Source organism: Dryobates pubescens, chromosome 35 (genome assembly GCF_014839835.1).
Source record: "Dryobates pubescens isolate bDryPub1 chromosome 35, bDryPub1.pri, whole genome shotgun sequence".
Taxonomy (NCBI): Eukaryota; Metazoa; Chordata; class Aves; order Piciformes; family Picidae; genus Dryobates; species Dryobates pubescens.
Window position 1 is genome coordinate 3,774,051 of NC_071646.1, and position 101,658 is coordinate 3,875,708.

Genomic DNA, 101,658 nt, shown 5'->3' on the forward strand with positions numbered 1-101,658 from the left:
AGACGAGGCTCCCAGGAGACCTCATTGTGGCCTTCCAGTATCTGAAGGGGGCTACAAGAAGGCTGGGGAGGGACTGCTCAGGATCTCAGGGAGTGATAGGACTAGGGGGAATGGAATGAAGCTGGAGGTGGGGAGATTGAGGCTGGAGGGGAGGAGGAAGTTCTTCCCCATGAGAGTGGTGAAGCCCTAGACTGGGTTGTCCAGGGAGGTGGTTGAGGCCCCAACCCTGGAGGTGTTTAAGCCCAGGCTGGATGAGGCTCTGGCCAGGCTGATCTAGTGTGAGGTGTCCCTGCCCATAGCAGGGGGGTTGGAACTAGATGATCCTTGTGGTCCCTTCCAGCCCTGGCTGATGCTATGGTAAGTCAGGGAAACTGAGGAAAGCTGTGGGAAGTGCTGGGAAGCAGCAGGGAGAAGGTATGGAAGCTGTGATGTGCTTGCTGCAGGGAGCCTGGCAGCGCTGCCTTGATCCCTGCTGTGGGTCTGCAGGGAAAGAGCTGCTCCCATTTCAGATGAAGCTGAGAAGAGAAGCAAAGCTGTGAGCTGGTGTCAGCCTGGGTCACAGGGTGTCCTCGAGCCCAGGGAAGTGCATGCTCTCCAGGAATGAGCAAACAGCTAGTAAATGATGAGGTGGATGCTGCTGAAGTGGTGCAATGGAGTCTTAAGCAAACACAGGCAGTATTTGACTTCCTGGCCACTGAGTCCTCCATCTCTTCCACCCAACTCTTTTTGGCAGAGCCCAGGGAGGGGAAGTGAAATCAGCCCTGGGAGGAGATGGAGCCAGAAAGAAAAGAAATTTTCTGTATTCCCTGCTGTGAAAGAGTTGGGCAAGTTCTGCTTCCTTGAAACCAGTGTAAGTGCTGCTTGCTCCCTGGCTGGAGAGGGCTTTGGTAGTGCCTGGGAAATGCTGAGCTGCCTACAGACAGCTCCCTGGCTGGAGAGGGCTTTGGTAGTGCCTGGGAAGTGCTGAGCTGCCTACAGACAGCTCCCTGGCTGGAGAGGGCTTTGGTAGTGCCTGGGAAGTGCTGAGCTGCCTACAGACAGCTCCCTGGCTGGAGAGGGCTTTGGTAGTGCCTGGGAAGTGCTGAGCTGCCTACAGACAGCTCCAGCCTGCAGCTGAGCCTGGCCGTGCAGGTTTCCCGTGAAAGCTGACCCAGGCTATCTGTGGGTGCAGGAGATCAGTCCCAGGGGAGCCACAGCAGGGCTGCATGCCAGGCTTCTGCAGGCTGTTGGAGTTCCTTCTCTGGGCAGTACCTGGGCAGCAGCAGGCAGCCAGCACCTTGCAGCGTTGAGCAGAATGGGAGATGGTTGTCTTGGCTGCTGGCCACGCTGGGGCAGCACCATTCCCCACTTCCTGCACCCTCCCACACCTCCTCGCTTTCTATTTCTCCTGTGGCTGCAGCCAGAAACCTCCTGTAGAGACAGCCACTACAAAGCTGCATGGTTGGGGCTTCAGTGGAGCCCACCTCCCTCTGAAGCGTGTGTCCTGCCCCTCCTGTGCCATCTGATGTCCCTGGGCACCCTGCCAACTGTCTGAGAGGTCAGCCAGGAGCCCTGTCTGTGCCTTCAAAATGCAGAAGTGCAAGGGAATGTGCACTTCAGTTCTGAGGATCATATCGTGCTCCAGCAGTCAGGCTCAGCCATTTCTGGCACAGAGCACACAGCAGAGCTGGGAGCGAGCACTGAGCTGTGCCCCCCTCCCCGATCTGGCCAGGCTGGCCACAGCAACTGAAACAGAGTGGGAGCAGCAGGAGTGGGGTGCAAATGGCTCAGGCACTGAGGTGTCTGTCTTAGAGCTTGTTTCTGGAGCAACACTTGTGTGAATCTTTCTGTGTTCAGCTGATTAAGCTCTGGGCAATGCGATGCCAAGTTCGGGTTCCCAGCTTGCTCCCCAAACTCCTTTGCACTTCCAAGGCAAAACGTGTGAGAGGTTTGGACCAGTGGTAGCTCGGCAGGGGGGTGCTGGGGGGAGATGAGTGTGGCTCATGCTTTGAAAAGCACTAACTGCCTTGCTGCAGGGCAAGCAGTGGGGTTGGGCAGAGCCCAGGAGGTGGCAGAGGTTCCCCGCAGGTCCAAGTCGCAGCCGGTGCCCTGACAAGGAATCTCCTGGGGGTATGCATTTCCCAAGCCCCAGCCCTCTCTCGTGGGCTGGCCCAAATCTGTCTGCAGCTGCAGGGTGAGCTGGGGCAGAAGCCACCTCTGCAGAGGCTCAAGCTGGCCACGGACTGTAGCACAAGGCTCTTGTAGGCAGCGCAGAGGGGTGGCAGGAGAGCTGACGTGAGCCTTTGGCATCACTTTGGCCCCTGCTAAGAGCTCTTCCTCCAGGAGTGTTTGCTGTGTTTGCTTTGTCTCTTCAGCTCTATTTAAGGAAACTGTTTCTGGAGTTGGTGGAGCTACAAAGCAATGGCACCTTGCCACCAAACAAACCTCTCCATAAGCACTAAGGTACTCGAGGATGTGAGAAGAAGCTGGAGCCTGGCTGCCAGGTTTCTGTTGCACAAGGAGCTGCACAGCAAAATGCACTCAAGAGCATCCAGGCTGGAGTGGAGGACTCAGAGGTCAGCTACAGGTTGCCCAGGGAGGTGGTGGAAGCCTCATCCCTGGAGGTTTTTAAGGCCAGGCTGGATGTGGCTCTGAGCAACCTGCTGTAGTGTGAGGTGTCCCTGCCCATGGCAGGGGGGTTGGAACCAGATGATCCCTGAGGGCCCTTCCTACCCTGACAATTCTATGGTTCTGCTGGCAGGAGGATGCTTCACAGACCAAAAATACTTAGAGCTGGGTCAAAGGGGCAGCAGCACCCATGTGTGGAAAGGTGCTTTGGAGTGGGTTTGTTTGCACCAGCAGAGAAAGTGTAAGAGCCTTAGACCATCCCACAGCTTCTTCTCAGCAGGCAGGTGTGAAGTGGTGTCTAGAAGATGCCCACAGTGCTGCTGGCCCTCCCAGGGCACAGGCCCTTGGTCTGTCCTTTTGGCAGCCATGGGCTGGAGATGTGCTCATAAAGAAGTGGTTGTGCTGCAAGCTGCTGTCTGTCTGCAGGGTGTGTGACCTGGGACTGGAGACCTGCTGCTCAGCAGAGGGAAGGGGTCTTGCTTTGCACCCAGGCTGTAGTGTGCTGAGCCCACCTTGCCAGCGCTGTGGGTGAGGTGAGAACTTCTTCATCAGCTCCTGTCGTGCCCCCCAGGGCAGATGGCACAAGGGGCTGCTGCAGCTGCTGCAGCCAGAGGAAGGCACCAGCGTGCCCCCAGCAGGTACAGGACTGATCCAGGCTGTCCCTGTCCCAGCTCCTCCTGCTGTCAAGCAGAGATCAAAGACCTGATGAACAAAAGGCTGGGGCTGAGTCAGGGTGTTTCTGCCCAGACCCCCTGGCCCCACCGGGTTCCTGCTGGGGAAGGTACAAGGTGCACTTACTCTCTTCAGCTGTTTCCTCAGCCAGGCAGCATCTGTTTCCTGTACTAAATATGGCAGAATCAGGTTGCCAGGCTGCTGTGCCTCCTCTCTCACCCAGGGAGGACCAGCCTGTGCCCTTCTGCTGTCCCTGCCATGCTTTGTCCCCAGCCCAGGGGTGCCCCAAGGTGCTGCATCCTTCTTCAAACCTTGCACCCTCTTTCCGGGGGCACTCAGCTCTTCTCCCACTGTCTTCCTTCAGCCCCAGCATCAGGAAACCCTGGGCTGGAGGCTTTTGCAGCTTGCAAAGTGATTAAACACTCCCTGCAACCAGGAGCCAAACAGGGCTGGAATGTGGGATCAGGGAGTGTTTTGGTGTGGGAATCATCTCTGCCCTCCCCTAATCACTGCTTGTTTACAGGCACCCAGCCCCAGAGCCTGATTGAAGGGCTTCTGCCTTGCCTTCTCTACCAGGCTGCTCTCCTGTAGCTGCAGGCTGTTCTCACACCAAGAGGCTTAGGGGACATATGGTGGGGCTCAGGCAGCAGAGCTCTGCCCGTGGGGTGCTGCCAAGCCCTAGCTCATGGCTGCTGCTGGCTGTGTGCATGTGAGGATCACATTCAGCCTTCCTGCCCCTGTGCATGCTCCTCCTGCTGCCTGCGGCTGCACTACCTGCATGCCCTTCCTGCCACGGACAGGAATAGTTTGTCATGCAAAAAGCTGTGGCTGGAGGCAGGCTGCCTCGGGCAGGCCAATAAACCCGGCAGCAGGAGGAGCTGTGAGCAAGAAGGATCAGGCTCAGCTCCCCAGGAGCCAGGATGCACTTTTCCATCCCCCCCCATGGTACCAGGTGGGCATCAGCCGCGGAGCAAAGGCAGGGAGGCCGTGGGGCACCTCAGCAGCCTGCTCGGGACGGGCGGGAGGGTGCCAAGGACTTGGTGCCACACAAAAGCACCCACCCGAGAGTGGGCTGCAGCTGGGGCAGCTGGGGAGCCAGCACTGCAGGGCTTTGGTTCAGATGAAGCTTTGGAGGAGTATTTTTAGCTGGTGTTAGTCAGCAGCGGTGCCCACAGAGCGCTGCGGAGAAGGCAGCTCCAGGAGGAGCCTGGGGTAAGTGGGGCTGTGTGCCAGGGGCAGCTCCCAGAGGGCACAGCCCAGGGATGTCCTCCTTGGATGGGGTTAAACTTTTGGATCCTGAGCACTTGATGGATTTGCCATTTCAAGGCTGTGTTCAGCCTGCTCAGTTCTTGGATGGCTCCAGTGAAAGGCTTCCAGCTATTCCCCAAGGGTCCTCCTACATCCTGGTGAGATAAGGATCAGGAAGGGAAGGTCTATCTGCAATCTCAGCTGCAGCTTGGAGCACAGATTCCCTTTCCACATCGGGGGTGGAGGGGAGGAGAACAGATCATCAGGGAAGGGAAGGGAAGGGAAGGGAAGGGAAGGGAAGGGAAGGGAAGGGAAGGGAAGGGAAGGGACGGGAAGGGAAGGGAAGGGAAGGGAAGGGAAGGGAAGGGAAGGGAAGGGAAGGGAAGGGAAGGGAAGGGAAGGGAAGGGAAGGGAAGGGAAGGGAAGGGAAGGGAAGGGAAGGGAAGGGAAGGGAAGGGAAGGGAAGGGAAGGGAAGGGAAGGGAAGGGAAGGGAAGGGAAGGGAAGTAGAGAGAAAAACCCCACAATAGTGATCTGCTGTGAGTCAACCACAGCCACAGCAGCTTTGCTGTGGTGGGGCAGGGAGAAGGCAGCAACAGCTCTGCCTGAACATCCTGCTCAGGGCTGCCAGGAGCTGGTGCCCTCACGGTGCCCATGTGCCCCAGCTGAGCCTCCTCACTTTGAGGCATGGATGGGGTGAGCAATCCTTCCTCTTTCTTTACTCCTGCTCTTGTGCCAGGAGGTGTGGAGGAGAGGGTTTGTTTTTTCAGGGACTTATTTCACATTTAACTTGAAGGGGGGAAAAAAGCCAAGCAGCAGCTCCTAAAGCAAGGGGCAGGGAGTGGGCAGAGCTCTCCTGCCTGCCCCTGCCTTGGGAGGAAGAGGAAATGAAAGCAAAGCAGAGAGGATGTGAAGGAGGAGCAGGGTCACAGCTGCTTTCACAGGGACTGGCCACAGGCTGCTGATTAAGGAGGCAGAATGAGTGACAACAGTGAGCACTGCCATGGCACTGCTCCGTGCCTCAGTTTCCCCATCCATGGAAAGAGGAAGGTCCATCTGGTCTTGACAGAGTGCTGGCAGCTGGGGAAAGCCAGGCAGGAGCAGAGTCCTTTTGGTTTCCTTCTGAAACCTCCCATCTGGCCACCTGCCCATTGGATGTGGGGGCACAGGGATGTCAGAAGAGGCTCTCAGGGCTTCTCCTGGCTGGGAGAACCCAAAGCAAGCTCCCCCAGCGCGTGTTCAGCTTTGCTGGAAGACAGAGTTCACTGTCCTTGGAATCCAGATCTTGTTCCAAAGATGATTTCAACCCCTGTCAAAAGCAAATTGTCACTGAAGAATCAGATCTGGAAAGCTTTTCCTCCCTTCCACATCCCTTTCCCTCAGACTGAACCACGCTGGATGGACATCAGGGGAGTTCCTTCCAGTGACTCAACAGCCAGAGGTGGTGCCAACGTGTCTGTGCTGCTGGGAGCTCCCCAGTCCACAGCAGGGCCTCAGTCTGGGCTGCTCCTGAGCAGAGCAGCAGAGCTAGAGAGGGTGTAAAATGCTGATCCTGGTGAGCCCAGCAGTGGCTGGAGCTGGCAGATGGTGCTGTGAGATGTGCCAGTACCCACAGCAGCCAGGGGCTGGCCATAGGTGGCCATGTGGAAGCCCCCACCTTCTGCCCCTGCTGGTGCCCAGACCTCTGCATCACTTCTCTGCACCCCTGGGGAGCCCAGGGTAGGTGTGACCACTCCATGGCATGGGCATTAGCCCAGGGTCTGGCAGCAGGAGAGAGCAGGGTGGTGACAAAGGGCATTAATGCCCTGAGGACCATGGCAGCACAGGGACAAGCTGCATCCCTGGGGCTCTCTGCCTGCTGTACTTCCTGGAAGGCAGCAGTTTGTGGCTCTCTGCCTGATTTCTCAAGGAACTCTGATGGTGACCTGGGCACCTCCTGCAGAGCCAGCCCATCCCTCCTCCCTGCTGCTTGACCCTGCCAACGGGAGTGGAGCAACCACCACCACTGCCAGGGCAGCACAGGGCACTGTGGTGGGGAGAGCACAGGCTGCCAACCTGCTGAGGGCAGGAAACGTGGCCCCAAACCCCACAGCCCCTCCCTGGGCTGAGCAGGGACACTGCCAGGAGCTGTTTCCGCCCCCCTACCCCCTCCAGCAGGCTGCCAGCTCCTGCCCCACAGCTGCTGCAGGACAATCTTCACTCCTTTTAAGTCCAAGGGGCTGGGGAAGCTCTGCTGCAGCAGCCAGCTCCATGTATGGGGATGGCATCGTCCCTGCCCTGGGAGGCTGCTGACCACAGCTGCTGCTCTGTGGGCACAGCTGGCCATGCTCTCCACCCTGTGCCTGGGCAAGGGGAGAGGCTGCTCCAGAACTGAAACCTGTCCTGGGAAACCCAGCAAGAGCTGGGGGTGGTGCTGCTGCCGCTGCTCCCGAGGTGGTTTTGCTCAGCTGGTTGATGTGGGTCTGGATTTCAAACCTCCTGAGCCCTGGGAGTGAGTGAGTCTGGCTGCTCAGCTCCTCGAGGAGAGCAGAGCCTGTGTGGGAGGCAGCTGGGGCTGTCAAACCAGTATGGCCCAGTGGGTTTGCCCAGCAGACAGCTGGGACGAGGCTGCTGCACCTCCTAACTGGATCCTGGCTGTCAGGCCCTGGACCTCCAGCTTTAAGCTGGGATTTGATGGTCTTGAAGGGCTTTCCCAGCCCAAGCCATTGCATGGTCCTGCCCTTCTGTGCCTTTCACAATTAATTGCATTATAATTGGAGGGTTTTCAATGTTTTCTTTTGGGGAGCAGAATCAGTCTGGGTTTTGAGTGTTCAGCTGCACCTCAACCTATAGATGTCCCTGAGGTGTACACAGAGGCTGTGGCTTAGCTCTAAGAGCCAGGAGCAGTGGTTGTGGGGCTTAAACAGGGGGCTGCAAGGCAGCTCCTTACTCTCCCACCTCCTCCTGGGTGAAAAGCAGCACGCAGGCAAATGGCTGGAGGTGCAGCCTCTGGGGTCCAGCCCTGGACTGAAGGCACCAGGGCCCTGTGCTGTCATTTAAAAGGTCATCAGCATGTTCTGAAGAGCACTGCTGGCAGCTTTGCCTGGCTACCTTTAAAATGAGACAATTATTGTCAGCCCTGCACTTGACCTGAGTTCACCCACCCCAGAGGTGCCCTGGGCTGGATGGGTACAGTCACCTTCACCCTCCCCCTGGCTGCCTGCATAAGTGAAGGGATCCTGCTGCAGCTGCTACAGATGAGAGATGCTCATCCTTTGCAGAAAGTTCATTTCCTCATTAGCAGCAATAAAGCCCAGAATGCCTGGTTTGTGCCCCAGGAGAGCCCCAGGTAGAGCACCATGGGCACAGGAGCAGCAGCGTGAGAGGTGTGCAGAGCCTGGGCTCTCTCCAGGCTCCTGGGGACCTCATGCCACACTGTGCCTCCTCCAAGCAGCATGGAATGTGGGTCTGGATGCTGCTGACATCTCAAAGGGCAGTGATGAGTGTCTGGGGGGTTTAATCAAGTCTCATCACCCCTCTCTTGGCTCTCTCCATCCCCTCCATATCCCTGCTCATTCCCTTATCACAAGTCCCCTCCTGCCCTGCAGCTGCAGGGAGCTTGGTGGGATGTCACCCACCTGAGGATCTGGGGATCCCTGGTCAGGACCAGCACAGGGGATGGCTGTGGGCTCCAGGCTTTTCCTTGCTCCATCCTTCCTCTTCCCCTGGGTCTGGCTTCTCCCCTGTCATGTTCTGTGGAAATCTGCTGTGGGCAAGCCCTGCAGGATGGGGAATGCCTCAGTGCCACTTATTTCTGAGACATGACTCACCCCCTGCCTGGCATCCACAGACTAATTCATCATTGTCAACAGAACCACTTGTAGTGGGGGGAGCTTTTATTTCCCCTGGATCTCTGTTTGGGGTTTTGTTCCCCCCTGCCTTTCCTTCTCTGATCAAACCAAGACCTTATTTATAGCATGGCCATTTCTGTCTGGGTAAGCCCAGAGTGGCCCCAATGGCTTAAAGGGATTTACTCCAGATTTACAGGGGTGTAATGAACAGGGGGATTTGGTCCTGGCTGCACTAATCCTCCCCGAGGTGGAAGCAGAGGCTTTCCCCAAGGCATGGGGAGTCACATGGAAAGGAACAAACAAAACCCCACAGGCCCCTTTGGAGCGGACAGGGAGCTCCAAAACCATAGAGGCACAGAGTCTGTCTGCTGAGGTGTCCACAGGGTCAGTGCTCCCCATGTCCCCAAGGCACCTGCAAGTGTTCCCAAGTCCCCACTTTGTCCCCAAACCCCCATGGTGTCCACAGGCACCTGTAGTGTCCCTAAGCTCCTCTGGTGTGCCCCAGCCCCAGTGGAGTTCTTCAAGCCTCTGTGGTGTCCCCAAACTCCTCTGGTGTGCTCCAGCTCCAGTGGAGCTCTTCCAGCTTCTGTGGTGTCATAGAATAGAAGAGAATCAATAAGGTTGGAAGAGACCTCAAAGATCACCAAGTCCAACCTCACCCAACACCTCCTGACTACTAAACCATGGCTCCAAGTGCCACATCCAATCCCCTCTTGAACACCTCCAGGGATGGGGACTCCACCACCTCCCTGGGCAGCACATTCCAATGGCTAACGACTCTCTCTGGGAAGAACTTTCTCCTCACCTCCAGCCTAAGCCTCCCCTGGTTCAGGAAACATCCCCAATGTTCCCCTAAACATCCCCAAGCCCCCAAGGAGTCTCCAAGCCCTTCTGGTGTGCCCCAGCCCCAGTGGAGCTCTTCAAACCTCTGTGGTGTCCCCAAGCCCCCAAGGAGTCTCCAAGCCCCTCTGGTGTGCCCCAGCCCCATGCAGGCTCCCACAGCAGCTGCACTTCCATGCTGGTCCCTCCAGCCTGGGCTCTGCTGGGCAATTCTATCCTCACTTGCAATACAACACATCCCAGAGCCAGAGAATCATTAAGGATGGAAAAGACCTCTAAGATCATCGAGTCCACCACCATTTGGTGCAGCTCAGAGAGGAGAAGACACCACGAGGGTCAGTGCCCTTCTCCCAGCCCTACAACCACAGCTTCCCAGGACAGGAAACGAAGGAGAGTCACAAACGAAGAGGAGGAAGGGAAACGTTTTGGTCTTTATTTGCTCAGAGGTGGTACTGAGAGCAAACTGTTGTGAAGGAAGTGGTCCTGAGAGGGTACAAAGCGCCTGGAGCCTCCCCAGGATTTCAGCTCCATGCTGGACCAGGCTCCACAAACAGGAAGATGAGCTGGAGGCAGCCAGGCTGGGGAGGCTGCCAGGGTGCAGGTTCACCAGGAGGCTCCTCAGGAAGGAAGCATCATTTGTACCTTTTTATTTTTAATCCCTGTGTATTTGGACCCAGCTGTTTCCATGAGGGCTGCTCTGAAGGGAGGCTTCTTTTGTTCTGCAGTTACCTCAGAGAGGTTATTTGGTTCCTTAGTTGGGGGGGGGGAAGGATTAAAAGGAAGGATTTCTTTTTCCTTACTGTCTGATTGCAGTGAAACACTCATGGCTCTCTCTCTGGAGCAGAACACTTGGTGTACTAAGGCCAATCACTGCCAAAATTGCTGCCCTGATCTGGGGGAACAGAGATGGTTCTGAAACACTTGCTCCAATTCCCAGCTTTGGAATCTCCTAAGGATGCCTCTGGCCTGGTGGTGCTGGAGGAATCACCACACACTCACCCCACACTGGGAGGGAGTTAAACCTGACTGTACCATAACAGCACAACTTTTGTGCCCCATTTAGTACCTGTTCTGTGCAGCTTCTCAGCACCTCAGGGCCCCAGAAGGAGCTGGGATCATAGAATCATAGAATCAGTCAGGGTTGGAAGGGACCACAAGGATCATCTAGTTCCAACCCCCCTGCCATGGGCAGGGACACCCCACACTAGATCAGGCTGGCCAGAGCCTGATGGCTGGGCTGATGGAAGGTTGGATGGCACAAGCATGACATTTTTTTGGCTGAAGGTCTTTTCTAACCCAAACAATTCTCTGGTTTAGTTAAACCTGCTGTGGAGCAGAGCAGGGAGAAGATCTGCAGCAGGAGCAGGCAGAGATGGAGCCCTTGCCCAGCGTTGCCCTTTCTGCTGCCCCCCAGCCAGCGTTTGATTGCCTTCCCTTGTAGAAGTTCAATCTGTGGAGGAAATCCTGTCCTCCCCTTTGCCTGCCTGGCCCTGGCCTGGCCTCCTGCCATGCTCCACAGCCATTAAGGCAGGAAGGCTCTCCAGAGCAGCCCTGTTAGCACCAGCCTGCCGAGCACATGGCCCAGGGCCCGGGGCAGATAACGCCGCACGGGGACAGACCGCAGCCTTTCAGGTTCCTTGGTTACCCAAGGCAAAGGTTGCAATCAGCTCTTAAAATAGCAAAGCCATTGACAAATGGGCAATTTGTGGCCACCTTGAGCTGCAGCCTGGCAGGCTCTTTGCCTCAGAAGGGTCTTTCCTGGAGATATGCCTGCGCCAGACCCAGCTTTGTAAAGCCGAGGAGCTCGCTGCCCTGGCCAGCATCCTCTGGGTCCAGCCTGGCCATGCTGTGATGCATCTTGGAGGGAGTGGGTCAGTCTTTGTGTCTGGAGGGGTGGAGAAGCCCTGGCTGTAACCAGCATCACCCAGAGCTGCTGGCTCACCTAGTCCAAGGGCTGCATCTCGCTTCTGGCTCCAGCTCCATGCACTGGGTGATGTTCTGCCACCCACAACTGCCTTGCATTTCAAAGCTGCAATTTGTTCATCTCTAACACCTCCTAAAGCAGCTCCAGCCTTTACAAACCTCCACTCAGGAGAAGATTTTCAGGGCAGATGGAAGTCTGCTGGTCTTTCTCTCCCACGTTTTCACACCCAGTTTGAAGTGTGGACCAAGACCCAGCTCCAAGTCAGAGGCTCCATGTCCAAACCTGCCTGCTGTCCTTTGTGACTGAGGTCTTTGGCCAGCTAATAGCATCACAGATTTGATGGGGTGGTGGCAGTGGGCAGCAGCAGGAGGCTTGCTCTGCAAGGATTTGAGGTCACAGCACAGGTCAGAGATGTGGTGACACTGGAAGAACCACACCAAGGACATGTCTTAGGAACTGCAAGGTATTCCTCATGCTCACTTTGCATCAAACCTCAATGGAAACCCCCTGTGGGTACTGGCAGGACACCTGATGGGGCAGCAGAAGAGACCAAGCCCCAGCAGAGCCAGTGTGGATGATCTGCTGCCATCCCACTGGGGTTGAAGCTGTTGCATGCCTGGAAGATCCCAGCTGGAGCAACAGGGAGGCCACAGAGGGGATGTCCATGGCTCCTGGCCAGCCTGGAAGGCAGGCTCCAAGCTCAGGATCGGTGTGGAGGGGTTGGAGCCTGCTCTGAGCTGCCCCTTTGTTTGCTGCCATGGGATGGAGGGCACAGAGCAGAGCAAAGGAGCTGCTGGCAGGGCTGGGGAGCCCTGGCACCCTCCAGGTGGTGACAGGAGCCATCAGTGGGAGCCTGTCAGTGTGGTATGTGGCACCTCACCACAGCACAGGGTGCAGGCAGTAAAAGCAGAGATTGCATGGGCTGATATCTCTGTGGTTTCTGTAGCTCTGGAAATACAAGTGGAGTTCTGTGTTATTAAGGTAACTGGCACCAGGAGCTTGGTGCACACTCTGGCATCTCAGAGGAGCTGGCACTTCTGGGGAGAATCTCCCACTGTTTTGAGGAGCTGAGAGATCTCCTGGCAGATAAAGCTTCTCACCTCCAGTGTGCTGGAGAAAACAGTCCTGGGAGCAGCTTCATTTCAGCCCTCCCCAAGCAAGACACCACAGCAGTGACTTGCTCCTGCTGGATGGCTGAAGCAGGGCTCACTCCAAAGTCCACCCACCTGGTTTTTGTAGGAAGCCAAGCATGTTGGTGCCCCAAAACCCAGCTGTTTGCCCCCAGGCTGCTCTGGTTATTGCTGTGGGGTCACTGGGTTCAGCTACTTGGCACAGAACTCCAGTCCCTGAGACCTTCACCTTCATCACTGCCAGTCCTACATCTCTACCACCATGTTCACGTTCAAGAGTTTGTCACACCCAAGTGGGCATGCCTTTGGAAAGCAAGAGGTTTGGGTGGCAGACAGGAGAGGTTTTGGTGGCAAAGAGGAAGAACCTAAAGCCCTATGTGGCTGTGTTTGATTTTGAAGGCTTGGGAGTGGAAGGAAAAGATCTCAAAGCTGTTGTGTGTTCCCTTGGGGAGAGGAGCTGCTGCTTTGTGCAGCTGGTCACAAAGTGGTGCCAGCCATAAAGATGTCCTGAGGTAAAGCTTCTCTCTTCTCTCTTCAAACACAGCTGCTTTGGTGGAGTTCAGAGTCATTGCACATCTCCTTGCAGTATGGAAACTGCCACCAAAGGCTGCTTTTAGGAAACACTCCATTTCCCACCTTCTGGGCTCACTTAGTGGCTTTGCAAATCCAAGCACAGGTGATTGGTGAAGGGAATGGGGATGGTGTAGCTGCACCCCTTGTGAAGAGGATGCAGGATGGGGACGGGGACACACACGACACAGTGGGATGAAGAGGACCCAGCAGCCACTGCCCCAGAGCCACAACAATGAGAAGGAGGACTCAGGATGAGGAGGACACTGTGGGATGAAGAGGACATAACAACCACTGCCCCAGAGGCACAGCAAAGAGGCCCCAGATGCATCTGCTGGACTCTGCATGTGTCTGCAGCACAGCTTGCTGCAGGGAGCCAGCCCTCAGGCACAGACAGTCCCATTAATGCTGAAACAAGCAGCAACACTAAATAATCATGAATTAAAATCCCTGCAGTACCAAGAGCTCTTTTGCTGCTGGTGCTGAGTCCTGGGAGGGAGCTGCTGCAGCTCTGGTGCTGCAGTCTGTGCCGGCTGCCCTGCTTCTGCAAACCCATCTGCTCTGCTTCTCACATCAGATGCAAGTGTTTCCTCTTTGCTCATTTCTCTGGCTAAACACTGCCTGGGAGCTGAGCTCTTGGAAACCCATCTGCTCTTATTTATACAAACACTCTGCTTTTCGAAGGGCAACAGAGGAAAAGCAATGAAAACCAAAGAACCCCCTCCCTCCCCAAACGTTTCTGAGATGGAGCTGGGCTTGTGCCACACGTGGCTGCATCACCAGCATCAAACCAACCCAGTTACATGGCTTGGTTACCCAGCTTTTGAAGAGTTCACCACCTTCCACTGTGCTTAGCTGCAGAAAGGCAGTGCAGGCTCTGCTGCTGCAGGTGTCCAGGTCCCATGGGACGACTCTGCCCAGCCCTGGTTCTCCTGCCCATGGCTCTGAGGGCTGGAGGAACATGAACAAGACAGCCAGCCCTTACTCAGGCAAAGTTTCCAGTCAACTGAGTCATGACTGGAGTGGAAGTGACTCATGATCTGGTGAGGAGGCAACAGCTGATCCCAGAGATGAATTCATGGTCGTGTTGCCGGTTGGACGGTGACTGGGATGCCCAAAAGGACCTGGGACTACTGTGCTTGGGAGGGAGACATCTTCTCCTCAGGACAGGCTGTGAGGAGATACAAGTGCCTCCTGCTCCCTCTTTCTCAGTGTTTGCCTCACCATTAATGCACAGTAACAGCCTTTCTGTAGGAAAATACCTTCCCTTCCAGGAGCATGGAGCACAAAGCCAGCATCGCCTTGTGCTCAGGAAGCAATCTGAACACCACAGTGTCAGCTGAGACTAAGGGTTATCCTGATCCTAATTACAGGGGAGAAAACAAAAAGGGCCTCTCCTGGCTGGAGAAGAGCTCCCACCAACACCTGAAAGCAGGAGAAAGAGGCTTTGTGATTCCGCTGCTGGAGCCTGCCGCAGGGTCTCCAAGGCTGTGGGGTGAGGAAGCTCACTTAGGACAGCAGAGCAGCACTAATTGGAAGCACAAATCTCTTCTCCAGGTGAGCTCATCACTGTCTCACTGATGTCTTTGTAAACCCTGTCCTGCAGCCCTGGGTTTGGCTGCTGCTGGCTGGCTGGTGCTGCTGGCCTGGGGCTTGGCTGAGGGCAGAAGAAAGGCTGAAGACTCATGGTTCCTGCAGTGTCTCATCCCTGGGAGCTGAAGAATAGGCTGAAGACTCAATGGTTCCTTCAGTGTCTCATCCCTGGGAGCTGAAGAATAGGCTGAGGACTCATGGTTCCTGCAGTGTCCCATCCCTGGGAGCTGAAGAATAGGCTGAGGACTCATGGTTCCTGCAGTGTCCCATCCCTGGGGGCTGCCAACCACCAGGACTGACCCTGGAAGCCACCAGCTGTCAATTGGGAGAAATGTGGAACTGGTAATGTAGAAACCTCACAGATCTCCAGGGCTTTCCAGCAGCTTGTAGACAAGTCACTGGATTGTTGCTGTTACCTACTAATCAAACATTAGCCCCTGGCTATGCTGCAGTCCTGCTGTGACCACAGTTAAACAAAACAAGGGTTTAAAACCCCTGGAAGGAAACCTGGGAGCAAGCAGTTGGTGACTTAGACTTTCTCCCATTTCAATATCTATGACATTTAATCTCAAGGAAATGTTTGCCTCCTCGTGTGTGGTTACCAGCACACCTCCAAAGTCAAAGGCATGCCTCTGGCTTCCTCTACTACTTAAGACATTAACATTTCATGTTTATGTTCTTTTTCTCATGCTTCCTGCCCTTTCCTCGTACTGCTGGGGTTTTGCAAAGTGGGAGTAGAAAAATGGACACATTCCCTGCCCTAGAAATGGGTGAAACCAGCTGGCAGCTGCCTGTGGAGGATGAGGTTTGGTATCTGGGTGTTGCTCTGAGGCAACTCCTAGTCATGTGGGGTGAGTGAGAGCTTGGCTCCGAGGTGCTGTAGGGAGAAGATAGGTAAGAGCAGGAGATGTGTGGCTGGAGCTGCCTTTGAGCAGTGAGCACAGTTTGTGTCACCTGAAAGAATAACATTGCTCATTTTGAACTCTGCTGCCCCAGCCTTTCCTGCTTGAGGTGGTGCCTCCCTGCTCCTTGGAACACAGGAAGTTCCACCTCAGTGTGAGGAGAACCTTCTTTGCTGTGAAGGTGCTGGAGCCAGCTGCCCAGAGAGGTCGTGGAGCCTCCTTCCCTGGAGACTCCCAAGACCCACCTGGATGTGTTCCTGGGTGACCCTGCTCTGGCAGGGGGGTTGGACTCAATGATCTTCAGAGGTCCCTTCCAACCCCTTCTACTCTGTGATTGATGGGTGGGGGTCTGGGAGCTTATCTTGACTTTGTCTCCTGCAAATCCAACAGCCTTGGTCAAGTCACTTTGCAAGCTGTGCATGGGACGAGTGTAGCTCACGGCAAAGCCAGGCCAGGCTCTCCCTCGGGGAAGCCGCTAGACCTTTTGTGGAGCTCTGCCTTGGGACCTGCCAGCCCTCCCCAGCTCCCACACCTCCCAGCTCATCTGCCTAATGACCTGGTAGCTTCACCCAGCCAGACAGTGGGCACGTTAAAAATAGGTCTGCTGCAGCTGAGGAGTCTGTGTGGTCCTGCCTGTCTGCTCTGGAACAGGCTCCTGGCTCTGGAGCTCACCTGCCTCCACAGATCTTGTCAGCTGCTGGCGTGTGTGAAACCATCCTTTACGGTCTGATTCCTGGCAAGGACACTGCACCCTCTGGAGCACTGCATCGGGGTGCTGCAGGGCTGGGAGATGAGCTGAGGGTGTGCTCAGTGACCCCTGTGTCCACGTTATCAGCCCAAGGAGTCGCTGCCAGCCGTGGCAGCGATGTGGGCACGCTGTTAATGACATAATTAAGTCATTATCCCTAATGACACGCTGCAATCTCATCTGTAAAGAAAATATTATGTTTGCACTTCAAAAGCTCATGTTGAGCTCTTGGTAATGAGCATTCCCCCCTCCCCTCCTCCCCCCCTTGATTCTTCCACGATTATAGCTGATAAAAGCCTATTATTGTAGATTTAGAGAGGACCAATGCCTGCTCTTGTGCAGTTTAGATTCAGACAATCAGGACACAGTCAGCACCTTTCACTTCCAGCAGCCAGAGCAATAGGGATGCTGTGTTATTAGCCTGTCCATGTGTTATTAGCCTGTCCAGGGTCAAATAGCCTCCCATTTCACTGTGCTGTTGCTGTGTTCCCGAGGTGATTTCTGCTCTTGAGCCCTGTGATTCCATCAGCCAGGAATCCAAGCTCATTATGTGATCACAAAGTGTTTCTGGATTTCATTAAATTAGCAAATGGGCACTAGGTAGATATTTACAGCAGCTGAACTTGGGATTATTTATCCAATTGGACACGGAATAATGATAATTAAAAAGGGGGAAAAAAAAGTCCTGAGGGGTTAGGATTTGCTTGCATTTATCTGCAGAGATCTCGGTACAAGCACTGCAACGGGGCTGCAGAAGCAGGCATGGAACTGCCATCATGGGGACAGCAGTGCTCAGGTTGTCCCTGCTGCCCCAACACACACACCCCCACACACCCCCATGCTGGTGTAATCTAACAATGTCCATGGACTTCATAGAATCACAAAATGGATTAGGTTGGAAGGGACCTCAGAGATCATCCACTCCAACCTCCCTGCCACGGGCAGGGATGCCTCTCAACTAGACTCAGCTGCTCAAGGCCTTATCCAAACTGGCCTTCAACATCCCCAGGAAGAAGGCATCCACAGCCTCCTTGGGTAGCCTATTCCAGAGTCTCACCACCCTCATACTGAAGAGCTAAGCTCCAGTCTAACCCTGCTCTTCCTCAGCTTCAACTCATTCCCCCTTTTCCTGCCTCTAGACACCTTCATGAAAAGTTCCTCTGCAGCCTTCCTGCAGGATCCCTTCAGCTATTGGAAGGCAGCTCTAAGGTCCCCCAGAGTCTTCTCTTCTCCAGGCTGCACAACCCCAGCTCCCTCAGCCTATCCTCATAGCAGAGGTGCTGCAGCCCTTGGATCATCCTTGTGGCTCTCCTCTGGACTCTCTCCAGCAGCTCTGTGTCCTTCTTGTGGTGGGGGACACCAGAAGTAATTGCATTATTCGAGGTGGGGTCTTACCAGAGCAGAGTAAAAGGGGCAGAATCTGACTGGAGTTTAGAAACAGAAGGGTTGTCAGGTACAACATTGCTTACAGAACTGCAGTGTTAGAGGCTGGGGGACATCCTGGGCTGTGCCTGGGACATCCAGGTGGTTTGTGCTGTGACTCAATTCTCTCTGCTTTACAACCTTGTGATGTTGCTGAGGTGGTGTGGAGTAGTAATCCTCAGGTTTTACCCACTCCAAGCAGGTGTAGGTGGTGGTGGCAGAGGCACTGTGGATGTCCCTGAAGTCACAGAGGGTGGTATGAGTTGGAAGGGGCACTGAGGGAGAGACAAGGTGTGGACACAGGGTTTAACACCCTGCTGACAGAGTGGATTTGCCGACGAGCAGTCCCCAGTTGCGCAAGAGATAAGGTGCAGCAGCACAGCGGTGAGCCAGGCTCCAGGCTGGCCGTGGGGCCACATCCCTCTGGCTAAGGGAGAGCTGCAGCATGAGGGGGTGAGAGAAACCAAGATCCAGGTTTCAGTAGAAAAAAAACCCAATAAAATCCCTCTGATTGCACCTGGCCCTGGCCCCCTTTCTCCTTCTGATCATTTCATTAGCAGGTTCACGTTCATCCAGATCCAATTTCATGTCCTTGCAAAACCTGACTCAGCAAGAAACGTTATCAGCTTCCACTCCAGCCTGCAGAAACCCCAAAGAGTCCACCCTCCCAGAACAGACACCACAGAGGTGCTTTGTCTTGCTGAGTCAGGCCCTGAGCATGCCCAGACCCTCATTGTTTTGAAACTTCAGAAGATGGCCCACAGCCCACGGAGCAGATAAGTGGATTCATTGGATGCTATGAGGTTCTTCACTCAGTCATGCTGGGCAGGAGAAGCTGCAGATGCATTGATACCAGGGCCACAGTTTATTGCTTTTTGAAGGGAAACACTGAGCATTCTGCAAGGCTTTACCCATGAACCTCCATGTCTGCAGAGTCTCTTAGTGGCCACGTGTCTCCTTGTGCAGTGTCTGTCCCCAGGAATGATTTTTTTTACTAACTTCACAGCTTTTACACCAGAATCATAGATCCAAGATCAAGTCCAACCATCAACCCAACACCACCAGGGCCTTTAAGCCATGTCCTCAAGTACAATGACCACGTTTCTTGAACACCTCCAGGGATGGGGACTCCACCATCTCCCTTGTTACTGTTGAAGTTCTGTCTCTGCATGGTTTCAAGGTACAGCCTCATGTTTTTAACACAGAGCTGGTGACTTCCTGAGCTCACAGATACCATGATAATGTTTGTATTTGGAGGAAACAGGTTGCTCAGCCACCAGGGCTAAGCATCCTTGAAGGCAGATGATGCTACCACATCAGCTGCCCCACTATTAAGAGTGACTGAGCCCTGCTGCTGAGTCCCTTGGAGGAAGAAAAGGTGGAAGAGCCTCTGCTGAGATTATCCTGCCTCCAGCTACATGAATTAAGACACAGCAATTCACCTGCTTGCTCCCAGCACAGTGGTCCTTGGGGAAGGAGATAGCTCCTGAGGACTTGAGCCATAAAGAACAAGAATTCATAGATCACTATCAGCAGCCATGAGTTGTACCTACAAGCAGAATTCTCTGCACTGTGTATTTGCAATTCAGGCACAAAGAGTGTGAAGGGAAGAAGCAGAGTGCTAAGAATGGAGGGTGAGAGTGGGGGCTCAGAGCTGAATTCCTTTCCTGGTTACTGACATGCTGGGGATTTCAGACAAGGCAATCATTTAATCCCTTTGTCTTGGTTTCCTCATGTGTAAACCCAGGTGAGTAATATTTAGCCTTTTGGTTGGAGTTCCTGGATGAAAAGCAGTGTGAATGCAAAAATATTCATGCTCCAGCCTCAGAATTCAACCAACTCTTTGGTTTTAGGAGTGGGGAGAGCACCCAGACCACTGCCTCTTGCACAGCCCTTCCTCTGCATCCTTATCTTGAGCATCCCCAGGGAGGGTGGCTGTGGTCCTCACCCTGGTTACGTTAAGGAGGACACACTGTGTTGGAGATGAGAGATGCCTCTGCACCTTCAGTAATGCTCATGGAGAGCTGGGTGTTCAAACTGGGGGAGCAATCACAGCTCTTCATGGGGCACTTCAAACATTTTGGACCAAAAAGAAAAGAGCATTTTGCTGACATTGATTAGCTCTTGACATCAGCTGGAGTCTGTATTTTGTAGCTGAATTGTAGTTTATGTGAGCACTAAGGAAGCAATCCAACAGATGATAAGGGCCAGGGGTGAGCTTCTGCCCTGATCCTTTCTGCTCAGCTGCTGCTACTCACAAACATAAAGCCAGCACCAGTCTGTTGCTTCTTTTCTCTGCATCTCTTTCTCCTTGATCATGGAATGGCTTTACTCCAGTGTTGTTACAGCTTTTCATGCTTTTTAAAACACAAAGCAAAACAAAACAGAGCACTTTATTATTAAGTGTTTCGGGAAACACTTTTTGAGCTGCCACCCGAGTTCTGTTCCCCCGTGGGGCACCCACCCCACCCCGCCAGCACCTTCCCCTCGATAAGGAACCGTTCCCGGCCCCATTATCTGCGTGGCCGCTGCTCTGTTCGCTGTCAACCGCTGCCTCTCTTGGCCCCTTTCCATCAGCCCTTTGCCGGGGCGGGTGAGGAGCCGCTGCCCCGGGGAGGGTCCGCTCGGTGGGGTGGGAGCCGAGGGGAGGCCGAGGCCCAGCTGCCGCCATGGCCACAGTGGCAGCACCGGGAGTCCCCTCACGGTGACCTTCGCCCGGGGCGGGGGAAGGACGGCAGGGAAGGGTCCCCGGGGGAGGAGGGCAGCGGTCCCGGCACCTGCCCGGCTCCGCGGGTGTCATCGCCCGAAACTTTCCACGGCCCTTCCCGCGGTCACGGCCCCTCCCGCCGCTCCGGCTCCGCCGGCTCCGCGCCCCGGCCCGACCCGCTCCGCTCCGCTGGCTCCTCCCCAGGCTGCGGCCGGTGAGGGCGGAGCGGACGCGGCGCTGCCGCCGCGCACAGCAGCCGAGCCCGGAGCCGAGCGGCGGCGGCAGGCGGCCCGGAAAGCGGCGGGTGAGCGGGGCCGGCCGCGGGGAAGGGAGCGGGCGCAGGGAGCGGCGGGGCCCCGCGGAGCGGCGGGCCGGCTCCGGTCCCACTTCAACCCCGTGCTGGGGCCTGGCCGTGGCGAGGCCGCGGGGCCGCGTCCGGGCACCGGCAGCGAAGGGGTCAAGGGGACGGTCCGGGGGCGGCGGGGGTCCGGCGGCGGGGGTCCGGCGGGCGAGGCGGTGTCAGCGGGGACGGGCCGTGCGCTCCCTCCCCCGGGGCGCGGCGAAGCCCAGCCGGCAGCGAGGGGGAGGCGGCTGCTCCCCGGCGCTGGCCGCGGCGAGACGGCTGCCCGCGGCAGGCTGGGCCCCGGCCCGGGCGGTGCGGGGCTGCCCGCTGCCGGAGCGCCGGTCCCGCCGCGCAGCCGGGGCTCGCCCCGCTCTCGGCTGGACTTCATCCATCTTGTTGCGGCTCTGCCGGGGCTGCCGGCGAGGGCGGCCGGGCTCCGGGCGAGGGAAGGCGGCCAGGGCCGAGGCGGGGGCGGTTGGCCCTCGGCGCAGCGAAGGGTGTCACCGTGCCTCGGGAAATAACCCAAATTCTTTTGGTGTTTCGTATAGTCAGGTGTGAGCCGGGCGGCCCGGGCTCGAGGGGAGCTGCGCCCCGAGATGTAACGGGGCGCACAAAGCTGCCGTCCTCGAAGACCACCCGAGGTAAATGGAGAGCGAGCCCGGGGGGTGCGGGAGGGCGCGTTGGGACCGTGGGGCAGGAGCTAGCCTTCACCAGCCACCCCACTGCCCTGCCCTGCGTGGAGGGCAGAAGTTTGGGCAGGAGGGAGGAAGCAGGCCAAGGGGACAATTTGGTGTTCCAAGCAGGTGCTGAGCAGCCCCTCACCATCCACGTGGAGCAATGCTCTGGTCCTCTGGGCCCAGGGTTCAGTTATCTCAGAGCAGTTCTGCTTCCAAATGGTTTCTTGTGCTTCCTTCAGTTGCTTTAAAGAAGCAGCACGAAGAGAAAGTGTTCTCTGCATGGGGAAACTTTAGTGTATAGATGCTTCATGTCAGTTAAGTGTCTTTGCTTATGATAGTTGAGCCAGAATATTGCAATACAGGTGGTTTTGGTGCAAGGACTTCTGCAAAGCTTTCTGAGCTTTCTGCAGAGCTCTCTCAGCAGCTGGGTTGGGGTTTGGACACGCTGAGTTGATACCGACCAACACAGAACTGGGATTAGCTCTTGGGTTTTGCTTTGCTCGCAGCTTGGAAAGAGCTGCAAACAGAAAGGGCAAACCATGAAAAACTCTGTGTTGTTTGGGTTTTGTTTTTTTTTCCCTTTCAGTAGCTTAACAAGGGAGATAATATTTCTTAAAATAGTCATTGGAGTTGAAAGCATTCATCTGCCTGCGGAGTATTGGCTCAGCACTAATTGCTGTCGCTCTGTAATTCCCTCCGAGCAGTCCTAGTGAGTGCTGCACGTGAGAAGAGACACCAAACGATGTGGAGAGTTCTGAGGAACCTGCTCTTTAGCTGAGCGTGGCTTTCAGCCCCGAGATGTTTCACTCTGTGGTTTAGATGTTTGCCTTACTGGCATGGTGTGTCATGAACTCCCGGTGGTGCTGGCAGATCCCTCAGATTCTGAAAGGGATTTAATGTGGGAATTCGGGAGGCTTTTAGGCAGTAATGGATGAAGCTGTGGAGAAACGGAAAGTAGCGTGGTGGCAGTCAAAAGGCTTTGCCTTTAATGAGAAGTTAAGTGAGGCAGCTTAAAGGGAAGTTTTAGATGGAGCCGCTTTGCCTTTGTGCTGTCTGCAAGTTTTGCACTTGGAGAAGCGGCGGAGTTCACCGCGTCCCAAGCGCTAAACGCCGTCTGATTATTCTGACATCATTATCACGTTGCTATAGTGACTTCATTAGGCTGGGAATGCCATGTCCACATCCTGTTGCTATGGGAAAGATCAGTGCAGTAAATAAAACCATTTCATTTTCTGCTGATCGTCGTGGGGCAGAAGCGGTGCCCTCGATTTGTCGACGCGGTGGCCCCGCGGGGCTGCCGAGCGGTGCGCCCGGCCAAAGCTTCTAGCCCGGGAGGCCGGCGCTGGCAGCTCCCTCGGCAGCCTGTCCCTCCCTTCTCTCTGGTGACTGGGCAGCGGGAGTTGTGAAACCCTGGTTTTGGAAATGAGAGTACAAACGTCGTGCTTCAAGGTGGAGCACAGGAAGCGCTGCGCTCGCACACACTGCAGCTAAAAATAAGCTGTTTTCGTGCGCGGCGTTTTCTAGGCGCCGGCAGGAGAGGAGTGTTTGTGTTCTCTGGGGCGAGGATCAGCCGCACGCGAGTGGAGTTGTGCTTCTTCAAAGCAGACCCCCTCTCTCTGTCTCCCTCCCGGCCTTTGTGAAGGCGGCAGGAGGGTGCAGTGGGGCTGGGCGAGGCAGCACGTGTGGGACAGAGCTCGCTGGCACCGAGTGGGCGCCGCCGGCTGCCGGCAGAGCCGAGAGCTGCGTCGGTGAGGACGAGGAGGAAGGCGAGCGCGGTGCCTGCCGTCACGCGGCCTGGCTCTGGCGTGGCTCTTGGGAGGGTAAGTAGCTTTGCTGAAGGTTTTGAGAGGACGGCGTGCCAAATGGACTCGGTGACCAGCAGAGGGTCACTCCAGTGACCGGCTAATGCTTTTATTTGGAGACCAGTGTTTACGCAGTTTATCAGAGTGGTTTGCGCCTGAAACCCTCGGCCGCAAACAGCCAGGCGCAGGCTGCTTGTGATGTGTTTCGTGGCTCTTCGGCCTCTCCCCTTACCAAAACCTGAATGGAATTAAAGAGCAGTAGCCCAGCACGTGGATACAGCCTGACACAAAAGCTTTGATTGTATATTGAATCACAGTCTGGGGCATAAACCACTCCAACCGTTCGTTGGTAGTCTCTAGCGCAGTGGGTTTTCTTCCTGTGCTGTGCTCGTGTACTTGGTGGCACTTTGAACTTCTGCTTGGGGTTCAGAGAGGAGATTGCTTCTGTGCAGCTTTTAAAAATCATCTTCAAGAGGAATCCTGGCGTTCTGAGAACAGGAACATGTTAGCTGTTTACACTGGAGCAAAGGAAGTGAGGCTTTTGAACTTCCATGACGTTCAGCTCTTTATATCTGAAATGGTTTGTTGGTTTTTTTCAGATGTAGCTGCCTGACACTCAGAATTCCCTTGGCCCAGTGTTACATCCTCTTAGCAGAGTGCTGCTGGGTTCCCTCAGCTGGGTCTGGCCCAGGGTCCTGGTCAAAGCTTCCTTTCTTTTTAGGATAATGTGGGAGACTTCCAATACCTGAAGGGATTCTACAGGAAGACTAGAGAGGGACTTCCCATGAGGGTGCCTAGCAACAGGACAAGGGGGAATGGTTTGAAGCTGAGGGAGAGTAGGTTTGGACTGGATCATAGAAAGCAGTTCTTCAGTACAGAGGTGGTAGGACTCTGGAGTAGGCTCGGGGAGGTTGTGGATGCCTCCTCCATGCAAGGCCAGGCTGGATGAGGCCTTGAGTCTAGCTGAGAGGTGTCCCTGCCCATGGCAGGGAGGTTGGAGTAGATGATCTCTGAGGTCCCTTCCATCCTGAGCAATTCTGTGATTCTATTTTACTGCTTACTTTGACTTTCTGATGAGCCAGATTAATGTTAAACATCAAGCTCTTCTGGTAGCTTTGTGTGTTTGATTCTGTAGAAGCAGATTCAGGAGAGACCTAACTTCTAAAACTCAGTCAGGTCCTGGGGCAATGTTTGGATTAAGTTTGTTTTGGCCTTGCTTTGAGGTGGGTTTTGGTTTTTGGTTGTTTGGGGTTGTTTTTCAGGAGGATGTAGTGAGGATGGTGGTTGGAGCACAGCTGAGCTCTGCAGTAGTTATTGATTTGCTTTTACTCACTCAGTAGGTAACAGGCAATTAAATAGGACTGTAATGAAAGCATCTTCTTAGAGGGGTGCTCATAAATCCCAGGGTCATGTTCTTAGTTTTGTGTTCACACTTTGCCCAGTTTGGTCCTGGAAACATGACCCCTAATGGCTGAAATAACTCAGAATGTTAGAAAGTTGGGAGGAAAAGTTCACCTTGGTCCAGTCTGGCTTGCTCAGATGCTTAAAAACTTGTGTGAGGTGATTCTGTTTATTTGCTGCAGTACTGAAATCTGCTGGCAGCCAGGATTTAAGATTATTTGGGTTCCTGGATTGCTCTCTGGTTACAAATCAATGTCCTAAAGAGCTCAGCCCTCAGACAGGTTTTTCCTTGGATTATATCCTGGCATCAGAAGTGCAGAGGATAAAGGAGGACCTGGCTTTTTGTTCCTGGAGCACAGGTTGGGAGAAGACTGCAGCTGTGTTGTTGGCTCATGGCAGGCTGAAAATACAATCTGCTTGCCACTGCTGCTGTTGCAGATGTAATCAAGTTCAGTTTATTCCAGTTTATGGTTCAATATGGTTGTGGCTTGATGACCAGCTCTGCTGTGAAGTGTCCCTCACTCTGTTGTTTTCCTCCTGTATTTGTGCCTCTGGGCTTCTAAAGAGGTCAGGGGATGGAGTCCCTTTGTAGGGACTCAGCATCTTTAGGGCTGGATCATTTGGGGACCAGAAAACAGGAAGGGTTTGAGCTCCTTAGTGATGTTAGAGGAGCAGGGGGAAGTTAGCCAGATGTTCCAGATGCTCTGGAACACAATCCTATGCCATAAGTAATATCTAGTTGATTCCTTTCAGAGCAGAATGTTTCAGCTGAGTGTGCCTTGAGTGGGTTTGGTTTTGCTCAGGGTGTCAAAGCAGACCATGAAAACCCATCCTCCAGGGTCAGAGTGGGTTTGCTATGGGTGACAGCCCCCAGAGGGCAGAGCAGGGAACTTGGGTTTCTGTGGATGGTGCCTTCCACGTGCAAAATTAGAGAGCTGTCAGGTTCTGTTAGATTCCAAGTTAAAGGTATCTCTGCGAGTTGGTTTTGTGTGTCTGCCAGCTGACTGAAACCATTCAGAGCTAAATGGCTCATTAGTAGAAGCTTCCTTTTCTTTCCTGTGATAGTGATCATTCTGCTGATTAATGCCTGTTTGCTGAGCTGCCTGCTGAAGCAAGAGGGAAGCTCTCTAGACCCTCGTGGCAGTGGAGCATCAGCCAGGACACAGCATGTACCTGCTCAGCTGCTGGTACTTGGTGGTTCCACTGGAGCCCCTTTGTTCTGCTCCTAGACCTGCTGATGCCATTTCACTTCCAGGTTTGGTATGAAACAAGCTTTGATCTCCAGAGCTCTGAACGGGGCAGAAAGTGGTTACTGAGAGATCACTTCTCCCCTTGCAGCAGTGCAAGAGCTGAGGTTGTCTGAAGTAGTCCATTTAATGATATTGAAATGAAGAGGCTGTGGGAAGCAGATGGGTGGTGCTCAAGGAAGAAGCACTGAGCCCTACATTCCTAATCAGAAATGCTGTGTTTAAACACAAATGGCATTCAGCTGCTGTGGGAAGAGCCTTTGAGGGGGGTGTGTGTGTGTGGGAAGAAATGGGACACCAGAAGCCTCCCCTGATTTCAATCACCAGTCATTTGGGGGGTTTATCACTGGCACCTCTGGTTAAAGGGGGGGTTTGCTGCAGGGGTGGTGCTGTTTGTCCCTAGGCTGGCAGCACTCAGGGCATCACAAAGGGTTCATTTCTCTCCCTGGCGGCTGGCTGAGGCAGGTTGGGCAGCTCTGCCTGAATCTGAATGTGGCCACATGAAGATGATGTTTTGATGTGTGCTGCTGTGAGTGGTCCAGCAGGAACTGGCTGCTGGCTGTTGGGAAATACCTGCTCTACCTGAACAGGCGCTGCCTTGGTGCAGCTGTCGTGGCTTGACCTGAACCTGGGTGAAAGCAGAGGCTTAAGTTGTTGGGCTTCTTCCCTCTTCATTGAGAAACCCAGATCCTGACAAAAGCAGGCCTGAGTTTGTTTGGAAAAGTGCTGTTAATGCCTTTTGCTGGGCAAAATCCTTTATCTGCAAGAGGGGAAAGTCTGACCCTCCACAGTACTTTTTGTAATGGGGAAGAAGCAGGTAAGAGGGCAGAGAGCAAAAGAGGAAGCCTGGAGCTGCTTCCAGCCCAGGGCTGCAGCTGGTTGCCTTGGCTTTGCTCAGGGTTTTCACTTTGTTTGCCTGAAAATGCAGAGAGCCAGGCAGTAGCAGTCCTGTTGAGCAGGTGGCCTGAGTCTTTCAGGTCTGTTCTTTATTTTGAATATTGAGAAGATGGAAAGGATTTAAACCCATCTGGGGCACTGAAATGAGGGCTGGATGTAGCCACAGCAGTGGCTGTGTTATGGCTGAGACAGATCTTTATTAATCACTTAAATGAAGCCATCAGGAAAGAAATGCTGCCCTGGTGCTTCCTGCACATGTAAGAGAGTTGGGGCTGCTCAGCCTGGAGAAGCAAAGGCTCCAGGGTGACCTTAGAGCAGCCTTCAAGTACCTGAAGGGGGCTGCTAGAGAGATGGGGAGGGACTTTTTACAAGGGCTTGGAGTGACAGGATGAGAGGGAGTGGATTGAAGCTGGAGGAGGACAGATTTAGGCTGGAGATTAGGACCAAGTTCTTGACAGTGTAGGGTGGTGAGAGGCACTGGAGCAGGTTGCCCAGGGAGGTCATGGTTGTCCCTTCCCTGGAGGTGTTCAAGGCCAGGTTGGATGAGGCCTTGAGCAACCTGGGCTGGTGGGAGGTGTCCTTGCCCATGGTAAGGGGTTTGGAACTGGATGAGCTTTAAGGTCCTTTCCAACCCAAACCATTCTCTGAGTCTATCAATACAGAAAAATGTTACTCACACTCCAGTGCTGGAGCCTGAGGGGCATCACAGTAAGAACTTCCAGGCCAGGAGGGCTGGGAACTGCAGGGAGGGTTCTCTGAAGGTTTTAAATCCTCCTGCATCTGCTGGGCTTAAAAGGGCAAAACCACTTTGACAGCTCATCCTGGAATTTCCTTTATGGAAAACAAGAGGTGCCACTGTGATTCTAGGGGGTGGGACAAGGCTATCTGCAATGGGTAATTGTTGGCCTGTGAGGAGTTCCTGGGGTACAACCCCTGCTCTGTGCAAATGCACTGCAGCTGCTAGCAGGTCGTGGTCGTCACTCGCTGCGTTGCATAACTGCTGCTTGCCGGAGCGTTGCAGAGCAGCAGACAGTTGCATTTCACTTGCCAGTGGCCAGAGCTGCAAGTTCAGTGCTAGCTGGGAATGTTTGGGGCTTTTTGTTGAAATGTTCCTTGGATCCAACAGTGTTGTGCTCTTGGAGTGTTCTCACACTGCAGGCATTTGGATGGGTCATATTTAAATCGGGATGTTGTGTGTGAACGCAGAGCTATGTGAGCTGCAGTTGTGGTGGTTCGTGCTTCCAGCAGTACAACTGCTGTCAGTTGTTGCCCCAGTGGATAATATGTATGGAATTGGGCTGGAGTGGGTCCAGAGAAGGGCAACTAAGCTGGTGAAGGGTCTGGAGAACAGGGCTGGTGAGGAGCAGCTGAGGGAACTGGGGGTGTTGAGTGTGGAGAAGAGGAAGCTGCGGGGAGAACTCACTGCTCTCTACAACTCTCTGGAAGGAGGTTGCAGTGAGGTGGGGGTTGGTCTCTTCTCTGAGGTAACAAGTACTAGGACAAGAGGAAACGGCCTCAAGTTGCACCAGGAGAGGGTTAGGTTGGGTATCAGGAACAATTTCTTCCCTGCAAGAGTGGTCAGGGGTTGGAACAGGCTGCGCAGGGAGTCCCCATCCCTGGAGGGGTTCAAGAAACCTGTGGCCACGGCAGCTGGGGACATGGGTTAGAGGCCATGGCGGTGTCGGGTCTGTGGTTGGGCTCGATGATCTTAGAGGTCTTTTCCAAATGAAACAATTGTAGGATTTTCTGACCTCCCACATTTTTCAGGACAGCAGTTGGAAGCAGAGCTCCGGGAGGCAGTGAGCAGGTGGGAGGAGCAGTTCAGCTGGCTGCGTTGGTTTGCAGCGCCCTTTTATGTTGCCTTTTTTTTTATGTAACACCCTTTTTCTCTAATGCAAATAAAACTTGAAGTCGTAGGGAGGGGCTGCTGAGAAGAGGAAAACTCTCATTACAGACAGCTGACATGCAGAATGAGAGCTTTTTATGTGCCACCTACCACGTGATAGTTTGAAGTAAATCAGAGTTCACTGGGTAAGGTTATTTCTGGCACGAGCCTCCTGTTTTGCCTCAGTAGTCTCATGCCAGCACATCTCTGTCTTTACCCTGAGGTTTGATGTGTTGATACTGGGCTGGATCACTCTTACTGGGCATGAGGAACACAAAGCTTGATGGGTTTATGAAATAAATACAGGTGAAAGAGAGAGGGAATCCAGCCAGCTGGTGCTTTCTGCTGCGGATTAGGACGCTAATTGTAGTTGAAAATAACATTAAGATTTAAGATGCAGCCTGCAACATTTCCAGGCAGCCCTCTCATGAAATATTCATGCATTTAGGGCTTTCAGCTCATCAGATCACTTATGAAGTTGTAAGGATTACAGTGGTCTTAGGCTTTGTTGTCTTTCGTGAATACGCTCCATTGCCATATTGATCACCAGAATGCACTCAAACCGAGAGTAAAGCTTTGTCAGGAATCTCCTTTAAAGTGATCAAACAGATGTTTTAACACTCCAGGGCACTTTTCTCAGTGCTGTGGTTCTGAGAAAATGAGGCTTTGCCTTTCTTCTGGGACTTCAGTACTTTGTAGCCTGTGTTAGAGGAACTGTTTGCTCTAAAGCCTCATCACAGACACAGCGTCAAGTACAAGTCAGTTTAGCTCTGAAGCAAGCTTGGGTAGCTGAGGCTTAGGCTGGAGGTTAGGAAGAAGTTCTTCCCAGAAAGAGAGATTGGCCATTGGGATGTGCTGCCCAGGGAGGTGGTGGAGTCACCATCACTGGAGGTGTTTAGGAAGAGCCTGGCTGAGGCACTTGGTGCCATGGTTGAGTTGACTGAGATGGTGTGGGGTGAGAGGTTGGACTTGATGATCTCAAAGGTCTCTTCCAACCTTGTCCTATTCTATTCTATTCTATTCTATTCTATTCTATTCTATTCTATTCTATTCTATTCTATTCTATTCTATTCTATTCTATTCTATTCTATTCTATTCTATTCTATTCTATTCTTTCCTATTCCTATTCTAACAGGTGTCAAAAACCCCAAATCACATAGGGCTGAGAGGCTGAAAGTTCCTGAGAGGCTGAAAGTTCCTGAGCCAAGTTCATGAGAGCCGCATCTGGATGGGCAGAAGCTTAACCAAGTCCTTCAATGTCTTTGAAACCCAGTGGTGGTAGAGCCCTGGGGTTTGTGTGGCTGGTGCTGTGTCTGTGGAGTTGCAGGAGAACCAACAGTGGAATGGGAGCTCTGACTTCCACGGGAGGATGTCCTAACCAAAATGGAAAGCACAGAAATTGTGGGTCATGGCAGCTGCCATTCAAACGAGCTGTGGAGTGTTCTAAGGCCTTGCTCAGAGCACAGGACTGGCTGTCTCCAGGCCACATGTTTAACAAATTTGCATCCTAATATGGGAGAGGTTTTTCTTCCTATTGCCTCGCAGACTTACTTCAGAGACACCCAAAAAACCACCACCTGGGTTTTGTTGCTGTTTGAATGCTGTCAGTGAGGTGGAGGGGAAGAGCTGACTGATGCTCATCTTGTTAGCTGCTGTAGGATGTCTCCTCCCTTCCTCATGAGTTCCACGTAATATCTCTTCTTCTGGGAGCAGGAATCCATCTGCCCCTGGGTGTTTTTGTTGTTTATAGACAGCTGTAAAAGAGTATATTTTGATTGTAATCAGACTTGGCCTAGTAAATACTGAAATGCCTCGCATGAAACTGACCTAAACTGTCAGAGCTGTTTCCTGTAGGGCTTAGTGGCACCTTTTGTTTTCCATAAAGGAAATTCCAGGATGAGCTGTCAAAGTGGTTTTGCCCTTTTAAGCCCAGCAGATGCAGGAGGATTTAAAACCTTCAAAGACCCTCCCTGCAGTTCCCAGCCCTCCTGGCCTGGAAGGTCTTACTGTGATGCCCCTCAGGCTCCAGCACTGGAGTGTGAGACTGTATTGATAGACCCAGAGAATGGTTTGGGTTGGAAAGGGCCTTAAAGCTCATCCAGTTCCAAACCCCTTACCATGGGCAGGGACACCTCCCACCAGCCCAGGTTGCTCAAGGCCTCATCCAACCTGGCCTTGAATACCTCCAGGGAAGGGACATCCATGACCTCCCTGGGCAACCTGCTCCAGTGTCTCTCCACCCTCACTACAAAGAATTTCTTCCTAATCTCCAGTCTAAACCTCTCCTTTTGCAACCCAAAGCCATTGCCCCTTGTCCTGTCACAAGAAGCCCTTGTGGAAAGTCCCTTCCTGGCTTTCCTGTAGGCCCCTTTCAGATACTGGAAGGCTGCTCTAAGGTCTGAAAGGAGCCTTATTCCTTCAGTTAAAATCTTCACATAGGAGAAAATGTTCTTTTTGTTGTAAAAGAAAATTCAGTTTCCACCTCCCTTTGCCCCCAGGTTCCTGGAAGCAGCATTAAAGGACTGAGCTAAGTACTGAAGGATTAAGCAGCATATTAAATAACCTCATTTCTTTATGAGCCAGAATTCAACCTGTTACTTTTTTTCTTTATTTGAAGTTAATTCTGTACATCAGCTCACAGAATCACAGGGTGTTAGGGATTGAAAAGGACCTCCACAGATCATCCAGTCCAACCCCTCTGCCAAAGCAGCATCACCCAGGGCAGGTCACACAGGAACTCATCCATGTGGATTTTGAATGTCACCACAGAAGGAGACTCCACAGCCTCTCTGGGCAGCCTGTTCCAGGGCTCCAGCACCCTTACCATAAAGAAGTTTCTCCTCACGTTGAGGTGGAACCTCCTGTGTCCTAGCTTGTACCTCTTGTTCCTTGCCCTGTCACAGGGAACCACATAAAAGAGCTTAGTGTCTTCATCTTGGCATCACCCCTCAGGTATTTATAGACACTGATCAGATCCCCTCTCAGCCTTCTCTTCTCCAGACTAAACAGCCCCAGGGCTCTCAGTCTCTCTTCATAGCACCTTCACCCTTGCAGCGCTCTGTTGGACTCTCTCCAGCAGATCCCTGCCTCTCTTGAACTGGGGAGCCCCAAACTGGACACAGCATTCCAGGTGTGGTCTCACCAGGGCAGAGCAGAGTGGGAGGAGAACCTCCCTAGACCTGCTGGATGCACTCCTTGCTGTTCCTTCCCTCTGAAGCCTTTGGATGTGCCAGGAGAAGGTTTCCAGAGGTGCGGTGAACATCGCCCTGCTAGAATCCGGCCATCGTTAGCTGTACTTAGGTGCTGGTTACCTGGCTGCTGGTGGCAGTTGGGGGGTTATTGAAGCTGATAAGCAATGTAGTATTAATAAGTGGCCAGATGGTAAGTGGTGCTTTTCATTCCCAAAGTGGATGTTCAAAGAGGTGTTTCATTAGCGGCAGTTGCGTGGGAACGCTGGAGGTTGGGCTTGCTGGTGGCTGACGCACGCTGGATGGTGTAAGGTGTTCTAAAGGCAGGGAACAATCTCTGGCCTGCATATGCAAACCTGACCTTTAGATCAGTCTGCATGGTCACATCCCATCCAGGCTGCACCCAAAGTGATTGCTGCAGCTTTGCCAGGAAGCTTTGAAGAGTCTTTGTATTCTTGAGTTAGCCTGGTTAGCTCCTGAGGATCACAGGCGGCTTTGGACCTTAGAGGTCATCTACTTCAACCACTTGGGATGCCTCCCAACTAGACTTGGTGGCTCCAGGCTTCATCCAACCTGGCCTTCAACACCCCCAGGGAGGAGGCATCCACAACCTTCCTGGGTAACCTACTCCTGAGTCTCACCACCCTCAAACTGAAGAACTTCTTTCTAAGCTCCAGTCTAACCCTACTCTCTCAGCTTTAAACCATTCCCCCTTGTCCTGTCTCTAGACACCCTTATGAAAAGTCCCTCTCCAGCCTTCCTGTAGGATCCCTTCATGTATTGAAAGGCAGCTCTAAGATCCCCCTAGAGTCATCTATTCTCCAGGCAAAGCTGTCAGTGGTCTGTGCTGAAAGACAACATCTTAGAGGCCTAATACTGGTCTTAGGATGGGTAGAAATAATCTGAAGAGCAGTTGAAACTTCTGCATTCAAGAAGTTTCAGAGAAACCTTCATCAGGAGGAAGCTGATTTGATCTCTCCATCAAAGATTCAGTGCTGGAGACCAGATACAGAGCAATGCAGGGACAGGACAAAAGGGAATGGATTTAAGCTGCCAGAGGGCTTCTTGTGACAGGTCGAGGAGCAATGGCTTTGAGTTGCAAAAGGAGAGATTCAGAGTGGAGATTAGGAAGAAATTCTTTAGAGTGGGGTTGGGCAGACACTGGAACAGGTTGCCCAGGGAGGTTGTGGATGCTTCCTCCCTGGAGCTGTTGAAGGTGAGGTTGGATGGAGGCCTTGAGCAAGCTGGGCTGGTGGGAGGTGTCCCTACCCATGGCAGCGGGGCTGGAACTAGAAGCTCTTGCAGGTCCTTTCCAACCCAAACCATTCTGTGAATCTATGAAATAGGCACTAACTGGGTTCCAGCCCCCAGCACAGGCTTTGTGGCTGCTATCTGGGCACCAATCCTGCAGAAATAAAAGAACTGAAGTGCAAGCTGAACTGGCAGTGCCAATCTACCTGCCTCATGTCACTTATTTACCCTCATTATATAAACCAGGAAGAACACTGCTAAGGACGTTGCCAAGCTACTATCAGCACACAAATTACCCTTACCAAACATAATGTGGTTGGTGTTGTGCTATGATTGAGCCTTCTAGAGCCTGTCTGGAATTTAATCTGTATGAAAAAAAAAGGTCAGGCTGTTTGGTTTGGATTTTTGTTTCCACTGAAGCAAATGGGAGGGGGGAAAAAAAAGTCTTTATAGGACTTGAAAATCAGTGGCAAGCGGGAGACAGCAGATGGAGGAAGTGCCATGAGCAGCTTCCACCTCTAATGTTTGTGCCCTTAAACATTTACATGTTCTGCTGGTGAGGAAGGATGAAAAGAAATAGTTCTCCTCTTCCAAAAGAGCTGTTGACATCTCCCTGAACCTCTGCTGAACAAACTCAGGTAGCTCTAGATGAGAAGAGCTCAGTGTGCTGGGGGTGTTGCTCAGAAAGGTCCAGGACTTCTGTTTGCCTTCCATACAGGTGTTCATTGCTGCTCTGCTTCCATCATGTGGCCACACAGTGCTTCCTAATAAGCTGGTTTAGACATCTAAGTGAGAAAAGGCTGGCTTCTCCTAGCTCTAACCTCTTGAGGTGGACCTCTTCCCTCCTGTCTCTGGATCAGAAGTCATGAGGATTAAGTTTTTTCCCCTGCAAATGGTTACAATTTGGGGCTGTTCAGCCTGGAGGCTCCAGGGAGACCTTAGAGCAGCCTTCCAGTACCTGAAGGGGGCTACAAGGAAGCCAGGAAGGGAGTTTTTACAAGGGCTTGTAGTGATAGGAGGAGGGGAATTTTACAAGGGCTTGTAGTGATAGGAGGAGGGGAATGGATGGAAGCTTGAGGAGGGGAGATTCAGACTGGAGAGTAGGAAGAAATTCTTGACAGTAAGGGTGGGGAGACACTGGGACAGGTTGCCCAGGGAGGTTGTGAATGTCCCCTCCCTGGAGGCATTCAAGGCCAGGTTGGATGAGGCTTTGAACAACCTGGGCTGGTGGGAGGTGTCCCTGCCCATGGCAGGGGGGGATTGGAGCTGGATGATCTTTAAGGTCCCTTCCAACCGCAAACCGTTCCACGGATCTCTGAAGTTTGCAGCAGTGCTGCAGTCGGTTGGGAGGGAGGGAGGCTGCCAAGTCCAGGCAGTGACGTGTAGCTGCTGTTCTAATTTGGGGCTGCAGTGTGTGCTGGGCTTTGAGTTTTGCTTCTGGCTTCCTTTCCCCGTTCTTTGTCTGCCTGGCACACATCCCTAGCAAGTTTCTGAAGCGCAGACCGGCAGGACAAAAACTAAATTAGCCCTTGGAGCCTGGCAGGCTCGAGCTGCCCAAAGGACTTCTGCCTTGCTCCTCCAGCTCCTGTAGCAGGGCAAGGCCAGCTGAAGAAGTCAGCACCCACTGCCATGGAATGAACTTTATGGCATTTGAAATTGCAGTTGAAGCCTGGGCTGGTTGCAGGGAGAGATCACAGGCTGAGGAGGGTCAACCTCAGCTCGTTTGTGCATCGGATCCCTCATTTCCAAGTTACAGAGTTGCTGCTGCTTTCAAAGCAGCCTCTTTCTCTGCCTTGCTTGAGCTGCAGTTCCTGTGCTGAAAGCTCCAGTCCTGCACAGCCCTGAAGGCAGAGAGAATTTCTCTGTTGTTAGAGGACTTTACTCTTAGCCCAGGCTTTTATGGCCCTGGCCCTGCATCAGCAGCCTTCACTGGACACCGTGGAAGAGGTGCAATTGTGCAGGAGCTGGGGATTTGGATGTGGCTCGGAGGAGCACATGGCTGGGTCCCAAGTTGTGGAGAACTTCTTGAGTTTTTGGAGAAGTTTGAGTTTTGGGTGAGTTGGGGCTGTTCAGCCTGGAGGAGAGAAGGCTCCAGGGAGACCTTAAGAGTTGTCTTCCAGTGCCTGAAGGGCTACAGGAAAGCTGGGGAGGGACTTTTGAGAAGGGCTTGGAGCGACAGGATGAGGGGCATTGGGTTTGAGCTGGAAAAGGAAAGATTTGGTCTGGAGAGTAGGAAGAAATTCTTTGCAGTGAGGGTAGTGAGACACTGGAACAGGTTGCCCAGGGAGGTTGTGGATGCTCCCTCCCTGGAGGTGTTCAAGGCCAGATTGGATGGGACCTTGAGTGACCTTTTATAGTTGGAGGTGTCCCTGCCCATGGCACTGGGGCTGGAACTAGGTGCTCTTGAAGGTCCCTTCCATCCCCAACCTGTCCATGAATCTGTGAGTTCCTGCCTTAATGTCTGCAAGATGTCGGCGGCCTCGGGAAAGGTGGAGGAGGCTTTCTGTGTACCCTACAGACAGGGACTGCCCCGGGGAAGGGCCTTGGCGAGCGAGCCCCTGGCAGTGCTGTTGGCTGTGTAAGTAAATTGGGTGCTAAGTGCCAGGGTAGGTCTGTGGCAGCGTTTGTCTGGCTAATTTGGAGGGGAGGTGTCTGTTAATTAATGGTGCAGCTTGCAGACAAGCAGCCTTTCATTGGTGCTCCAGCAGCCCTCTGCCCCGCGCTTTGCTGGGGCTCTCCTCTAACAATTGCGTCATTGTTGACAGCTTTGATTAATATTAGGGAAGCATTTAATGTGCTTTCGACTCCCATGGAGTAACTTAATACCTTGGAACACGGTGGATAACAAATAACTAATTAGGGAGCAGATGGGGAGAGGAGTTGGTGTTCGGCAGGGCCGGGCTGGGTGGCCGGACCCGCGCCGTGCCACTGGTGGTTTGCAGCCCACGGCCCTTGGTGAAGCCAAGGGTAGAGCTCTGGGTCTGGTGATTTCAGCCTTGCAAAAGCAGCACAGCCAGCAGGCCAAGGGAGGGGATTTTACCCTCTGCTCTGCTGAGACCTCACCTGCTGTGCTGGAGCCCCCAGCACAAGGAGGACATGGAACTGTTGGAGTGTGTCCAGAGGAGGCCATGAAGATCAGAGAGCTGGAGAACCTCTGCTCTGAGGACAGGCTGGGAGAGTTGAGGCTGTTCAGCCTGCAGAAGAGAAGGATCCAGGGAGACCTTAGAGCAGCCTTCCAGTACCTGAAGGGGCTACAGGAGAGCTGGGGAGGGACTTTGGACAAGGTCTTGGAGTGACAGGATGAGTGACAGCTGAAAGAAGAGAGCTTTAGACTGGAGTTGAGGAAGAAATTCTTTAGAGTGAGGGTGGGGAAACACAGGAACAAGTTGTGGAGGCTCCAAGCCAGGAGGTGTTCAAGGCCAAGTTGGATGAGACTTTGAGCAATGTGATCTAGTAGGAGGTGTCCCTGCCCATGGCAGTGGGGCTGGAACTAGATGATCCTTGAGGTGCCTCCCAAGCCGACCCACTCTGTGATTCTATGACCATGTTTCATATCGGTTTTGGTGTGATTCTGATTGTCATAAATCTTCTCTCTGCAGAAGTGCTGGGTTTGAGATTGTTTTGCAAACATGGCTGTGAGTAATGAGGAGATTCTGGTGGAGTATTGGGCAATGTTTAGCAGACACTTGAAGGAAAAAAATCCCCCCCCCTTTCCATGGCCTAGTTTACAGTAACTTAAAAAACCTGGCACGGAGAACATCTACAAGTTCAACATTAAACAGGTTTGTTTATAGTAGCCATGATTCAGTGTTTCACTGCCAGGGTGAAAATAAGCCAGACATGTGGCTGTAATGTCCCAGGAGTCTGTTCCTCTCTCAGGGAGATGGGAGGGCAGTGGGTGGCACAGCCCTGGAGGGGAGGTGCTGGAGTTCATGTGGACGTCGGCACGTTTCCCTCCCAGAGCTCTGAAATGCTGACTGCACGTTTCCCTTGGAAATGGGAAAGGTTTTGGCATCCTCTAAAGACAGGGAGGGGTGGGGGATGAGCAAGCCAGCACCCAGGAGGAGGCTATACTTTTTATTTCCTTAAAGCCAGATGAGTGAGGAGACTCGAGGGAGACCTCTTCACTCTCTACAGCTCTGAAAGGAGGTTGGAGTTGGGTGGGTGTTGATCTCTCCTCCCTAGTACCAAGTGTTAGGTCGAGCAGAAATGGCCTCAAGTTGCACCAGGGGAGGTTTAGGTTGGGTATCAGAAGAAACTTCTTCACTGAAAGGGTTCTCAAAGACTGGAACAGGATCCCTCTGGAGTTGGTTGAATCCTCGTCCCTGGAGGTGTTTCAGAGGCAGAGATGTGGTGCTGAGGGCCATGGTTTAGCCCCAGCCATGGCAGAGTTAGAGAAGGTTGGACTGGATGACTTTAAAGGGCTTTTTGCAACCAAAGCCATTCTGTGGTTCCAGTGGTGTTTGCTCTCTGCCTCTCTCTCTGCTATCCCAGGGACATCTTTCTCTGTCTTTCTCTATCCCAGTGCATCTTCCTGGGGGACAGCAAGAGAGCAGAACACGTGGCAGGGTAGCAGTGCATGTGGCTGGGGAAGCTGCACCTTGAGAGAGGCCACCTCTAGGAACTGCTGCCTGTGGTTTGCTGTGTGCTTGGTTGCTGCCTTGCCTTTTTTCTGTTCCCTTTTCTCTAACCCTTTTTGAAACTAGGGCTGTCCCTTGTGCTTTTGGATGAGAATGCAGCCTGCATTGCTGAGCTGTCATCTGTCCCCAGCCCTACAGTTGGTACTGTGTCAGCACTGGCACTAAAAATCCCTCTTTTCAGGTGTGTGCAGATTGGATCCAGGCACATGCTTGCAGCTAGAGCTGCCTGAATGAGCTCTGCTGTGCTGGAGACTCACTTCTGTCACATTGGGGAAAAGATTATGACAGCTTCCCTATCTAGATGATCCTCAAGGTCCTTTCCAACCCAAACCATTCCATGAATCTATTCCTAAAACCTTCTGGTTTCTGTGGCTCCAGGGTGGCACCTGCCCATGGCTCTGGAGTGTTAGTTGCAGAGATGCTAAAAAGGAACATTTTGAAGGGAAAAAACCCAAACAACCCACCCACCAAACATCAAATGCCTTAGTTTTTCATTTAAACTTCCTGTGGTTCAAGTAGTAAAAGGGGAACAGTTATCCCTTGGAAGCTTTCAGAAGCACTCGTGGGAACAGAGAGTAACCACAGAGCTGGTTCCCATCTGGGCAGGGCTGAGGGCTGGCACCAGGGTGGGCAAGGAAAAGCAAAATCTGAGACTTCCTGCAACACAGCACTTGCTTGGCAGCCTTAGGGATGTTGGATCTGCTACTTCAAATCCAGAGGGAAGCACAGAGCTGTAGGCTTTGAGTCATGAACAGAGACTTTGGTGTCTTTGACGCTGGATCCATGAAAGGCTGAGGGCAGAGGAGCCTTTGCTGGTCCTTGCAGCCATGGCTACACCCTGCTGCTGTTGCTGTTTGAAGTGTCACTGCTGCTGCAGGCCAGTCTTGCTGAACAAAGGCTTGGGATACCACAGGTATTGCAGCCTTAAAGAAGTGGACAAGGAGCCAGCAGGGTTACTGGGGCAAGGGAATGGGGGCACTGGAACTGGTCCAGCTCTCAGGGTCTGGTGAGACGCTGTCCCCCGCTTGCCTGGGTGCAGCTGCATGCTGTCTTCTCCACCCTTTTCTTTTTTCATAGCTAGTAGATTCTCTTCCAGTAGTGTCACAGTGTGATGTCTGTGCTGCCCAGAACAGCCTGTTCCTCTCCATCCCAGGTGGCTGGAGGAGGAAGCTGTGTCCAGGGCACGGCAGGGCTGTGTGGGCTGGAGAGGTACAGGACAGGATGCCGGCTGCTTTTCAGAGGGCCCCTGATAGCATCAGCCTGGTGCTTCTGTTTCCTGCCTGTGGTGATGCTGTGAACAGGCTGTGCCTGCTTTGAACACAGCCTCCTGCCTTCTTGGTGATAGAAAGTACCAGGTTTTCATCTCTTAAAACTGCAGACTTGACACAACCTTAGGCAGGGTGAGGCTGACCAAAGTTTGTCTTCTGTAAGAGAAGTCTTCTGCAGAGTGTGTTAAGGAGAAGAATTCCACAGCACCACAGGGATTTGACTTCAGCAGCACCCATCTCACCTGCAGGAGAAAGCTGGGGTTTTGTTGTGGGACACAGTCTCAAGCTGTGCCAGGGGAGGTTTAGATTCGAGGTGAGGAATAAGTTCTTCACCGAGCGAGTCGTTCGTCATTGGGATGTGCTGCCCAGGGAGGTGGTGGAGTCCCCATCCCTGGAGGTGTTCAAGAGGGGATTGGATGTGGCCCTTGGTGCCATGGTCTAGTCATGAGGTCTGTGGAGACAGGTTGGACTTGATGATCCTTGGGGTCTCTTCCAACCTTAGTTATACTGTGATACTGTGAAAAGCAAACTGCAGGAGAGGAAAAAAGAACCTGGGGAGCACGGGAAGCTCCTGAGTGCTTGGAGATCTGTAGCAGCCAGCTCTTGGGTGAGGGTTTGGTTACTGCAGTTTGCCAGAATGGCTGGAGCCTGTTAATCTGCTAGAATGTGGCTGTGGCTGTTCAGACCTGCGTGCTGGATGTGTGCTCAGAGCACAGTGGAAGCCAGCCAGTGCCCTCGGTGGCATTTCCAGCCCCCCTTCAGCTGCCAGCGCCTGCCTGAGTGGCTTCAGTGCAGCAAGTGTGAGCTGTTGAGGAGCAGATGCCTCCCCTCTGCCCTGCCTGCCCCCCACACCTCTCAACCCAGCTGTGGCCTTCTGACTCATTTAGTACTGACTCAGTTCTTAAGGTCTTTGCTGATCTGTTATCTGCAGCTTGTTCTTCAGAAACACCTTTCCCCGGGCCTCTGGGCTGATGCTTTCCCACACTGGCACAGCCAGAGCGTGCTGCAGGTGTGCAGCAGGCAGGGAGGGGGGCAGAGCTGGCAGAAGGGGTGTGGGAGCCCAGGTCCTGTTGATTTTTTCAGTAGGAGCTGCTCACTGAATTGTTTAAAGTTCCCACCCCTGGGTTAGCTGAGCAGTGAGTGGTCAGAAGTGAGGGAGGGTAGAGCCATGGTGTTGAGGGAGGAGGCCTTGCCAGAGGAGAGGGAAAGAGTGGACTTTGGAATTGTGTGAGCTTTCTGCAACAGGGAGAGGGCATTGTGGACTGGAAGGTCAGCTTCAAAAACCCCCAAATGGCTGTAAAGAAAACACCAGCCAAGCCAAGCTGCTGAGAGGGGGATTGGAAAAGAGTGCAGAAGAGGAGGGACAGGGAACGACCAGAGGGAGTCCACTGGAGGCTACGAGGCTGATAACGGACTGCAGCACCTCTGGGAGGAGGAAAGGCTGAGAGCCCTGGGGCTGTTGAGCCTGGAGAAGAGCAGCCTGAGAGCAGATCTGATCAATGCTCAGCAAGAGCTAAGGGGTGAGGGGCAAGAGGATGGGGCCAGGCTCAAGTCACTGGCAGCAGGCACAGACTGGAACCCAGGAAGCTCAACCTCAACGTGAGGAGAAAATTCTTTGCTGTGAGGGTGACAGAGCCCTGGAGCAGGCTGTCCAGAGAGGTTGTGGAGTCTCCTTTTCTAGAGACCTTCAGACCCCATCTGGATGTGTTCCTGTGTTCACCTGCCCTTGGTGATCCTGCTCTGGCAGCAGGGGTTGGACTTGATCTGCGAAGGTCCCTTCCAACCCCTCACATCCTGTGATTCAGTCTTCCTCCTAAGGTTCACCTTAGCTGCAAGTCCAGGCTGTAAAGCATTTTTTTAATGACATTATCACAGAGAAATTGTGTTTTGCCACTGGCTCCCATCCACCCTCCTCAGTCTTTCACTGTCCTAGAGGCAAAGTTAAACTGTGCTGGACTTGTTGGTTTGAAGGTAATTTGATTGGAGCACTCTGAAATTGTGTGGAGCTCCACTGACAAAGCAAAGAGCAGACTGTGTAGCAGGCAGGTTTGGGTTGGAAGAGCACCCAGAGAAGATCTGAAGTCTGCATAAACATCAGATGAAAAATGATTCATTCTGCTCTTTTCTCTCTCTTTTTTTCCAGTCCCTTATAGGGAGTTGAGGAAAACCTTCAGTAGGCCTGCTGACACTGATGAGAGATCTTTTATGCCAAGGTAGGAGGTTTTACTGTTCTCAGTGTGTTTAAGATGAAACTGCTAACTGTAAAAACATTGTCACTTGGGGAGACTTGAGAAGTGCTGCGTGGTTTAAAGTGGGGTTGAAGTGAAAAAGGTGTCTGAAGCTTGCTGCTTTGTGGCTGAATCTTCCTAGTGGGGAAAAGAAACCCTGAAGTTCTGTGTTCTGCCTTTCCTGACGTCCTCTGCTCTTGTACAAAATACAAACTGATGGTTGAACCTTCACAGTGAGGGTGGTGAAACACTGGAACAGGTTGCCCAGGGATGTGGTTGAGGGCCCAGCCCTGGAGACATCCCAAATCAGACTTGATATGGCCCTGAGCAGCCTGCTCCAGTTGGAGGAGTCCCTGCTGACTGCAGGGGGGTTAGACAAGATGACCTTTGAGGGTCCCTTCCAACCTGGTGCAATCTGTGACTCTGTGGTTGCAGCTTGCAGTTTTTAAGGCTGAGTCAAGACTGTGCCTGCTTGGATTGTTCTTTTTGAGCCTTTTGTTACCATTCACTTAATGGAGATTGTCATCAGTGATGGCCAACACTTCAGCAAGTTATGCAAAGCCATCAGCCCATGTGCTCCTACCACTGTCTTCCTCATGCTGAGCAGCAGATCTGGACCTCCTCTTACTTGTAGCAGGAAGGAGAAACTGGTAAATGCAAAGTGCCCTCTTCAGAGGTGTAGATCTGTGCTTGGCCATTTGCATCTCATGGGCTGCACCTCACGTTTTCAGGTCAGCCTGATGCTCCTGCACCCACTGTCTATCAGTGCTGTGCTTTTACTTAGCTTTGTTTCTGCAGCCCTCTCCCCACCACTCAGATGCTAAACTTCTTGATGAGCTGGTGAAACGTTTTCAGCAGGAGCAGCCAGTTTTTGCATCAGGTTTATCTTCTGGGCTGCTCTCCCCACAGCCCCTGCCTGGCTGCTTCCGCTGGTTGGGAAATACCCTGCAAGTTGTGGTTCTTTGAACCCTGACTCAGCCTCTCGGTTGCAACAGGGCAAAGGAGGGCTTGAGCAGTTCAGAGAGTGCCTGAGTGCTTGGCTGCAGAAAGATGGAGCTCAGAGCCACGTTTCAGGTTACATCTTCACCTGCAATTGAAGCCATCTGCTGCTCCTCCTCTGAGACCATCCTGCCCACGCTGCCCTTCATTCCTCTCTGATTCAAACAGCACTGCTGCAGCTTTCCTTCACCTCTCATGGGGCAGGGCCCTTCTCTCTGTCTTCAGAAGGGAGGTTGATGCTGTGAATAGCTGGGTGTCTGTGTCATTCCCAGGCAGTGCTGGTGGCAGCAGCAGCAGAACAGAGATGCTCCTCTTAAAGAATGAAGAAGTGGGGTCAGGTGTCTCACAGTTTGTTCATCATTAGAGATGAAATCTAATAGATTACTCTGTGCTGAAGTGGCTGTACAGGTGCTGGGTAGGTTGGAGAAGCCTGGCAGAGCAGGGAAAAGGTGCTGAGGTGCTCAGGGCAGTGATGTGTCAGTGCCAAACGTGCTCAGTGTCCCAGGGCTGGCCTGCTGCAGCTTGGAGGCTGTGTGTGCTCGGCAGCAGGGAGCACAGAGCGAGGAGCCACGCTCAGCTTCTGCTTTTATTTCCCCACTGCAGCACTCAGGACTAATGAGGGCAGTTTCACAACATTTATGACACCACTACAAGTCATATTTATTTATTTATTTCCACACTCCTTAGTGATTAAATTCTTTTCTTGACTTGAAAGGAAAAGCTTTAACACCCATAATTGAATTGCACTTGGAAAGGTGGCTGTCACTGCACAGCATGTGACTGCACTCACCCGGGGCTGTGGGATGGAAATGAATGCTGCTGTGTCTGACTCTATTGAGGTGGGCACAAACAGCTGCCAAATGAAAGGGTTGGCCTGGATGCAGCATAGTAATTTCTTGAGCACTCTGGTGGTGTTGTATAAACAGATAACATTTACCAGGCTTGTGAAAGGGCTACAAGATAATGAAGGCGTGTGGGGTGTGCAGGAACAGGGCTCCTGCCTTTCAGGCTCTTGGTTTCCTGTTGCACCTGAAAGGAGGGGGGGAGGAAAAAAAAAAACCCAACACCAAAACCCCAACAAAATATAAAATCAGCAAATACTGGAGAGATGAAATGAGAAGTTGGTCTTGTACTGCTCCCAGCTGAAACTTTCCCACAAGTATTTCTACTCTAAATAAGAAGTGAAAGAGTTCCCAGCTAAATTTAACCCTTCGCTCGATTGCTGGCTGGGTTTCCTCAGGTGGGAAGAGGCTGTGGGGACACTCACTGCCTTTGACCCTGTCTTGCACCACATCCTGGTCTCCAAACTGGTGACACATGGGTTTGATGGGTGACCACTAGATGGATAGAGAACTGGCACCCAAAGAGTGGCTGCCCATGGGTCCATGTCCCAGTGGAGGCCAGGGACAAACAGGGATCAGTCCTGGGACCACTCTTGTTCAACATCTTTGTGGGTGCCATGGACAGTGGCATTGAGTGCACCCTCAGCAGGTTTGCTGACACCAAGCTGTGTGGTGCAGCAGACAGCTGGAGGGAAGGGATGCCATCCAGAGGGACCTGGACAGGCTGGAGAGGTGGGCACAAGCCAACCTCAGGAGGTTCAACAAGACCAAGGGCAGGGTCCTGCATCTGGGTGGAGGCAATCCCAGGCACTAATCCAGGCTGGGCAGGGACTGGCTGGAAAGCAGCCCTGAGGAGAGAGACTTTTGAGGGTGCTGGGGGAGGAGAAGCTCACCAGGAGCTCTCAGTGTGCACTTGCAGCCTGGAAAGCCAAGCAGAGCCTGGGCTGCAGCAAGAGAAGTGTGGCCAGCAGGGCCAGGGAGGGGATTCTCCCCCTCTGCTCAGCTCTGGGGAGACCCCACCTGAAGTACTGCCTCCAGATCTGGAGCCCCTATGACAAGAGGGATCTGGAGGTGCTGGAAGGTGTCCAGAGAAGGGCCAGGAGGATGATCAGAGGGCTGGAGCACCTCTCCTGTGAGGACAGACTGAAAGAGTTGGGGCTGTGCAGTCTGGAGAAGAGAAGGCTCTGAGGTGACCTCATTGTGGCCTTCCAGTATCTGAAGGGGGCTCCAAGAAGGCTGGGGAGGGACTTTTGAGGGTGTCAGGGAGTGATAGGACTAGGGGGAATGGAATGAAGCTGGAGGTGGGGAGATTGAGGCTGGAGGTGAGGAGGAAGTTCTTCCCCATGAGAGTGGTGAAGCCCTGGAATGGGTTGTCCAGGGAGGTGGTCGGGGCCCTGTCCCTGGAGGTGTTTAAGCCCAGGCTGGATGAGGCTCTATCCAGGCTGATCTAGTGTGGGGTGTCCCTGCCCATGGCAGGGGGGTTGGAACTAGATGATCCTTGTGGTCCCTTCCAACCCTGACTGATTCTATGAGATGAAGGTGAATCAAATAACTTCAGTTTCATTTTGACTTCATTAAAGAAAAACCAGAACCAACTGCAAAGATCCATTGCCTTTTGATTTCTAAGGATCAGCATGAGGGGGAAAAAGACCTCATTGCTGATTGGAATTCCCCTCTTCTTCCCATCATGAGTTTTGAAAGCAGGGAAGGGAACTCCACTTCTCAGGGTAAAATTTCAAGCAGAAGAGCTTACAGCTGCCAGAATTTTAACCTAAGAAACCCTCCCCCCCTCTACCCAACCACCCAGCCAATGTACCAGAGTGCACAGACATTGCTTGCTCTGCTTTTAGATATTCAAAGTTCCCACTCTGGAAACTCCCCTTTCAGTTTGGCTTCATTTCACAACTTCTCTGAGGTTAAGCAACTGCAGCTGAGCTGGAAGGTGTGCTGAGCAGGCTGCAGAGTTTGCCTGCCTCTCTCCAGCTGCACGTGGGGTGGGCTTGATTTTTGTCTAACCCTGGGCTGCTGTCACGTTTAGACCATAAAACATGCTGTGGTTTGAGGGGTGAGGGGTCAGGATGGGATTGTTAGGGCAAGGGCTGCAGTCAGTGTGTTCAGCTGCCACCAGGATGAGCACAGGGCTGGAGCACCTCTCCTGTGAAGACAGACTGAAGGAGTTGGGGCTGTGCAGTCTGGAGAAGAGGAGGCTCCCAGGAGACCTCATTGTGGCCTTCCAGTATCTGAAGGGGGCTACAAGAAGGCTGGGGAGGGACTGCTCAGGATCTCAGGGAGTGATAGGATTAGGGGGAATGGAATGAAGCTGGAGGTGGGGAGATTGAGCCTGGAGGTGAGGAGGAAGTTCTTCCCCATGAGAGTGGTGAAGCCCTGGAATGGGTTGTCCAGGGAGGTGGTTGAGGCCCCATCCCTGGAGGTGTTTAAGCCCAGGCTGGATGAGGCTCTGGCCAGGCTGATCTAGTGTGGGGTGTCCCTGCCCATGGCAGGGGGGTTGGAACTAGAGGATCCTTGTGGCCCCTTCCAACCCTGACTGATTCATAGAATACATAGAATAAACCAGGTTGGAAGAGACCTTCAAGATCATCCAGTTCCAACCCATCCTGATGCAGCTCTGGCCAGGAACTGACTCTGGGTGGTGGTGGCTGCAGGTTGGGTTTCCTCTGGACTCTTTTGCAGCTTTCACTTGGGAATTGAAATGGTTGGTGGGGGTGTGTGTGGAATAACTCCAACACAAACCCAAACAAACCAAACCTTGTCCTGACTTGGTGATTATATAAACTTTAGAGGCGCAGCTTGTCAGGGAGTTGTCCACAGTTGCAAGGCTAAAAATGCAACCCCTCTTGTCCCCAGGCTGTCACTGGGGGTAGGTGACAAGGTGCAAACCCCTTGCAGCAGGCCTGTATTTTTCAAGGCAATCCTTCAGATGGCAGCCAGGGAAGCCAGAAATCCTGGGGCAGCCTTGGTTTGAAAGGTCTGGGAGAGCCACAGCTTCATAGCAGTCGTGTTTCTGAAGCCTTACTTGGGCAGAGAGCCTCAGAAACTCCCCAGCCGAGGGAAGAGGGGAAGATAATTGGCTGCTGAGGTCATTGTTTGCCTGAGCCCCGTGGCCAGGGACAGCCCAGGCTGGCTGCTAATGTAAACACAGTGTGAAATTGTTTAGCACCAGCTTTGTCATTCGCCTTATTTGTCAGGGAATCTCAACCGGAGTGAGGAGTTTGCTGCTGCCGGGCACCGAGCTGCAAGATTGCCCTAAAAAGGCAGAGCCCTTGCTTGGGTGAGCAGAGAGCCTCTGCCTTGGCAGCCCTCAGCTAGGCCTGACCTTTTCCAGGCAGAAAATCCTGACCCAAATCCTTCCCTGCTGGGGGTGGGTGGGAGGAGTAAACCTCTCTCCCTTGCATCTTTCGGCGCTCGCCTCCGTGTCTGATGCTCCGTGCTGTGAAATGCTGGGGGGCAGAGGCCGTGGTGGCCTTGTGGTGCACATCTGCTGGCTGTGGGCCACGCTGTCATCATCCTCTTCCTCCTCAAGCCCCAGCAGGGCAAACTGGCACAGCTTAGAGCACTTCCTGTCAAAGCAGCCACGTGAACTCCAGCGCCCAAGGGGCAAAATATCACAGTCTAACTAACTAAGGTTGGAAGAGACCCCAAGGATCATAGAGTCCAACCTGTCCCAACAGACCTCACGACTAGACCATGGCACCAAGTGCCACATCCAATCTCCCCTTGAACACCTCCAGGGATGGGGACTCCACCACCTCCCTGGGCAGCACATTCCAATGACGAATGACTCGGTGAAGAACTTTTTCCTCACCTCGAGTCTAAACCTCCCCTGGCACAGCTTGGGACTGTGTCCCCTTGTTCTGGTGCTGCTTGCCTGGGAGAAGAGACCAACCCCTTCCTGTCTACAACCACCTTTCAGGTAGTTGTAGAGGGCAATGAGATCACCCCTGAGCCTTCTCTTCTACAGGCTAAACAATCCCAGCTCCCTCAGCCTCTCCTCATAGGGCTAAAATAAACCCCCCAGCTGTTACTCCAGGCACCTTTGTCCTCAGGTGGAGGTGGGGAAGGGGGAGCCTCTGGCTGCTTTCAGAAGGCAGAGCCTTTGAGCTGGTCCATGTTTAACTGTTGGCTTCTCTCCTGCTCTCCAGGCCATCGCTGTCGGAACAGACCACACCATGCGTGAGTACAAGCTGGTGGTCCTTGGTTCAGGAGGTGTGGGGAAGTCTGCTTTGGTGAGTTTGGGGAAGCACCTCTGAAACACACCTCCCCTCCCCCCTCCCCAGACCTCAGAACAGGCCTGGCTCATTGCAGATGCTGTTTGTTAAATGTTGTGGGATGTTTGGATTGCTGCATGGCTTCCACCCAGCCACTGTCAGCCTGCTGAAAGAGCTCTGAGTTTGTGACACCTCCCTGGAGAGGCAGCAGGCACTCGAGTCAGCATTTCGGTGCTCTAATGACTGAGTGGCCTCAAAATGCACCAGGGGAGGTTTAGGTTGGAGATTAGGAACAATTTCTTCCCTGCAGGAGTGCTCAGGCATTGGAACAGGCTGCCCAGGGAGGTGGTGGAGTCACCAACCCTGGAGTGATACAAGAAACCTGTGGCCATGGCACTTGGGGCCATGGTTTAGTGGCCGTGGCAGTGCTGGGTTGATGGTTGGACTGGATGATCTTGGAGGTCTTCTCCAGCCCAAACCAATTCTGTGGCTGCACCAAAGTATTAAAAGGCTGCCATCCCCTGGAGCAGTGAGGGGAGCCTGGCTGTGCATGGCAGTGGGTCAGTGATGGGGGAAGGGAGCCTTGCCTCCCTTCCAGTTTGTGCTGCCGCCCCATACAGAGCCCCCATGAGCAGCCTGGACTGGAAACACAGGGCTGGACCAGGAGCCACCTCCAGCATGTGCACTGCTGAGGCATAAGAAGACTGATGACACTTTGCCCTCCTTAAGTACTTGTGTTGATTCTGAGAAGAGGTTTACATAGCAGAGCTGATAGTGAAGCACTGTCACCTGTTTATCACCAATCAGTCAAGCAGCTTGCTCCAATAAGGAAGGCAAAGAACTGGTCAAGTGTAAAGTTATCTGCAACAAGGAACTACCTTTGCACAGAAGATGACAGCTGGGCAGGGGCTGCATCTTGCCCTGAGAAAAACTCTTGGTGAATCACCTGCAGCACCCAGGTCAGCAGCAGAAGAGATTATTCAGTTGTGTGTCAGATTTGAGGCACTCAGAGATCCCTGGTTGAGGATCTTGCTTTTCTTAGGCAGTGTTGAGTCACTCTAGCTAATCCAGGGCAGTTGTTAATATGCTGGACATAAAAATCATTCAGCATCTGCCATGCTTGGATTTCCTTCTTTGTGATGGGAAGTCTGAGTCAGCAGCATCCAGCCCTGGCCTGTGGAAAAGCTGAAAGGTGAATGCTTGGTCTGGTAAACATAAGAGAAATTCTTCCTGGCAGCCCAGGTGCTCAGTAAGCATGTATTAGAGCAACTGCTCTGCAACACTGGAGTCATAGAATGGGTTGGGATGGAAGGGACCCCCAAAGGGCATCCAGTCCAACACCCCTGTGGTCAGCAGGGACAACCTCCACCAAATCAGGTTGTTCAGAGTTTTGTCCAGCCTGACCTTGAAGATCTCCAGGGATGGGGCCTCAGCTACCTCCCTGGGCAAGCTGTTGCAGTGTTCCACCACCCTGGTGGTACAGAGCTTGTTCCTCACATCCAATCTAAATCTCTTCTCTAATTTCAAACCATTGCCCCTGGTCCTGTCCCTGCAGGCCTGTGCAAACAGTCCCTCTGCAGCTTTCTTGCAGCCTGCCCTTCAGGCACTGGAAGGCTGCTGTTAGGTCTCCCTGGAGCCTTCTCTTCTCCAGGCTGAACACCCCCAGCTCCCTCAGCCTGTCCTTGCAGCAGAGGTGCTCCAACCCCCCTGAGCATTTTCACAGCCTTCCTCTGGACCCTCTCTTCCAGGTCCAAGTCCTTCCTGTGTTGAGGGCACCAAAGCTGGGCACAGCACTGCAGGCAGGGTCCCAGCAGAGCAGAGTAGAGTGGGAGAATCCCCTCTGAATCTGCTGGCCACACTGCTTCTGCTCCATTGTGTTCATAACAGAGCACAGCAAGTGCTAGATAGCAGCCAAGACAATGCTGCTTTGCTTGAGGATGGCTGCTTATTGACAGGCATTGGCAAGGAGGGGTTACAAGGTGGATTTCAAATAGTATGGAGGTCACTTTAAAATTCCTTTCTCTGATCTCTAGAAACTAAACTAACAAAGGGGCTGCTGTGTGTTTCCAGCTCTGTGTTTTCACAATCTGAGTGGAGATTACAATATGGTGTTGTTCCACTGCAAATCCTCCTTGGTTTAACTCCTCTCTGCCCAAGTGCTGCTGATTGTGCCTTAAGCTCCCTTCCAGCCCAAACCATTCACAAGAACCCCAGGCAGTGCTGCAGGCTGGGGGCAGAGTGGCTGGAGAGCAGCCAGGCAGAAAGGGACCTGGGGGTACTGGATGTCAGCAGCTGAACAGGAGCCTGCAGTGTGCCCAGCTGGCCAAGAAGGCCAAGGGCATCCTGGCCTGCATCAGGCACAGTGTGGCCAGCAGGAGCAGGGAGGTCATTGTGCCCTGTGCTCAGCACTGGTTAGGCCACACCTTGAGTCCTGTGTCCAGTTCTGGGCTCCTCAGGTTAGGAAAGATGTTGAGATGCTGGAAGGTGTCCAGAGAAGGGCAAGAAAGCTGGGGAGGGGTCTGGGGCACAGCCCTGTGAGGAGAGGCTGAGGGAGCTGGGGTTGCTTAGCCTGCAGAAGAGGAGGCTCAGGGGAGACCTTCTTGCTCTCTCCAACTCCCTGAAGGGAGGTTGTAGCCAGGTGGGGGTTGGTCTCTTCTCCCAGGCAAGCAGCACCAGAACAAGAGGACACAGTCTCAAGCTGTGCCAAGGGAGGTTTAGTTTGGAGGTGAGGAGAAAGTTCTTCACAGAAAGAGAGATTGGCCATTGGAATGTGCTGCCCAGGGAGGTGGTGGAGTCCCCATCCCTGGAGGTGTTCAAGAGGGGATTGGATGTGGCACTTGGTGCCATGGTTTAGTAGTCAGGAGGTGTTGGGTGTTAGCTTGGACTTGATGATCTCTGAGGTCTTTTCCAAGCTGGTTGATTCTATGAATGAATCTATGAAAGTAAAGCTGCCAGGAGCCAGAGCAGGGCATGTACAGAGCTTGGATGTCCAGAGACAGACCACATCCCCCTGACAGCTTGATGGGAAATGTTTAGATTTCCACTGACTAATGATCCAAGGGAAGAAAGGCTTCCTCTTTGACATGAGGGATGACTCCTCCTGTAATGATTTAATACAAGTGGAGTACCTGGAGGCACTCCAGATTCCACTTGCTGCTCTGCAGTATGCCTGTGCTCTTGGGCACAGAGCAGCTCCACTGGAGCTCTAATGTGGTTGGAGTTGAAAAGTGGATTTTCCACGAGGTCCTTCTCCACAGCCTACAGATTGAGTTTCAGATCTTCCATATTTGGTGGTGATTTCCTTTTTGATTTGGGGTGGGGGTTTTGTGTGTTTTGTTGTTTAATTCTTCTCAAGTCCCAGGCACTGAAGTTAAGGTGAGTTTGAGGCTATCATCTTTCATGAATTAAACACAGTGGGCAAACAGTTCACATTTCAAAGGAGCTTTGAACACCTCACTGGAGCAAAGGGATTCTGCAACCACCAGAGAGTGCCAGGGTGCTTTCAGGAAAACAAAGACAAGGTTTTTTCTGCTCCCCACTGTTGGATTCTAACAGCAGGGTTAAGTGGGTTTGGTGATGTCACCTCTTAGAATCATGGAATCTCAGACTGGAGGTGAGGAGGAAGTTCTTCCCCATGAGAGTGGTGAAGCCCTGGAATGGGTTGTCCAGGGAGGTGGTTGAGGCCCCAGCCCTGGAGGTGTTTAAGCCCAGGCTGGCTGAGGCTCTGGCCAGGCTGATCTAGTGTGGGGTGTCCCTGCCCATGGCAGGGGGTTGGAACTAGATGATCCTTGTGGTCCCTTCCAACCCTGACTGATTCTATGATGCTATGAATGGGTTGGGTTGGAAGGGACCTTCAAGATCATCCAGTTCCAACCCCACTGCCATGGTCAGGGACACCTCCCACCAGCCCAGGTTGCTCAAGGCCTCATCCAACCTCACCTTCAACACCTCCAGGGAGGGAGCATCCACAACCTCCCTGGGCAACCTGTGCCAGTGTCTCCCCACCCTCACTGCAAAGAATTTCTTCCTAATCTCCAGTCTCAATCTCCCTTCTCCCAGCTCAAAGCCATTGTCCCTCCTCCTGTCACTCCCAGCCCTTGTCTATAGTCTCTCCCCAGCTCTCCTGGAGCCCCTTCAGGTACTGGAAGGCTGCTCCAAGGTCTCCCTGGAGCCTTCTCTTCTCCAGGCTGAACAGCCCCAACTCTCAGCCTGTTCCCATAGGGTTCTCCAGCCCTCTGATCATCTTTTGGCCTGCTCTGGACCCTCCCCAACAGTTCCAAGTCCTCCTTGTGTTTGGTGCACCAGAGCTGTGTGCAATATTCTAGGTGGGATCTCAGGAGAGCAGAGCAGAGGGGGAGAATCACCTGGGAGATGTAAGCAGCATAAACACAGCTGCTCATTACCATGGGGGAAGGGGGGGAGGAAAAATAACCCAACCCAAACCACCCAACCCCAAAAACCTCAACAAAGCAAAGCTTCCTTAAATTGCAGGGCATGAAGAGGAAAAGCCAAGAAAAGATGAGGTCTGTACACACATCAAAACCAAAACACCCCCACAGAAGGCTCTGTGGGAGCTCAGCTAGGGGACTTGAGCCCTTGCCTGTGTCATGAGGCATGCTGTGTGTGCACAAACCCTTAAGCCAGACCTTCCAGGTCTCCCTGCTCCCTTAAATGCCTCTTGCTGGATGTTCCTGGTGGTGCTCAACTCATTTATTTGCTTCTTCTTCCCTTTCTCCCCAGACTGTACAGTTTGTTCAGGGAATTTTTGTGGAAAAATATGACCCAACAATAGAAGATTCTTACAGAAAGGTAAACCAACATCCCCCTCCCTGGGTGATCTATTTGCTGCCTCTCAGAGCTTGCTTCGTGTTAGTGATGCACCAAAAGCTTCTCAGAAGCTCTCCTGAGCCAACCTTGTGGCTGCATAACAGCAGCACAGCAAAGCATCAGTCCTGGAAGTGCTCTCTGCAGATTGTTTGTTGCCTCTGGTTTCACACAGCCTGGGGCCTCTGAATGGACAGGGCAACTTGTATCAGCAGCTCTCAAGCTGAACTGTCAGGGAGTGACAGATTTTGCTGTTAATTGGAGTGCTCCCTCACTCAGCTCTGTCTACCAGGAGGATTAAACCTCCGCTGCTGCATGCAACCAGGAGCTTTCACTTCAAAGCCCCAGGGACTCAAATTAAGGCAGCTTGGGGCTGCAGCTCTCTGCTGTTTCTTCCTCAGAGGTTACCACAGCTGCCCAGAGGTAGTCTGGTGTGCCTCCCCTGATTTCCACTTGTCCTGGCATATGGGACTGGTGGCTGGCAGCCACTGCTGCCCATCCTTCTGCCTGGGGATAGGAACAGCTCAGCCAGGCCAGGACCAGACTCTCAGTCAGATCTCTTTGCTGTAACTCCCCAGTAGAACTGCTCCTTCCAAGCACACAGCTGTCAGCATTTGCTGTGTGTGTGCCCTCTCTGGAGAGGCTGTTGGGAAGGATCTCCACAGCATTCAAGCACAGCAGGTTGTGTTGCCGTGGCACAGCACTTGCCTGTTGCTGTTGCTTTTAGGAGTGGCTGTTCTGCCATTTAGTTCCAATGTGTTCTGCTTGCTTTGAAGCCATATGCAATTCTTCATGGCTGCTTTGGATGCAGGCTTGTAATTGCTGAGCAGAAGTCCTTGTCAGGATCCCTGATGCTCTGGTATTATGTCATTCCATCCACAGAGCTGCTTTCTTCACTCCATTGATGTCAAGCAACCCATTGTGTTCTAGATTAGCATAAATGTTGCCATAATTAAAGGCACAAAACAGAAGACAAAACCCTGGAGCATTTGTGCCTGTGATAATTGAATGTAAATTGTGGTATGAGCCCTGCTGTTAAATTTGTTTGACTTCCCTGGAATTGCTCTAGCTGAAGCTGAGGCATTTCTCAGGGACTTGCTAAAGCCTCACTGTGAGGATCACAGAGTGTTCTGCTTCTGCTTCCCTTCCTTCCTCCCTTCTTCCCCAGCAGTAGAATAAAAGGGAAGCTGAAGGTCCTTTTTGATTTGTAAGAGTGGATTTTATCTCACTTCCAGTGGAGGTGTTTACAATGAGCTGCTCATTTAAGCCTTCCTAATCAGCAGAGCCATGGGGCATCGATGAGCTGACCCAAATGCCTGCCTTGGGGTGTAATCAGTCCTCTAATAGCAGGGCCTCTGGCAGTGCTGGGGAAGTGCAGGTGCCTGGCTTGCTTTGAGAGGCCTTTGTGGCAGAAGTGAAAACTCAGCTGAGATTCCTCTTGCCTGCCCCATTTCTGACAGCTTTAACAGCTTTTGTCTCCTCCTCTTTCTTTCCCCAGCAAGTGGAAGTAGACTGTCAGCAGTGTATGCTTGAAATCCTCGACACAGCAGGGACAGTAAGTACAAGCTCTTCTTCTAGCTGCTGGGCAGTTCCCCAGGGATCAGTGCTGGGCCCCATCCTCTTTAGTGTCTTCACTGATGATCTGGATGAGGGGATTGAGTCAGGCATCAGCAAATGTGCAGATGACACCAAGTTGGGAGCAGTTGTTGGTCTGTTAGAGGGCAGAAGGGCTCTGCAGAGGGATCTCAACCCACTGGACTGCTGGGCAGAGGCCAACAGGATGGCATTCAACAATCCAAGTGCCAGGGGCTGCACTTTGGCCACAGCAACCCCAGGCAGTGCTACAGGCTGGGGTCAGAGTGGCTGAGAGCTGCCAAACAGAGAGGGAGCTGGGGGTGCTGATTGACAGCCACCTAAACATGAGGCAGCAGTGTGCCCAGGTGGCCAAGAAGGCCAATGGCATCCTGGCCTGCATCAGGAACAGTGTGGCCAGCAGGAGCAGGGAGGTCATTCTGCCCTGTGCTCAGCACTGGTTAGGCCACACCTTGAGTCCTGTGTCCAGTTCTGGGCTCCTCAGTTTAAGAAGGACATTGAGAGACTTGAAGGTGTCCAGAGAAGGGCAACAAGGCTGGGGAGGGGTCTGGAGCACAGCCCTGGGAGGAGAGGCTGAGGGAGCTGGGGTTGCTTAGCCTGGAGAAGAGGAGGCTCAGGGGAGACCTCCTTGCTCTCTACAGCTATCTGAAGGGAGGTTGTAGCCAGGTGGGGGTTGGTCTCTTCTCTCAAGCAAGCAGCACCAGAACAAGAGGACACAGTCTCAAGCTGTGCCAGGGGAAGTTTAGGCTGGAGGTGAGGAGAAAGTTCTTCCCAGAGAGAGTTGTTAGCCATTGGAATGTGCTGCCCAGGGAGGTGGTGGAGTCCCCATCCCTGGAGGTGTTCAAGAGGTGATTGGATGTGGCACTTGGTGCCATGGTTTAGTCATGAGGGCTGTGGTGCCAGGTTGGACTTGGTGATCTTTGAGGTCTCTTCCAACCTTGATGATTCTGTGATTCTGTGTGACAAAACTCTGAGCAACCTGATTTGGTGGAGGATGTCCCTGCTGACCACAGGGGGCTTGGACTGGATGCCCTTTGGAGGTCCCTTCCAACCCAGCCCATTCTGTGATGCTGTGATCCTGCTGGCCACCCCTCAGATATTGAGCAGATCCCCTCTCAGCCTTCTCTTCTCCACACTAAACAGCCCCAGGGCTCTCAGCCTGTCTTCACAGGAGAGATGTTCCAGTCCCTTCATCATCCTCCTAGCTCTCAGCTGGACTCCCTCCAGCAGATCACCCCCAAATCATTTCAGCCCAACCTTTTTAGCACCTCGTGTTGGAGCTCTCTGTGCTGTTACGGTTTTGAGTCTTAACTGCAGGTAGATTTTTTTCTTGCTGCTCTTGATTATGTTTTCTCCCCCCAGATTTTTTTTCCAGAAGCCTTTTTCTCTATTAGGAAGGGGTTAAAAAAAAAGAAGGAAAAGGAAAGAGAATTGTTGATGCCTTCATGAACTTTGCATGCTGCAGTGGGTTTCTGCAGGGGGTGGGTAACAAATGTCAGTGCCTGCTCTGCAGATGCTTTGTTGTGTCTCCATTGCTGTGCAGGGCTGTAAGATGTTCATCAGCTGCATTCACTGGCTAATTACTTCTTCCAATGGTTTGATTCCAGGAGCAATTCACAGCAATGAGGGATCTCTACATGAAGAATGGCCAAGGGTTTGCACTAGTATACTCCATCACAGCACAGTCCACCTTCAACGACCTCCAGGACCTGCGGGAGCAGATCCTGCGAGTTAAGGACACCGAGGATGTGAGTGGGAAGCTGCTTGGTTTGTTTCCTAGAATCAGTAAGGTTGGAAGAGACCTCAGAGATCATCAAGTCCAACCTGGCACCCAGCACCTCATGGCTACCAAACCATGGCTCCAAGTGCCACATCCAATCTCCTCTTGAACACCTCCAGGGATGGGGACTCCACCACCTCCCTGGGCAGCACATTCCAATGGCCAACAACTCTCTCTGGGAAGAACTTTCTCCTCACCTCCAGCCTAAACCTCCCCTGGCACAGCTTGAGACTGTGTCCTCTTGTTCTGGTGCTGCTTGCCTGGGAGAAGAGACCAACCCCCACCTGGCTACAACCTCCCTTCAGGGAGTTGGAGAGAGCAAGAAGGTCACCCTTGAGCCTCCTCTTCTGCAAGCTAAGCAACCTCAGCTCCCTCAGCCTCTCCTCACAGGGCTGTGCTTCAGACCCCTCCCCAGCCTGTCCTTGCTCTCCTTGTGCAGAACTGGCATTTGGCAGAGTCTGTAAGCCAGAGGAGGTCACCCAACTGTGTGTATGGATTGACAGGCCTCTGGAGGAGGCTGGACTGGTGACACCAGGTTCTAACCTCGTCCTAGAGCCTTGGCAAGGTTGGAACTTGGGTTGTGTCGCTCCCATTTTCATGGGGCATGACATGAAGGTGGTTTGCACTGCCCTGGGTGCCAGAGCAAAAGCTCTTCACTGTGTTTCTAGCTCAGGCCCTGGGTGCTGTAACTGGAGCTCCCTGGTGAGTTTGAATTTCCAAGCAGGTGGCCCAGGGCAGGCTGCTGGGACCAGGCTCTTGCTGTGGTTGCCACGTGGCTGTGGAGATGTGTGGGAACTGCCTCTGCAGGCTCCCTCCAAGAGAAGCTGAAATGAATTGGTTGGGTTTGGTTTTGCCTAACAGTTGGTAATGTCTTCAGGACTTTGCCCTGAGGAGTGTGACAGAAGTGCCTGGGGCTTCCCCTCGGACAGCTCAGAGCTGTCCCCTGCCCTGGCTGCCCATCGCCTTGGGGCTGCGCTGGCTGCAGAGCAGCGAAAGCAGCAGCTGCAGCCTGGCTCGCAGCCCTGCTCTGTGGCTGGGGGAGTGGAGGAGGTCGGTGGGCAGGGCTGTAACAGGTACTTAGACCAGATCCTAGGTCAGCTGTGTGCATTGCTTGTGAACTGCTGCTGAGGAAAGTGCTCTGAGCTGGGGGTGTGAGGGGTGGGACGAGCAGAGCCTGCAGCTCTGGGGCTGAGGGCAAGCTCCCAGGCTGCTGCTTTCTCTTGGCTCTTCCTTGTCCCATAGCTTGATCACCTTGCTCTGAAGGGCTTAGGTTCCCTCCTTGGCTTAAGAAGCTGAGCTTCTCTTTATGCAAACCCGCTTTTCATCCTGGGAGGGTTGATGCTCACCCAGCTCCCTGCTAGCACAAATGCTTTACTGGCTGGGGCTGGAGCCCAGCAGCTCACTCAGCAGCAGGGCAATCTGCACTGTAAGCTGCTCAGGCTCATCAGCCAACAGGGGCTGCTGCTGTGGGCTTTGGTCAGTGATGTGATTGAGCTCTGCAAGTGCATTTCTTTGTTTTGTGGGGGATGGATGTTCCTTGTGGAAGCCTGACAACCTTCTGCACGTTGCCACCACACTCTGCTGAGCTAGGGAAGTGCTCTCCTTCCTCTCTGCTGTGTCAGAAGGTGTCTTCAAAAAGTGCTTAAGCCATTACATTCTCTGTGGCCAACAAGTTGCAATTCCACTCTCCTCCTTGAAGCAGGCAATGATCAGAAGTTGCTTGTGGATCAAACTCCCTTTCTGGCTCTGTGAGGAACTGATGACCACCTTTTGAAATCACCTTCCCCAGCTTCATGTTTTTCAGCCCCCAGCCAAACACCACTTGGTGTTCACCAGGGCCTGTGGTGATGGGATGAGAGGCAATGGCTTGAAAGTGGAGAAGAGAGATTTAGAGTGGGTGCTAGGAACAAGTTCTGCACCATCAGGGTGGTGGAAGACTGCACCAGGTTGCCCAGGGAGGTAGCTGAGGTTAGCAAAGATGTTGAGATGCTGGAAGGTGTCCAGAGAAGGGCAACAAAGCTGGGGAGGGGTCTGGGGCACAGCCCTGGGAGGAGAGGCTGAGGGAGCTGGGGTTGCTTAGCCTGCAGAAGAGGAGGCTCAGGGGAGACCTTCTTGCTGTCTACAACTCCCTGAAGGGAGGTTGTAGCCAGGTGGGGGTTGGTCTCTTCTCCCAGGCAAGCAGCAGCGGAACAAGAGGACACAGCCTCAGGCTGTGCCAGGGGAGGTTTAGGCTGGATGTTAGGAAGGAGTTCTTCCCAGCAAGAGAGATTGGCCATTGGAATGTGCTGCCCAGGGAGGTGGTGGAGTCCCCATCCCTGGAGGTGTTTAAGAAGAGCCTGGATGAGGCCCTTGGTGCCATGGTTTAGTTGATTGCAGTATAACTAACTGAGGTTGGAAGAGACCCCAAGGATCATCAAGTCCAACCTGTAGATGGTGCTGGGTGATAGGTTGGACTGGATGATCTCGAAGGTCTTTCCCAACCTGGTCTATTCCATTCCTATTCCCATTCCCATCCCATGCTGTCTGTTAACTGCTGCCCCTCCTGTTGCTTGTCTCCCCTGCAGGTTCCAATGATCCTGGTGGGCAACAAATGTGACCTGGAGGAGGAGCGCGTCGTGGGCAAAGAGCAGGGTCAGAACCTGGCCAGGCAGTGGTGTAACTGTGCCTTCCTAGAATCCTCTGCAAAGTCTAAAATCAACGTTAATGAGGTACCTGAGCAGCCCTGGCCTGCCTGGGCCTCCCTGGGCCTCCCTGCTTCGGCTGCCACGCTAAGCCAGCTCCAGCGGCGCCTCGCTCAGGCCTTGCCGGGGAGGGCTCGGGGCGAGGCTGCCGCTCAGCCTGGGGAGGGTTTGGGCTGCAGGCTCTTGAGCTGCTGCTGTCTGCTGGTTGTGAGGGGGTCTGCTCCTTTTTCTCTCTGAAGGGTGGGGGACTTCACAGGTGACTTTCTATAGGCTGTGTCAGAGGGCAGGAGTAGCAGAGGGTCCCCGGTAAGGCCAGGTCAGCTTTTTCCTTCCTTCCTTTTTCAGCAAGGCTTAGATCAACTTTTGCCTTCAAGGTAACTGCTGCTGCTCTTCAGAGCCTGGCTCCTGCCCCAGTGTTGGCCTTGTCACCTTCTGCAGTGTTGGCTGTGGGTTTGGAGTCCCTGCTTTTCACAGTCCTGGTGCATCTGGCTGCTCAGGCAGACCACCCCCCCCAACCCCCCACCCCCGAGTCCTCCTTTGCGAAGCCTCTGACTCACTGAGGCTGTGTCCAAGCATCTCCTGCTTGGAGATGCAATCCTTGCAATCCTCCTGCTCCTGGAGGCCATAAAGTCATGGAGTTGTTTTGGTTGGAAGAGATCATCAAGTCCAACCTTCAACCCAGCACCACCATGGTGATCAAACCATGTCCCCAAGTCCACACATCTCTTGAGCACCTCCAGGGATGGGGACTCCACCACCTCCCTGGACAGGGAGCTCTGCTCCCCATCAGGCACCAAGTCTTTATTATCTGACTGTGACAGAGTACAGGTTTCCAGCCACAAAAGCTAAGGTGACCCCCACTGAGCATGGCTGGTTTGGTGCCAGGAGATAACTGAGGCCATTTAGGAAGCTGTGTGATAAACAGGAGCAGCAGGATCCTGGACTGGACCCAGTGCTGAGCTGGCAGCTGCTGGGGTGTGTGCAGCACTGCACCTCTGCAGCTGAGAGGGCAGAGAGCTCCAGGCTGCAGGAATTGCAGCTCCTGAGGCTGGGCTGAGCCTGGCTGCAGGAATTGCAGCTCCTGAGGCTGGGCTGAGCCTGGCTGCAGCAATTGCAGCTCCTGAGGCTGGGCTGAGCCTGGCTGCAGCAATTGCAGCTCCTGAGGCTGGGCTGAGCCTGGCTGCAGCAATTGCAGCTCCTGAGGCTGGGCTGAGCCTGGCTGCAGCAATTGCAGCTCCTGAGGCTGGGCTGAGCCTGGCTGCAGCAATTGCAGCTCCTGAGGCTGGGCTGAGCCTGGCTGCAGCCTGCTCTAATCTTACCTAGTAAATATAGCTCCTGAGCCAGACTGCTGCCAGGAGGGAGGGCTCTGTGTGTGTCTGAGCTGTAGTGAAACCATGGCTGTTAATGGAGAAGCTGTTGGCTCAGGCATGGAAGGCTCACCACAGGGTATAACAGACTCTGGTTTGTTTGCATTTCCACAGTCTGTGGCAGGGACTGACCTCTCCTTAGCCAAAAGTGCCTGAAAGCTCTCCTAGGAGCTGTGGGAAAGGGAATCCTCTGCAGGCAAGCACTGAGCTGTCCTGGGGCAAACACACAGCCCTGGTTTACATACAGCCAGCCCTCCTGTGTGAACCCTCTGTCTGCAGCTTTCCCTGTCCTGTCTGCTGCCTCCAGTGAGACTCAGATCACAGAGAGGGAAATTACTCTCTGGAGGATTAGTTTTTGGGTTTCCTGCCAGGTGTTTAGTTAGGAAAAGCATAAAGGCTGAGGAAATCAGAAGGAAGGGAGCCCAGGAAGCAAGCACCTGACTGCAGTGGGGATTTGGTTGTTCTGCTGGCTCACAGGCTGGGGAAGCATTTGCATTATTCTGGGCTTTGGGTTTGCCCTTTTGGCTACTTTTGGACTTCTGACTTTGTTAAACAGGCTCCAAGTGCCTCATCCAGTCCCTTTTTGAACACCTCCAGGGATGGGGACTCCACCACCTCCCTGGGCAGCACATCCCAATGGCCAATTCCTCTTTCTGTGAAGAACTTTCTCCTCACCTCCAGCTTAAACTTCCCCTGGCACAGCTTGAGACTGTGTCTTCTTGTTCTGGTGCTGCTTGCCTGGGAGAAGAGACCAACCCCTTCCTGGCTACAACCTCCCTTCAGGGAGTTGGAGAGAGCAATGAGGTCTCCCCTGAGCCTCCTCTTCTGCAGGCTAAGCAACCCCAGCTCCCTCAGCCTCTCCTCACAGGGCTGTGCTCCACAGAATCACCCAGGTTGGAAGAGGCCTCAAAGCTCATCAAGTCCAAGCTGTCACCACAGACCTCATGACTAAACCATGGCTCCAAGTGCCACATCCAATCCCCTCTTGAACCCCTCCAGGGATGGGGACTCCACCACCTCCCTGGGCAGCACATCCCAGACCTCTCCCCAGGCTTGCTGCCCTTCTCTGGACACCTTCAAGTATCTCAATGTACACTTTTGGAGGGGCTTGGAGAGTACAACCTCTACTTTTACCTGAGGCTGAGAGTAGCAACCAGCAGCAGTAAGCTTCCTGAAGGGGCAGCAGCTCAAATGCTGTTAGCAAATGCTTCACTTGGGAGCTTGATGAAAGCCAGCAGCACATTCATCTCATCATTGTCCATGGAGGCAGCAGCCAAAAAGCCACAGGAAATATTTCACTTGAGAGCTTGATAAAGCCTCCATCAGGTTCATTTCATCTCTGTTCATGGAGGTAGCAGCCAAAAACCCCAATCTTCACATTTCCAGCTGTTGCAGTTTGCTCTCTACTGCTGCTTTGCCTTCTGGATTGCCTTGGAAGCAACAGGAATTGGTGAGCTGTCAGCTGCTCCAGGAAGGGGGGCAAAAAAAAAGCCCCAACAGTAAACAGGGACAAGGGTGGAGCCTCCTGGAGGTTTCAGTCTTTCCTCCTCGCTGCTGTGACCCAGCTCCAAGCATTTCTGCACAGCTCCCTTTGCTATAAAGGGGTTGAGTGTGGCTGGGAGAACAGCTCCCAGCAGCAGAAGTGCTCACAAGCAGCCCAGCTCTGCAGCTGAAAGAGGCCCCTGTGAGTTCAGGGCAGATGTTTTGCTTCTCCTTGCTCACTTGTATTAATAACCTCCCAAGACTGGGCCAGGCAGGGAGGTGAAGTGCTTCACAGCTCGAGTTTGTCTGGCAAGGAGGAGAGTTGAGAGTGCTTCCCATGCAGTGGGTGGCTGAAGGTCACTTGGGAGGGGGTGAAAGCCCAGGGAAAGGGCTGCCTGTCCCTGCAGTGAGAACAGCAGCAGCCCAGGGTGCACCAGGGAGAAGATGATCCTTTTGGCATTCCCAGTTTCCCTCTCCTTTCCCAGAGCAAAGGGTTTGCTGCCATTTCCTTGCTGTGCTCTTTGAAACCCTTGGCCACACATAAGCTGTGCAGGACAGGAGCTCCCTGCTCCCTCCCTGCTCCCTCCCTGCTCCCTCCCTGCTCCCTCCCTGCTCCCTCTCCTTGGTCTGAGTAAATGCAGCTGTTTAATTGCATTGATGAGTCTGCAGCCCCCAGGCCAGGGTTAGCAGCTGAGCTTCTAGCACTTGCACAGGGTTTCATCACTTGGATTTCTCAGTTTGTGTTTCTCCTTTTCAGATCTTTTATGACCTGGTCAGACAGATAAATAGGAAAACACCAGTGGAAAAGAAGAAGCCTAAAAAGAAATCATGTCTGCTGCTTTAGACTCCCACTGTGCAGCAGCTCTGAGCCAGGTAAGAGGGGGCTGAGTTCCACCCACAGCTCAGCACCAGGAGCTGATCCCAGCAGAGAAGGCTTGCTCCCTCTCTCCCCTCCCCTCTTCCTCCTCCCTCTCTCCCCTCCCCTCTTCCTCCTCCCTCTCTTCCCTCCCCTCTTCCTCCTCCCTCTCTTCCCTCCCCTCTTCCTCCTCCCTCTCTTCCCTCCCCTCTTCCTCCTCCCTCTCTTCCCTCCCCTCTTCCTCCTCCCTCTCTTCCCTCCCCTCTTCCTCCTCCCTCTCTTCCCTCCCCTCTTTCTCCTCCCTCTCTTCCCTCCCCTCTTCCTCCTCCCTCTCTTCCCTCCCCTCTTCCTCCTCCCTCTCTTCCCTCCCCTCTTCCTCCTCCCTCTCTTCCCTCCCCTCTTCCTCCTCCCTCTCTTCCCTCCCCTCTTCCTCCTCCCTCTCTTCCCTCCCCTCTTCCTCCTCCCTCTCTTCCCTCCCCTCTTCCTCCTCCCTCTCTTCCCTCCCCTCTTCCTCCTCCCTCTCTTCCCTCCCCTCTTCCTCCTCCCTGCTCCCAGATATAAAGTCCTGCAGTGGTGCTGAGTGACCCAGCCTGCTTCTCTGCCCTTCTCCTCTGCCTTGGGTTGCTGAATGCAGCAGAGCAGGAGCTTCCTTTTCACTCTTGCAGGTTCTCCCTCTGTCTTGTGCCACCTCAGCTCAGTTTTGCTTCCTTTTTTCTCTCCTGCTAAAATCCAGTGGCATCTGTGTAACTTGTGCTGCTGCTGCAGCAGCTCAGTCCTAGGAGCAGGGGAGACAACAGCAGCTCAGTTTGGGTGGGGAGAGGGAGATCAGTGGCACAGAAATCAAGAGCTGCCCACCAGAAAAAAAGAGGCAAAACCACCAAAACAGAAACAAGAAACCAGCCCAAGGTTGGACACAGCTATAAATAACCTTCCTGTGTGTCTTGGCAGGGCACTCTGTGTGCTTACAGCTGCTCTGTTGCACTCCTGAGAGGAAAGCTGCATTTCTGTAGCTGCAGTTTGTGGTACAGCAACATCCCCCAGGCTGCCCCAGAGCTGGCAGAGTGCTGGCACAGGAGTGGTGCTGCTCAGCACCGTGCAGAGACAGGGCTGGGTGGGAGGTTGAGGACCCACCTGGGCCCAAGGAAGTTTAGGCTGGAGGTGAGGAGAAAGTTCTTCCCAGAGAGAGTTGTTAGCCATTGGAATGTGCTGCCCAGGGAGGTGGTGGAGTCCCCATCCCTGGAGGTGTTCAAGAGGGGATTGGATGTGGCACTAGGAGCCATGGTTTAGTAGCCAGGAGGTGTTGGGTGATAGGTTGGACTTGGTGATCTCTGAGGTCTTTTCCTTACTGAGTCTATGAAAATCCTGCACAGTGTGTCCCTCATTGCTGCTTAATCTCTTCCCCAGTTCATTGCACACCAGAGCTGGAGTGGGACCCAGGGAGGCTTCCAACTCAGTAGACTAAGAGCATCCCAGAGATAGCAAGGATGAAGTCTCCCTCCCATAAATGGTTCATCTCTTGCTGACTTCAGGACCCACTTGCAGGCTGCCTGTCTGGGACAGCAGACAGGCTGGGAGGTCACTGTGGTTACCACAGCAGGAGGTCAGGGTGATGCCTGGCACTGCTCTGCTGCCCTCCTGATAAAACAAGAACCCTTTGCTAAGAGCTTCCAAAGTCTCTTTCCTTTCTGCACCTCTGAACTTGGGGTGGGTGGGAGCCAAGCTCATGGCTGGGGGAGATAAACTCTTCCTGCTGGAGTGCTGTGTTTGTGTGGGCAGCTGCTGGGGGAAGCTTCCAGCTCACTCATGGGCAGGAGGAGAAACTTTTCCAGAGGAGGCCACAAAGATGCTCAGAGGGCTGGAGAACCTCCTCTGTGGGACAGGCTGAGAGGGTTGGGGTTGTTCAGCCTGGAGAAGAGAAAGCTCCAGGGGGACCTTAGAGCTGCATTCCAGTACCTGAAGGGGCTCCAAGAGAACTGGGGAGGGACTTCTGACGAGGGCTGGGAGTGCCAGGAGGAGGGACAATGGCATTGAGCTGGAAAAGAGGAGACTGAGACTGAAGATGAGGAAGGAATTCTTTAGAGTGAGGCTGGGGAGACACTGGAAAGGTTGCCCAGGGAGGTCATGGATGCCAAGGCCAGGTTGGATGAGGCCTTGAGCAAGCTGGGCTGGTGGGAGGTGTCCCTGCCCATAGCATGGGGGTTGGAACTGGATGAGCTTTAAGGTCCCCTCCAACCCATCCCATTCTGTGAGTCTCTGACTGTTGTCTCCCTCTCTCTAGATCACAGGAATGAAGAACTGTTGCCTCAATGGAAAGTGCCAGCATCCCCTCCCCCCTCCCACCCCCAACCCCCCCCCGACTTCAACACCTTATGGAAATTAAGACCATATCTGAAGAAGCTTCTCCTGGTTTGTGATATCCTGGGGGAAGGATTTAGATCTTTGAGCTGGTTTGCACACAGCCCCTGGGGAGAAACAAAAAAGAGCAAAGGAAGGAAGGAAGGAAAAAAAAAGAAGGAAGGAATACAAAAGAGAAGAAAGGAAGGAAGGAAGGAAAAAGAGAAGAAAGAAAAAAGGAAGGAAGGAAAAGAAAGAAGAAAAAAGGAAGAAAGGAAGGCAAAAAGAAAAGAAAGGAAACAATTCTCTCTCTCTGTCTTGGAAATCTAAGACCATAATACTCCTCCTTTTGCCATAGCAATTAACAGCTGTGAAAAGAAACCTGATTGCCTCTGGCTTGTGCTCACCCAGAGGAGCATGGCTGCATTGCAGATGTTAGCTACTGCTACCGTAACTCCAGGTCCATATTGACCCTTTGACCATCATTTCTCTCCCACCCCTTCCCCCACCCCCCCAAGCACTAAAAATCCTCCCCTCCCACTGTTCTCTTTTCCCTCTCTATAACCAGAGATAGATTATCTGAAGCTCCCCCCCCCCCTCTCTGAACTCACTGCAACAAATAACTTTGAGGTGGTTCTTTTTTTTGGGGGGGAGGGGAGAGGAGTTTGGTTTGGGGTTTCTTTTTTGAGTCATTGACTTCATTTTTGGGGTTTATTTAAAGGCCTTCTGCCCTGATTAGAGCCCAATGCAAACAAACTGTTTGTGCTTTGGGAAAGGCCCAAACACAAAGGTCTTTTCTAGGGAAACAACACACACACACAACAAAAAGCCCAACCCCAAGCTGGGAGCATTTTTATGGCTTGAAAAGCATAAAGAAAAAGGTAAAAATAATTATATATATATATATATATAAAAAATATACTAAACCAACTCTAATATTTGCTTTCTTGTGTTTTACTGTCACAGATTGAATTACAGCTTTTATGAATGATTAAATTTGAGTCCATTTTCAGTTTGGTTTCTGTGGTTTTGTTACTGGGGTTTGTTTTTTTCCCCCCCCCACCTCCACCCCCAGGCTTTGGTTTTCCAGGGTTTATTTTGGGGTTTTTTTTGTGTTGTTGGGTTTGGGTTTTTCTCCTTCTCCTCCTTCTCCTTCTCCTTCTCTTCCTCCTCCTTCTCCTCCTCCTCCTCTTTCTCCTCCTCCTTCTCCTCCCTCCTCTCCTCCTCCTCCTTCTCCTCCCTCCTCTCCTCCTCCTCCTTCTCCTCCCTCTCCTCCTCCTCCTCCTCCTCCTCCTCCTCCTCCTCCCATGTGTTCTGGATTCCTCTTCCCTTTGGCTCCATCCACTTGTCTGTTCTGAGCAGTCCCAGCAGCCTGCTGTTGTCCCAGTGCCATCTCTTCGCTCCCCGCTGAAGCGCAGCAGGCTCCCCCCCGACCTCCTCTGGACCTTCTCCCGGCTGGCTGAAGATTGGATTCAGTGCTTCCCTCTGGGCAGTTCTTTTCCTCTCTCTACAACTTTGCTTTCATCCTGTAGCAAGGTCTGACTTCTCCTCTGATCTTTGCTTGCACACCACCGTGTACTTTTTGGGGTGGAATGCCTGGGTTCTGACAGTGCCACCCCGGGGCGGGCAGCAGCCCCGAACCATCTCTCCTGGCCAGCACCTGGAAGCGGAGCTGTGGAGCTTGGAAGTTGGTTGTGTTGAAAGGCAGCTTCCACACGGCAGATGTCAGCTGAGAGCTGGCAAACGTTCCCCTTCCCCCACCTGCAGTCAGCTGAGGGGACTTGTTGCTCCATTTTTTGGGGTTGGTTTTAGATCCCTGTTGGATTTCTTTCTCGACCCCCTGTTGGCTTTGTCAAGTGGAAAAGGAGCAGGATGCGACGAGAGCCGCCGGTGCCTGGCCTCCCTCCTGTCTGTATGCAAGGACAAGAAACCACCTGTGGGGGAGCCTGGGGGCCCGAGCCCCATCCTGGGTGTGATGCTGCTGGAATTCCTGCAGTGCTGGAGGACCTGCTCCTGCTTTGCTTCTGAGTTAAGTGAGAGGAGAAAACCTATCTTCAGCAGCGGAGAAAAGGCGGAGGCCAGGCTCCGTCCTGCTTGCGGCAACGGGAAGTGGAAATGCAGTAGCTGGAGAGCAGTTTGTTCCTGGAGCCTTTGTGTGGTTTTGGTCAGGAAGCAGGGGAAGAAATTGCTAGGAAGAGCTCTTTCTCAACCTGTGTGAAGCAGCTGTTGGCTGAGCCAGAGCTCCCAGTCTCTGAAGTGCGGCCCAACCAAGACTGGACGCAAACATTTGGATGCTGACGGCGTGACAACATCCAAGCATCTGCCTACTTAACAAGCTGCTAGGACAAAGGTAGTTCCTTAGCTGGTTGTCTTCAACCTTCCTATGTGCTTCCTTTTTCAGGAGGAGCAGGAGCATGGGCTTGCAGGTTGGTTAACTTTGCTAAATGTACAAATATTTTAGTAATAAAGGAATTTTCATCTACCTGCTGCTGGCTGCCTGCCTCTTGCTCTGCAAACACAGCCACAGCCTTTGTTCTGGCTACAGGGAGCATCTGGGTGAGTTCAGCTCAGCTCACAGCAGGAGAGGGATCTTGCCCTCACACCAAGAAGGACACTGAGGGGCTGGAGTGGGTCCAGAGGAGGACACTGAGGGGCTGGAGTGGGTCTGGAGAAGGACACTGAGGGGCTGGAGTGGGTCCAGAGGAGGACACTGAGGGGCTGGAGTGGGTCCAGAGGAGGACACTGAGGGGCTGGAGTGGGTCTGGAGTTGGAGCAGCTGAGGGAGCTGGCTGGGGTTGTTCAGCCTGGAGAAGAGGAGGCTGAGAGGAGACCTCATTGCTCTCTGCAACTACCTCAAAGGAGGCTGGAGCCAGGTGGGGTTGGTCTCTTCTCCCAGGCAACAAGTGACAGGACAGAAGGAAATGGCCTTGAGTTGCAGCAGGGAAGGTTTGGGTTGGACATTAGAAGAAACTTCTCCACTGAAAGGGTTCTCAAAGGCTGGAGCAGGCTGCCCAGGGAGGTGGTTGAATCCCCACCCCTGGAGGTGCTCCAGTACCTCAGAGATGTGGTGCTGAGGGCCATGGCTTGGCACCAGCCTCAGCAGAGTTAGAGAATGGTTGGACTGGTTGACAAAGGTCTTGCCCAACCAACACCATTCTATGACTCCAAGAGCTTTACCCCTGCCAGCACAGCTGATGTGTGTGGGGCTGGGGCTGCAGCATCCCTGCAGCATCTCCCAGTCCAGCCCTTCCCATGGCATCTCTGGTTGGACTGGTGAAGGTAAGTTTTTGTCTGTAACAGGGGCTGCCTGAGGCACATCAGGGCCTGCTCCTGAGCACCAAGCAGAGGGGTGGGTGTCTGAGGGGCACCCGATGGTGGCTGCACGCCGAGCACCCCATGGAACCTCTGCTCACCCGCGGCTGGCTCCATGGGGAGGCAGGAAGGGCAGCCTGCGCTCCCGAAGAGGTAGTAAACTCGATGTAAATGCTGGAGCAAGAAGTGGAAGGGGAGTGGAGGCTCTTCCCGTGCTCGTTTGCCACTAGATGGGAGTGTGGGAAAGCGGCCGGCGCTGGGGCGGTGGCAGCGCAGCGCAGCGCAGCGCAGCGAGAACCCTGCAGAGGGTGAAGCCCTGGCTGCTGCTCCAGGCTCCTCAGAGCCCTTCCCTTTGTGCCTTACACGAGTTCGTTTTCTCCCTGGATTTTTTTCCCTTCTTTCCAACGGATTTTAGCACAAAAGCTCCACTTCTGCCCGTGGATCCTGCAGCAGGTGCTGCTGCCTGGCTGTGTCGTCCTGCAGCACTCTGGTGTTGAATGTTCAGAAAGGAGTTGATCACAGGATGTTAGGGGTTGGAAGGGACCTTCGAAGAGCATCCAGTCCAACCCCCCTGCCAGAGCAGAGAATCCAGCACAGGTCACACAGGAACACATCCAGGGCTGGAAAGGCTCCAGAGAAGGAGACTCCACAACCTCTCTGGGCAGCCTGCTCCAGGGCTCTGTGACCCTCACAGTGAAGAAGTTCCTCCTCATGTTGAGGTGGAACCTCCTGTGCTGGAGTTGATATCCATTGCCCCTTGTCCTACCCCAGGGTGCAGCTGAGCAGAGCCTGTCCCCTCCCTGCTGCCCCCCAGCCCTCAGATATTGATAAACATTGATTAAATCCCCTCTCAGTCTTCTCTTCTCCAGCCTGAACAGCCCCAGGGCTCTCAGCCTCTCCTCACAGGGCAGTGCTGCAGTCCCTTCAGCATCCTGGTAGCCTCTGTTGGACTCTCTCCAGCAGATCCCTGTCCCTCTTGAGCTGGGGAGCCCAGGACTGGCTGCAGTGCTGGTGGTGACTCTGGTGGCCAGGCCTTCAGTTGGCTCTTCAGAGTCAGATCAGTGTTGGCAAAGTCAGGCTCTGCAGAGCATCTTTCTGCCTTTGAAACCTTTTCTTCCCCCCCCCCCCCCCCCCCCCCCCCCCAAGACACAAACTTTGGATGTTTGGAGTTCCCTTCCTCTCCAATCTTTATGTTAAAGAGCTTTTGAGCCCCATTTCAATCTTCTGTCAGCTTTGCTTTGGGGGGGAGGTGGTGCAGAGCTCTTCTTCAGACTGAAGAGCCCCAAGGTGGCCTAATGAAAAGGTAAAATGAAGACACAGAGAGCAGAACTCATTTCATCTTTCTGCCTGTGAGCAGCACCCAGCCAAACACAGGAACCCAGTGAAGCCTCCCAGTCCCCTCAGCCATCCAGCTCCTATCCATGTGGACTTGGCACAGCCTCAGCTGGGGTGATTCACTGCTGTCTGTGCAGCCAGCCTGCTCCTCAACCTCTCCACCTCTATTTGCCTCTCTATTTTTGGTGTTATCTGAGGGCTATTTTAAATCCTGCCCTCCCATCCAGCCTGGGTTGGTGGAACAGCCAGGAACTGCCCAGTGATGCCCTCCCTGGCTGGAGAGCTGCCAGATCCAGTTTTGATTTGAGCCAAACATGGCAGTGAAGCAAGAGCTGGGGAGGAGGTGTTGCATTGTCCTTGGAGCCAGCTGGTTGCCTCCAAACTGGAGAGACCTTCTATGAAGAGAGACTGCAGCCAATTCTGAGCTCCCCAGCTCAAGAGGGACAGGGATCTGCTGGAGAGAGTCCAACAGAGGCTACCAGGATGCTGAAGGGACTGCAGCACTGCCCTGTGAGGAGAGGCTGAGAGCCCTGGGGCTGTTCAGGCTGAAGAAGAGAAGGTTCTGAGGAGACCTAATTGTGGCCTTCCAGTATCTGAAGGGGGCTACCAGAAAGCTGGGGAGGGACTTTTGAGGGTGTCAGGGAGTGATAGGACTGGGGGGGATGGAACAAAACTAGAAATGGGGAGATTCAGGTTGAATATTAGGAAGAAGTTCTTCCCCATGAGGGTGGTGAGAGACTGGCACAGGTTGCCCAGGGAGGTGGTGGAAGCCTCATCCCTGGAGGTGTTTGCAGCCAGGCTGGATGTGGCTGTGAGCAACCTGCTGTGGTGTGAGGTGTCCCTGCCCATGGCAGGGGGGTTGGAACTGGCTGAGCCTTGAAGTCCCTTCCAGCCCTGACAATTCTGTGACCCTGCCAGCTGCAGTGTGTTGATGTGGGAGGTCACCAGCAGCAACAGGAGAAGCTCAACCTTAAGTTCAGTGTCAACCTTTGCAGCATGCCCCAAACTCAGGCACTGAAGAGGTGAAATTGGCTGTTGGGGGGGAGCAGGCACTGTGCAGTACATGGCCAGGGTGATGCTGGACCATCCTCCTCACAGCTTCCCACTGCAGTGACCGTTCCACATCCTGGCATTTGGCTGCAGTGTGGTCTGCCCAACGTGGGGCAGAGCCTGGCTCTGGTCTTCCTGGAGAGAAAGCCCCAAGCTGAGAGATGAGCCCTGAGCAGGAGCAGCCAGAGGAGCTGCTCTGGAAGGTCCCCAGCAGCATCACGAAGCTGCATCACAAGGAAAATGCCCAGCAGCAAAACCAGCACTTGGCTGAGCTTGCTGCCTCTGGGCATTTCCTGCACCTTCAGCTTGGTTTTGTTGCCAGCCAAGGTACTGGGCAGCAGGTTGTGATGGCTTCCTGCACCCAACACTCACCTGGAGCTTCCCTTCCCCGAGGAGCTCCTCCTGCCTGTGCCTCGGAGAGGTCTCTGCTCTGCCAGGGCCATGCAGGAATCTCCTGCCCGTGGTCAGAGCTGGGGACAGGCAGGTTTGGCCAGCAAGTGCCCTCTGAGCTCCCAGCCTGGGGCAGCTCAGTGCAGAGCCCCAAGCCAGCTCTAGAAACAGACTAATTAGAGGCTCTGCCAGGGCTAATTAGCCGTGCTGCAGGCTCCCAGTAGCCCTGGCACAGGGCTGTGCCTCTGTGGCTGCTCCAGGCTGAGGCCAGGCTCTTGCCCTTAGCTCTGTTGCTGCCTAATCCCAGTGTTGGGAAACAGTATTTGGATCATCCTGGGAATGCCACCAGCCTTTTCTCCCTCACTTTGCAGGGAAGTTGCACAGCAGGAAACTTGGCTCTGTTCCTTGGGCTTGTTCCAGCCAGCAGAGGCCAGAGCAGGGAGTGACACCCTGTGATCCACATTGTCCTGCACCCTCTGTCCCTCTTCTCCAACGGGATGCACTTGGAGAGAGCAGCAGCAGAGGGAGAGCAAATTATTTGTCAGGATTTTGGACAAGCCAGTGACAGAGCTGGAACTGCAGCCTTGTGCTGGTGTCTGAGGTGCCAGGCCTGCTGGGGTGGCCAGGCCAGCTCCAGACTAAATCCAACCTGCACCTTTTGGATCCTGATTTCACCACCTCCCTTTGGGTCCTGCTTTCACCTCCCTTTGGATCCTAATTTCACCTCCCTTTGGATCCTGATTTCACCTCCCTTTGGATCCTGCTTTCACCTCCCTTTGGGTCCTGCTTTCACCTCCCTTTGGATCATGACTTCACCTCCCTTTGGGTCCTGACTTCACCTCCCTTTGGGTCCTGATTTCACCTCCCTTTGGGTCCTGATTTCACCTCCCTTTGGATCATGACTTCACCTCCCTTTGGGTCCTGACTTCACCTCCCTTTGGGTCCTGACTTCACCTCCCTTTGGATCATGATTTCACCTCTCTTTGGATCCTGATTTCACTTCACTTTGGATCATGACTTCACCTCCCTTTGGGTCCTGATTTCACCTCCCTTCGGGACAGCACTGCCCCTGGCACCGTCTCTTTCCCGGTCCCAGGCAGAAGCCTGAGCTCCAGCACCTCTGGCATTTTCTTTGGGTGGTACCCACGTGGAAGGCCAACAGCCATCCCCCCTCCCCTGGCATGTCACGCCAGCCCGGGGGGGTGAATGAGGAGCCTGTTGTGCTGCCCAGGGAGGATGCTCTGGGCGCTGGCAGCGAGCCCGAGCCGTGCCCGCAGGGACGGCAGCGGCACGGCTGGCACGGCCAGCAGCTGCTCCTGCCTGCCACGGCCCAGCATCAAGCAACAAAGGAGAGATTCAGGGGGCCCGGCGTGGCTCTGGGCGCCGAGCACACAGAGGCATGCTGGAGCTGGGTGAGGCAGCGGTGGGCAGCCTCTGGCCGCGGGCAGTGGGTGCCACACGGGGCCAGCACAGCCGCAGGCTCCAGGGATTAATTTCCATGGAGCGCTGCTCTGCAGCCAAGAAACCTGAGACCCCCTCCCGCCCCCCACCCCCCCGGGTGTCCTTCGGAGTGGCCCCAGGGAGAGCAGCAGCCGCCAGGAGCTGAGCTCTCAGCAAGATCAGAGTTCATCACTCTGCCTTTTCCCCTTCCCACAACTGAAAGGGAACTCCAGCTTCTTGCAGCCCTTTGTGAGGGAGGGGTGCTGGAGCTGAGTGAAAGCAGCTCTGCTGCCCTGTCCTAGCCAGGTCGTTACAGATCCCGGGACAAAGTGGCTTCAGACACCTCCTACCCCTGCTCAGCCTTCCCCTTGGTCTGCCTGGTGAGACTGCAGCTCAAATCCTGGGTTCAGTTCTGGGTCCTTCACTCCAAGAAGGTCATTGAGGGGCTGGAGGGGCTGAGAGGAGGGCAATAAAGCTGGGGAAGGGTCTGGAGAGCAGAGCTGGTGAGGAGCAGCTGAGGGAACTGGGATTCAGTCTGGAGGAAGCTGAGAGGAGACCTCATTGCTCTCTACAGCTCCCTGAAAAGAGGCTGGAGTGAGGTGGGGGTCAGTCTGTTCTCCTTAGCATCAGGTGATAGAATGAGAGGAAATGGCCTGAAATTGCACCAGGGGAGCTTCAGGTTGGAGAGGAGGAAGAATTTCTTTGCTGCAAGAGTGGTCAGGGATTGGAACAGGCAGCCCAGGGGGGGGTGGAGTCCCCATCCCTGGGGGTGTTCAAGAAATGTGTTGCCATGGCACTTGGGGCCACGGTTTGGTGGCCATGGTGGGGTTGGGTTGACAACTGGACTTGATCTCAGAGGTCTCTTCCAACCCACACAATCCTCTGATCCTCTCTGTGGCTGCAACATTTTGAGGGCTGTGGCCATCCAGCACCCTGTGGCCATCCAGCACCCTGTGGCCATCCAGCACCCTGTGCCCATCCAGCACCCTGTGCCCATTTTCCCTTGCCAGTGAGCAGTGTCAAGCTGCTGTGTCAGTTTGGCTTAAACTCACAGGGGGGGCTGGCTTGATGGGAAGCAGTTTAGGTTATTCAATATGACTGCTCAGGAGCCCCTGCAGCATAATCCTGTGTGATAAATGATGTTTGAAACGAGGCAGCCCCGAGCCTGGGGGCTGCTCATGGTTAATCTGCAGGAGCAGGGAAAGGCAGAGCCCTGGCAGGGCTGCAAAGGGCAGAGGCTGGACTCAGAGGAACCAAGAGCTAAATCTGTGACCTGGCCTCGAGTGTCACAGCAAAGAGAAACTGAACTGGAGATCTTCCTGTGAGGGGCAGCAAAGCCAACCCCCTCTGTACCTGTGGGATTCTCTCCTGGAACCTGCACCTTGGTGACTGATTCTTGACATTGGCTTGTGCAGCAATCTGGCCAGAAACCAGAATGGCAAAGAAAAGCTTCTTGTTCTCTGCAATCCTATTAGAAACACAGAGGAATTCCCAAGAAAACCTCCATCCTCTGCAGGGCTCCATCGGGGGCAGGGATTTATTTCCCCTGGCAGCCCCCCTCAGGCTCTAGTGGAGCAAGGGAGATGTTGTTTTGCTGCCCTTGGAGTGAAGTCTTCTGATCTGCCCAGTTCTGGGCCCCTCAATTTAAGAAGGACATTGAGGTACTTGAATGTGTCCAGAGAAGGGCAAGGAGGCTGGGGAGGGGTATGGGGCACAGCCCTGGGAGGAGAGGCTGAGGGAGCTGGGGTTGCTTAGCCTGCAGAAGAGGAGGCTCAGGGGAGACCTTCTTGCTCTCTCCAACTCCCTGAAGGGAGGTTGTAGCCAGGTGGGGGTTGGGCTCTTCTCCCAGGCAAGCAGCAGCAGAACAAGAGGACACAGTCTCAAGCTGTGCCAGGGGAGGTTTAGGCTGGAGGTGAGGAGAAAGTTTTTCCCAGCAAGAGAGATTGGCCCTTGGGATGTGCTGCCCAGGGAGGTGATGGAGTCCCCATCCCTGGAGGTGTTTAAGAAGAGGCACTTGGTGCCATGGTTTAGTAGTCAGGAGGTGTTGGGTGCCAGGTTGGACTTGATGATCTCTGAGGTCTCTTCCAACCTTATTGATTCTCTGACTCTAATTGTCTTGATTTGGGGCTGCCAGGAAAATCCACCCAGGCCCCTGAATCAAGAGGAGGATCAAAGCACCCAGCAGCCCCAACTGCCTCATGCCCACAGGTCACTCTGGAGCTTGGAGGCTGTATCCAGAGGGCACAAACCTGGCCCCCAGTGAGTTTGGAGTTTGGTCATCAGCTGGGATTTGCATGGTTAACTCTTTCAGTGCCCTTTCCCAGCTGAAAAGCCTGGAGGGGGTTAAAAACATCAGGAGAGGCAAGATTTGGCATGGCCCTGAGCAACCTGCTCTAGCTGGAGATGTCCTGCTGACTGCAGGGGAGCTGGACAAGATGACCTTTGAAGGTCTCTTCTGCCCCATTCTATGGTTCCATGACCTGGATTTGCTGCACTCCTGAGCTCAGGGTGGTCCCCTCCTCCCTTCAGCTGATGATGCAGAGTCTGATTAGCAGCTGCTGGGCAGCTTCTGGCTCTCTCCTTCTGAAACTAGCAGTGTTCAGGGCTTGACCCAGGAGGATCCGGTGTGAGATAAGCTTCCCAGAGTGGGGCCAGGGCTGAAGTAATAACTGAATGTGAGGTGCTGAGTGAGCCACCTAAGGATGAGTCAGAGCAGCTAGAGGCAAAGCCACTGCCCTTGGGAAGGAGGGAAAAGGCTCCTGGGTGTCTCCTCGGCCGCCTGCCAGCCTGGGGCTGAGCTCTGGGAGCTGCCAGGAGTAGATTTCCTAGGGAGAAAGGGTGGAGAAAGGGTCCCCATCCCTGGGGCTGTGCTGGGTGCAGGCACCCCTAATGCCATTGAAGCCTGCTCTGGGTGTCTGGGGGCTGGGCACCTGCCCCTCTCCTGCAGCCACTGGTGGTCCAGGCAGTGCAGATGAGCTGCTTTGGCCTCATCCATGCCCAGGCTGGCAGAGCCTGGGCTGACCAGGGAGCCAGAGCCTGGGGTGACCAGGGAGCTAGAACCAGGGCTGATGAGGGAGCCAGAGCCTGGGCTCAGCAGGAAGCTAGAACCTGAGCTGACCAGGGAGCCAGAGCCCTGGTGCTGGCTCTCGTTTCACTGCTCTTGGATTTCCCACTTCCTTTAATTTTTCATCAGCTGTGTGGTCACTGCTCCTGGTGGAGGTGGCTCTCTGGGAAGCAGAAGAAATCAAGTGTTTATTTTTAGGAGCTGCAGAAAGAGCTCAGTCCAAGGCAAGAGCAAACCAATTACTTCAGGTCGCATGCAGCCTTCTGAGCAGCAAAGAGGAGAGGTTTTGTAAGTAGCAAATGCCCTGAACCCCTTTGCCATGAAGCTGCTGTCAAGGAGAGCATCACTGAACCCTTTGAGGAGCACATCTAACTCCCCGGGGGTGGGAGGTGGTGCTGGCAGCCTGCTGCAGACACCTCACAGCTCCATGCATCCCTTTGGATGGGGCAGCCAAGGGGGCTGCTGCTGCTGCTGCTGCTCCTGGCACAGCCCCTCCAGCCTGAAAGCCTCTGTCCTCGGGGGTATTTTGTTCTGCTTGAAGTGGCCTCCCTGCTGCTATTCCTGGACCAGTTTTAGGGCATCCATTGCCCAAGGCTTCTCGCTGGGTCCTTTCTGGAGACCTGGTGGCTGTGGAAGAGGAGCAGGGGTGGGAGGGAGGCTCCTCCCGGAAGGCTCTCGCTCTGTAATTAAGCTGAACGAGAGACTCTGAGCGAAACCTCTGTGCCTTGCTCTGCCTGAGCAAACACAAAGAAAAGAAAAGGACTGAAGCAGACAATTAAAACAAGCAATAAAAATCACACAGAGAGGTCCCTGGAATGATTTCTTTCTTTTTCCTTGACACACTCTGCCCCCAACAAGTGCCACATGCCCTGTGTATAAATAGCAGCTGCCCAGACTTGCTTAATCATCCCATTGTTGCTTTATAATATTAATTAAACATTCCTCTGGGATTGTTTGCATCCTAATTAAGTCGGGAACTTAACAAAAGACGGTGGAGAAACCAAACAAGTGGGTGCTGGGGTGGGGAGGGGAAGGGAAGGGAAGGGAGAGGGGGAGTGCCCAGCTCCTGGTTTGCTGCGCCGTGCTGGAGAGGAAACAGCAGCATTGCAGGAGGGGGAGGTGGGGATCAAAGCACTTTTAGCGGTCAGCAGCGAGGGGAGCTGTTGGATGAAGGCTCCTTGGGGATGAAGAGCAGCTCTTTGCTCCGGGGGTGGTTGGGAGGGAGGGCTGCGGGCAGTGAGCTGCCGTCTGGGTGTGCTGGGGGGAGAAGGGGCGGGGGGGGATGAGGCTCTGCCTGTCAGCCAGACACGAGTGAATCGTCCCTGGCAGGAACCCACCCCTATCAAAGGGACAATTAATCTGCAGCTGCTCGGCGAGGGGGGACGGGGACGGGGACGGGGAGGGGGACAAGGAGCTGCGTGAATGGCATTCAGCCGCCCGCCACCGGCGGCAGCTGGGGGCTGGGGCTGCAGGAGGAATCCTGAACATCCCACTGGGGTGCGGGAGCCCTGCAGGTGGGAGGGGGGATGGCTGGCCAGCCAGGGCTCGGCACCCATCCCCACGGGTGACAAACTGCTTGGAAAAGGCCACTAAGATCGTCCTGTCCAGCTGTCAGCACAGCCCCACCATGGCCCCCAAAGCATGGCCCCGTGTGCCCCACGGCCACACACCTCCTGAGCACCTCCAGGCATGGGGACTCCACCACCTCCCTGGGCAGCCTGTGCCAATCCCTCACCACGCCTGCAGCAAAGAAATTCTCCCTCATCTCCAACCTAACTCTCCCCAGGCCTTTTCCTTTCATTCTATCGCCCGATGCTAGGGAGAAGAGCCCAACCCCACCTCACTCCGACCTCCTTTCAGGGAGCTGTAGAGAGCAATGAGGTCTCTCTCCTCCAGACGAACATTTCACTGCAGTGTGACCCCAGCTGTGCTCTCATCCGCAGTGCTGGTGGGGGGCACGGGCTGGGGGCTCTGCCCTGGGGACAATCCTTCCCCGGGAGGAAGAACCCTCCCTGGCCAACGTTCTCCTGGTGCCTGCTGGGCTGAGCCTCATCCTCTCCATCTTCCCCTTTCATGTAGCTAGGAAGACTTGAGCACATTGTTCCCGACTCAGACTCATGCACCCTGCAGGGATGTGCTGTGAATTACTTCCCAAATGATGTGAGTAATTAAACTCAATGAGAGGGTATCCTGTTAAATAACGTAATTAGGGGAGCGGAGCCAGCACGATGAGTGCAGCAGCAGCGGTTTTGTTCTGCCTGCAGACAGCTTTTAACTCCTTCCCTCTTCCCTCTCTTCCCTGGGCTCCTCAGCTATGCCAGCACAGCACAGCACTGAGCTCTCTTCAGGAGCTCCAGAGCCTCACTGCTTCCCCCGGGGCTTCTTCCAGCCCCAAGGCTTTCCCTCCCCTCAGGTTCCATCTCTGAGCCATGTGGGGGGGACATGGGCAGGGCTGCAGCTTGAAGCTCATCAACATCATCTTAGGCTGGATGTTAGGAGGAAGCTCTTCAGAGAAAGAGAGATTGGCCCTTGGGATGTGCTGCCCAGGGAGGTGGTGGAGTCACCATCACTGGAGGTGTTTAGGAAGAGCCTGGATGGGGCACTTGGTGCCATGGCTTAGTTGATTAGATGGTGCTGGGTGAGAGGTTGGACTGGATAATCTCAAAGGTCTCTTCCAAACTGGTTAATTCTATTCTATTCTATTCTATTCTATTCTATTCTATTCTATTCTATTCTATTCTATTCTATTCTATTCTATTCTATGCAAGATATCTACTTTCAACCCCTTGCCATGACCAGCTCAAGGCTCCATCCAAGCTTGCCTTTGAAGTGGCCTTCCAGGATCTGAAGGAGGCTACAAGAAAGCTGGGGAGGGACTTTTGAGGGTGTCAGGGAGTGATAGGTCTGGGGGGAATGGAGCAAAAGTAGAAGTGGGGAGATTGAGATTGGATGTTAGCAAGTTCTTCCCCATGAGGGTGATGAGAGACTGGCACAGGCTGCCCAGGGAGGTGGAAGCCTCATCCCTGGAGGTGTTTGCAGCCAGGCTGGAGGCTGTGAGCAACCTGCTGTAGTGTGAGGTGTTCCTGCCCATGGCAGGGGGGTTGGAACTGGCTGAGCCTTGAGGCCCCTTCCAACCCAACCCATTCTATGACTCCAGATTCTGTGAGGATGAGGCTGGATCAGCCTGGACCAAAACTATCAATTCACCAACATATCCATTTCCACAGACACTGCAGGCTTCATGTGCTAATCCCAGAGGAAACTAAACGGCTTGGGAAGCCAAGTGCCAGCAGGAGGAATGTCTGTTCCTTTCTGCTGGTTGAGGGCAGGGGCTGGAGCCTGTCTCCAGCAGGAAGTTCACATTGCCCTTCAGAGAAGGGCAGCAAGGCTGGGGAGAGGCCTCGAGCACAGCCCTGGGAGGAGAGGCTGAGGGAGCTGGGGTTGCTTAGCCTGGAGAAGAGGAGGCTCAGGGGAGACCTTCTTGCTCTCTCCAACTCCCTGAAGGGAGGTTGTAGCCAGGAGGGGGTTGGTCTCTTCTCCCAGGCAAGCAGCACCAGAACAAGAGGACACAGTCTCAAGCTGTGCCAGGGGAGGTTTAGGCTGGATGTTAGGAAGGAGTTCTTCCCAGAGAGAGAGATTGGCCATGGGAATGTGCTGTCCTGGGATGTGGTGGAGTCCCTGTCCCTGGAGGTGTTCAAGAGGGGATTGGATGTGGCACTTGGTGCCATGGTTTAGTCAGCCAGGAGGTGTTGGGTGCCAGCTTGGACTTGATGCTCTTTTTGGTCTCTTCCAACCTTATTGATTTATGATTCTGTGCTCCTTCCTCCTGCTGCTAACTCCAAGGGGGCTCTGCTAAGGGTCTGCATCTGGCCAGATGGCTCCCACTGCAGGGCTGGCATCTAAATCATTCATTGCTAGTGTGGTGTTCAGGACTTTGCTGTCTCCCAGAGGAAGCACTGAGCAGTCCTTCACTTGGTGCTTGGCTTTTTTTCCCCAGCTGTGATGTGCAGAGGGCTGTGGCTCTCTCTGTTCCTCTTTCATTTTCAGCTTGTTTGTACTGCTGCAGGGCAGTGTGATGTTGGGAAGATGTGTCACATCTAATTACACTTGTCACATGCAATCATATTATGCCAACCTGCCCCCCCCCCCAACCCTGAGCCCCTGCTGGGAACATAATCCCCTCTGCTAGGGATCTGGGGAAATGTACCTCTGAGTGCTGCAGCAGTGCCAGCTTCTCCTGGAGGAGGTCCTGCCACACCAAGGGCAGGACCACCTCCTCCTCAGCCCCTCAGCATGGGGCACAGAGGTCCCTCCTGCCCAGGTGGGATGCCAGAGCTCTCACCACCGTGCTGCCACTGTCACCATCCCCCCACCCTGCTGCTGGCAGCCTGGGGCTGCTCCTGCACCCAGGGCTTGGCTGGTGGAGGTGAGAGGTCCTGGAGTGCTTTGGGCTGTAGCAGTGCTCCTGAGCACAGGAGGAGGAGGAGGAATCACTGCTGGGGGTTGGAATCATACCACAGGTTTTTAGGCAGGGTGAGAGTGGCTCATCCTGCCCAGCCCCGAGGGATTCAGAGGGATCATAAATCTCTGCAGCAGGAGGAGTTCTGCTCCACTTTTCCTGGCAGTGCATCCCATCTCCAGTGAATTTCCCAAGGCTCTGTGGCTGCAAGCTGCAAGCAGAGGGTTTGCTCCCCTCCATCTGAGGGGACACCTCAGAAAAGGCAAACAGCACAGCCTGGGAAGAGCTCAGACACTGCCAACAGCACCTCCCACCAGTGAGGGGGCTGAAAAACAGGTGAGCAGGGACTGGAAAGATCCCCTTTGCAACCCAGAGGAGCTGATCCCTCCTTTGGCAGGCAGAGCTGGAGTCAGGGTGCAGGAAGCTCAGCACAGAGCTGCCCGTGGAGGTTTCCACACAATGAGCAGGAGCTCAGGCAGCTGCCTGCAGGAGTGCCTGGCTGACTGCCTGGGGGTGCCAGCTCCCAGTAACTGCTCTGGAGCAGAATGGGGAGACCAGGAGGAGAAGGTCTGGGCAGGTAGCTCAGGGCAGCTGCAGCTGAGTCACCCCAGAATATGAGGAGCACCTTCAGCATTCCATGATCATGGCCCTGGGGAAGGGAATACCTTGGGCTCTGCAGGGATGTTGGTGGCCATGGCTCCTGGAACTGGAGCTGCTCCTCTCAGCCTCACAAGGGTGGGGGAGAGGTGAGATCCCTCAAGTCCCCAGGACACTTTTCCTGCCTGCCTTGGCCATTGGTGCTGGCTGCCAGGAGAGCTGTTGGGCTGGACAGGGTTAGCAGAGTCACCAGTTCTGGAGCCCCTATTACAGGAAGGATCTGGAGGTGCTGGAAGGTGTCCAGAGAAGGGCCACGAGGACGAGCAGAGGGCTGGAGCTGCTCTGCTGAGAGGACAGACTGAGGGAGTTGGGGTTGTGCAGTCTGGAGAAGAGAAGGCTCCCAGGAGACCTTCTTGTGGCCTTCCAGGATCTGAAGGAGGCTACAAGAAAGCTGAAGAGGGACTTTTGAGGGTGTCAGGGAGAGATAGGCCTGGGGGGGGATGGAGCAAAACTAGAAATGGGGAGATTGAGATTGGATGTGAGGAAGAAGTTGTTCCCCATGAGGGTGGTGAGAGACTGACACAGGTTGCCCAGGGAGGTGGTGGAAGCCTCACCCCTGGAGGTGTTTGCAGCCAGGCTGGAGGTGGCTGTGAGCAACCTGCTGCAGTGTGAGGTGTCCCTGGCCATGGCAGGGGATTGGAGCTGGCTGAGCCTTGAGGTCCCTTCCAACCCTGACAATTCTATGATTCTATGAGCACAGGGAGCTTGCTCCCTGCCAGTCTCACCACTGCCTGCCTCACCCTCTGCCCACACTGCTGCAAGATGCTGAGCTCTGGGACCTCATTTCGTGGTGCACTGCATGAGGTGCTGCAATGCCTTCGGTCTGGAGCAGGGGTGAAAGATACTCTGCAACGTTCCTGCTCTCTGGAGACACCCAGTCAGGCTTCTGAGGAGCTTGTTCAGCCCCAAAAGATTGTTACAGAGCAAAGCCAACGTGAGGGCCTGGAGTGCCCCTGCAGCTCCCCCAGGCAGGCACAGGGAGGCTGCTGTGAGCATATGCGTTTGAAAAGAGAGCAACTGCTCCATTGGGCAGCTGCTTAGCTCAGCCCCAGGGGCTGCTCCTGGTGCTCCCCTCTGCCTGCAGAGCCCTGGGAGGTGACAGCCCCCCCCCCGCTCTGCCAGCCTCCAGCCAGGCTGTGTCACTGCCAGAGCAAAGGGACTAATTAAAGCCGACAGGATGTCAGGTTCGTTAGCGGCAGGCTGGGAACGCCACGCCGCTGGCTCCAGCCCGATGTGGGGAACGCAGTGGAGCCCCCTGGGAAGGTCCAGCCTGAGCTGCTGGCACAGCCTCTGAATGTGGGAGCAGCTCTCCATCGTCATCTGAGCAGTGGGGCCCCCCTTCAAGCCCCCCAGAAAGCACAGCAGGGCCGGAGGCAGCCAGGAGGCTGTGTGGTAAAGCTGGCAGCCACCAGCAGCCAGCTCTGCTCTCTGCCAAGGGGCTCCTCTGCCTGCCCTGGCACCCCCTGCCACCCTGTGGGCAAAGGCTGGTGAGCAAAGGCAGCCCTAGGCTGCTCTCCCTCTGCTCCCTCTGCACAGTGCTGGCAGAGGGTCCTGGGTGGGCTTTGGTGCAAAGGATGCAGCAGGGACACCACCACCACCCCCCCCAGCTTCCTTTCCAGAGCCTGGAGCCTGTGTCCTGCTGGCTCTGGTGGGGTTTAAGTGAGCATTTAGAGCATGTCAGGGTGTGCTCCCTGAGTTAACCTCCAGCCTGCCCAAGGTGAGGAGTGACACAGGCTCAGCCCTTTCTTCTTCCCAGGGTATTGATTTCCCCCCTCTCGCTCTCCTCCTTGGAGGAAGCAAAGAAATCTGAGCCTGCTCAGAGGCTTTGCTCAACTCCACCGCTGCAGGCAGCGCTCCTGAGAGCCAGGGAGGGGAGAAAGCCGCTGGAGAGGGCCAGCACCCAGCCAGGACCAGCCAGAGAGGAGGATGAGGACACTCAGCCCCAGCAGGGAGACTGGGCAGAGCTGAGGGTGCTCCCCAAGGCCTGCCACAGCCCAGCCTTGGCTGAGGCAAATTGTTGCAGAGAAGCCTTTTGTGCTGATGCTTTAAAGCCGGTGCAGGAGACTCCCTGCCAGCTGGAAGGGGGAGGAGGACTCCACCGGAGATGCCACGTGGGTACCAATGAACCTGGGACAAAAGGGAAGAGAACTAAACCAGAGCCTCATTCTGCAGAGCCAGAGGCCACGTTCCAGAAAGGCTGCCTGAAGGAGTGGGAGAGATTCTGCTGCTGATTAAACATAGGAGGAAGGTGGTTTGGGAGGTGCTGGAGCGGATAGAGCCGTGCTGGGCTTGAGGAAAACGGGCTCTGAGCTCAGCAAGGATCTGGCAGCTGGGTTCTTTCCTGCTGGACTCAGCACCAGGGGGACTGAGGGGAACTTGTGAGGTTTGCTCAGCCTCTAGCCAGAGCCCTTTGGGTTGGTTGGGTGCCTCAGCAGGGATGGGGAGCGGGGACAGAGCCCAGCAGCCGTGAGGGGAAGATGAGCACTGGCCCCGGGGAGGCTTCAGCGGCAGTGTGGATTTGCAGAGCACGTGGGCTCCTCAGCCCCAGCAAATAAACCTCCTGCCAGGGGGAGAGGAAAGCAGGAGGGGCAGCAGGCAGCCTGTGTTTGCCTTTCCTCTTGCCCAGCATTAGCCTAAGAAGCTCCATCTCATTGTCAGGAGAATAAGCTGTGAAATGGGTTTGAAAATCAAGGCTCTTTAATTACAGGCACATTTGAAGCCTTCTGGAGGCCATCTGGGGTGTCAGCACTGGTGGGGAGGGAGAGCCTGGAGGGGGGGAACAGAGTGAGGAGCAGCTCCAGGAAAAGCACTCTTGGTGATGAGCAGAGCAAATCCTCTCTGTAGGCTAAGCCGTGTGGGGCAGCTCCAGCATCTCTGCCTTACAGGGGAGCTGGATCTGCTTGGCAGTGGCACAGACAGGGGGTGTGGAGGGGGCTGGGCTCTGCTCCTCATGCAGCCCTTGGTGAGCAGGAGCTGTGCAGGAGCTGTGCTGCTCATGCAGCCCTTGGTGAGCAGGAGCTGTGCAGGAGCTGTGCAGGAGCTGTGCTGCTCATGCAGCCCTTGGTGAGCAGGAGCTGTGCAGGAGCTGTGCTGCTCATGCAGCCCTGGGTGAGCAGGAGCTGTGCAGGAGCTGTGCAGGAGCTGTGCTGCTCATGCAGCCCTGGGTGAGCAGGAGCTGTGCAGGAGCTGTGCTGCTCATGCAGCCCTGGGTGAGCAGGAGCTGTGCAGGAGCTGTGCTGCTCATGCAGCCCTTGGTGAGCAGGAGCTGTGCAGGAGCTGTGCAGGAGCTGTGCTGCTCATGCAGCCCTTGGTGAGCAGGAGCTGTGCAGGAGCTGTGCTGCTCATGCAGCCCTGGGTGAGCAGGAGCTGTGCAGGAGCTGTGCAGGAGCTGTGCTGCTCATGCAGCCCTGGGTGAGCAGGAGCTGTGCAGGAGCTGTGCTGCTCATGCAGCCCTGGGTGAGCAGGAGCTGTGCAGGAGCTGTGCTGCTCATGCAGCCCTTGGCCAAGCAGGAGCCTGGCCACCCCCAGCAGAATGGGGATCTTGCAAGCACCAAACCCACCAAACACCTTCCCCCTCCAACCTTCCCCTTCCTCCTGCCCACCCAAACTGGTGGTGGTGAATTTTCCAGCCCAGATCATTCTGCAGAGGCAGAGCTGGCACCATCCCCAGCCTGCTCCCCTCTGCCAGTGCCAGGTGCACAGTGAGCAGCAGTTGAGTGCCAGTTTCTCCATCCCCAGTGCCTGGGTGACCATTATTGGCATCTAATGAACTCCAGTGTGTTTGATCCCACCCAGGCTTAGCAGACCCCAGGGGCAGAGGTTTCTCTTCCATCTGAGAGCTGAAGCTTCCTTTGCCTTCCATGGGGCAGGGAGGTTTCTGCACAGCTTGTCCTGTGCCTGCTCAACTCACCACCCCTCTCAGAGCTGCAGAGAGCAGCCAGGGCCTCATTAAAGGCTGTCATTGTGTTAATTAGGTGGGTTTCATACTTAATAACGGGGGGGGGGGGGGGGGGGGAGGGGGGGGAATAAAAGAGGAGAAAAAGCCATTATAATTTCAGGAAAAGTCCCTGGAGAAGTGGAATGCAATTCACAAACCCTCCCCTGCTCCATTAGCAGCTCCTGCTCTGGAGGATGTCTGGCTTGGCTGATAGCCTTGATTTCAATGCCCCCTTAAAGAATAGTTATTAAAGATTGCCTTTCTTTATTTATTTTAAAGCCCTTTTGGGATCCAGCTGCTTTTACTTGCAGCTTTCAAGGGTCTGAGGCTCAGGTCCCACTGAAACACCCTGGGGAAAAAAAAGTCATCACTCTGAATCTGGCCCTGCAAGCAGCCTGGGAAATCATCACCCTGAAGCTGTCCCTGCAAGCAGCCTGGGAAACCATCACCCTGAATCTGGCCCTGCAAGCAGCCTGGGAAACCATCACCCTGAAGCTGTCCCTGCAAGCAGCCTGGGAAATCATCACCCTGAATCTGGCCCTGCAAGCAGCCTGGGAAATCATCACCCTGAAGCTGTCCCTGCAAGCAGCCTGGGAAACCATCACCCTGAAGCTGTCCCTGCAAGCAGCCTGGGAAACCATCACCCTGAATCTGGCCCTGCAAGCAGCCTGGGAAAACCAGAAAATATCTCAATTGTGATGCAAAACATCCTCTGAAGATCCACTGAGGAAGCAGAGAGGACAGAAATCCATCTGGAGCTATGCTGGGCAGTCAGTCAGCTGCACCGTGCCCTGCGTGCTGGGGGGGCTGCTCCTTTGAGAGCAGAAGACATGAAGCCACCCCCAGACACCACCACCCCCATTGTCCTAGGCAGGGTCCATCCTTCCTTGTGCCCAAAGCTGAGTGCTCACCTTCCTTGTCCCCAGAGCTGAGCACTCAGCTCACCAGCAGCTGCAGGGAGCAGTTGGGGGATGCTGGGGGGTGGGGACCCCACACGGGCTCTGACCCTGCTGATAGGGAATGGGGTGGGAACAGGCATGGGCTTGCCAGTGCTGATTGTGGGTGGGAAAGGAACACGTGGGTGGCAGCTGGGGCCAAGAACTGCCCCTGCTGTGTGAGCTGGAGACAATGAGGGGACGGATAAGGCTGGGCTCAGCAGCTGCTCTTGGAGCGGTTTCCCGGGGCGGGCACGGGCCAGGGTGACCTGGTGCTGCCCATGGGCCAGGGCAGCTGTCGGCAGTGCAGGGGCCAGAAGTGTTTGTTCTCAAGAGAAAAGCTGCCCCTGGGCTCCTGGTGAGACCCCAGCGAGGGGGGCAGCGACAGCTGCTGCCTGAGGGATGCGGCGCTGCCAGGGGCCTCGTGTGCTGGCAGAGGGGGCTTGGGGGGGTGAAGCCCTGGGCTGCACAGCCTCTGCAGAGGGTGAATGGGGGTGCCAAGTCCCCAGCAAGCACTTCTCCCACTGACTAGGTTCCCACTGTGCATTTCGGGCTCCAGACTTCCCCATGTCCTGCACGGGGAAGTTTCCATGGCCGTGCAGAGGCCACCTGCCGCAGTGCACCCGATGTACCTTCAGCTCTTGGCCGAAGTGTCGCTGTGGCCATGCCCCTGGCCATGCCCATGTCCCTGCCCCACCATGCTCAGCCCTGCTCCTGTCCTGCTCCCCACCACACTGCTGAGGGCAATGTGAGAAGCTTCAAAACCTCCCGGTGTGGCTGCTCAGCTCCCCACAGCCTCTCTCCACCCCCCACGGTGCCTCTCTCCATGCCCCCCACTGCTGTGCCAGCCTGGCTGTGGGCTGGGTCCCCTGGGGTGTGCCTGGGCAGCCCTAGGGTGAGGTTGTGCTGCGCAGGGACTGAGGCTGGTGCAGAAAAAGCTGCTGGTCTCTTGTGCTGCTGCTGGTAGAAAGCTCCTTCCCCCCTTTGCTGACCCCATGGAAAGGCTGGGGGCAGCTGGGAGGGCACAGGATGAGCTATTGATAAGAGAGGAGGAAAACAAACTGCTTTAGAAGCAGCCTTGTGGTGTTTAGAGGAATGAAGGCGGCAGAAAACAGCCAGACCTAAAGCCTGCAGGGGAGGGAAAACAAAAGCTTGCTGGCAGCTCAGGTTCCTGCAGAAGTGCTGAGCAGAGCACTGGGCATAGCTCTCAGAGGCTGACCTGCTCCTCTCCTTGTATGGGCACAAGCAGGGCTTCTCTTGTGCCTATATTTAATTTGCAAGGCAAAGAAAAAAAATAATCATCCCTCCCCATGCCTCTGCTCCACTGGCCTCTGGCTTGGGAGGCTCCAGCAGGAATAGAATGGCCTGGATAAAAACACCCCAGGCCTGCTGCTGCTGGGACATGAGCCCTTCCTCAGCTGGGAGTGAGTGCAACAGGTTCTTGCAACCCAAGCCTGGGCCACAGCAGGCATCGGGTGACTCCCAGCTGATGGCAGTGGGGGCCAGCCCCAGCCCCCAGGGCAGCTCCCCCCTCCTCTGCAGCTCCAGGGATGGGCTCTGTGCCCCTTCAGACAGGGGCTCACAGAGCTGCTGGGGACTTGCCTTGATCACAGAATGGTTTGGGTTGGAAAAGACCTTTCAGATCATAGACTCATAAAGGCTGGAAGAGACCTCAAAGATCACCAAGTCCAACCTGGCAGCACAGAGATCATGACTAAACCATGGCACCAAGTGCCACATCCAATCCCCTCTTGAACACCTCCAGGGATGGGGACTCCACCACCTCCCTGGGCAGCACATCCCAATGGCTAACAACTCTCTCTGGGAAGAACTTTCTCCTCACCTCCAGCCTAAACCTCCCCTGGCACAGCTTGAGACTGTGTCCTCTTGTTCTGCTGCTGCTTGCCTGGGAGAAGAGACCAACCCCCACCTGGCTACAACCTCCCTTCAGGGAGTTGGAGAGAGCAAGAAGGTCTCCCCTGAGCCTCCTCTTCTGCAGGCTAAGCAACCCCAGCTCCCTCAGCCTCTCCTCACAGTGAGAAGGGACCAGTGGCAGGACCTGAATGGCCCTGGGGTGGCCTCGTTCCCCTCAATGACCACAGCTCCAAGGCCCTTCCCTCAGCAGCAGTTTCTCCCCAAACACTGGTCCCTTCTCACTGTCCCCAGAAGTGAAACACAGTGGTTGAATTCCCACCCCTGGAGGTGTTTCAAAGCCTCAGAGATGCAGTGCTGAGGGCCATGGTTTAGCCCCAGCCTCGGGGGAGTCACAGAATGGTTGGGCTGGATGACCTGAAAGGTCTTTTCTGACCCAAACCATTCCCTGATCTGCCCTTCCCTGTGCTGGGGGAGGAAGATGGATGTTGGGAGTGTTCCCTGAAGGCTCTCAGGGATATGCATGAACCACAGTGAGATGTGCCTCCAGAGCAGTGCTGGGACCCTGGCAGGGACCTCTGGCTGCAGCTCTTCTCCCTGCTGTGATTTATAGGCTCTCCTGGCATGGAAACTCCCCTGGCTGCCCCCCAGACTCCTCAATCCCAGCTGGGAACAGGCTGACACAACCCACACGTGCCCTCAGCTCCAACCCTACCAACCAAACCTTTCCTGCAACCCCCTCCCCAAAAGACCCCCAACACTTCTGCACCGCGGCAGAGCAGCATTGAGGGTGAGCCCAGGGTGGATGGAGATGGTCCCAGGGTGGATGGAGACTGAGGAGACTTTATTGGTAAGTGTGGGAGAGGTGAGGCTGGTTGTGCCCAGAGGAGGTTTGTACACAACAGGAAACAACAACAAACAAGGTCTGCTGCAACTCTGTGTCTCGGAGCAACTCCAACCAGCAGCTTTTGCAATGCTGCATCTGCTGTGACCTGGGGTGGGGACAAGGGCACTGGGAGAGGGAGGAAAAAAACCCACTGAGGTCACAGACTTCCACGACCAGAGCTTTGTGTCCTACTGGTTTAACTGGCAGGGGAAGGAGAGGTGCTGGGAGTGCAACTGGGAGGCAACACACGGCTGAAGGGCAGCAAAGCTGGGGCTCCCCACCCCCAGCTTGGAACTGCTCCAGCCCTAGACATCCAGACTCAGTCCTTCCAACTGAAAGAAGAGCTCCAGGTACGAGGCTTCAAAGTGGGTCAGAAGCCAAGAGGTTCAAGGGCACAGGAGCAGGGACAGGTTTTGATCCAAACACTGGAGCTGTACTTGCACACTCGGGGAGCTCCCACAGAATGGCAGCTTGGAAGGGGCCCCAAGGGTCATCTGCTCCAACCTTTCACTTGAGATGATGGAATGGGCCTGGAGAGGCTCCCCCCAGGCCATGCTCCAGGGGCTGCCTATCCCTGACACCCCACTCACCCCTTTAGCAAATACCAGTCCCCAAAAGCCACCCCCCAGGGGGCTGCAGCTCTGCAGAAGATGCCACTGGCAGGTGGCTGAGGTCCACAGCAGGCTTTGCAGAGGATTCCTCAGCTCAGTCCAGGTGGAGCTCAGGGGTCTCCTGAAGAGCTGTGTGCAGACTCCAGCTCCTCTCTGGTGGGAGCTGTGCTCAAGCAGAGCAGTGAAATGTGGACAGCCTCAGACCCAGACAGCTGTGTTGATGTCAAACCCAGACTGGGAGTAGTCCATGGCGTCGGGGACCTTCCTGGGGCCAGTTTTGGGTCTCTCACTGTTGCTTTCCGCCTTTGGGCACCTCTCAGCTTTGCTGTGATGGTTCTGGATGCTGCCATGAAGGGGGAAGTAAAATGTGCCCTTGAGTTTGTTCATCTTTTTGGGTCTCTTAGAGATTGCAGGCTGTTTGTCCTCGGGTGGAAGCCAGCAAGGCTTCTCCTTGAGAAGCCTGTCCCGGTCCGGCCGGACGCTCCTCAGGAACTTCTTGAAGATGTTGGCTGTGAGGGAGAACTTCCTGCAGAGCTCCTGGGACCTGCTCAAGGACAGGGAGGCCTCGCTCTTCTCCCCCTTCTTGTCCAGCTCGGGCAGATCCAACCAGTTCCCCACCAAGTCTGCAAAGATGTTATCCCCCAAGACCAGCGGCTGCCGGTTCCTGCTCTGGGACATGAGGGAGGAGGTCCAGTCGTGGCCATCCTCGCAGCCTGGGCACTCCTGGCAGGCTGCCCACCCCCCCGCCGTGCCCTGGCTCCGCGGGCGGCTGCGCTCGGCTCTGCTCCAGGGGGAGGAAGGTCCTGTAGGGTGGCAAACGTTCTCACTGCAGAGGCTCCCGAAGGAGGAGGGGGTGTCCCTGGCGGGGGGGCCGCTCTCCAGGAGCGCGGCAGGACGGGACGAAGCCTCTGGCCGTGGCCGGGCACACGCGAGGGACGCGGGGCTGCGCTCCTGCGCCGGCACCGCCCCGCGCAGCCGCGGCTCCGGCAGGGCGCCGGGCAGGGCTCCGCCGCCCCAGCAGCACTGCTGCTGCTCGGTGCCAGCAACGGTGCGGCGGCTCCCCGAGATGTCCAACTGCTCCAGAGCCGTCTGCACCTGCAGGAGTTTCAGCTCCTGCAGCGCACCCATCATGCAGTTCATCTGCTCCTGCAGCCCGTCCCCGACCTCCTTCATGGAGAGCTGCGGAGGGAAGGAAGCAGACAGGGAGTCAGTGTCCCCAGGAGAGGGCAAGAAAACCCTGCCCCGGGGGCTCAGCAGCTTGGCGAGCATCACCTCCCTCTGCCCACTGCACTTCAGAGCCATCCTACCTGGCCCCCAGCCACTTGGTGGGAACAGCAGTGGGGTTTTTCTTAGCTGTCTCTAGGAGTTTCCCCTCTGGGAACAAGAGGAGCTGACAGGAGGAGGGGACTGGATTGGATTGGAATGGATTGGATTGGATCTTTTATGTTTTTGACCTGCCAATAAAACTAAGTAGTTTGAGTTTCCATTAATTGCTTGGCAGAAACCCAAGGTGCAGAAGTATGAATGGCTCTGGCTGCCGCCAGTTTTAGCATATTCTTCTGCTTTTGTGTCTTTTGTGCCCTGGAACTAACTGAAATCACGAGCCAGAACAATGAGCACAAGTGCCTGCCGCCGAGTCCCGGCTTCTTCAGCCCAGCGCTAAAGCAAATTCAAACCAACCCCACCGAGACTCCCACTGCTCCTGGGGAAGATGCCCCCCACCCCCCTCCCGATCTTAATAGCCTCGCTACAAGCACCTCTCAGCGGAGGACCATCAGAGTCAATTCAATGCACTTGAGATCAGGCACAAACCGACCAACAAACTCCGGAATTACTCACACGAAACCAGCAAGCCCTTGGGTTCCTGAGCCAGGACCTTTAGCAGCGGTTCTGCTTTATCCCTGGACCTTGCTATGAAGGTTTAACTCTCAATATTAGTCTTAAAATAGGCAAGTTATTTTCCAGGGCTTCGAAACCTCCCCCCCCCCACCCCGCCTCTTCTCTTTCCCTCTGTTGCTCTCTCTCTCTCTCTCTCTCTCCTGTGTAGGATCTGGCTCATATTCCCCAAGTGGCATCATAAACCAACTGGGCTCCACTTGCCAACAGCTGCCACTTGGATCTGTGGGGTTTTTTTTCCCTTCAGCAGGGCTGGGGAGGAGGAATGGGAAGGGGAAGGGGCAGAGCAGCAGGGGCTGTCAGGGCTGGAGGAGAAGACCTGTCACATTAGAGCAAGGTGGTTTGCAGATTACCACTGTCTAGGCAGAGCTTTAGCCCACGCTGTCAGAAACACCTTAGAAAGGCTTGGCACAGGGTTTTGGACAGCAATAGATCCCAAACTGAGGGTGAAAAAGGATCCCCCAGGTTAGGCTCAGCTTCACATTCTCAGGCTTCGCTGGGTTTCCATCCCCTTTGTTCTAACTCAGGCAGCTCAACTCCCTGCTCTCTTCCCACTCCTGCACCTGCCTCTGCCCGCTGACAAAGAGCAGCCACCAAAAGAAATCAGATCCTTTGCAAGGATTCCTCTCCAGGAGCAGAGCTCCAAAGCTCCTCAGCGCTTCTGACCCCATTGCAAAACCCAGACCCTAAAACCAGCCAGCAGGTTGCAGGGCTGGATTTCTTTTCTTTCTTTTTGGAGAGCTTCACTCCCAAGAAACTGCTGCCCTGCCTGGGCCGAGCACAGGAGCTAGGAGGACACAGAAATCTCTCTTCAGCTTCTGACTCCACTAGCAAGTGTCTGCAGCTAGCTGCTTCTCCCACACCACAAAACCCCTCCACTTCTGCAGACATGCAAACCAAGCCCCACTTAGAGAGCAGGGGAGCTCCTGGGCTTCCCATCCCGAAGCCTGGCCATATGTTCCCCACGCCTCAGACACCACTATCACCTTACCTCTCCAGATTGGCTGCAAGGCTTCTCCTCCTAACCTTCCTTGCCTTATTAATGGAAGTCTCTTTTATCTGGGGCTTTGCAAAAAGCTGGATTTGGAGCCGGCTTGTGCCCTCATTGGCCACTGCCACCAAATCCCCTGGCCAGCACGGGGCTGTAATCACCCAGCAGGGAGTGACCGGGGTCCTGCGGGAACCACTGGGCTGATCAAACCCTGCCTGTGCAGGGAGGCTCTGCTCCTCACCTCGTTGATTCAATTAACCCCCACCTCGTGATGGGTGGCATCCTGGCAACTGCTGCCTCATCCACCCAGGCAGCAGCGTTTCCTGGGCAGCACTGGCATGGTCGTCGATCACAGGCTCATCCCCCCCTGCCCGGCAAGAGGAGACCTGAGCCCCGCCAGCTCAGGCTCCATCACTTTTCCTTCCAAACAAAGGAGCTGGTTCTGCAAAACCTGGCACCAGCCCCAGCCTGGGGAGCCTGAGCCACTGGAGCAGGAGTGGAGATGTTTTCAGCTGTGGAAATGCATTCCTAGGAGTGACTGCAAGGTCTGGAAGCTCCTTCCCTCGTGGCCAGGCTGGGCTGAGCTGCCTCCCTTGCAGCAGAGGGGGAGAAACAGGGGGCTTTGGGGACAGGACTTGTCTGTCCAGTTTGAGAGACCTTTGAAGGTGGGACAAATCCTGCCCTCTGGACTCTCCCTCTGGCAATGTGAATCCCACCATCAGCAAGAGAGATTTAAAGACCCTGAGGCTTTTAAGTCTGCTTACAAACGCTGCAAAAGCTTTGGGTTGTGCAATGAAGCAAAAAATCTTCCCCTCCCCCCCCTTATCTTTTGCTCTTCATGGGATCTGTTCAGTCTTCTCTAAACATGAAAAATGAGTGAAACCCAGCCCAAAGTGAAGTCACTGACTGGTGACCAAACAGTCTGCAGGGGCTTGGATTTCATCCACTGGTAATTACCCTGTGGTAATTAAGAGTATTCAAAAGAGAAGTTTCCTCCCCAGTGTCTAACAGCAACTCTCTCCTCTTTGCCAAGTAGATCTCAGTTCTCCTAAGTTCAGCCTGGCTTCTCTTGAGACTCTCCAGAAGAGGAGCAACCTCCCACAGAAGAGACACCACCACCCTGGCAAAGGTTTGAGGTTGAGGGCTGCTAGAGGACCAAGCAGTTTCGGGGAGCAACCCAGGAGACAGGGCTGGAAGTGAAGCAGATGCTCCAGCTGCAAGGAGAAGGAACCTTGAGGCTGCAGGGTCAACCCTGGCATCCCCACTGGCTCTGTGCCCACAAGCTGCATGCAGAAGGAGCTGGAATCTGTGAGGAACTCCAGAGCAGCTTTAAACAGAGCGTGAATGTGGCACAAAACCCCAGAGAGCCTTCATGTGGCATGGAGAGAGCCCATGCCTGTGCTTGCTGGGGTTATGCAAGTGGCATTATGTAAGCTGCCCACCATGGGGCATCAGGAGATGTTCTGCCTTCTGCATGGCTGTGAGCTGGGAATCCCAAACCTGCTGCTGAAATCTGCCCCAATCCCTAACCTGCTGCTGAACCTGCCCCAGTCCCAAACCTGCTGCTGAACCTGCCCCAGTCCCTAACCTGCTGCTGAAATCTGCCTCAGTCCCAAACCTGCTGCTGAACCTGCCCCAATCCCAAACCTGCTGCTGAACCTGCCTCAGTCCCAAACCTGCTGCTGAACCTGCCCCAGTCCCAAACCTGCTGCTGAACCTGCCCCAGTCCCAAACCTGCTGCTGAACCTGCCCCAGTCCCAAACCTGCTGCTGAACCTGCCCCAGTCCCTAACCTGCTGCTGAACCTGCCCCAGTCCCTAACCTGCTGCTGAACCTGCCCCAGTCCCTAACCTGCTGCTGAACCTGCCCCAGTCCCAAACCTGCTGCTGAACCTGCCCCAGTCCCTAACCTGCTGCTGAACCTGCCCCAGTCCCTAACCTGCTGCTGAACCTGCCCCCTGCTCAGTTGTGCTGCAGAGCTGAGTGCAGGGGAAACAGCATCTGCTGCAAACAGCAACACCCTGCCCTCTGGTACCTGCAGGTCTCTGCTCCAGGTGCACAAATACAGCAGCATTTCAAGGTCTCTGGGTGTCACCAGGGAGGTAGTGGAGTCCCCATCCCTGGAGGTGTGTAAGGAATGTGTGGCCATGGCACCCGGGGCCATGGTGGTGCTGGGTTGCTGCTTGGACTGAATGACCTCAGAGGGCTTTTCCAACCCAAACCATTCCATGCTTCTCAAGCACTCCCAAGTGCTCACCAAGAGATATTCACTGTGAAGGGGGAGAAATAAACCCAACAAGCAGTGAGCATCTTGCAGGACTGGCAGAGTTCAGCTGCAGAGGGGGTTTTGACACTGGAAATCTCCCACCCTGTGCAGCACAGGGCTCAGCCACTGCCTAAACTGAGCCTTTTCACTGATTTCCTCAAAATACTAATTCCCACAACTGTGACCACAATTGGTTTACACAGTTAATAAATCAGTGACCCCCTCCCTCCCCCCCCAGCCCTGATTAACACAGCAGGAGGACAGCTGGCCCCAAGGAACATCCTCTGCAGCCACCGGCATGTTATAACCCCCAACCCAAACACCTGAGATGACACAGAAGGGAGATTTCACTTCTCACTTCCCACTTCCCAGGTTAGTAAGGACCTTTTTTCCCCCCCCCCCCCCACTTTGGGAAGTGATGCTTGCATCCTGTTTGCACCCACATTCACCAGTTCTCAGGATGCAGCTCCTCTCTGTGCCCTTCCAGCCTGGCTGCACATCTGGGGCTTCTCCAGACCTGCAGCAGCTTTGGTGATGCTGAGGGGAGAGAAGGAAAAAAAACCCCTTGAGCACAGCAGGACTCTCAGCTGAGCACAGGGAGTGAGAAGAAGAGCTGAGAGCCTGTTTGTTGTAATGAGGAGGAAGACAGATGTCCAGCTTGTAGGTGGAAGAAAGCAACAGAGAGGAAGCTATTGCTCTGAGGACAGGAAAGGACAAATGGCAAAGAGCAGTTTGCAATAATAGTGCTGACAGGCAACAGAGCCAGCACCAAACAATTGGTATTTAAAGAGGATGACATAATAGAGGCCAAAATTATTTTAGAACTGCTGAGCTGCTCATATTGTGTCTGTGTTTCCCTTTGGGTCACTAACTAGATTAATCTTCAGCAAGCCTGCAGTTGTGGCTGGGCAGAACTCTTTGGGGCACCCTGCCTGGTTCACAGAGCTGCCCTCCAGCCTGGTGCTGCCCCTTCCTCTTCTTCCCCCTTGCCAGCTGCTCCCAGGACTGCCAGCTTTTTGTCCTTGCATTTTATCCCAGGAATTTGAAGCCTCTCTTATGCCTCTTCTCCTCCCTGAGCATTTAAGGCATAAATGAGGACGTTAAGTGTGAGCTCACAAACCATCTGAAGGAGGAAGGATGCTGAGGCTTTCCCAAAGCCTCTTCCCCAATAGCTTGAATAGATCTTAAACAGATGTTATCCATGGGAGACCCTCCTTACTCAGTCCCCTTCCTTTCCATTGTGATGATGATGATGATGTTCTCTGCTTCCCATGCACACTTGCTGCCTTTACAGGCAAATTAGCAAACCAGTTCTCTACAAGCAGGAAACAAATGGACCAGAACCAGCTCCAGCCTTCAGACTTCTGCTCACAGCCCATGGAGGAGGGAGACCTCACTCCTCAGTGTACAGATGATGGTTATGGGCTAGCTTCCAACCAAAGCTCTGCTTCACTGGGGAGGGATCTGGTCTTGACCATTCCTCAAAATGGGGAGCTAGGAGTCTAAAAAAAGCCACCAGGATCTTCACAGCATCACACAGGGCTGGAAGGGATCCTCGAAGGTCATCTTGGCCAAGCCCTCTGCAGTGGACAGGGACACCTCCAACTAGATCAGGTTTAGGACTCTTCAGGAGTCATAGAATCACCAAGGTTGGAAGAGACCTCAAAGCTCATCAAGTCCAACCTGGCACCACAGAGCTCATGACTAAACCATGGCACCAAGTGCCACATCCAATCCCCTCTTCAACACCTCCAGGGATGGGGACTCCACCACCTCCCTGGGCAGCACATCCCAATGGCTAACAACTCTCCCTGGCAAGAACTTTCTCCTCACCTCCAGCCTAAACCTCCCCTGGCACAGCTTGAGACTTTGTCCTCTTGTTCTGGTGCTGGGTGCCTGGGAGAAGAGACCAACCCCCACCTGGCTACAACCTCCCTCCAGGGAGATGCAGAGAGCAAGAAGGTCTCCCCTGAGCCTCCTCTTCTGCAGGCTAAGCAACCCCAGCTCCCTCAGCCTCTCCTCACAGGGCTGTGCTCCAGACCCCTCCCCAGCTTTGTTGCCCTTCTCTGGACACCTTCCAGCATCTCAACATCTTTCCTGACCTGAGGAGACCAGAACTGGACACAGGACTCAAGGTGTGGCCTCAGCAGTGCTGAGCACAGGGCACAATGACCTCCCTGCTCCTGCTGGCCACACTCTTCCTGATGCAGGCCAGGATCAGACTCCTGGAGCACCACAAAAGCCACCAGAATAGGACCCAAGTGTGAGACAAAGGTTAAAACCACTGGCTGTATTTTTCACTCAGACCAAATGTTCCCTTCCTGCAAGATATTCATAGCAAGAAACATCATCTACCAGGACAGAAATTAATGTAAGAAGGGAGCCAGACTCCATCAAACTGGGTAATAACTCGATGCATTTAGTAGGAATGAGCAAGGAGAGCATTCAGAAGGTCAAGCCAGAGTGGGGAGGCTTGGTTTAAATACCTACTTGAATGCTTTTCCTCCTGGAAAGAGGGGGTGATAAAAGGGCAAGAAAAACCCCAGAAGCATCCCAGATTCCTCAGGAAAGACCAAACCACACACAGTAAAGTTACAACTCGAGCTGGCTTGACTGTGACCCCTCACCAGCTACTGCCACCCAAGCCCCAAGTGCAAGCTGATGGATGAGAAGCTCAACAGGAGCCAGCAGTGAGCACTTGCAGCCCAGAAAGCCAAGCAGAACCTGGGCTGCAGTAAGTGAAGCAGAGCCAGCAGGGCCAGGAAGGGGATTCTCCCCCTCTGTTCTGCTCTGCTGAGCCCACAGCTGGAGCTCTGTGTCCAGTTCTGGAGCCTCTATTATAGGAAGGATCTGGAGGTGCTGGAAGGTGTCCAGAGAAGGGCCACGAGGAGGAGCAGAGGGCTGGAGCTGCTCTGCTCTGAGGACAGACTGAGAGAGTTGGGGTTCTTCAGTCTGGAGAAGAGAAGGCTCCCAGGAGACCTAATTGTGGCCTTCCAGGATCTGAAGGAGGCTACAAGAAAGCTGGGGAGGGACTTTTGAGGGTGTCAGGGAGTGATAGGACTGGGGGGGATGGAGCAAAACTAGAAATGAGTAGATTCAGACTGGATGTTAGGAAGAAGTTCTTCCCCATGGGGTGGTGAGAGCCTGGCACAGGCTGCCCAGGGAGGTGGTGGAAGCCTCACCCCTGGAGGTTTTTGCAGCCAGGCTGGAGGTGGCTGTGAGCAACCTGCTGTAGTGTGAGGTGTCCCTGCCCATGGCAGGGGGGTTGGGACTGGCTGAGCCTTGAGGTCCCTTCCAGCCCTGACAACTCTGTGATTCTAAGATAAATCAGCCCCCATGGCCTCACCAGTCCCCAGCTGGATAACAAGTGATTTATTCTTAGGTCAGAAGAGCCTGGAAAGCCCAGGCCCAGAGTCCCAGGGCATGGCCACTGCTGTGGCTGTGTCTAACCAGCCCCAATCCCCGTGTCCCAGCCCAGGGAGGCAATGCCATCTGCAGCGTGAGGCACGGAAACAAAACTCCCCTCTGCTAATCCCCCAGCAAGACAATTCTTGTCCAATCTCATCTTTCAGCTGAGATAACATTCTGCTAGCAGACATCATATTTCTGTGCCTCAGAAGGCTGGCTGCAGGCTGCCATCCCAGCTGATAAAAGCCAAGAGGAGTTTGGGGCTGGGGGATAAATGGTGGTTAAGGGTGGATTCACCCCCTCAGGGGCACTCTTCCCAGCTGCCAGGTGGAGGACTGATACAGGAGTGGGGAAGGGCAACTTTTGGACCCTGCTGTACACACACACACAAAAAAGTGATGTGGACAGGCTGGAAAGCATCCAGGGAAGGGCCACGAGAATGTTCAGAGGCCTGGCAGCTCTGCCATGTGAGGACAGGCTGACAGAGCTGGGTTTGTTCAGCCGTGAGGAGGCTGAGGGGAAACCTCACTGCCATGGATCAGGGCAGAAAGGGAGGCTGCCAGGAGCATGGAGACTCCCTTTGTACAAAGAGTCCCATGCAAAAGGTGAGGGGTGGTGGGGACAAGTTACTGCTGGGGAGATTCCCATTGGGATCCAGAAGAAAATTCTTCCCCATGAGAACAGTCAGAGATTGGAATCATCTCCCAAGGGAAGCAGTGGAGCCTCCTACACTGGGCAGTTTTCAGACTCAGCTTGCCAGGCTGCTGCACCAGCTCTGTCCAGCTCCAGCATCACCCAGAAAGGTTGGCCCAGATGATCCTTGGGGTCCCTTCCAAGCTGGCACTCTGTGACCTTGCTGCAGGCCTACAAACCAGCACTGCACATTCTCATGGCCCACTCTGCATCCACACATCTCCAGGGGTTTTCCAGAGAAGGTGAACAAGGTCCCCCTGTATTTGCTACACGCAGAGGGAGGTGCAGAGAGCTGGCACAGCTCCTCCAGAGGCTGGTGTCAAGCTGAGGATCCTGGAGCAGCCATCAGCTGCCAGCAGAGCTGCCCCCATCCCATGGGGATGAATGGCTGTGTCAGCTGAGGCTCTCCTGGCTCGGAAGCATTTGCCTGTGGAAGCTTCTGAATGGATTCCAATCAAAGGGACACCACACATGCCAGCAGCGATCAGCTTACAACGGCAAGCATGGGACGGGGGAGAGGAGAGCTCCCATTGACTGCAAGGGCTCAGATTCGTCCCTGGGAGCCCTGGCAGAGCTTTCCCGGAGGTGAGGGCCGGTGTGAGCACGCCCAGACCCACGCTCAGCCCATGACTTGCCTGGCAAAGCCAAGAGTGATCTCAGTGCGGGGCTGTGTCGAAACGCTGGGGCACAGCGGCGGCCCCAGCCAAGCACACCACTACTGCAACGGCAGAACACAAAGCAGGAGGAAGAGAAATGGGAGCTGGAAAACTCCCATCCCACCCTGGTGAGGGATAGAGTTGCACTTGGAGATAACTCTTCCTTGGGAACAGGGAGCTGTGCCAACATCTGCTCCCCTCTGAGAACATCCCTTCCTCTGAACAGCCCAAGGCTGCGGCGCTTCGCACCGAGGCAAATGAAACCTCTGCCGGCTCGTGGCCCCTAGCTCAGGTGGCACACTGGCCAGCTCGGCAAGCCTGGCTCCTCAGAGGGCAGGTTTGCAGAACTTCCCTGCAGGACACCTGCTCAGAGGCCCTCCCATCCAACCAGAGCTGCTCCCTGCGTACCACGGTGCCTCCCAATCTGCAGTGGTGCCCTGGGCTCCCCTTTAGCTGCACAGGGGGTGGCTCATTGCCTCCATCTGCCCAAGTCCTTCCCACCATTCCTGCTGCATGACTCTTGGTTCTGGTGCATTTTTCTGTCTGCAGGCATGACCTGCCCAGTAATGAAGAAAGTGGAAAGGCAGCAGGGTCAAGAGGTTCAGTTCCCACTCACCACTCAATGCAGATGGTCCCAGCTGTCTGTGGTGCTGCCTGCTGCCCTTTAAAGAAACATCAATAATATGCTCTAGTTCCAGCCTATCTGGAAAGTATTGATCTTTAAAGCTGTTATTGCTCAGGATATCAGTAATGGCTGTTTCCACTGCTCTCTACAACCTCCTTGCTCTCTACACCTCCCTGAAAGGAGGCTGGAGTGAGGTGGGGATCAGTCTCTTCTCCCTACCACCAGGGAATGAGAAGAAGTGGCCTGAAATGGTGCCAGGGGAGGTTTAGGTTGGAGATGAGGAACAATTTCCCTGCTGTATGAGTGGTCAGGGATTGGAATAGGCTGCCCAGGGAGGTGGTGGAGTCACTATCCCTAGAGGGGTTCAAGAAATGTGTGGACATGGCACTCGGGGACATGGCCATGGTGCTCAGTCAATGATAGTGGAGGTCTTTTCCAACCAAAACAATTCATGATTCTGTGTTTAGAACAGGACAGAAGAGAACAAAATAGAATAGAGTAGAATAGAATAGAATAGAATAGCACCCAGCACCATCTAATCAACTAAACCATGGCACCAAGTGCCTTATCCAGGCACTTCCTAAACACCTCCCTGGGCAGCACATTCCAATGGCCAATCTCTCTCTGTGAAGAATTTCTTCCTAACATCCAGCCTAAACCTCCCCTGGCACAGCTTGAGACTGTGTCCTCTTGTTCTGGTGCTGCTTCCCTGGGAGAGGAGACCAACCCCCACCTGGCTCCAACCTCCCTTCAGGGAGTTGGAGAGAGCAAGAAGGTCTCCCCTGAGCCTCCTCTTCTGCAGGCTAAGCAACCCCAGCTCCCTCAGCCTCTCCTCCCAGGGCTGTGCCCCAGACCCCTCCCCAGCTTTGTTGCCCTTCTCTGGACACCTTCCAGCATCTCAACATCTTTCCTAAGCTGAGGGTCCCAGAACTGGACACAGGACTCAAGGTGTGGCCTCAGCAGTGCTGAGCACAGGGGCAATTCAATCCTACCCTCTGCTGAATGCAACCTGCAGCTCACGAAGCTGCTGCTGCTGCTGCTAGGGGCTGTTTCTGATGGGTGCTGTAAAGCTGAGGATCCCTCTAGCTGTCACCCCAGGGCTGTCCTGGCATGCCTGTGCTGCCAGCTCCCACACTGTGCTCAGGCAGCCTGGGAAGCTGTTGTTGAAGTGAGTTTTTAACTTTTAGTATCAAAAATGTGGTGGGGTGGGATTTACACACAAAACTCTGTGCTACTGAACTGCTAAAGGCTTAGGAGCTTTATGCTTAGGATGCTCTTGTGAAAGTGACTCCCCCTTTGGGCCCATCTGACCTTCCAATGCCTTTGAAGACCTCCCAGGTTACACTGCACACAGCCTGGCTCACGGTTTGCAGTCCACCCATCACACCCAGCTCCAGCACTTCCCTCTGCTTTAGTTCCTCCTTCAGCTCCTCTGTTTGCTGGGGGCTTGCTGGTGACCCTGGCAGATTCCATGCCACTGTTTGCTGCCAGATGTGGTCAGGGCAAAGTGCTGCTGCCCAAAACTGTGTTTCACAGAATCATTAAGGTTGGAAAAGCCCTCTGAGAGCATCGAGTCCAACCATCAACCCAACACCACCATGACCACTAAACCATGGCCCCAAGTGCCATGCCTACAGCTTTTTTGAACCCCTCCAGGGATGGGGACTCCACCACCTCCCTGGGCAGCCTGTTCCAAAGCCTGAGCACTCCTGCAGGGAAGAAATTACTCCTGAGAGCCAACCTAAACCTCCCCTGGTGCAATTTGAGGCCATTTCCTCTTGTCCAATCATTAGTACTTGAGAGAAGAAACCAAACCCTTCCTTTCAGGTAGCTCTCTGCAGCTCGCAGCCACCTCCAGGCAGCAGCGCATCCGGACCCTGCCCTGGCACAGCTCCCTGCCCTGGCAGAGCTCTAACTTCTTGTGTCTCTGTCATGACTCAAACGCTGCTCCTGCACCGGGGGCAGGATGGCAATGCCGCGTGTGAACCCATTCGGCGCGACTCCGCTTTGCACCAACACCAACATCCCTCCCACGAAGCCCCACAGCGGGAAGCTTCTGCGCATCCAGAAACTTCAGGCACCCGTGTCTGCCCTGCCTCCTTCTCCCCTTTTGTTCTCCTCCTCTCTCTGTCTGAACCCCCGCAGCCCTCCCCAGCCCTGCCTGGCGCCGGAGCCCCGTTCTGGGACGTGTCGGTTCTTCCACCCCCCCCGCAGCGAGCCCCGTGTACCGGCAGCTCCCGGGGCCGGCGGACAAGCCCCGGCAAGTCGAGTGGGTGAGGTTTAGGGCTGTGCGGGCTGGGGAGGCGCGGGGGTTCATGACAATGGGTCCCCGCTCCCGCAGAAGTATTCCCGAGCCGTGGAAGTGGCAGGCGCTCGCTCCCTTCGCATCGCTTTGGTTCCCTTGAACTTGCTCTCACCAGAGACCTCTGCAGATGCCTCTGATCTCTGATCTTTGCGGGCATCGTCTCCCTAACACCCCCCCCCCGCACACCCCCGACACCCTCCCCGCGCCCAGCACCGTGTTTCTCTCCCGCAGGCGACCGCACCGGTGCCCCCCGAGCAGCCCAAAGCCCCGGGCAGGGTCGGCTGGATGCAACCGGGACCCCCCCCTTGCCCCGCCGCTCCCGTCCCGCCGTTCCCCCAGCTAAGGGCTCTGGGCACCGCCGCGGCGGGACGAGCCCCGGGTGTGCGGGAACCCCCCCGTCTCCGCCGCCCCCTTACCAGCTCCTGCCTGAGCCGCCGCAGGTGCTGGTCCATGGCCCGGCTCAGCGCGGCCCTGCCATGCCAGCTCCGCCCGCCCGGGGAGGGGACGGCAGCCGGGCGGGGGGACCGGGGGGAGCCGAGGGCGGCACCGGGAGGGGGGGCAGAGCCCAGCCCAGCCCAGCCCGGGCAGGGCCAGGGAGGAGGGGGCCGGTGCAGAGCGGGGTTGCGGAGCGGCTGCTGAGCGGTGGAGAGGGGAAGGGGGCGGCCGCTGCCCCCCACCCCGGGCAGGGGAGTCCCGGTAAAGGCGGCAGGCGAGGAGAGCGTTCTTGAAGCGGTGCCGGAGCCGAGTCAGCGCTCGGTGCGGCCGGGACCGCGGGAGGAGGTGCGGAGAAGTTGGAGGGTTGGGTTTATTGTGGCCGAGATGCTGCGCGGGGATGTGCGGGGAGCGGAGCGCCCCGGGGATTAACCGGC

At 54.5% G+C, this 101,658-nt stretch overlaps 2 protein-coding genes across 4 annotated transcripts; one reads left to right on the forward strand and one right to left on the reverse strand.

The window, feature by feature from the left end:
• Positions 1-20,385: 20,385 nt before the first annotated feature.
• RAP1A (RAP1A, member of RAS oncogene family) lies at positions 20,386-64,024 on the forward strand. Of its 3 annotated transcripts, XM_054176407.1 has the most exons (10): positions 20,386-20,496; positions 21,084-21,176; positions 40,935-41,004; positions 47,021-47,104; positions 51,827-51,895; positions 53,409-53,465; positions 55,111-55,251; positions 57,848-57,991; positions 61,571-61,686; positions 63,948-64,024. In XM_054176407.1, the coding sequence occupies exons 4-9, from the start codon at positions 47,048-47,050 to the stop codon at positions 61,655-61,657; spliced, it is 555 nt and encodes a 184-aa protein (XP_054032382.1). In that variant the 5' UTR covers positions 20,386-20,496; positions 21,084-21,176; positions 40,935-41,004; positions 47,021-47,047; the 3' UTR covers positions 61,658-61,686; positions 63,948-64,024. The 3 variants fall into 3 exon arrangements, with proteins under 3 accessions (XP_054032382.1, XP_054032384.1, XP_054032383.1); XM_054176409.1 differs by lacking the exon at positions 40,935-41,004; XM_054176408.1 differs by lacking the exon at positions 21,084-21,176 and having other exon boundaries at positions 20,411-20,496.
• A 23,263-nt stretch (positions 64,025-87,287) lies between these two features.
• INKA2 (inka box actin regulator 2) lies at positions 87,288-101,350 on the reverse strand. The gene is made up of 2 exons (XM_054176448.1): positions 101,206-101,350; positions 87,288-89,130 (listed from the first exon to the last, which is right to left on the reverse strand). The coding sequence occupies exons 1-2, from the start codon at positions 101,239-101,241 to the stop codon at positions 88,150-88,152; spliced, it is 1,017 nt and encodes a 338-aa protein (XP_054032423.1). The 5' UTR covers positions 101,242-101,350; the 3' UTR covers positions 87,288-88,149.
• Positions 101,351-101,658: the final 308 nt, after the last annotated feature.

Coding starts and splice junctions, on each gene's coding strand:
- RAP1A (XM_054176407.1), top strand. CDS start 47,048: ATGCGTGAGTACAAGCTGGTGGTCCTTGGTTCAGGAGGTGTGGGGAAG. Junction 53,466..55,110: donor TCCTCGACACAGCAGGGACA/GTAAGTACAAGC, acceptor GTTTGATTCCAG/GAGCAATTCACAGCAATGAG. Junction 55,252..57,847: donor GAGTTAAGGACACCGAGGAT/GTGAGTGGGAAG, acceptor TCTCCCCTGCAG/GTTCCAATGATCCTGGTGGG.
- INKA2 (XM_054176448.1), bottom strand. CDS start 101,241: ATGGACCAGCACCTGCGGCGGCTCAGGCAGGAGCTG. Junction 89,131..101,205: donor GGCGGCTCAGGCAGGAGCTG/GTAAGGGGGCGG, acceptor TTCCCTCCGCAG/CTCTCCATGAAGGAGGTCGG.